Raw genomic sequence first — 119,475 nt, 5'->3', positions numbered from 1 at the left:
TCTTTTTAACAAATGGTGCTCTGCTAGGAAAACTGGTTGGCTATATGTAGAAAAATGAAATCAGACCCCCATCTTTTACCCTGTAGCAAGCTCAAATTGAAATAGACCAAAGATTTAGAAATTAGGTCTGAAAACTTACAACTGCTAGAAGAAAACATAGGGCCAACATTCATCCATATAGGTGCTGGCATAGAAATTCCTTAACAAGACGCCCAAAGCACAAGAAATAAAATCAACAATCAATAAGTGAGATGCCATTAAACTAAAACGCTTCTGCACTGCTAAGGAAACAGGAGGTTAGGAGAGCCTACAGAATGGGAGGAGATCTTGGCTAGCTCCTCCTCCAATGGGGGATTAATATCCAGAATATACAAAGAACTCTATAAAAAATGAATAATCCAACCAACAAGTAGGCAAAAGAACCAAAAAGAAACTTCTCAATAGAAGAAACGCAAAAGGCCAATAAATACATGAAACAGTGTTCAACATTTCTAGCTGTCAGGGAAATGCAACTTAAAACTACATTAAGATTCCCTCTTGCTCCAGTTGGAATGGCAATGATCAAGAACACAAACAACAATGCTGGTGAGGTTGTGGGGAGAGGAACACGTGTACATGGTACTAGTTTGCAGTCCTACCAACAACCACTCTGGAAAGCAGTTTGGAGAATCCTCAAAAAACTAGGGATGGAACCATCGTGTGACCCAGCTATCTCACTCCAATCAGCATACTACAGTGACACAGCCACGTCAGTGTTTAGCTAAATTATGGAATCAACCCAGATGTAGGTGAATGGATTAAAAAATTGTGATATACATATGTGTGTGTATACATGTATGTATGTACACACACACACACACACACACAAAGGAGTTCTCTCAGCCATTAAAAAGAATGATATTATTGGGGCTGGGGATGTGGCTCAAGCGGTAGCGCACTCGCCTGGCATGCATGCGGCCCGGGTTCGATCCTCAGCACCACATACAAAGAAAGATGTTGTGTCTGCCGAAAAACTAAAAAATAAATATTAAAAAATTCTCTCTCTCTTAAAAAAAAAGAATGATATTATGGCATTTTCAGTAAAAGGATAAAAATGGAGACTATTACTCTAAGTAAAATTAACCAAACTCAGAAACTCAAAGGTTGAAAGTTCTCTCTCATATGTGGAAGCTAGAGTAAAATAAGAGAGAGGAGCAGGTAAGGGCAAGATTTCATAAAGAACCTAATCAAATACAAAATCACAGGTGAGTGAAAGGAAGCCTATCTAGTAGAGAAGAAGGGGAGGGAGAAGGACGGGGGGAAAGGGAGCTGAAATCAACTTGAGTGCCTGAGTATGTAGGGATGAACCCAACTACTACTATGTATAACCATAAAGATCTAATTTTTTTTTTAAAGTTATATGTGATTCTGCAATCTGTATTAGGGATAAAAATGGGAGTTCATAACCCACTTGAATCAAATGTATGAATATGATATGTCAAGAGCTTTGTAATGTTTTGAACAACCAATAAAAAATAAATAAAAAAAGTTATGGTGACAAAAAAATAAAAGCAGCACTAGACAGTAACTCAAAGCTGTAAGAAAAAAATAACAATCTGCAGTATATAGATGGGCAATTATAAATGCTAGTATTATAATTTTGGTTTTTTTATTTATACATGATTCACAAAACAAATGCATTAACAAGTGCTAACACGTTACTGGTGACGCAGTGCATTATAAAGTAATTAGTGACATCAGTTAGCAGTAAGGGGAGATGCTAGGAGCAGAGGTTTTGTGTGCTATTGAAGTTAAGCTGGTATAATTCAGATTTGAGTGCGTCATGTTAGCATGCTAGGTGTAATATCATCTCCATGTCACTATACAAAATGAACTAGATCAAAAAAATGATGGAGAGAAACAACCCGCACCCATCTCCAGTTGCCCCTACCCGTAATTACTGAAGTAGATTAAACTTTTCCAGTCAAGAGACTGGAGATGGCAGATGGAAAACTCAAGGCCTTCATTCCCCTATGGAAACGCCTTCCTAGGAGCTCTGGAAAGTCAAGGCCTGCCACAGGGAGGTGAGCACCCCAGCCACAGTCAAAACGGAAACTTTGTAGCATTTTTATTGACCCAATTCCTAGCTTCCTCTCTTGCACCACAAGGAAGGAAGGGAACAGAACTTACTTGCAATGTCTCAGCTTCTCTGTGGGCTTCCCAAGGGGCTGGTTTCTGTTTCCTGACTTACCTTAGCCAGGAAACATGGCATGGTTCAGACTGCAGGCTGGCAATGCCTTGGAGGACAGTGGCAGGCGCCACCACCTAAGAGCTGCCAGGGGACTACAGAGCTTGGGTACCTGGGACAGGAGACTGGGCAAAGGACCTCAAGAAGTGCAGGTGAGAAATTAAGATGTTTAAAAGCAGCTATGGATACGGGTACCAGCGAAAGAGGGTGCTGACACAGAGGCCCAAAGCAGAGCATGTGTTCAGAAAGGACCCTAGACTAGGCCATCACCTTGGCGATACCACCTGTCAGAACACCCCCTGCTAATGAGTGAAGGTTTCCACACCTCTCTTCAGACTTAAGACATGACTGTTTTTTCAGGTGCCTAATTTTCCAAACACTAGATCTCAAGGAATCCCAATAAATGGGAAAAACATGGCTCATTCAAAGGGACAAAATTTATCTCCAGAAATATTCCTGAGAAAAACAAAACCATCAGACTTGTTAGAAAAGACTTAAATGATCTTAAATATGCTCAGAGAGGTAAAGGAGACCACAAAGAACTACAGAATCAGGACAGTGATGTATGAAAAAATTTCAACAAAGAAACAGCAATTCTTAAACAGAAACAAGCAAATTCTGGAGCTGAAAAAATACAGTAACAATTCAAAAGTTCAATATAGTCGTTGAAAAGCAGGTTTATATATGTAAAAGAATCAGTAAACTTTGAGAAATTCATTTGAAATCATGAGACTGAAGGAGCAAAAAATAAAAAGAGAAGTAAAAGAACCCAAGGTGCCGTCCAAGAAGACCAATTTGGCATTATGGAAATTCCAGAAAGAGAACAGAGAGGAAGGAGCAGAGTGCTCACTTGAAGAAATAATGGGAGAAAACTCCCCAAATTTGACAAAAGCAATGGATATGCAAAAGAAGCTCAATGAATTCCAACAAGGCAAACCCAAAGGGACCTAGAGCAAACCCTGAAGAATTAAAGTGTGAAATAATAGAGCTGTACAACAGTAGGAGGCTTCTTACCCACTTCCAATGATGACTGAAACAACTAGACAGATAAAGTCAGTATAGAAATGCAGGTCTTGAGCACCTCCACAGACCCACTGGACTAACATACACAACACCCCACCAACAGCAGCAAAATACACCACCTTCTCTAGTATACATGGAAGGTTCTCCAGAAAAGACCATAAGACAACTCTCACTGAGTTTTAGAAGACTGAGATCATATGAAGCATTCAATTCCGATGACAAGGGAATAAATCTAGAAATCATTAAGAAGGAAACTGGGAAATGCAGAAATATATAAAAATGAATCAAAGAGCCAAAGAATAAATCACCTGAAGACAACTGAAAACGAAGACAGAACCCACCAGAATGCACGGGTGCAGCCACGGCAGTGGGGAGAAGGCAACCGCGGCCGAAATGTGTATATCAGCAAAGGAGAAAGGTCTCAAGTGAGGAGCCTCCTTTACACCTCAAAAAAACAGGAAAAAACTAGACCCAAAGCTAGCAGAGTGCGGGTGGGTGTGAGCAGGAAAGTAGAAAACTGTTGAGAGCCAAGGCTGGTCAGAACGACGCCTGGCATTTGCCAGAGGGAATGTTTGAAAGGTGACACCAGCGAACCATTGAGATGATGATTTGAGTTAAGCTATATATAATTGCTGTGATGCTGGATTGATTGTATTGTATATTTGACCTTTACTGGTGGGCAATGGGACGGCTCTTGCTACTTTACTGGCGGGCAATGGGGCGCCTGCTACTTTGGAGTTCTCGCGGGGATTCCCGGAGAGTTTCCATTGGTTGGGGAAGTGCTGGAGGAGGGATTTCCGGTGTGGAGGGTTTCTGGAAGGGCCTCGTGGGTGGCGTTGGTGGAAAAGCGCGCATGCAGTGCCAGTGAGAGTTGAAATAAAGTAGTTGCTGTTTGAACCTACAAGGCTTTGTGGCGACTCGGTTATTCGTTCCCAGCCAGACTGCGGCAGTCCGCGGAGTCCAGAGTAATTCTTTGAGAAGATCAACAAGATTGGAAAAGGTTTAGCTTGATGATGAAGATAAGAAACAAATCAGTTAAAATTAAAAAAGACATTATTTCCAATTTTACAGAAACAAAGCTGAGGGTACTGTGAACCAACTACATGCCAACAAATGGCTCACCTAGACCAAGACGGCACCAGACAAAACCTGATGGAAAAGGAGTGATGGGAGATTTTTTTATTACTGACCCAAAGAAAAGCCCAGGACCAGATGGCTTCACTGGGGAATTCTATCAAACATTAAAGAGTTGACACCAATTCTCAAACCTTTCCAAAGAACTGAGGAGGAGAGAATACCTCCCAAATTATTTCATGAAGCCAGCATGACTCTGACCCCAGAGCCAAAGACATGAAGAAAGTACAGACCAATATCCCTATGAAGAGAAATGGAAGAATTCTCAACACTGTGTTAACAAAGGGAGCCCAAAAGCATATTAAAAAGAATTACTTACGACAACTAGGTGGAATTTACCTAGGAATGGAAGGGTGGCTCCGTATAAAAAAATCAATTGCTGTCACACATTATCTAAAAGGATAGGGGAAATGAAACGTGCCTTAATCGATGCAGACATTCAACAGTGAGCAAGATGAAGGCGCCCCTCCCCCACCACTCCTCTACGTTGCCCTGGAAAGTGTGAGCAGGTCTGTCAAGTAAGAGAAAGAAGTCAAGGCATCCAAGTCAGAAGGACCAGTTTATGAGTGACAAGATCCTTTACAAAGAAAACCCCAAGGAATCCATAAGAAGCCAGTAGAACTAATAGATTCAGCAAGTTACAGGATTGGCCAGCACAGAACACACCAGTGTTTCCATACAGCAGCAATGAATGCTCCAAACAGGATTATAATCGCATCTAGAAGAATTCCTAGGAGTCCAGGTAACCAAGGAGGTGAGAACCTTGCCACTTGTGCTGAAAACAGCAGAACATCATGGAAAGAAAATAAACCCTAAGCAAATGGAAAAACCCCTCATGTTCATGGGTTCAAGGACTTAACATGATGAAGATGATCCACAGTGTCAATGCCATCCCATTACAATTCCAACAGCCTTTTTCACAGAAAATCCATTCTTGAATTCATATAGAAATTCAAGGGGCCTCAAATAGCCAAAAGGATCTTGAAAATTACTAACTTGGAGGACTCACACTTTTTGACTCTGAGAAGTACTGCAGAGCTATAGTAATTAAAACAGTATATAGTAGTGGCATAGAGAAAGACATAACAGACCAATGCCACAAAATTGACCGTGGACACCAGGATCCATTTCTGGTCTATTAGTTTTCAATGTGCTACCCTGACCACTAGCTGGGGAGTCTGAAACTTTCAGTGTATGGTACAAGGAAAACTAGACATCCACATGCAAAACCATGAAGTTGAATCCTTACCTGGCCCCACATACAAAAATTTAAATGGATTAAAGACCTAAGCTTAAGCACAAACTATAAAACTTAGAAGAAAACTCTGAGAAAAATCTTCAACCACTGGTTAAAACTCCTCCAGTTTTCCTGGGGGAGGCCGACTAATAAATACATTGGTTGGTCCTGCCTTTTGGCTGTTTTGAATAAAGCTTTTCATGAACACATCTCTATTGGAATCCTTGCTGTCAGTTCTTTCGCAGGCATACCTGGGAGTGGAACTGCTGTGTCACATGATGATGCCAAACTGGATTTGGCAATAATTTCTTGGGTCTGAAACCAGAATCACATGCAAACAAATTAAATGGGTTAACCGAAATTAAGAACTTTCATGCATCAAAGGACAATATGGAAAGAGTGAAAAGGCCACCTCTGGAATGAGAGAAAATATTTGCAAATCATAATCAGCAGTTACTATCCAGAATATGTAAAGAGTTCTGACAACGCAACAACCAAAATGACCTGATCCAACAGTGGGCAAAGGATAAACAAGGGGCAAAAGCTTGAGAAGATATTTCTCCAAAGAAAATATACAAATTGTCAATAAGCAATGACAACATGTTCCACATCACTGGGGAAATGCCAATCAACCACAGCAAGCTAGTACTTCACACCTGCCGGGATAGCCGTTGGCAAAAGAAAGGCTAAAAGAAGGTAAGTACTGGCAAGGTTGCAGCTGCTGTGGAATGCAGGGCCACTGCAGGGGGTGCTTGCAGCAGGCTCCCAACAAGTATGTTCACAAAAGACTATTCGAAATGGCCAAAAGGCAGGACCAGAGTATACACCAGCACCCTCCAGGGAAACAGGAGGATTCTAACCAGTGTTGAAGTGACATAGTGACACAGTCTCATATCTATTTTAACACAATAAAGAAATGTGAGAAAGAAAAAACAAATACGACCAGTGTGGGCGGTCAGCAGCTGCCAACTGCCCTCGAGCCCAGGAGGAGCTCGCAGAACCCCCTGGCCCATTTCATTAGCTTGTCCTAAGTTGTGTCCTTACCGCTGTTTCCAGCCATTGACCTCCTTCCTCGTGAGGCTGTAAGGAAATTGGAATCTCATTTCCACATCAAAATAGCAGACACCAGAACTGTAAAGTCGTGAGTTTATTGCATATGTAACAAAATGAACCTCCCGGGGCCAGCCTGCTGTGTGATCGCTGTTTGCTTCCAGCTGGTTCCATACCCACATTAAATAGAACTAGTATTTCTTTTAAATACTTTTGATTTTGACATAAAACAGAACATTAGTGTACAACTTTCACAAAATAAATCAGCAATAAAAACAGTGGGAAGAGTAACAAGGATAGCAGCAATACTTAAAAACAAGACATTACAAAATAAATTAAAAATACATTATAAAGTGGTTCAGAAACAAAAATAAACAAATTTTAAAAATCCATACTATGTTCGGGAAGGCTGCCATGTGGCACACACCTGCTGCAGGTGGCTGGGCCGGGGCGTGTTCTCTGCAGAAGGCCATTCCTGACGTCTCAGAGTTGAGGCCACCTCACCTGAATTTGGCCCATGCAGCTGAGCCAGCTTAGGGGTCAAAATCGATCTAGTGGCAGATTTTCCTTTCAGAAATCAAGAGGGCGCCCTGCTGTCGCCCTGTCGCCTCAGGCTGCGCACGGCTGCCTGCTCCCCTGCCCACAGCGCTGCAGAGTGGTGGTTCGCTACATCCCTGAGTGTCGGCTGACGGCCGCTGGTGAGGGCGAGCCTGGAAAGTTGGGCCCCTGAAGCGTCTGGGCAAGGAGGTGAGAGGCAAGGGGGGAAAGGTGGGTCGCCTGGGACTACCGGGAGGGATGACAGACGAGTCACACATACAAGGGCTTCACACAGACCCTAAGTGGGGCAACCAGGAGCTTGTCACACTGTCCTTTGGGGTGGTTCAGAGGACCAGGCCATGGTAGACAGTTCCGATTCTAGAAGGGCAAATGCCACCAACAGGCTTGGACAGAGCAGAGCTCTGGGAGGTCTGACGCGGCTGATGATAGCGCCAAGGGCTGAGACAAACCCCCACACACGTGCAAGTGGCAAAGCCAAACAGAAGCCCCAGGGGACAGGAACTCGGGCAGCTCTGGATGGTGGCCACAGGGACACCAACTTGAATGGCACAGGGCTGCAGTATCTACGGATCACCCCTGCTCTTCCTAACAGCAAGAAGGTAGTTCGAAGGCCAAGTTCCTGCTGCATGTACTCACACCACAGACCCTGCTTCCCTCTGGAGTGTCCCTTGAACTCTGCACATCTGTCCACCTCCCAGAATCTGGGCTCAGGTCACAGATCAGGTCTTTCTGGGGGGGCCTGTTGTTTCACTTCCCTGTTCAGAGGAATACTGAAAGGGAAGACGGGGTGGCGTCATCTTGGAACCAGTTTCTAAAATGCCCTCAAAAGCATTGGGGTGAATGAGACACAGGGTGAGCCCTACTGGGGCAAGGCAGAAAATTGAAAGACTAAGGCCACAAGTTGGCCTGGACGTTTGCACGGATTCAACTTCCCTTCTGCAGAGAATCCCACCAGGTGTCCTTTCTGTCCCAGAACCTCAGGAGGCCAAAGTGCGGCTGCGGAACTGGGAAAACCTCTTGGGATGGACGGGTCTGTGACCTAAGAAGTCCACATGTTCCCCACATGGAACCAGGCTGCTTCCAGGATGAGCAAAGGAATCAGGGCGGGCTATGGGGGGCTACACCTTCCTCCACACCCACCAGTCCAAGGGGAACAGAAACAGAACAGTGAGTGCCCACGAGCTCCAACCTGCTCCACCGCAGACCACAGCTGGAGCCCAGCGCTGAACTCCCATTTCAACAGCAGTGAAATGTCTTGCTAATGAATTACCCTGTACTTGCCCCCGCCCGCCCCCAAACCAGAGCAATAGCCACAGAGACACATAGGAAAATGGGCTGCTGCTGCGGTCTTCCACAGAAGCCGAGCCATCTGAAATGAGGCCACTGTGCTGAAATCAAACTCTGCTAGAACTTTTGTGCAAATAGGAAATGGTGTTGGAAGCCTCGAGTCTGGGCTGGCTTGGGCCTTGTCATCACGTCGAGACACGTGGGCAGGAGAATCAAGTGCAATTGCTAGTGTCACCACGGCCACGGAGGAAAAGGCCAACCAGTTTGCGTGGAGTTGCACCCACCTGCCGGAACAGGCGCACACCCACGCCCTCCTCCCAGCACGGCACTAACTCTGAGGCCCTGGTCCAGCAAGGCCACCGTTCCCTCTCCATTTTCAGCTAGTCTGCACCGGGCCAGCAGCTCTGGTAACAGGATTCTTTTGTTAGTTTAGCTCTTAGCAATTACCACATGAAAGTCTGTTAACATTTCAGGAGACACAGTGACGCCTCTCCACGCACAACCAGGCACAGGACGGAGTCAGCTCTGGACCCAGCGGCTGGATCTGAGGCTGATTTTGGTCTGTTCTTTACTAAGCTCTGTTATGAGGGGTTTTCACCAGAAAGAATTTCAGACAGGATAGAGGATGCAGCAAAAGGGACTCTTGAAAAGAAAAACAGTTTTTTTCTCTGTGCAAAACAGACTTTTCAGCCAGGATACCCTGAATAAAACCCTGGGCCTCAGTGAAAACTGCTCGGATTCCTTTACTTTCAAAAGGAAAACACATAACGATTCAAGTTTCCTGCCATGACAGACTCCCTAGAAGCATACACTGTACAGTTATTTTTCAGGTAGGAAATCATCTGCTACGCAGAACAGGCCGCTGGGATGTGAAATTTGGGATCTGAGCTCTGGTTGGGTATCCGGCAACTGCTGAACTTGAAAGGGGCCTGGAGGCTGCATGAGAGGGACAAGCTGGTAGCACTACCAGGCAGACCCTCCATGGACCCAGCCCAGCCCCTGGCTGGGGTCCGTGCTCTTGTAAAGAGCACAGGGCCATGAGCCTTTTCGCCATGTGTCACCGAGGCACGGGCAAAACCTGGCTGTTTTATTGGATGGGTGATGGGGGGGGAGGACGATAATAAAGGAGGAATATATGGTGAGAGCCACCTACGAAAGTCCCCTGCCCCCTCCCTCTGCCAACAAGAAGGAGGGGGACAAGCCTTTTCCCTCAGGTTGTCCAGGACTCCAGGCCTCAGCCAGCCTTGCAGGAGGCACACGGAAGCCATATGCTTTTGGTCTGGTGGTCATGAGCGAGACTCTGCTGCCTCGGGATGCTCTTCACTCCACAGCAAACCCACAGGTCTCCTCCACCGCGGTCAGCAGTTTCTCGTAGAGTTTTTCATAAGACTCATACGGTGGGATATCGATTCGGTTAAAGCTGGAAAAGGACAAAGGAGGCAGAGTCACTGCTGGGACAGCACAGCCCTGGGACCACCTTCAAGGTCAAGGATAGGCAGGAGACAAGGCTAGGTATGTGGGAGGTGGCGGGGCGTGGGGGGCACTAGCAAGGTCTCCACCTCCCCCTGGTGCTTTTCTGCTCCAACACAAAAATTTTCCAATGAACTCACAGCAAAATAAATCTCAAGACCTTTAAAACCAAAACATAACCAAATTATTACCTTATTGCTTATATTACGACAAAGCTCATAACTTGTTTTTTGTCTTTGGGAAGATATTATTTCTCCACACCATGAATTACCCTTTTGCCGACTCCCATAACCTAGACTGGTCATTAGTCATGTCATCCCTAACAATTTATCGCATGTCTATCTGTTCCTCTGGGATTTGCTCTGAGACCAAAACAAAGCAGTCTGGAAATTTCCCTGTAAAACAAACTATATTTTAAAGCTAGTAAAATGTGAAATCCCTGAAAGATGAGGTGAATATTAAACTTCTGACTCAATATTTCCATGGGAAATTAATTTCCAGTATTTATGCAAAGAAGAAGACATCCTTTAGGAAGCTATTGACGCAAAACAGAAACAGAACCGTCCCCCCCCCGGGGAACACAGTGGCTGTGAGTCACTGGGACCGAGCAGCTGAAGCAGTTTTGTCAAGGAGTTGGGTTGAGTGGTATGGCCTCCTTTGTTCTAAAGTATTAATATCAGAAGACATTTTTTATGTCTGTTTTATACCAGTGCTAAAATGTTCGAGGCCAGGAGCGCTGTGAGCCGGAGAGCAGCACCATGTGCCAACATGGCGCATTCCTGCCCAGATAGATGCTGCAGCCATGGTCAAGCAGGGCCTTCCTGTCCCACAACAGTCTCAGGAGAGCTGCATTAGCCCATCTACAGGGGTGGAAAACCAGGTAAAGATATCAAGCAGTTTGCCTCATAGCCCATCTTTAAAAGGTATCATGGTCAGCATTTGAACCCACGCTACTGGGTTCCAAATCAGGAACATTCTAGCACATCACGTAACACTCTTGGACCGTTTGGAACTTGAAGGAGAGGTAAGTGGTTCTGAGACAAAGTGTATGCATGAAATGGACTTTTAAAACACAATGGAACGATCTACCATGAATATTAATTTTTAAGCTTAAAATGTAGGGAGAAAACATTTTTCAATAGACAAGAGATACTGGTCACAGGCAAAGTTACAAGAAGGACAGTAGAGACCCAGAAATGTCAGGCGAAGTGAAGAGCAATAAATCCAAAGTAAAAACTGTTTCACCTGTAATGCCAGCAGCTTGGGAGGCTGAGGCAGGAGGATTGTGAGTTCAAAGCCAGCCTCAGCAACTTAGTGAGGCCCTAAGCAACTCAGTGAGACCCTGTCTCTAAATAAAGTATTAAAAGGGCTGGGGGTGTGGCTCAGTGGTTAAGCATCCCTGAGTTCAATCCACAGAGAAGAAAAAAAAAAAAAAAAGACCCAGCAAAGAAGGCCACTCGAGCCTGAGAAGCAGGAGCCACCTACATGACAAAATACCAGTGTCCACTAGTTACATGTCAGAATAGCCTTCTGATAGCCTTGCACAAGGCCCCCTCCAAAGTGCTGTCCCACTGGACACAAGTGCTGCTGCCAGCCCCACCTGAGCTCTGCAGAAAAGAGTCACAGAATCCTGTGAGTGACAGATGGCTGAGCACAGGGTGAAGGGCACAGCCTCTGGAGCCAGCTGCTGGGACACCCAGCTCCATGGTAGGTTCTTACCAAGTGTGGGCCTTGGGCAAGTTGTCCGTGTTTGCATCGATCAGGTGGATGGTGAACAGCCGGGGCCCTGCCGCGCCTGTAGAACCTTACAGAACGACACTCTAGTTAATGCACTTCGCAGGCAAAGCCCTGGAGCTGCCCGGTGGCGGCTCCCACACACATCAGCCCCAGTACCCAGGCAGGCTGTCCTGCCGGAGGGTTGTGATGGTCACCTAGCAACGTAAGCCCCTGGCCAGTTTTAGGAGATGCCTGCAGTGGCCATTGAATGACAGAAAGAAGACATTTCAGAACAACCCAGGGATAGGACCCAGAGGCTCAGAATCCCCTGGTCATGAGCAGCTCCAAGGGTGTCTGGGCTGGGATCTGTCTGCACCCACCCTTTGCTAGTAGCAGAGCTGCCAACCACTGGGCTCATCCATGCTCGAATCTTTTCAGACTCAGCTCCCAGTGACATCAAGCTGGCCATCATTGTTCACAGCTGCTGCTATAAATTCAGGCCAACTCAGGGATCCCAACCTGCAGAAGCTGAGGGCCCCAGGTGCTTGGATAGTCTTGAACCCCCTTCACTCCTGCAGGGCCCCCTGCAACCATCCTACATGAAGACAACACTGTGGAGAAGACAAGTGCCTTATGCCCTGAGTTGAGGGACCCTGGACGACCCTCCTTTCACTCAAAGGTTCTTAAAAGTCAGAGTGAAGATTCTGTACTTGCAACAAATCCAAATGCCTATCCACACTGAAGTTCAACTGCTAAGCTCGGTATGTTCACATCCTCCACCTGCTTTTTCCAGATCTGCCACATACCTTCCAAACCCTGGGTGTGAGATGACACACTGGGCCACATGCCCAAGGCCAATAGCCAGGGACCCTTCCTATGGAACTCCCTGCAGGAGTTCCATAGGAAGGGCCACCTCAGTGGCTTAGAGTGAGCATGACACCATCTTCCCTCAATGTGCCTTGTGGCTAAACAAGGGTCAGTTGCAGTCTCAAGTGTGGGGCTAGAGGCTATGGGTGGCTCCCAGCAATGCTCTTCATAGGTGCCCACCTGGGGCCCTCTTGGCTTTTGACCACAGTGAGGCTGTGGGAACTGGGCCTTGCCAAGGCTCCATGGGGACCTACATGTGCCAACTGTGCACCTCCATGGCTCTGAATGTTGGCCACGGGGTTCTCTAGCAGGTGACATTTCAAAAGACACCTCATGGCAATGGCCCTGCCTCCCCGTCAGTCACCTTGCAGAGCCTTGAAGCCCTGGAGAGGGACTCGCGTGGAGCCAGTCACGAACTGCAGCAGCCTGGCCCTCCTCTCCTCATCGAAGGTCTCCACTGCCTGCCAGAACCAGCGGACGATGTTGCTGTCGGCCACACAGTGCTTCAGCCGCGTGTTGGACTTCCAGTCATTCAGGTCGATCTTATCCAGGCCTCCTATTATCAACTGGGAAAGCATTTTGAGGTGTCATTTCCAAAACGTATAAGCCCCAACCATGACATGCCTCCTTGGCTCTCAATACAAGAAAGGAGTTAAAAACTTGATCTCCAAAGCCACCAAGCAGCTCTGACCAAATGCACCAGACAGATGTCTGGACAGAAGAAAGCTGCGCTGACAGGCCTGATACGTGGAGCCACCTCCTGCTGGCTTCCAGCCTGAGGACAAAGGCACACAGCTACCAGTGTGACCTGATTACAGCCCGGCTGGTGGTGTTGCTCTGGGGTGGGGAGGAGTGAGCATCTAGAACATTCTGGAAACACGCCACGGAGCTAACTGTAAAACAAGGCCCCACTGTGGTGTCTCTCAAGAACGTGTGTGGAGACGCCAGGGTGCAGTCTGAAGGGATGGGAACTTGGCACGTGGCACAGGTAAAGGGAAGGGCTGTCTCCTCACTTGCTGACCAAGCCCACCGCAGCACTCCTGTGCCACCCAAAGGCGCTCTTGCCTCACAAGCTCTCAGCTTCTCACGGGGGGCAGAAAGACAAAGGACAATCTGGAAGGCTTGGGTCCCTTGGCACCAGGCAGAGATGGATAAGGGATGAATGAATCTCTGTCAAGTCCACAAAGTGTGAGCAGAGAAGATGGTAACACTGTGCTTAGTCTGTGATCAGCCAGAATAAAAAATGAGACGCTACTCCTGTGGGAGGATTGGCACAAAATAGGGGCCACACCAGAGGGGCTGTGGAGTCTCCATGCCAGAGATTCAGAAATCACAAGCACCTTGAACGACTCCCCCAGAACCATTCAGGCTCACTGCTGCCAAGGGGACACCTCGCTGTCACCATCACAGAGGCCTCATTCACAGCTGGGCTCTCCGACAGATGACTACCTGGTGCCTGTGGGCTGGGCGGCAGCATGGCGCGCACATACCTCTAGTTCCTTCTGGTCAAAGGGCTTGAGTAAGTGCTGAGGGATGAGTTCATTAAAGCCCTTCTGGAGCGCCAAGAACTGGGCCTCGATCCCTCTCATGAACCTCCAGTTCACGTACAACCTGGAAGAGGAGCCCACGTGTCAGGAGCAGCTGCAGACGGGCCAGGAGAAGGCCCATGGAGGTCAGCGACAGGCTCAGGGGACAGTGTGGTGAGCTGGGACTGTGCAGGCAGCCTGGTTCCCCACGGTGCCTTGCTCACCGTCAAAGATATTTGTAACTGCCATCATTGAAAAGTGCATTTGGCAGTAAAATCAGGGTCAGTGTGAGAAACCGGCAGCAGTGTGACCACACGAGCCCCATGTTTCGGAACTTCCAAGGCAAGTGACTGGTTCCTGTGTGGATCTGCCTTGAGGAAGAGGCGGGAGCCGGGCTGGAGTGGCCTCCCTTGAGGCTCCCCACGCGGAGCCTCCAGCCCACTGCTTTTCTCCTGGGCTCACCACCTTTGTACCCAGAGTTGGACAGTCACATGGAAATCCTCCCGGGTTTGGGTTCTGTCCCTTTGACAGTCCAGCTCCAACCACATCAGGGTCCCTCCTAGCAGAATCCCCAGCTGAGAGCTCCTGGAAGTCGCCTCTTTCACATGACACTGGTCACGAGTGCAGTCAAACACAGGAGAGCCTCAAGCATCAAGAAGCTATGTCACCCCTGACATGAACCCAGCTGTGCCCAGGATGGCTCCAGGCACCTGCCTCCCACCCGCCCCCCCACCAGGCCACCACCAAGGCTTGCCCTGGGCATTACCGGACATATTCCTTCTTGTTCTCCTCCGTGACCGGCACGTTTCTGCCGTTGGGTTTCAATTCGTGCTGAAGAATCCGCCCGAAAGCGTTATGCTCCACGCAGAAGGTGTGGTCCAGCACGGGGGTGATGTCGTTCTCTCTGTCAAAAGGGGATACGAGGCCAGTGTCAGTGAGATCTTTGCCACCCTGCGGCAAAAAGGGGAGCACCGAAGACAGAGGTGGCAGAGGGACAGCTGGTGGACACGCGGCCCTGTGGAGTCATGTGGAAGACTAGCATTGGAAAGAGCTGGAAGCCACAGCTCCAGTGCCAGGGTCCCCATCTTTCTGACTGGAAGGAGGGTGATGGCTTGCTTTATGATCTTTTGAGACCTGTGTCCCAACTGCTTTGTAATGAGTCTGGGAGGACAAGGGAGAGATTGTCAAGAGGTGGCCCAGTCAAAGGGAGGTCACCCAGGAAGCCACACAGGCATCTATTCTAGCAAAAAAAGCACTTGAAAATGCAAACTGGCTCTTTAATCCACCCGAATGCTTGACACACAGGTAGAGTCAGGGGTCCCCACAGGATGCTCTCGACTCCCCCACGCCCCTTGTGAGGTGCAGCCTATGAAGACAGAAGGTGGCCAAGACTCAACGCCACTCCACACAGCAGCTCTCCTGCCATGCCAGGGCTTGGGTCTTTCACAGGGACCTGCCACGCCTACTGGTCACTTTGTTCCTGTGTCCGCCACTCTAAAGAGTGTTTAGGATAATTCTAAAGCAGAGGGGACTAAGTGTTCATTTTGTTTTGATACTTTCTCAGGACCTCTGCATATTAACTGGAGACACTGTGGGGTCTCAGTCTCTCTCTTTTACACACACACACACACACACACACACACACACACGGCAAAGAATGGCTATTGACATTTTAATTAGACTTAGTAATTCAAGGGAACAATGAGAAACTAGCACATGAAGAGAAACTGATCAAGCCTCATAAGGAAAGTCAGTCAGTGATCTTGTTAATCTGCTGTTATTTCTGGCTGTGTACAGAGACTTCTCTCCTTCTCTTCCTCAGTCCCAGTCCCATCCCCATCCCTGAAACACACGTGCGCATGCCCACACCTAGACACAGCAGCACACCCTCACAGGGACTAGGTATGAACTTCCAGTTAGCTCAGCAGTGAGCGGATACTTACAGAATCCACACCAAGCTCTTGTGCAGTTCTGGGTCCACCGACTCCAGGTCAGAGAGTTGGATGGGTTTCCCCAGAAGCTGCTTGTAGAAGGGAACTGTGAAACCCCCATTTATGTAGTGTCCATGGAACACAGCCAGACCCATGATCCGACCCACAAAGTGGAAATAAGACAGATGGTCCTGCAGGGGGCAGCAGAGAACACGAGTTCATTAGGAAGATGATCCACCAACATGGGCACCTCCTGCTTTCTCCAAACCTCTTGGGAGACTGTCCCATAGGCCCTGAGCACTGACTCCACTGCCTCCAGCTTATACTAGTGGCCAAATAGAATAAAGGCTGCTTGTCGCTGAAATTCAGAGCATGTCTTTCATACACATGAGCAGGACATTTATATGTTCAAGTCTAGCACCGGTCCTCAGAGCTGCTGCCTAATTGTGGGGCTGGTGCAAGAGGAACAGGCAAGACCCTTCTTCCGAAATTGAGAATGTCACCTTGGTGACAGCAGAGAAGCAAGCCAAGTACAGTGGCCTTGTGCACCTACTGGCCCAGGAAGCCACCCTGCCCCCCCTTCCCTTGTATCTGCTCAAAAGAAAGGAAGAGCCAAGAGTGACTTTCCTCCCTTCCCCGCCACCCCTCCCCCCACAAAAAGCAAAGAAAAGAATCCTCAGAGGGTGGCGGGGGATGTGGACACGGAGGAAAATAAGTACAAATGGCCAAGAGAAAAAGGAATCTTTCCAAAACCAGAGCTGTGCTGGTTTTTAACTAGGCAACCTCACAATTCTACTTTCAGGCTTGAATTAAAATTATCTCAGAAAATTAGTCGACACTTCCACGCTGGTTAAAGGTTCTTTCACATCTGAATGCTCAAGTAGAACTGGTCCCTGGCTTCCCCTCAGGGGCCTTGTGACAGTGCCCATGTGGTAAATATGGCCCACAGTCTAAGCTTGGGTCTCTCCAACTCTAAGAGTGTCCTAAACCACTTCTCAGAATGTCACCTTCAACCAACATGGTCATCAAATCAGAGTTCCCTCAAATGACAATAAAATGTTCTGCTGTGGGAACAGCTGGATTTCACTGTATTCTCCTCAAAAACAACACGCTGGTGACCCCAGGCTAAAAACCTAGGATGGGAATCACCCTTTGCAACTCAGTCCTCACTCTATTTTTCCGTGTTTTATTTACCTTAGTCTTTAAGCCTATATCATGAGTAAACCATGGACAGAGATTGAAACTGAAAATACATCTTAAAAATCCTCCAGCGACACACCCGACCTCTATTCACAGATACTTACAGGGTTGATTGAAGAATCTGGGTTGATTTGCAACATGTAAATATTGTCCGTGGAATACTGGAAGAGTCCATAATATGGATTCAACATTTCATGGCACAACAAATAAAGCCACTCCCTAGGAATGACAATAACACATCTCAAAGGTGCTACCATTTCTGGTTTCAGATCTTATCCTAAGGATTCATTCACTGTGCCCCAGGAAGCTGAGAGGGTAACATGAAGTGGGAAAGGACACTTGCTCTGAGGACGAGGCCAGGAGCCTAGTAAAGTTCACAGTACCCAGAAGAGCACCCAGGAGAGCGCCCCGAGGCAACCCATCATCACCAAGTAATCAAGACTCTGACACAGCTGCATCTGATTAGGTTAGAATTAAGAGTCCCCGTAAGAGGATGGCATTCTTGGCAGTGCACTTGTCATCTTTTCTGCCTCTAAGCTAAAGTTCTCTCTAAAACTCTGCAAAGACCCAACTCTCAGGTGATGACATTCATGATGTGATGTTAGCTGATAAAAATGCCATAAAAGTAGCATGACTCTAATTTATCAATAGTTCACTCCAGTATTAAGAGTCAGGGTCATTTTCTTTTACTTATTTCTAGTTTTTAAATGTTCCACGGTAAAATGTTTCATAGACGGGGAAAACATTTCAAAGTCTAGGGAAACAGGAGAAGAGTTGTTCAAGAATGACTTTTGCGGGACACAGTGGTGTGCACCTGTAATCCCAGCAGCTCCAGAGGCTGAGTCAAGAGTTCAAAGCCAGCCTCAGCAACTTGGTGAGGCTCTAAGCAACTAAGCAAGACTCTGTCTCCAAATAAAATATTAAAAAAGGGGGCTGGGGATGTGGCTCAGTGGTTAAGCCCACCTGAGTTCAATCCCCAGTACAAAAAAAAAAAAAAAGAATGATGTTTTCCCTTTGCAATTTTCTGTTCAATTCTTTTTCTTTTTCTTTCTTCTTTTTATTTATTTATTTTTTAAACGACAAACATCTATCACTTTGGTACCTTATAAAACTGGTTATATATTTTAAAATCTTTAAAATTTTAAGAGTTTTAAGTCTGGATGGGATATATGAGTTAGATTCTTGGCTGAATTCCTTTAAGTTGGAATTATTTTATTGTTTAAAAACTCCAAAATCAAAACCAGACAAACAAACAAAGCACTTTAGATAGAAGCTGTGTGATCCGATCGCTGTGGTTGGGTCACTCTGCACCCGGGAATGGGGGCTGGGGGGCACAGACACCTGTGCAGGTCTGCAACCGGTCCCAGCCGCTTATCCTTTTCAAAACTCTCAGATAAGCCTCATTAAGACACCAGCCCCCAATTTTATTCTGGCATTTCTTACTCTTCCAAACAGAAAAGACAGAAATGAGACAGAATAGGAAGGAATAAGCACAAATAAAAATCATCTGTGCAAGAAAATTGGGAAAAGATTAAAAAATGGTCAGACCAAAACATGGCAGAGGCACGAAGCTCTCCCACCCAACTTCCCCCGAGCCTGGCCAATTTGTGGGTTTATATTCATGTGCATAATTCTTTGACTAGTGCGTGAGGGAGGAGTGCGCAAGTGCAGTGCCTGGTTTGCTCTGCTGCGTCTCTAGTACCCAGCACGTGGGAGGAGGCCAGTCTCTGCTGGCTGGCAAGCAGATACAGTTCCTACAGCAGCATACAAATCATGGGGAGCTCCCAGGAGAAGATGCAATCATGTGACGGATACTAGCTTCATTCTTTTGTTTTCTATTTGATCACCATGGAGTTCAATAGATGATTATGCTGTGGTGATTTTAAAATCAAGACAAAATTTTTTGAAGCACTGGAAGACAAGTTAAAGAAATCTCCCAGAAAAGGGGGTGGGTGGGAGAAAGACACGGGAAAGAAAAAAGATGAGACACACAGAGGATCAGGCCAGGAGCCAATATCCAGGTAACGGGCAATTCCGAAAGACTGAAGCAAGAAACTGGAGGAGAGAAACCTAAGGAGAGGTGCAGCCATTCCTGCAGCAGGCACTGATGGAGAGGCGAGCGTGCTAGCGTCAGCAGCTGCTCTAGGAATGGGGGATGCAGGCTGACACCCCTTGCTGAGTGCAGGTCATGTCTGCTGGGAGCTGCAGGCAAGAGACATCACACAATGTGACCTCAGGTGGTGGCAGTGACACAGGGATTGAGCTGAGGGAGGAGACCTCAAACCATGGCAGAAGAGTGGTGGTCATGCCAATGGCTGGGCAGAAGGAGGCCTGGTGCATCACTGACAGACCACACAGAGACCTCTGAGACAGACAAGGACAGGGAAGAGAAGGAAAGGAAGATGTCAAAGGACACAATATGTGACACTGTCCTGGGATTTTTTTCAGGCAGGGCAGGGGACTGGACATTGAACACAGTGGTGCTCCATCACTGAGCCACACCCCCAATCCTTATTTTTTGATTTTGAGACAAGGTCTTACTATATGTCTAGTCTGGCCTCAAACATGTGATCCTCCCGTCTCAGCCTCCTACTGGGATTACAGGCATGTGCCATTGTGCCCATCCCCTGAAGGATTTTTAAATTTAAAGGGGGTAATAAAGACAAATAAAGCCTTAAAAAGAAGAAATTCTTTGAAAAATTAAAATCTGTTTAAGAAGATGAATTATAGAAGACTGTTTAACCCCTTGGTGAACAATAGTTACATTATCATAATATTAACAGAATTGATTTTAACCCTTATAGTTACTATGCAGATAAGAACAAGAAACTAAATTTTTGGTTAAAGAAAGAATGTAAATTTGAACATGGACGATAGAAATATAACACACAGATGACGGAATTTAAGGGAGAGGAAAGGCTGAGGGAAGTGAAAATGAGAGGCCAAAAGAGAGTGTTTCTAAGTGATGATCCAAAAAACAAAGGTGTGAGCCCATTACATACAGTGCCCAGGACAGACCATGGCGGACTAAAAAGATCGATGTTACTAAACTGGGAGGTGAGAGCACGCCATGAAGCCCTTGCCACCAAGGGCCTGTGCCTCTGGGCACAGGGCATAACAGTCTGAACTTGGTCCACCAAGTGATACGAAGATGCCTGTTAGAAGAATCAGTTAAAAAAGCCAAGAGTGAAGCAGGTGTCTCCAAGGTGAGACAAGAGGTTGGACAGGAAGTGGATTTTTGCTCTTTTATCCTGTTCTGTGTGTGTGTATGTGTTTTTTTTAATGATTTGCTTGAATTATTTTCACCCAAATTGTATTTTACAAAAGTCCTATGATACAAATGCAACGGACACGCCCCCCTGCTCAGATTCAGACACCTGAGCTGAAGAGGGCGAGTTTAATTCTAGCTCTACTGAAGTGACCTGCGCGATCTGATGCCTTTCACAGACAGTCAGCTGTGGCCAGCAGGGGAAGCCCCAGGGACCTGCTCAGGCACTGGGTAGCGGCATGCCACCCTCTCTGTAGCTAGGGCTGCAGTCACACCGACAGCCACTCACCGCGCCACTCCACCGTAGTCCAAGCCCTCCTCCCCACGGAACTTCACCATGAGTCGCTTCTTCAGGTCCTTGGGGCGCATCTTCATGATCTGACGATAGGACTCCTAGATATCACCAATATGGCAGGTTGAGAAAGAAAGCCTCTGCTTTTTTTTTTAATTTTTATTTTTGGTTTACTATTTTTTTCTTCCTTGATTCTTAAAGGTACTAAAAGACCAGAGGTCATGGGTAATGGAGCAGCCATTGACCCCCAAGTCTCCTCTGGTTGCTACGGCAGGGCCCCACCACTGTGTCTAGCACATTCCATCTCCTCTTCCACAGCTTCTCCCTCCAGAAACAGCAAACACACACAGTCCAGGGAACACCTAAATGTGTGGTCAGCATAATCACTAAGAATTTAAGGACAAATGTCCTCATTAGGGCTGATTTGTCTCTACATAAATTAGTTTTAATGTGCCCTATAAAAAATTAATGTACTTTAACCCAAATGAAGATGTCACTGAGTCTGGATGTTCCAAGAATTCTGGGCCTGTTTTAAGTGAAAAATCACACGTGATTTCCCAGAGTGAAAAAGGTAGAACGGGTTTAAGTAAGACAAAAAGCAGCTTGCCCCCAGCACAGACCCTGTGAGGTCACAGCGTCGTGGTCCCTCACACTCGGCTCGCAGACTGCAAGTGGCTAGCTATTGGCACCGACTCTCGGTGAAGGGGCACTTAGAATCTCTTCATGCCTTGAGTGCAGCGCTGTTCAAACTCTTCCCATCCCAGGAGGCACAGGGGTGCCAGTGAGCAGCAGCTGGAAGCAGTGATTTAGGTCTTTCCCACTCCAGGCAATCACTGCCGGTGGCTCGGTGGGCAGGAGGTCGCTGCAATCCCCCAACTCTTCCAGCACCGCTGCACCAGTGTCCTGCCCACACTTGGCCTTCTCCTGCTGTGCTCTCCCCCAGGGCAAGGTGCACGCCCCCCACAGTGGTGGGTCTCGCACTCCAGGACTTCCCTCAGCTGCCAGAGCCCAGAGAGGAACTATGTGCACTTCTTGAATGGTCTCATTTGGTCATTTGGGGCCACTGTCCCTACTGTTTTGAGAGATGACCCAAAGCCAGGTGAGCTTTGGCCTCATGATCCTCTTTCCTGAGAAAAGGGTCCTGTCTCTTTAGGGACTCTGATGATGCCCTTCCCAGGAACTGTCTAATCTTCCTGTGACCAGAGGAAATGACAGGGAGACCCCCCGGCCACCAAGCTTCTCTGAGAAGGAAATGCTCTTAGATGGAGCCCCATACAAAGCAGCAGGGGTCAGAGCAGCTGGGTATGAGGAAAACAGACTGAGAGCATGTGATCTGCACAATACAGAGAGGCGCCCCAAGGCAGCGGAGGGCTAGCTTCTGCACCTATTTCTAGGCTTTCACCCCAGAAGCCAGCTATCGAGCTTTTTTAAACTGTTAGCATCTGAGGAAATATAGTCCCTCTCTCCACGTAGGCCTTGGTCCTGAGAAGCCCTGAATTTCATCGAGCAACAGAATCGATACCTGAAATATTAACCAGAAAGCAGAGCTCACTCAAGAGGGAAAACCGCCCACAGGTCAGTTCACTTAAAACCAAGGAGCCCACATCACCCTGCTTATCCCCAGGGCTGACCATCTACACCTAATGAATTCTGTACCTCAAATATTTCTTCTCTAGAAACTTCAATGCGACAATGGCCAGCCTGGGGTTGCTGCAGTGACAGCTCGTGTCTGAGGACTTTGAGTTTCTGGACTAGGTCTCTTTCATATCTCTGGGCAGGAAGCTCCTCATCCTCCACAGAGCCTTCACTGGGCAGTGGCGGTGGCTGGCTGGGCTCCTTTAGTTGGCACTGGTGACTGGAGGAGAAGAAAATGAGCCGAGTCACACCACAAGCAAAGGCCAGGAGCTGCAAGCAAGGCCCCGCATGTGGCAGGGACCAAGAAGAACTTGTTACGCAACTTCAGGTAGAGTTCTTTTCTCTGGTGACATAACAAGGTACTAAGATGTGCAACAACTGCTGGTGGCCACCATCCACTTCAATATAGGTCTAGGGCACAATAAAGGAGATTCCCCAATTCCAAGCAACTGTTTATCTTGCACATTGTTGCTACAAATAGAAATAGAAATTGCTCTCGTTTATCTTGCATCTACTACATAACGATAAGACAGCACACAGCTAGCGGCACCTCAGTAGTCAGAATGAAACCGAGTTGATGGGAATTTTTATTTAAAGGAGATAATCCCGGAGGGCGGCCACACATACATACAAGAGCAAACAACTCAGTGAAATCCAATGCTAAGCATCCCTTCTTTCAACTGCCTAGGGATTCTGAAACCTGCTCGTTAAGGGCAAAGTATCAGTAAAATCAAAGCAGTAGGACCCATGGAGTGACAAAGTGGCATCTGCCTTGTTCAAGTTCTGCCACTAGTGTCAGCTGCCACTTAGGAGAGCTAAGTGTGATTTTTTGTCCTGAGGACATCACAAATCTATAACACTGAATGTGCAACACAAGGTCAACCCCAAACTCATTTCTCTACTCCTCATTCTCTGGGCCAGGCCTGCCATTAGAGCACCTCGTGCTGAAGCTTTGTTAACGAAGCTGCTGAGTATTGTCATCCTGGTGACTTTTATTCAGATTGCATATAGAAAAAGAGCAGCAACAAAATATGGCCTCAGTAGTGTCCACGCTAATTTAAGAATTTAAAATTATGCAGTTGTTCATCAAATATTTTACCCTATTTTGCTCATGGTTATTGTCCAACAAACAATGCAGTAGATAAATCAAGAAAAGTGTGAATGGAAGAAAACATTCAGTTGTAAATGAAGAGGTCAACAAAGATTTTTTAGAAAGTCTTACTTCATGATGTGGTGTAACCTTGGATCTGTAAACTGGGTTGTTCGGTTATTATGATCTACAAAATATATCCTCCCAGAAACTGTACTTCTGACTTCCCAACCTGGTGGCAGTGGTCCGAGTTCATCACAATTCACACTGTTAAGGTCTCTACCAAAATGGAAGAAACAGGGAGGTTTATCCAACTGAGTTCAGAGAAGGAAGACCAGGTCTACCCCAGGAACACCACTTCTTAGAGAGACCAGCACAGTCAGGGGGATCTGAGAGCTGTCACAAAGCTACCGCATTCACAAGCTGAATCAAATGCTCCCAGTCAGAAAGGTTTCTTCACTGAAAGGCTCCCAGAGGGCTCCTAGGGGTTTCAAGGTCAAGTACAATGTGCACTGGAAAACTCGCAATTCTGAGCAGCTGCATGGGACCAGGAGTTTTGCTTTCAAGCCGTTTTTGTTAAGCAAGTGGTCTCCCTTCTAGGCTCCTGATGAATCTCCTCAATACAAGCCACAGAAGATGGGGGGCGGGGGGCACAGCATTTCTGACGGAGATGCTTTTGTAATTAACACAAAAGCCTATCATTTCCTACAGTGAGTACTGGAGAGATACCTCATTCATTTGCAGGTAATATTTCCACTGTAATTATAGATACTGAATCGTAAAATCAACATAGACTTGGAAAATCAAAGACAGGAAGCTTATTCTCAGGTGAAACAAATTATGCATAAAAAGGAAGTAAACATTACCAAAAAATCTTATTAGGTAGTAATGCTATTTTAAAAAAGAAACTCAACTCTGTTGTGGAGCATGTTGGGGAAGGAGCTCGGATCTAGGCTCAGCTGTATGGCCTGGTAGAAGTGATTCGTTCAGAAAAGCTTCATCTCCCCCAGAATGGGCCCACAGGGAATGAGCAAGAGGAATAATAAAGCAGCAGAGAAAAGGGGTAAGAGAATCTTTATATTTCCTCTTCAACTTATTGTAGAACATTTTAAGCATATAAGAAAGTTGAGAGGGGCCATAATGAAATCACCAATGAGCCCACTTCGACAATCACCAACTCTAGTCAACCTCGTTTCAAATACATCCTGTTCACTAAACACTCAACTTATTGAAGAAAATCTCATTTCACTCATCCCTAATTTTAGTTTAAACTGAGAGCAATATATCTGGAAGGGGACTGGCTATGCATGGCAACTGCTGGAAGACCAGCTTGGATGGTGGGCATTTTAGCAAACCTACCTGGGTATCCGGGGGTCATGCCATGTGCTAACTCCAGTCTGTGTGTGCAAAAAGTAAACTTGTCCTTGTACTGTCGTTCTCTGTTCTGCATAAGAAATTAGAGGATAGAATTAGAGAAGTCCAATTCCACGGAGTGGTCACTCTGTCCTCTAGTGTGTTCACAGCAATTCTACACTTCCTTTCACCATTCTTTAACTTTACTGGGAAAGGACCTGAAAGGACACAGCCCTGTCTCAACATCTGGAGGACCCGCCTTTATGCACATCTGTCACTTCTCTGCCACCTTAAGAATGACCTTTCACATTCATTTTTCTCTGTGTGCTGCACGGAACCAGGCATTCTTGCTTTCAAGCTGGTTTTTGTTAAGCAAGTGGTTTAGGTTCTGGATAATCTCGCTTCTGGATAATCTGCCAAGCCTAAACTACATCCTCCTTCACGTCTGTCCTCTTTAGGGGGTGGTCAAGGGATCCCTTCTTCTTGCCCTTGACCCCCTGCTGTCCTTCCCATGCTCCAGTCACAGATCATGGCTGATTCCCTCATCTATTTACACAATACCTGGGTTCTCTTTGGCATTAATGTGCCTAAAATTTCTAAACTGAGAGACCAGAGCGACTGCTGAGAAATCCCTGTCAGCCATACTCATACCTCTTTCCCAAGGGTCTTTACATGGCCACAGCCACCGAGTGGCATAGCCACATTAACACTTGCAAAAGCAGAGCTCCCGCAGGAACTCGATACGAGGGATGTGGCAGTGTCCTCTCACCATAGCCTTCAGGCAGTTCTGGTGACTGGTGGCCATGTGGACGGTTCTGGGGCGTCTGTAGTGAACCTCGGACTTCTGGATTTCTAAGTCGTTGTGCCTGAAGCCTTTGATCTTGACTTGGGGACTCTGCAAACCTGCAGTTCCCTCCACCTGCGGCAGCACCAGTACCATCCGAGTAAGGGGCCGGTTCCTCCATGAAGCAGCTGAGCGGCCTCCCGGGTCCCGAGTCTTCATACACGGTTCTGGAAGGAAGAAAGGCATAACAGGTGTGGGAACTCTGTGGCAGTGTCACGAGACTTGGGCCTTCAAATTCCACCCAATACTGTCACACATGTGGGTTCTCCTTTCTTTTAACAATTGAGAGAGAGCACCCCAAGTGTTGAGTTTTACACACTCCATCATGTCCTAATTAAACAGGGCGGACTCTTTCTAAGGAACAGGCGGCCAAAAGGAGCCAAATTGAAAGTGCCACCAGGGCCACCCATAAAGTGCAGCTTACGGTAGAGCTGAATGATGGGGGGAAAAAAACTATTTTGTACTATAAGGAGCCTGTGGAATGAGATTTCATTTTTCTGGGTTTAAAATCAAATCTAAATTCTTCATTTTGCTTGTTATTTTATTCTCTAATGGAATTCCTGGTTACATAAAATACTGCAATGATTCTAAGTGCTTTTTAAATATAAGTTTTTACCCCCTGGGCAATTTTGAAGACAATTTACCTTAAGAAGCTATTTTCCCTTATAAGTACTTGAGAGAAAAAAAAAAAACTCTTATATTGAAAAATTTCAAATATATACACAAATTGAGAGACTAGAACTATGAGTCCCCTCTCTCTCCCTGCCCCGCAACTCTATGTCCATCAACTAGTGACAACAGCTATCTCTGGGATGCTCTCTGATTCCTCCCCTCTAATGTCTAATGTTTTATCATTTCATCCTTAAATATTTCGGCATACACCTCTCAAAGGTAAGGACTTTTTCCATTATCATGACTACACGTTAATTTTGAAAAAAAATCAAACACCCACATTCAAATTTCTTCAATTATCTCCTAAATCAGGATCCAAAGTCCTCACGCTACATTTAGTACCGATGTCTCTATGTCTCTTTTTTATCATTAATTTATAGGTTCTCCTTCCCTCCTTTTTATTTTTAACTTTTCTTGCAGGATATCTGAAGACCTTGGGCATATTTCCTGTCCCCTGTGTTTCCAAGAGGTATGTTGACGTGAGATCATCTCTCCTTTGTGATACTGTCAGAAACTACTAATGATTGTTGCCTATTCTGTTAACTGACAGGGGATAGCAAAATTGTGACAGTGACCAATGAGTTTTTAAATATTTTGGGTGGTTTTTTTTTTTTTTTTTTTTTAGTGTTTTAGGTTCCCCCTTAGTGTCAAGTGTGAACTCATGAATCTTTAATAGATTTGATATGTTTTGATTCATTGCAGTTATAATTCTTATTGATGCTCAAACTGTCCCTTCTTTGGCCAGATGGAGGCTCCCAAGTTGGATCCTGAGTTTTTGGGGCACAACTCCAGCAACAAGTCAGTTGGATCATAGTTTTATCCCAAAAGCTGTGTCCAGCACAATGACGTAAAAGAGGAAGGTTACCTTCCTGCAGGCTGAGAGCCTATGGGAGCAGAGAGCTTGGCTGGCGACACCATGGTCATACGTACCCTTCATTTTCTAACAGTCCTCTGCAGTCCACCACCGACCCTCCAGTGCCTATTCTGTCTCGTGTCTGTAAACTGACTAAAACAGAGAAGAACGGCCTTCATTAAAACCAGTGGTGTTTTATACAACAGTAATACAAAGAGCCATTGCAACTTTATAATTTAGGTACCATAGCAAAAAAAAAAAAAACAAGGCATGTGTACACACACACACACACACACACACAGCCTTGTGCTTTCAATATGCTGGATTTTACTCCAGTAGCTGCATACACCACAGCCATCTGGACAGTCCCTGAAAATGTACAGCAGAAAAGGTGATGGGGTTCTTAAGTTCTCCATAAAGTAACAACGCAAAATTCAGTTCCTTTAACTTACTTTATCTATTAAGGGAATTATGACTCATGTTTAATAAGGACAACACGCTTTCATTATCTGCAAAATTTAGACCTCAGTATTTACACTCTTACTTTACTATGAACAACACAACATTTATGAAGTCGTTTCAGTTGTTTCCCACTGGCACATCCCTCCCCCAAATAAAGGAAGAAATCGCAAATGGAAAAGCAGTTAAGTGAGAACTTTTTCATTATGATCATGTTCGGAACATGTACGCGCTGTTCATTAGACTTGGCTCAGGTCTACCTAAGACAAAACCCAAAAGACAGGAGTCATAAAGTCACTCTGCTGCTGTGAGACCATTTTCTTTGATTCCTTTCGATGCAAACAGTCATCACCAGCCTTACCTAAAATACTGATAAAAATAGGTATGTAATAGAATGAGCTTCTAAAGAGATAAATCACTTCCTACAGAATGCCAAGAGTCAACACTGTAGCATTAGCACATTTAAATCTTTCTCTCTACATAATCCGATCCTTGACTTTATAATTTACATTATATACGAAATTCATCACAAATCCTCTTTGCTTTTTACATTAAGGGAGGGGGGGCTTCTCAAAGAAACTATGGCCCCAGTTCTTGCATATGTGGCCACCATTCTCAATCCTTGAATAATACAATGACATATTAATTGTCCACTAATGTGATGATCAGAATGACATTTAAAATTATAATCTCAAATCTTTCTGTACATGTGTAAACAACAGGATGAAGGCAGTTTGATAAATAAACAACACCACACACGATACAACCTTTCAGAGATGGCCCATATATGGTCTGTCCTTAGAAGTACGTCAATGCCTACGTGTGCTCCTCTGAGGACAAGCTGAGTGTTATGTTCTGTAAGAGCATCCCTTTATACAGATGAGAAAGTTCTTACCCACTATTTGGCCACGAACTGCATCAGTATCTGAGGGATTTAGTTTGCATAGATCCAAACGCTGGTCTGCAAACAAACAATTCAAAACTTAACCCAAGGAACGTTAACTAGGGGGAGGCAGGAATTCTGTATTCAGCATTCAAAAAAAAAAAAGATGCCTCCTAAGGTTTCTTCAGTTGCAATAAGAGGCAGAAGAGCATTTGGTTCTTACAGCCAGTATCTTTTAATCTGCTGATGGCATTGGAGAGCAGCCGCACGCAACCCAGGAAGCCAGCTCCCTGTTTCTTGTGAATTTTCTTGTGGTTCCATACGCTGATGGTTATAGAATCTGTTTTCCCAACGTATCTGAAAAGAAAATGCAAACTCGTTTTAATTGTATTTCTGAATTATGATAATATCATTGAAATTTTATGTGATTGATTTAAGGATTCTTATAAAATAAAGCTGACTCTATAGCCTGCATGTGACAGATATTCGATAAATATACCCACTACTAACTATAAAAAGCTGGGGGGAAAGATCATGCCCAGTTATGCGAGAAACAGGTGTAGATCACCCTATGTTCCTATAATGCTATAAAGAGGTTCACTGTATTCTAATACTTCCATAGGACAGTGACATGTTCATAAGTACTCACCAATTGGGCATAACAAATAAAACTAGTTCATAACAAGACACTCCTTATAAACTACCAAAAGTATACAAAAAGCACACTAAGACATGAAAGTCCCCCTCATTCTCAGTGTGAGTCAACTATAGAGACCAACTTTCAGGACAAGAGGTTACAATCACTTTCCAAGTCATTTCTGGACCCGTCAAGTAGCTGAAACTAAACTTTAGGATATAACTACTACTAAAAATCTGACCCAAATATACACAATACAGTTTGCTAATTAATCAGTATTACTTTGATGAAAGTTTCTTTTGGGTACTAGGGATTGAACCCAGGGGTGCTTAACCACTGAGCCATACCCCCAGCCCTTTTTTATATTTTATTTAGAGACAGATTTTCACTGAGTTGCTTAGGGCTTCAATAATTGCTGAGGCTGCCTTTGAACTCATGATCCTCCTGCCTCATCCTCCCAAGCCTCTAAGATTATAGGTGTGTACCACGGTGTTCAGCCACTTTAACGAAAACGCAAACACAGGTACATATAAAATAGTGATCTTCAAAGTGCAATTCCATTCTTGAATGAATATACAAAATTGTCTGCTTATACATGTTTGATCATGGGCTTATATACGTTGGATTATGCAAAACTAAATTTTATTCTGCAGAAAATTTCTCTGTATTAAAAAAGCAAAATGTTTTTAAAATCAACAGAACTATGTGATCCTAATAATGCATTTTTTTAGGTTAAAAACTACAACTAGATTTAGGGTTTCACTGAAAAACATGCTCTTTCCTGCTAAAATGACCAGGAGATTGAAAAGTCTGAGGATCATCATTACAGTAAGAAACCATCAAAATCTCTGCAAACACCAAGTGAAAGACCTCCCAAGTACTAAAAGTGTAAAATTTGGTGAGATGTATTTGTTTCACCATTTACTTGTTATCATTCACAAGTTAGCAACTCCCCCCTCCCCCACACCAACGTTCTTCCCTAAACGCTCCTATTCCATGGAGACACCCACTCCCTGCTTTCCCTAAGTGGCTCACAGGCCTCCAACTCACAGATCATAGTGCTGGTTCCACTTTGGGTCCAATGTGTTTTTCACAGTGTCGGTTGAGTGGCACTGCCCAGAGCCGTCCACAACAATCTTAGCAAAGGGGTCAGGGAGTCCTAGAGGAGAGAGGACAGCCACAGCGGGATGAGAAGAGTCACAGACACCTCTTTCAGGCTAGAGGGAGCTACAAGGTCAGTTAGCAGGGCAGAAGATTGTCCTGGGACTTTATTCTCTGATCTAAGATTAGTTTCAACTGGCAAAGTAAATGATTGCTATTTAGCTTTCTGAGAGAGACACCCTGTGTGTTTTCACTCTCTGATGTTTAGAGGACAGAAAACTATAAAAATGGGTTTAAATTCAAATAAATTTCCATCTCTGCTGACCACTAAGGGGGGTTAATTAAATGGAGGGAAAGGTATCTGTAGTTCATTGTATTTATGCTTTCTAAAAATAGTAGTACCCAGAAATCTCAGTCTGTCTTACCTATGGAATGTCTTACCTACCTTAATTTGGTAAGTCCCTAAATATCAGCGTATGATTCAGACAGGTTTATGGGATCAGACAGGTGGTGAAGTGTGAGGGTTCTGGAGATAGACCTGGAAGTGATCCACAGCTTTGGAGCTTCCCAGATACTTGGATAAAGTCTTTGAGCCTAAGATTCATCTCTAAAGTGTGAATAATACCACTTAAGAGCTGAGCCGTGATCTTGGGAGGATCAGAAAGTGTGAAGAATTTAACACTGCAGGCATCTACTTGACAGTAGGTGAATTTCTTACATTAAGGAGTGATTTCTTCCTGTAGGACTCTCTATTTTTTACAATGCTTTGAATTATGGGTCTTTAAAAATGTGATTTAATTTAGAAAACTGGATTAATAATTCTACTCAAGCCAACTATTTTACAGGAAAATGTCTCATTTATTCTTGGGAAAAAAACACTTTGTTCAACAGAAAGCAAAACCCTCTAAATAAGGAGGCAGAGAGCCCAGGTATGACATGCAGTTTTTCTGGTATGATTTAAAAATTCTGTGTTTTTGAGCAAGGGAGCCCCTGCGCGGTAGTTGACTGGGAAACCAAGTTTCTCAAACCATGTATTTTTATTCCAAGGCTTTTAGGAGAATACACCCAGTGTTTTTATAAAGGTTAAAATTTCAGAAATACATGATATTATAAGAGCAAAAATGGGTGTTTACTTACTGAAGAAGTCTTTCTTTGCAAGGTTCTTGGCACATAATACTAAAAACAAACAAAAAAATACTAGGATTAGCATTTATGGACAAGATTTCCACCATCGCTAGTCTGTATTTGCAATAGAAAAACAAAGATTTTAAAGATCATCTTTGCCAATAATTTGTCTTTCAAATTTAGTACCACATTAAACAAAACCCCAGCAACGACCTAAAACGTAAAGTACTTTCTCCTCAAATTAGAGACCAACTATAACTAATCTAAAATGCTTTAGTTTAAATTTAAAATTATACTTAAACAGAGCTGGATTTATCAATATGTTCTTAAACTACATAGGAGCCCATAAAAACCAATTCAAATAAGGAAATAAAGACCTGAAACATTTACCTTTATAGCTAGCTATTGCTAACAACAGTGAAAGGAACTAGGCATTTTTGGTGTTCTGATGAATTTTTTTTTTTTTTAAGTGAGGCGCTCTGAACCCAAGGTCTTATACAAGCTAAGTATACGTTTTACCACTGAGCTGTATCCCCAGCCAATAATGTGATTTTATAAACATAAAGTTTGGTATGTGGAAGAATAGAAAGCAAGAGGAGAAGGGTAAAAAAAAAAAATATATATATATACACACACACACACACACACACACACACACCAGGGTGTTGTGAAAAACAAAAGACAAAATGTATGCTAAGAATCTAGCACAGTGTTGGTATATAAAAGAATGCAATTAATAGTGATATTCTTTCATTCATGAGGTAGTATCAGTTGCCATTAAAAAGCTTTGTCAAGGAAGAATATACAATGCACTCTCTTCTTTTGTACTGCTTCACAAATTTTGCTAATTTTTAAGAATACGTTTATGACTAGGAATGTAGTTCAGCAATATGTGTGTGCCTAGCATCCTTGAGAGTCTGGGTTTAATTCCCAGTACTGAAAAAAAAAAAAAAAAAAGAAGAGAGAGAGAGAGAGAGAATATAAAGTTTAAGAATTTATAAATATTATTTTACAAAAAATATATTCACATAATATTTATTGTACAAACTTTTGCTCTTTACATAACAGCTTTATTTATATGTAATTCATACACCATATAATTCACCCATTTAAAGCATATAATTCAGTGATTTCTAGTGTACTCATGGAGTTGAACAACCATCACAATAAATTTTAAAACATTTTCATCCTCCCCCAAAAGACATACTACACCCAGGCACAGCTGCTCTCCATTTAACCTCAAGCTCTCCAGCCCTAGGCAACCACTAACCTACTTTGTGTCTGAGATTCTGCCTATTTTGAACATTTCACATGAATGGGATCATGTGATACATGATCTTCTATGACTGGCTTCTTTCCCTCAGCAGGGTGTCTTGGAGGTTTGCCTCCCTAGCATGAGTCAGTGGCCATCCCTCTGTATAACTGAGTAATCCTCTGTATGGATATACCACAACTTCTTTTTTGCTCATTAGCAGATGGACATTGGGTTGTTTCAACTTCTTGGCTAATTATACATAATCCTGTACCTGCTGTTTTATAGTCATGTTTTCTCTTCATTATAAACCTGTGAGTGAAGTTCCTGGAGGGACAATAAGGTAACTGCATGTCTAACATTTTGAGGAGCTACCAGGCTGTTCCCCAGAGTCTGCACCACGCTATGTTCCTGCCAGCTGTGTCTGAGGGCCCCACTCACTCTTCATCCTCCTTAATATTTGTTAGTGTCTCGGTGATTTTCCATCTCTGTGGTTTTGATTTGCATTTCTCTGATGACTGAAGCCTTTGAGCATCTTTTCATGTGCTTATTAGCTATTGGTATGTCTTCTTAGGAGAAATTACTTGTCCATTCTCTTCTCCACTTCTAAAAATCCTTATCAACTATAAGATTATTTTCTCCCATCCTGTAGGTTATCTCTTTCTTTATGGTATCCTTTGAAGCACCCAAGTTTTAAATTTTTAACTAAATCAAATTGATCTATTTTCTTCAGTTGTATGTGCTTTTGATGTCATATCTAAGGCAACTGCCTAACCCAAGGTCTTGAAGATTCACTTCTCCTATATTTTCTTGTAACAGTTTAATGGTCTAGGTGCTGTGGAAACCCAGCCTGGCAGCCCTCGAAACATTAAACATGCCGTTAACCTTACTGTCCCCGGGGAACTTCACTCATGTTTATAATGAAGAGAAATCAATCATGTCTAAATAATAACTTGTGTGGGATTATTTATAATAGCTAAGAAGCAGAAATAACCCAGATGCTCATTAGCTGACGGATAGGACTCATCTGTTAGCTCTTAACTACTCCTTTAGGTCTAGGATCCATTTTGAGGTTTGGTTTTGTTTTTTTTAAGGGTGTGAACTGGTCCAGCTTCATTCTCTAACCAGGGAATCTCCAGTTGTACCAACACCATTTGTTGAAAAGACTGTTCTTTCCCACTGACTGGTCTTGGCATCCTTGTTGTGGTCTCTGAGTTCTATTTCACCGATCCATAAGTCTCTTCTCATGCTGGGACCACACTCTCTTAATTACTATAACTTTTTAGTAGCATGGATCTTCTATCATTGCTCTTCTTTTTCAAGACTGATTTTGCTATTCTGAATCTGTTGAGTTTCCACATGAATTTTAGAATCAGCCAATGCCATCTGGGACTCAATAAGGACTGGACTAAATCTGTAGGTGAATTTTGAAAGCACTTATCTTAATAATATGAAATCTTATTATCTTAATAATATGAAATCTCTGTATCCACATGTAATTTCTTCCATTTATTTAAGATCTTTTTTTTCAATACTTTCAGCTTTGTTTTGTAGTTTTCAGAGTATCCATTTTGCACCTCTGTTAAATTTATTCTTATTTTATTTATTTTTTATGCTGCGGCATGATGAATTGTTTTCTTAATTTCATTTTCTGACTGTTCATTGACTATGTGCAGAAAAACAATTGATTTTTGTATATTTAACTTGTACCTCACAACCTTGCTGAACTCATTAATTAGCTCTAACACTTCTTTGTGGATTCCTTTGCATTTTCTACATGTGAAATCATGTCATCTGAAAATATATTTATTTCTTTCCAATATGAATGCCTTTCTTCTCTTACCTAATTCCACAGTGCCTTCAGTACAATACTGATTACAACTGGTAGAAATCCTTGTCTGTTCTTGATCTTAAACTTCAAATTTTCAATCAGTGGAGCATGTGTGAGCTATTGGTTTTCAATAGATGCCCTTTATTAGGCTGAAAATTTTTTCTTCTATTCCTAGTGTCAGTATTAAATGTTCTAACCATATAATGGTGTGACATTTTGTCAAGTGATTTTTCTGCATCTACCAAGACTTTCATTCAGTGTTTGCCTTTAACTATTGATAATGTTATTACATTAATTGATTTTCATATGTTGAACCAACCTTACAATTCTGAGAGAAATTCTACTTGATAGTAATTCATAATCCTTTTAATACTCTGCTGTATTCATTTTGCTAGTATTTTGTCAAGGAATTTTGCATTTCTATATCCACCAGTATCTGGGTCCTCGTTTTTGTAAGAGCGGGTACCACACTGCTTCTGAATGCAATGACTCCGGTCCCACATTTCAAAAACATTATTCTGTGTTTGTATTTACAAGGCTAGTGATGTTGTAATTTAATGCTCATTCCAGTGGAATTTGGTTACATCATAAAATGGAGAAGGTCTTAGTAATATTAGCACAAAGAAAATTTTGCCTCAATTTTGTGTAAAGGTCATTTAGGGTCATTCTGAATCTTGTTTAAAGGCATATGATCCCGCCTACTAAAATAATTTTGTGGTCTTAAGATATAATTATCTTTGTCTACTCTAGGAGGTTATAATAATAGAAGATAATTCATTAGACAGTATAAAATTCCACTCTATCTAGATCTAGCCACTCCTTTCTAAACAAATAAGTTTAGGTACCAGTTATGCATGAGGTTCTGGGGATACAACAAAGAATAAAAGAGATATTTATTCTTAGAGAAAATGAAGCTTATTTTCCAGCGGAGATCACTGCACAGTTGCTTCAGCCCAATCTCTGAAGTGCCCCTTGACCTTGGCCACATCCCGTCTCTTGCAGCCCATGATTTCCTAACCACCACCATAGCTCTCCTAACACTGGGGATACGACAAGAACAAATTACACAATGTTCACTAAACATCTGAAATCGTGGAAGGAAAATGTCTTGCTCACAAAAGATGGGGTCATAAGAATGCCACCTGTGGCGTCACACACTCCCAGAATGAGCCACAATGACAGAAATTTAGTACTTTATTCTATCTTGAGATAGAAACTTCTGCTGTATTTTTTTTTTTTTACTCTCCCCTCTCTTTATGTGTCCTATTTTTTTTTTTCCCTTCTGTCTCTTGAATTTGTCCTTTCTTATCTTGATATCCACTCTCCTATCTTTAGCTTCATCTACTCAAAACAGGGCCCTCCTGCCTGAAGCTTCACAAGTCTCCAAGCTGCTGGATCATTCTTTGTTTTTCCCTCTCTTTTTCTTTGGAGACAGGGTCTCCCTGTTACCCAGGCTGGTCTAAATTGATGGACTTAAGGGATCCTCCCACCTCAGCCTTCTGAGGAGCTGGCACTCCAGGCCAGTACCATCACACCCAGTGGAGCAATTTTCATGTTCTTAGGCTTAAAAAACGATCTAATAGCTGTGATCTCTGAAACTCCGAAATCTAAATTTCTGCCTGGGTTTTAAGGTTTCCCATTCCCAACTATCCCTTTTATTTCCTGTTCTTCCTCATGGTCTACTTGGATTCACTCCCCCTCCTGTCTAGCCCAGAGGTTCAGCCTTGTTCCTTAACCCACCTGACAACACCTAGTGAAGCCTCCTTCAGGCCCATGTTTCCCAAATGACACTCTGTGATCACATTTCTACTAGGGCCAGACAAAAAAATAAGGACACCGTAGTGGAATTTTCACAAGACTGAACTAATGACTTGTAAATGACCTTTTTCCTGAGGTTCTATCTTTCCTTTTTTTTTTTTTTAATGTTAAAATATCCTCTCTTTAATGAAATGAGGTAATAAAACCTGTTGATAATTTTAACAATAACTTAGCCAAATAAAATAGTTCGCAATATTATATTGATACTCACATCTAAATGTTTGGAATAATCTGAAAATTACTACCCTGACTATGGATGATCTAGTCCCTCTTTTTAGTGCAATTTACTTTAAGAACCGCAGAGTTTAGCACTCAACAACTTTCCATGCAAGTTGCTTGTCACCCCAACTAAAGTCCTCTGCAGGAGAAGTCAAAACCTCAAAACATATAAATGGCACATATAAATGTGGCACTGACCATGGGGATTTGATGATGAACTAAAAACAGAAAATAAGCCAAAGAATAACAATGATAGCAACAGAAAACTATGCTATTATTTCCATAGCTTTAAACATCTATATAAAATGTTGATTTATTAGAAAATATAACTTACTCACCCAGGAGACCTGTGAACATATGTGTTTGCTATCTACTTGATCTAGCTTTTAGGTCTAAAACTCACTTTTAAAATTTTCTCTGGGGAAAAAATCCTTTTAGATACAAAAAGGGGTAAGAACAGAATCCCTGCTAAAGAAGGGATTTTCTGCTTGTGAGTTTTACTACCACACCACATTCAAGACCACTGGCCCATAGCCATTGATCTGTCCATTCTGATACAAGTCAGGAAATCTTCAGATTTGTATTAGAAGAAAAAAAAAAAAAAACAACACTGCAGTTATATCAATAGACTTGAAATGCCAAAGAACTCAAGCCCATGCACCTGTACCAGAACAAAACTGCATTCTATTATCTGCTCACTAAAACACTTTTTTCCGGTCCTTCTCAATCCACAACTACACACATTCTCAACTCTTCAGGCACCATTACACGATAAGATAATTTTCCTTTTCAGGGGAAACTTGTCTATGTTAACAAAACAGTCTAGCAATCACCAGCCCACCCTATTGACATCAGAGGGTGGGGTGAGTCTCTGGTAAAGTGAGTAACAATCCTCAGATGGGTTTCCAAAATACATCCTTGCTTAAAATATGGAAGTCATATGCTCATCTTCTATAAGTGTATTTAATTCCAAATAAACAACAAATTTATGTGAATTATTGGAAACCAGAGATGTGACAGAGTTCAAATCATACCCCAAGCCATGCAGGGTATGCTCCAAGGACTGAGCTAAGGCGCCTGTCCCTCCACTTATCCCTATGTCACCTCTAGCAGCAAATACTGTACTACCTGTGCTTCCGCATAGGCTAAAAAGCACTTTTATATACATCACCCTCTAGTTACTCTCAGGATGGGGCAAGTGAACGTACAGAGCAGGTGTCCTTTTCTCCCACTTTATGGGTGAAAGTATGATGGCTCAGAAAGCAGGGGGCTGGGTGGTGCTCAGAGACAGAGCATTTGCTTAGCATCACTAGGTTCTGGGTTCAATCCCCAGCATTGCAGAAAGGAAGGAAGGAAGGATGGAAGGAAGGGAGAGAGGGAAGGAGAGAGGGAAGAAGGAAGGGAGGGAAGAAAAGGAAAGGGATGGGGAGGGGAGGGGGAAGAGGGGAGGACAAAGAGGAAGGAAGGGAGGGAGGGAGGGAGGGAGGGGGGAGCGGAGAGTAAGGGAGAGAAGAAAGGGGAGGGGATGGGAGAGGAGAGGAGAGGAAGGGGAAGGTAGAAAAGAAAGAAAGAATCAATAAGGACTCAGAATCTGACCTAGGTACCTCCTTCCCACCTCCAGCCACTATGCCTTCTTAACCTCTTTCTTGCTCAACACTGTATCCCTAGGACGTGGCACATAGAGGTGACTTTAAAAAGATTTGCTGAATATGAATTAGGTAATAGCTTTTTTAAAACTACCCAATTCCCCCCTGGAATATAAGCTACAAGAAGGCAGAGGGTCTGCTCAGCCATTACATCCCCACCGTGGAGCAGGGCCTGCCATAAATTAGTGAGTGCTCAATAAATGTGTGTTGAAATCAATGAATAACTGCTTGATCCACTGGAGTGAGTGCGATTGCTCTGCCAGCGCCTCCCCTGTGATCTGCCTGCTATGGCTGCTCCAAGACGCTGCTGCCTGGCAGAGTCACTCTTGAGAGCAACTTGATGCTATTGCACAAGGTATCCTAGTGACATTTGGCACTAAGAAAAAGAATGCTCTGCTGTTTTAAACTAGAGGTCCTGTTACAATGGGGGAAATGAGATATGTGTCAAAAAGAAGTAATGAAGTCCTACAGACATTTGGAACTCCATTTTAATAAACTGTCATGAGTGGACAAAGTCATTTTTACATCTTAAGGAAGAATCTCCAAGGATCTGTGAGGCCATTACAGTCCAAGAAAATTTATAACTGAGGTTCATACTTAATCTTTAAATCGTACTTTTTTGTCTTGCCTGCAGGGCTGGGGATTGGAACACAGGTCCCCAAATTTTACTTTAAAAATGTTGCTTCCCCACCCACATCTGCCCCCACAGACTCCACAGCGCCTCAGCAGGTGAGCCCTCCTGGTGAAGACAGACGCCAGGCCCCACAGGAAACAATTTCTAAAGCTGCTGTTCCTTGTTTGATTTCTTCCCAAGTATCACCACCAACCAACACCTTAACTCTGGAAGAAAAGAAATGTGTCCCATTTAGAGCCTGTCTCTATAGGACAGTTGATTTTTTTTAAAAAATATTTTTATATATTTATTTTTTAGATGTTGATAAATCCTTATTTTATTCATTTATTTATATGTGGTGCCGAGAATCGTACCCAGTGCCACACACATGCTAGGCAAGCACTCTACCACTAAGCTACAACCCCAGCACTTTTTTTTTTTTAAAATTAAAGCATTATACATAGTAGTTGGGTTAGCAGTGATAGTTTTGACAGTCATACATGCATAGATTTGATTCACTCCATTTCAGTCCGTGCCCTCTACCTTCCCTCCCCATTTTCCTCCTCCTTCTGCTGATCTTCCCTCACTTTATTATTTTTGATTGGTGCCTTTTACATATACCTAAAGGTGGAATTCCCTGTGGAATATTCCTATATGCACATGGCATGATTTTGTCAAATTCCTTTTGCATTTCCTCCCGTTTCCCCCCACTTCCTCCCTCTCTCACAATCTCTTCCTTCTACTCCATTGACCTTCCCTATATCTTTGTGATATCTGATCCCCTCCTTTCTTCCCTTATTTTTCTCTAGCTTCCACGTGTGTGAGAAAACATTTGATTCTTGATTTTCTGAGTCTGGTGTATTTTACTTAACATAATGTTCTCCATTTCCATCCATTTTCCAGAAAATGCTATAATTCTATTCCTCTTTCCGGCTGAGTAAAACGTCACTGTGTAGTATATACCCCCTGTTTCCTTAGTCCATTCATCTATGGATGGGCAGCTGGGATGGCTCCATAATTGATTCCTGGGAATGGTGCTGCTATAAAATGTGGCTGTATCACTACAGTATGCTGATTTAATTCTTCTGGATAAGAACCAAGGAGTGGGATAGCTGGGTCATATGGCGGTTCCATTCCTAGTTTTTTAAGGAATCTCCATACGACTTCTCAGGGTGGTTGTACTAATTTACAGTCCCACCTACAATATGTGAGTGTATCTTTTCCCACATCTTCACCAGCATTTTTGATAACTGCCATTCTGGTGAGTGTGAGGTGAAAATCTTAGTTTTGATTTGCATTGCCATGATTGCTAGAGATGTTGATTAATTTTTTCATATATTTGTTGCCCACTTATGTTTCCTTTTTTGGTGGGGGAGTATTAGGTAGTGAAGCCGGGGGTACTCAACCACTGAGCCACATCCCCAGCCCTATTTTGTATTTTTTATCTAAAGTCAGGGTCCCAATGAGTTGCTTAGTACCTTACTGTTGCTGAGGCTGGCTTTGAACTTGCTATCCTCCTGTCTCAGCCTCCCAAACTGCTTGGATTACAGGCATGCGTCACTGTGCCCCTGGCTATTTGTGTTTCTTTTGAGAAATGTTTGTTTAGTTCTTTTGCCCATTCATTGATAGGGTTATTTTGGATTTGTTGTTGTTGAGATTTTGAGCTCTTACATAAACCTGATGGGATGTTTCTCAACCATGTTGGAGTAGAACAAGCCATCAAAGGTCAGGGCCATTTTACGGATGGAAATATTTCCTCACCTTGAACCATAGGAAAATTTAGATTCGCATTGACAAAGTTTTGCCTAAATACTTACAATCCAAAAGCAACCAGTTCCTAGGTCACTTAGTTCTTTAATGCTGTCTCCCTATATGTTTATCTTCCCTTTCTATTGTCCCTTATTCAAATACTGTATAGATGACAATGTTTCTTAATTCCAACAATTCCTTCCCCAATGTCTAGTATCTCCTGAAAATAACACGGTAACTTTATCACCAGGAACTAAGCATTTTGCAATTTGAGCCTCCAACACTACCCTGGAGAGTAGAACTTCCCACACCACTGTGGGCACAGGCATCTGCCAGAAACATTCAATAAAACTTATCAATGGATAAGTTTGGAAATTTTGTTTCATGAAAAATTTTAAATGCAATCTAGTTTCCTTTAGTGTAACTAATAATAGTAGCTAAAATTCATCAAATTCTTATGGTGTAAACAGACACTACATATGCATGACCATGTTTACTTGACATCACAATTCCATGAGATAGTTATTCATGAGAAAATATGACCAACTACAGTTACAGAAAAAGCTGCTGCTTCTGGGTAGTGAATCTATTTGTGCTTTTTTTTGGTATCTGGGATTGAACCCAGGGGTGCTTAACCACTGAGCCACATCCCCAGCCCTTTTTCATATATTTTATTTAGAGAAAGGGTCTTGCTGAGTTACTTAGGGCCTCGCTACATTGCTGAGGCTGGCTTTTGAACTTTCGATCCTCCCACTTCAGCCTCCAAAGCCACTGGGGTTACAGGCTTGCGCCACCATGTGTGTTTAACCAACAGTTACCAATCACCAACCACACCTGGAGCTCTGTTCTAAACTGAGGAGCACAGGAACAAAAGCTTGTACTGGGGCTACTGCCCCTGCAGGAGGGTTTGGCTCCTTGGCAAACTGAACAAACATCACTTACTTTTTAACTTTTCCTAACTGCTTGAAATTGACTTCTCAAGCTCAGAATATCCTCCCAAGGTTGTATAGTATAAAACTAAACCTTTCCAGAAGAAAATGAACTGTAACTCCCAAAAGTCTGCCACTAGGTAAACTGAATTTGATCTTCACCCTAGAAGGGAACTGAATTAAATCTATCAACAGGAAATAATTCAGAGTGAACGGGAGAAGAACTCTACAAAATCCAAACATCCTCACTCTTAAAGACTTATCCATATAAATAAAGCTCCGTTCTTAAGATGCAGCCACTTTAAACAAGGTGTTTTAGCTGAGAATAAAGGAAAAGCTGAGGATTTAGTGGGGAAAAGGCTAGAATTGAGAAAAGAAGTCATAATAATCAGACCAGACAAAACATGCAGGCAAGGGGAAGGGAGGCGGATGGGAAAGAGGAAACCACGAATTGAACTTGACCAAATCATGCTATTACATGTATGAACATGCCACAGTGAATTCCACCTTTATGTATATCTACAAAGTGCCAATTAAAAAAAAAAACAATAAATAAATAGAAGGAAAGCCAGTAGAGTGAAGGAAGGAAACCAGGGAGGAGAGGGAAAGAAGAAGTAAATAAATGCTATTAGCATTTTCTCTCTCTTGGTCCCCGTCCTGCCAAAATAAGACATTATTAATGTCACATGTGGGAAGATCAACAGAAAATCTGAAGTGAAAAACTCAGAAAATACATAGTCTTCTAAAACAAAGTCCTTATTTCTTTCCTATTTATTACTTTATAGTGCTAGGTTCTATAACACTGAAGTATTTAATGATGTTATTTTTGCATGCTTTCATCATAAAGTAGTTTGTAATTATTTATCATCGTTCAGGGAGTGGTATAAAGTCAGGGTAAAATAAGGCTCAATTTAGTGGAGAAAAATAGCAACTCAGAAACAATAAGCAACTGCTTAAGGTGATCCAACAAAGTCAGTGATGGGGATAAGAAATGATCAATACAAAGAACTCAAAAAATTAGACAATAAGATAACAAACAACCCAATCAACAAATGGGCCAAGGACCTGAACAGACACTTCTCAGAGGAGGACATACAGTCAATCAACAAGTACATGAAAAAATGCTCACCATCTCTAGCAGTCAGAGAAATGCAAATCAAAACCACCCTAAGATACCATCTCACTCCAGTAAGATTGGCAGCCATTATGAAGTCAAACAACAACAAGTGCTGGCGAGGATGTGGGGAAAAGGGTACACTTGTACATTGCTGGTGGGACTGCAAATTGGTGCAGCCAATTTGGAAAGCAGTATGGAGATTTCTTGCAAAGCTGGGAATGGAGCCACCATTTGACCCAGCTATTCCCCTTCTCGGTCTATTCCCTAAAGACCTAAAAAGAGCATGCTACAGGGACACTGCTACATCGATGTTCATAGCAGCTCAATTCACAATAGCAAGACTGTGGAACCAACCTAGATGCCCTTCGATAGACGAATGGATAAAAAAAAATGTGGCATTTATACATAATGGAGTATTACTCTGCATTAAAAAATGACAAAATCATAGAATTTGCAGGGAAATGGATGGCATTAGAGCAGATTATGCTAAGTGAAGCTAGCCAATCCCTAAAAAACAAATGCCAAATGTCTTCTTTGATATAAGGAGAGTAACTAAGAACAGAGTAGGGACGAAGAGCAGGAGAAGAAGATTAACATTAAACAGGGATGAGAGGTGGGAGGGAAAGGGAGAGAGAAGGGAAATTGCATGGAAATGGAAGGAGACCCTCAGGGTTATACAAAAGTACATACAAGAGGAAGTGAGGGGAAAGGGAAAAATAATACAAGGGGGAGAAATGAATGACAGTAGAGGGGGTAGAGAGAGAAGAGGGGAGGGGAGGGGAGGGGAGGGGGGATAGTAGAGGATAGGAAAGGCAGCAGAACACAACAGACACTAGTATGGCAATATGTAAATCAATGGATGTGTAACTGATGTGATTCTGCAATCTGTATATGGGGTAAAAATGGGAGTTCATAACCCACTTGAATCAAAGTGTGAAATATGATATGTCAAGAACTATGTAATGTTTTGAACAACCAACAATAAAAAATTAAAAAATTAAAAAAAAAAAAGAATGAAAAAACATAGTTCAGGGCTGGGGATGTGGCTCAAGCGGTAGTGTGCTCGCCTGGCGTGCGTGTGGCCTGGGTTCGATCCTCAGCACCACATACAAATAAACATGCTGTGTCCGCCGAAAAACTAAAAAATAAATGTTAATTAAAAAAAAAAACATAGTTCAGTGAATTATGCTACCGCATCAAGACCACTGAGCATTTAGAGTAAGACAATGTATGACAACATTAAAATTTCCAAATCAGTGTGGCCAACAATGAATTCATTTAATCATTAAAACTTAAAAAAATCAATCATTTCACATATAAATAAAAAAATTAAAAAAAAAAAAACAAAAAACAACCTCAATCATGACCCAGCAATTCTACCCCTAGGAAGGTATTCACATGTTCACCTTGTAGTGAAAGGGTCACGGCAGCACAGTCCACAATTGCCAAAGCCTAAGAACTAAAGGGCACAGGAGCCAGCTGATAGAGCTACCAATGGTCAATGCTGGAACATTCTGATCAATACAACAAAGTGATACTGAGCTATAACTTGAATATAAAAATCAACGTCCATGAGTGCATACTGATATTAACAAATGACTGAGTAAATTAATAACGGGGGAAAAGAGACAAGGCCAATGTACAGAGAACTCCAAATCAATTGTGCTATGGGGCTGTCACAGTGACTGCCTTCCAGAGAGTTCAGAGGGCAAAAAAGAATAACTTTGTAATGGAGAGAAGTAACGAACACTGCCTCTGCCAGGTGATCAAGGTATCAACAGTGTTAAGTCACATCAGTAGTATGTATCATGATATACTGTGATGAAAATGGCACTCCCCCTCTGTGACCTTCCTTTCCAATGCACCACCCCTGTCTAACCATGAGAAAAACACCAGATGCCAACTGAGGAACATTCTACAAAATACCTGACCAGGACTTCTCAATATGGCCAAGTTCATCAAAATCAAGGAAAGTCTGAGAAACTGTCTCTGCTAAGAGGAGCATAAAGACGCACAACAACTAAGTGTAATGCCATATCCAGGATGGAATGGTGAAGCAGAAAAAGTTATCAGGTAAAAGTAAGAACACTAGAATAAAATATGGACTTCAGCAACATATTGGTATTACTCCATTAATTTTATCAAATGTACATCATTGATGTTAGATGTTAATAACTGGGGAAACTATGTGTATGTGTGTGTGTGTGTGTGTGTGTGTGTGTAAGGGTACTAGGGAAACTCCCTATATTATCTTTGCCATAATTTATAAATCTAAAACTGTTCTAAAAAGAAAGCCTCTTGATAAGAAATTAAAACAAACAACATCAACAAAAAAGGTTTTAAAACACCCACTATGTACAGTGTGACTCCTTTTTTGGTAAAACTATGCCTGTGAGCCTAGATTAATTGTATTATCTGGGGCAATATAGATGCTAATATGGTAAAGCTTATTTTATTCCTTCATCCAGCTGTAATCTTTAAATTTCCTTCAAAGAATGACGATATGAAAAACACTGAGGAAGAAAAATAAAATCTTCCTTTGCAAATTGAAATACTAGTGACTGTGTGGTAGAGACTGTGATGCCAGCAGCGGGGACTCTCAATGCACTTCCCAGCACAGTGGCTGATGCGAGCTGGTGTTCACCTTCCACTCGTTGTTGAGATATTAACATGCCACTTGTGGTTTTCACCACAGGCTGACGTGGCATTTTTCCAGATAGGTACATAAGTATGTTAGCAGAGAAAGTAACAAACAAAAAAGCAAAAAACTGAAGTCAGCCATAGCATGAAATACAAAGCTTCAAATACAGTCCTGAATATAAACTTCTTCAAAAATCAATCCACAAAATAGTTTTCACAGAGCCCTGAAAGTGTTCAATTCCTCTGCTAACTGCACTGCTACCTGAAATCTTGTGCCAAAATAAATAAATAAATAAATAAATAAATAGCAGCATCACATTGACAGCCTAATTTCTGGCTTCCAACCTGAACAAAACAGACAGACGAGGAGCCCAAGACTGACAGACTGAACACCTGCCGCAGTCCGTCTCTTCCTTGCAATCTCAAGAGGAATGAGAGGTAAACCACACAGCTCTGCTCTGCACCAACTCTCCTGGTGCCTCCAGGTGGAAGCAGGCACGCTGAGGTTCAGGAGAGGACACTAGACCCACGAGAGGCCACTAGAGTGCTGGTTTGGAGCACGAGAGATACAACATCAGGTGCAGCCAGGATCTTAGTTCCTTGGGCACATCCACCCCGTGAAGGCCAGCAACCTGGGGCCAGGTTTTGAATCCAGCTCCAAGACTGAGCCCAGAACTTTGATTCTGGGACACAGCACAGTGGTCCTAGGCAGTAGGGTAACTGAAGGACAGAGAGTGCCCAGGACATGGAGCAACAGCCCCACCACAGGACATCTCTATCTCCTCCTGCATCCCCTACACCTGGACTGAGAAGCAGGAAATTCCAGCAGTAAGAATGAACTTAGAACTAAGAGTCACCAAATGTCTACAGGAAGTCACATCATGAAAGGGAAAAATAAACAATAAAAGTGTTTTTCTCCTAAAAATAAACAATAAAAGTGTTTTTCTCCTAAAACAGAGAATTCTCTTTAAACATTCATGAAATTGAGAAAAGTTGACCGCATATCAAACTACAAAGGAAGCTTTAACAAATCTCCCAACCTGAGAAACAGTCTGCCTTCATTCACTAGATATAATTATTTTAAAAAATCCACACCAAATATATGTTCAAAATAAATCCACACAATGGGAAAATTTTAAACAGCCTGAAATAGCTTTTGGATTAAAGAAAAAGTCAAAATAGGAATGAGCAACTTAAGAACTCAATGAAAAATTCTATATTAAAATGTACAGACTTAAAATTCCTTCATTAAAAATCCAGAAAGATGATCTAAGTTTTCAGTTTGAGGATAGAATCTCACAGCGTTTGCAGAATCTTACCAAAGGGAAGAGTTCTCAATATGATTTCTTTACTACCTAGGAGACTAACCTGTTTATACTGTTGCATATTTCCCTGTTTATCTTCATTTTAAACTAGGGTGAAAATAAGCAGTATTGATTTATTTTTCAAAATAGTTTTAATTTTTTCGAAGAAGTTTTTAGTAGGAAGCAATGTCTCTAGTGGCGACACATGTATCTAGAGATATGGTTAATAACTAATGATAATAATTGCTAATATTTATTGAGAGCTTATTATGTGCCATGAGCATTTTTTTTTCTATTTTTGGTTCTGGGGATTGAACCCTGGGTGCTTTACCACTGAGCTACATTCCCAGCTCTTTTTATTTTTTGAGACATGATTTTGCTAGTTAGTTTGTTAGTAAGTTTCCTGAGGTTAGTCTCAAACTTGAGATCCTCCTGCCTCAGCCTCCCATGTCTCTGGGATTACAGGCCTGCACCATCACACAGGGTGCCAAGAACTATTAATAGCACTTGACAGACTATATTTTGTCTAATCTTCACAACAAATAAGGAAATCAAGGTTAGGTAAGATTAAATTACTCCTCTAAGACCACACAACTTTTAAGAAGAACCCCCTGGGACTGTCTGATGCCAGAGCCCATGGTCTCCACCTCATCACACAGTGTTTTTTGAAAAGGTGTAATTATGGTGACAAATTGACATACAACATAAGGAAGCCAGAAGGCTGTAAAGAAACATATTTTTAAGAAAGCAAACAAATACTACTTTAAAAATAAAATAAAATGGGAACTCTGCTAAGTCCTGCCTATAACTAGAAACAAGTATATATCTTTCTTCAACAATGTTTTATAGATATTAGTGAATGTGGCTGTGCTTTTTTGAATTTCTTCACTTTTAAATTCTATTTTATTCTTTTTGATGTATTTTAAATGCGTTTTAAGCTTTTTCAGTCTCAATAGATTAATGAAAGAAAAATCTCATTTTTAGTAGTTTGTACAGAGATGCAAGAGTGGGGGGCATGAGAGGACTTGGAGTGACAGCAACTACATACAGACTTTCTTTGGGTGTGATGAAATGATCTGTGACTGTGGTGATAATCTTAGAATATACTAAAAAGGACTGGAAACTTTAGCTGTGCTGTCAACTTTGGAAAAAGTTGCCCAGTTTACCGTGTTGAGTTGGCATGGTAGGAAATTAACAGCCATATTGGTCTAGAAACGTTAAACTTATTTGTTTTCCATTTGTACAGGGTAATGCACTGCATTAAATGTACAAGGTCTTATCTTCATGAATTTGATTACAGAAACTAATATTTTTAAATAATGAAAAAAAAAGGACCGCATGGTACTTGAAAGGGGTACTTTTTATGGTATGATGTGTAGATAGATATAGACAGATATGTAGATAAATCTATCTCAATAAAAAGGTCAGCATTCTGTTAAGTAGATGAAGCGCTCTTGAGCATTTCACACTGTTGCATTTACCTCAGTGGGAAAAAGGTTCCACTTTATAAGACCAGTGTCAAATGTCAAGAAGATACTGGTGATTTACTCAGGAGCATTAATTCCTGTTACATTAGTCTGAGACAAAGTTTGATGTGACTGCCATGATATTAAACTAGGAGAGGAAACGGTGGGGGCGGGCCTATACTGCTGTAAATTATTAAATGGACCGTTGATCCAATACACGTTAGATTGACAAATAAAATAACCTGCCTATTAAGCAAACCAAATAAAATCTTGAGCAATGATTTCAAAATTCCGGAAAGAGTCTCTCAAATAAAATCCCTGCTTCCCATGTTGAATTATTTTTCAAACGTTATCAAAATCTTTTCTGACTTTTCAAGGACCTCACTGTCTATAAACTGCTTTTTTTTTTTTGGAGTTTAAAGCACAAAACCAATTCTCGGGATCTGTTTTACCAACTTCATCATCCAAATGTGGTTTACTTAACAGTTCACAGACCACAACATAGCAATTTGTCCTCTAGACCTTTGTGTTGTGTGTTGTCCCCTTCTATGACATCTAGCCCATGTGTGCACACAGCACATGACAGGGACTTGATCACCATCTGCAGCACATGCTCCTTGCTGACCTGCTGGAGGCTCTGCTAAGCACTTCACCTGCATTACCTCTCACACTCCCTCCACAAACCCACTGAAAAAGCCGAAGGTTTGAGGGTCACGGCCTGAGGCTGCTCACACAGAACCACTATTTTGGTGACTAAAATCCTGTTCATTCAGGTTCCAGCTCCAATCCTATCTCTTCCCTGATCTTGAGGGCCAACAATGCCTTCTCTTTCTGAAATGCTATGCTAAGTACTGCCTGTCTTTGACACACCAATCTACGCTACCTAGAATATTTTAAGTAGACTTCCGTTTTTTAGGGCAGTTTTAGGTTCCTAACAACTGAGCAGACGGTACAGGGAGTTCCCACACACTGCCTGCCCCCACAAGCACAGCCTCCCCCACCATCAGCAGCCCACACCAGCTGGTACATTTGTCACAATCAACACATCATGATCATGCCAAGCACCTAGTTAATGTTAAGGTTTGCTCTTGGGGTACACTCTGTGGGTTATGACAAGTGTATAATGACATTTATGCCACCTTCTAGTTTCATCAAGAACAGTTTCACTGTCCTAAAAATCCTCTGTGCCTCTACCCAGTCATCCCTCCCTTACCCTGAAGACTTTGACAACCATTTTTTTAAACTATCTCTATACTTCTGTCTTTTTCAGAATGACTCACAGTTGAACATATACACTATACAGCCTTTTCAGATGGCCTTTGTTCACTCAGAATTCTTACAAATCAACATAAAAGACAAATAATTGAATTAAAATACAGGCAAAAGATCTAAACAGACATTTCTCCAAAGATGATATACGGATGCCAATAAGTTCATAAAGATGTTTGACGTCATCAGCCACTGGGGCAAAGTGAACCAAAATTACAATGAAATATCAAGATGGCTAATACTGCCAGGTATGGTGGCCCACACCTGTAATCCCAGCGGCTCAGGAGGCTGAGGCAGGAGAATCACAAGTTCAAAGCCAGCCTCAGCAATGGCGAGGCACTGAGCAACTCAGTGAAACCCCGTCTCTAAATAAAATACAAAACAGGGCTGGGGATGTGGCTCTGGGGATGTTGAGTGTCCCTGAGTTTAATTCCCAGTATCCTCCCCACCAAAAAAATAAATAAAAAGGGCTGAGGATGTGGCTCAGTGGTTGAGCACTCCTGGGTTCAATCCCCAGTACCAAAAAATAATAATAAAGGGTGAGGTTCATGGCATAATCAATGTATATCAATAAAAAAAAATTAAATGTAACAATGATCTGAAAACTAATATCATAAGTATCTGTTTCTCATACAACAAACCCCCTCAATCTTAGCTGACCTTAATGGGGAGCTATAAGCTAGGGTTCAAATGTCTCGCTATATGGAATAACAGGTGTTAAATTCTTTAAACAGGAACAAAAAGACAACAGTCATCTATTATAAAAGGAGTAGACGACGTAGTATCCGCCCTATGAGAGTTTATAGTTGAGCTAGACAGACCAAAAATCATTGCCAAGAAAACCAAACAATAGTGCATAGCAGCTTGCTTCTGCTAACCATGCTCAATTACTCATTAAGTCCTATCAATTCATCTTTTGTAATATCTTTTAAGTCTATTCTTCCTAGTCCCGCTGCTATTTGCTCAGTTCCAGGCAACTCTCATCTCGTGTCTGGATTATTACAATAGGCGCTGTCTTCTCTTCGCTCTAATTCATTTTCAACATGAAATAATTATTTGTTGGATAAATGAATAAAATACTTTTCATTAGATAACTCCCCTATACATAAGGCTCTGAGCTCAGCATCACTTACAAAATAAAACAGAAATTCCTAAAATAAGCAATGTTTTTGAAAAGGTTATAAACTTCTGGAATTTAGCACTTAAAATCCGACTCACGCTATCCCACCCTCTTTCTGACCTCATCACCCATCATCCTCAAAAGCCTGGGGCAGGCGGCCATGTGCATGTCCCCAGAGCTCCCACGTGCATTTTCTACGTGCTCCTTTGCTTACAGCTCCACCCCCACCCTCCTGGTACCCAGGCCTATGAGTCTCTCTTCTCTGATCACCTGTCTCCTGTCCCTTACTGCCCTGAAAAGTTCTTCACTTTTTTTTTATTATTATTATTAGTTACCTAGACAACTCTCCAAAAAGATTTTAATGACAGGGTTGGATCCAAGACAATGAACAGACATATGCAACCAAATTTCAAAATGAGCAGCCCAGGCAGATTACGAGAATTCAGAGAAATATTATTATCATAGGAATGATTAGGAAGTTTGATTTTTTTCCTATTTTTTATTTATTTATGTATTTTGGTGGAGCTAATAAGACAGGCTGGGTTTCCAGGGGCAGGTGGGACAGCATGGCACATCCCAGGACTCAAGTGTCAATCACTTGCCTGCTTTCGCATAGATGGAGACACTGACAAACTCAATCTTTAAAATAAAACCAACTCATTTTGTCTTCAGAAGCCTTTCAAAATGTTATACGAATCATCAAAATCAAGTTGGAAAGTAGAATGATCCACTCAGTTGGAGGTTTGCACTGGCAGAGTCCGAGGTCCAAGCTTTCCATTTGTTACTCGCTTATAATAGGATACTGGGTTAACTTCTCTGTAAACCCTCCTACATAGACCTTTTATCATATGACTATTTTCTGCTTACTTAACTTGAACCTCCAAATAGATAATGTATATGGTAGAAAGGGGCTCATTCATCATATTAATAAAATATCACAAAGGCCAAAAAGCACATACTGCCTTCATAGGACAGCATTTAAAAGAAAAGGACTTACTTCCTGGGACGGGGGACCATGAAATTATGAATTCTCATAACTACAGAAAAACCGTTTCAAAAACAATGAAGTTGTGAAAGTCAGTTAGGAAAGAGATGGAAACAGGTGGGAAACTGTTGATGTTTGTCACATGCACTATTTTACTCCAGCAGAAACATGCAAAAATGCTGTGACAGTGTTTGCCCTCTGTGTCCTAAACCATAAGGTGCTGGGTGCGATCAAAGATGTTTGGAGAAGCATGAAACCAAAGCTCTTTAGAAAGGGATCCTCCACTAACTGATGAAGATCAGACTATCGTGGAGGTCAAACAAGTTGATTATGGCTTAGGAGCTGGGTACTTGTCCCTTCCCTTCCCCATAGCAGAGTGGGGCAGAGGCTGTGGGGACCCCATCTTTTCCTCCCCCATGAATCCACACCCTTACGTCAATTACAGAGGGGAAAGACAAGGGCAAGGGCAGAAGGGAGGAGAACACATTATATTTGGGGAGGAAAATAAAATTAACCATCTCTGTCTTCTGTTCTAAAGTATTAAATTCAGCAACCCCCACTTACCCAAGGTTTGTTGTCTAAGGTTTCTGTTACCTGAGGTCAACCACAGCCCCAAAATGCTAAATGGAAAATTCTGTATTTTGAGAGAGAGCCCACCTTCACAAAACTTTTATTATAGAATATCATTATAATTGCTTCATTTTATTATTACTGGTTAATCTCTCACTGTGCCTAATTTACAAATTAACATTGACCACAGGTATGGGAAAAGTGCAGTCTATGTAGGATTGGTAATACCCTTGGTTATGGGCATCCACTCAGGACCTTAGAACATATGCCATGTGGATCAGAGGGAACTACTGGATCCCAGGATTTATTATTAAATGCTCAATTTGTGACCAGGCACCATGGTGCACACCTGTGATCCCAGTGGCTGAGGAGGCTGAGTCAGGAGGATCCCAAGTTCAAAGCAAGCCTGGGGAACAGTGATGTTCTTAGCAACTGCATGAGACCCTGTCTCTAAATAAAATACAAAATAGGGCTGGGAATGTGACTCAGTGGTTGAGTGTCCCTGAGTTCAATCCCTGGTACCAAAAACAAAACAAAACAACATGCTCAATTTGCAATAGAAAAAAAAAAATAGTAGAATGTAAGTAAGCTGTTGGAAACTCCTGTGCTTAATTTCAATTTTCCTTTCTAGCCACCAATAAAAGAATGTTCAATGAAAACTTTAGTATTAAAATACTTTTCTTAATGCAAAATTCATAGAGATAACTTTTCCATACCACATTACCTTCACTGCTCGACCCACAAGGTTATAATGCAAACTTTAAAATGCCACACACACAGAAGTTTGCAACCCTACGAAGAAATCTGAAGATCTTAAAGTAACAGCACTGCTCTACATCAGGGCTTGGCAAAGTACTGCCTGTTTTTGTAAATAAAGTTTTATTGGAACACGGCCATGCTCCTCAGTTTACTCAGTATCTATGGCTACAACATCAGAGTTAAGTACATGCAGCAGAGACCATATGGCCGTAAAGCATAAAATATTTACTATCTGGGTATTTCAGGAGTTTGCTTGTCAACCCAAGAAAGTAAGAAAAACAGTCCCAAAATACTACCCTGGCTTTGGACTACTTATTCCTTTATGTACATGGATTCGAAACACCAACACAATTTGGTAAAATTCATGCAATGCATATCCACCAAACTTGAACCAGATGTAAGAAGTTGTCATTCCACAAGAACCTCATGAAGCATTCCTCTCAAACTGCTATGCTGTGGTCCACTGAAAAATATCTGCAGAATAACAAGGAGAAAATAATAGAAAACTTCCACGTCTCTCGGAGCGTTTGGGCCTTTGCAACTGCGCAGCTGTGGCTCAGAAGAGTCTCCATGCAACCGCTGAGAGGGGAGAGGGCAAGTGCTTTTATGTCCCAGAGGGTTAGGACCACATGAGAAATGGGAAGGTTCTCAATTTACTCCAAGCCCTTCCCCAAGGCCACCCTAAGAAAGGATCCATCTCTGGAATAAGACTTGGATGAAAAGAACACTCTCTAGCCAATCCTTGGAGCACTGGAGAAACAGCTCTCACAAACTGCTAACTTTCCCACAGATGTGAAGACTTCCAAAGGTCAGAAATACACGAACACAGTTGTAAGACCTGTCCTTCATAATTTCAGTTTGGGGCGGCTAGGAAGATGACCACTAAAACTAACTACAACAAGGAGCCTCAAATTCATCACCTCCCTCAGATACAAAATATCCTTTACCCAGGTCCCCCTTTCCAGCTAGTCCCCCTGGATTCAACCCAAAGTTAGGATTTTTCTGTCTTCGCATCCCAGGACTGGGCCCTTGGATCACTCTGGACCCTGCCACCTCTGGCCTGGCAAGCACGAGCAGCACCCCCTCCCACCCCCAACACATTCCTCTTCCCTACCCACCCTCTGCCCTCACCCAGGTCTTGATTTTCCAGGATCTGAGCCATATAAAAGCTTTCTTCTCTAAACCAGGCCAAAAGATGAGTAGATTTTTGAAATCACTAAACCCTGGGTTCAAATTCCAGTTTGACTATTTATCTGATAGGTGACACGGAGAAAATTACTCAACCTCTCTGGGCCTTAGTTTTCTCATCTGTGCCATACAGTCAATACTACTTCCTATTTTTCAGGGTTATTGTGAGCATCAGGCTGAGTAGTCAAGGAAGATAGCTGCTATTGTTATTTGTAACTTGTTTTAATATTACTACCACCAACCAGCTCTTCCACTTATTAAGGACCAACAAATAGCTGGCAGTGTGCTAGTCACTTTCCTCATTTAATCTTAATAATATTTTAAAACGTCGGATGTGCATAATCTGTCCCCAGCCTGTAAATGTGGAAACAGAGAGGTTAAGGAACTCGCTTAAGTGGTAGAAGCAAGACTCCGGGCCCAGTCTTTCAAGTACAGCTGACCCTCATTACTGGTGGATTCGGCACTTGTGAATTCACCTTCTTGGTAAAATTTATGCTCAAGGCACTTCTCTAGGCATTCACAGATGTGTTCGGAGCCACAAAAACTGAGTCATCCCAAGTGCATGTGCCCAGCTGAGATCAAACAAGGCAATGCTTTCTTGTTCAGCTTTCCTACTGTAAACAAGTGGCCTTCTCAGTCTATTAGTGTCATGTTTTTCACATGTTTGGGCTTCGTCACGGTGATTTTCCTTTTAAAGCGCACCCCTCCACACTCCAAGCTTCCAATGGCGAAGTGCTGTCTAGGGTTCCTAAGCAGGAGAAGGCTGGGCAGAACCTCACGGGAAGACACGGGTGTTTGCTACACGTTAGCCAGACATGAGTTCCAGTGCTGCTGACCGTGACCTCCGAGTTAATAAACCAACAATAGATAGAAAATCAGGGGTCTCTAAACAAAAGCACATATAAAACAGGTTATGTATTAATCAGCTAGTGAAAATGTTGGGAGGCTCACAGGGGCCCAATCTGGCATCCCCAAGAGGCGATGATTCAGTATTCACTAATTCAGCATTTGGGGTGACTTGATGGAACCTAACTACTAATAACAGGGCCGGTTTAACCAAACCGCGGGCACTGCCCAGACTCCCACTAGAAACTCCCCTCCTGTGGCTTATATCACATCATCCCTGAGACACAGCGACGGAGAGGAGAGTACTGACATAGGAAGGAACGAATCAAAGGAAGAAGGGAGGCGATTTCTGTGGTGGTCCAATAATCATATTGCTCAAAAGGATGTCAGGAGAGAAATCAAACCACACACTAGAAACAGTTACTCTCTCCTCCTTCTCACTCCAAAATTGTGAGCTTTGGTGTTCTCTGAAATTATGTTTAGGAAATGTTCACCCAAAGCAAATTATAAACTAACCAGTCAAATTAAAAGCTGCCTTCTACCTGGCATTCTTGATAAATGTTGATTTTCCCATCCTCCTCTTTTGTGGAACTGGGGAATCAAACCCAGGGGTGCTCTACAGATGAGTTACATCCCCAGCCCTTTTTATTTTTGATTCTGAGACAAGGTCTCACTAAATTGCTGAGGTTGACCCTGAACTTGTGATCCTCCAGCCTCAGCTTCCTGAGCAGCTGGGATTCCAGGCGTGAGTGCCACCATGCCCAGTTTGTCCTCCCATTTAAAAGCAACTGTCCCATTCTGTCTCCATCTCTAGCTACAGAAGTTAGGTGAGACTATGAAAAGGGATTATCACCATATTGAGTTTTGTCTTAGAAAATATTCTCCTAGAATATACTGCCCAACATTCAAAGCAACCACCCTCCAATGACATTAAATTACTGCCAAATTGCCCGATCCCTATGGAAATGGCACTTAAATCCTAAACAGTTTTTAGAGTTTCATGCCTAAAATTTTCATGCAAAAGTTACTGTATAGTGAAGAGCTTTTTTTTTTTTGTCTCTCTCTCTTCAGATGGAGTGGTTCTCCTTAAGAAATTTTCCTTATTTAGAAAAAATTAACTGCTCCAGAGTCTAGTGCTCTCTAGATATGCACTTTCCTCTATGTATATTTCAAGAGAAAAAAAATTATATATCCCATGGGCCGGGGTTATGACTCAGTGGTAGAGCACTTGCCTAGTATGCATGAGGCACTGGGTTCAATCCCTGGCACCACATAAAAATAAACAAATAAAATAAACGTATTATGTCCATCTACAACTACAAAAATATTTTTTTAAAAATCATATATCCCAGGTTGAATTGAGATAATCCAATCCTTCCATTATGAACTGATTATAAATTTGCTAAAATAAAAAGCTTTATAGTCTAAATTAGAGATTTGACAAACTTTTTAGTTATAATACTTGAATTTTCAAAAATAAGAAATAATGAAGGTCCACTTATGAGTGTGCATGAATAGCTCAGTTAAAATGTACAAGAAGATTAATAAAACCAAGAACAATTAAAACATATAAGTTATGTGAGTTAATCTTGAAATTAAAATCCAATAACTGTTGCATAAAAGTAGCCTTAAATACTTCAGGGAAGCAAACTAAAAATAGTAGAAATGCAATTAGGAGCCAACTAAAAATTCATAAATAACCCCTTTTGTAAGAAAGAAAATCAATAGAAAAATGAATAGCTTTCTGTCAGGCAGAGAATGTCTCCTATTAATTGGAAACAGTGCTAAAACTGAACAAGCTTAGGGCAATATACATCAACTTAATTTTTAAATAACTTTGCAGTCTATTTTAAAAATCCAGCTCCGGCTAATAACTCGATGAATGTGAAGACATGGGAATTGAACATAAGCAGCTGCTCAGGAGACGAGCAGGTGAATTTGAGGAATATAAGAAGAAAACTCAATTCAAGTCCAACTCCACCTGTTCTGCCAGGTGTCTGTGTAGCTCAGGTGTGATTGGTACGTGGGAAGGTTGTCCTCATGGTGTGGAAGTCACACTGATTCGTTTGTGAGTTTCCTAAGCAAAGTAGCAAAAGGGGTCCGTGAAATCTTAGGCAAGAAAGAGCCAGCTGGGCCCCAGCAGGAAGCTGTGTGTTCACAAGGCCATAAAAGAGACCGCAGCTGGGTCTCCTCCCCAGATGGGCCGCTGCTGCCAGGAAGAGGGCCCACTTGTCCACACTGGCTCCTGTTGGCAGCCACTGTAATAGCCCTACTGGCTCTGAGCTTCCAGTGGATTTGCCTTGTCTCATCACCCATATACCAAATCTCCACTTTGCTGGCTTAGTATATTTTTGTGTCTATTTTTTTTACAAATCTAGCCACACCAAGATGCTTGCCTGGTGGTCAAGTTATTACCAGAAGTATGGATTAAGAGTTACCAAACTGTATTAATTGTGAAAGATCTGCCACAATCTTACTTTTCTCATAAGAGACTTACTTTGTTTAGTGCATGGTTATGAGGAATACAAGCTTCTTCAGAAACAGATATTCCATCACATCAGAATCACCTATAAATATTTATTGAGTGCCTACATACTATGTACCAGCAATGGACTAGGTACTTAAGTTAAACTTAAGAACCTAAAAGAATATCTCAACTTAGATCTCAACTTAGCAATGGAGAAGATAAGTAGAGAAAGGAATCTTCTCATTCCTTTGCCAGGGCTGCCAAAACAAAGTACCATCTGCTGAGTGGCTTAAACAGAAATTTACTGTCTCCTGGTTCTGGAGCTAAGAATCTGAGATGAAGGGTTGTTCCTCCTTGAGGAGCAAGAATGAATCTGCTCCAGGTCTCCCTCCCAGCTTCTTGTGATTTTTGCCAGGGCTGGTGTCCTTGGTTTAGAAGCTGCTGAGAGCCACGGCCGAATCTGTATGGCCCCTGGCATTTTGCCAGGCACCATCCAGACTTGTTTACAAACTCTAACATTCCCCTGGCACTTGCAAGAAGCACCACCTTGATCCGTACCTTCACGTTCACATGCATTCTCCTGTGTGTATATCTGTGCATTCTCCTGTGTGTATATCTGCTTCCACATTTTCCCCTTCGACAAAGACAGCAGTTAAATTAGAGGTCCACCCTACTCCTGCATGATCTCATCTGGAGTAATTACATCTGCAATTACCCTACTGCCAAGTGAGATCACATTCTGAAATGTCATGGATTAGTTAGGACTTCAACCTATTAATTTTGGAGGGACACAAGTTCAACCTATATCCATCTCTAATGTACCAACTGGGAAATATTTTTTTAAATTTAAATAAATATTACCAGTTCCTGGTAATGGCGGATGAGATAAGTCAGTCTGATGGAGACAATAAAAGCTGAGATACAAAAAAGCATCTTCCTAAAAGCACCAGAGAGCCAACAAAGTAGTGAGGACATACTGAGCCTAGGTCCAAGACAGCACCTAAGATTAGAGAGGACCCAGAAGCCCAGGTGCTTTTGATCTGCAGTCATTTACAGAAGGGTGTTCTTTTAGGGCTTGCAGGATGAGAGCTGGAGTCCTCTGACTGCTAAGGATGGGGCTCCTGGTCAATCCTCTCTCTGATTGGGCTAGCCCTCCAAAGGGTAGCAGCTGGGGGAAGGGCACAGAGAGGAGCCCAGCTTTTATCATCTGGAAGGAAATTCCAAGCCTTGGTTCTGTACTACTGTGAGTAACTTCTAAGTATAAATGACCAGCCATGGCTGAACCATGGATAACCACTGACCAGGTGGCTACTTGGCAGCACATAGATGAATTAGCTACAAATAGGACTGTTTTGAAAACAGAACTGACACTAAATCAGCAACCCACAGAAGGCTGGTTAGAACATGTGCCCTGAACCCATGTAGGTCAATGCCTGCTCAAACAAACACATCAATATTCTCCATCATATTTAAACAAGACACAGAATCTCATAATTTTCAAAATGTCTAAGATATAATCCAAAGTCACTCTGCATATGAAGAACCAGGGCAATCACAACTCACGTGGGGAGAAAAAATTATTCCATGCAAAATCTAATCATAAAAAAGGCTGGAATGGCTATATTAATATTAGACAAAATACATTTCAGAGCAAATAAAAATAAAGAAATTATGAGGGATAGACATCAACTTACATACATAATGATAAAAGGGTCAGTTCATCAATAAGACACCAATCCTGTGTGTATACACACCTAACAAGAGGGCATAAAAATACATAAAGCAAAAACTAATGCAATTAAGAGAAATAGACAAATCCAAAATTATAACTGAAGACTTCAAAACTGCAATCAGTAATCAACAGAACCAGCAGACAGTCAGGAAGGATATAGAAGAACTGAACATCATCAACTAATTGGACCAAATTGACATTTATAGATCATCCAATCACAGCAGCATACACATTCTTTTCACACACAACATGAATAAAACAAATCTTAGCCAACTTTTGAAAAGAACTGAAATCATATAATGTATGTTCTCTGATCATCATGGAACTAAACTAGAAAACCACACAAAAAGAAATTTGGATACTGAACATCACACTTCTAAATAATCCATGGGTGGAGGGAAACTTCAAGGAAAAACAGAATATTCTGAACTGAAAGAAAATGAAAAAAAAAATCAAAATTTGTGAGACTCAGTTAAAACAGTACTTAGAAGGAAATTTTTAAGATTTAAATGTTTTTTTTAATCAGAAAAGATGGAAAGTCACAAATCAAAAGCTTAAACTTATTCTTGAAGATATTTAAAAAAGGAAAGCAAATTCATGTCTGATGGTGAGAAACTTATGTTTAACGAGAGTCCCAGAAAGAGAGGAGAGAGAAGATGGAGCAAAGGCAGCAATGAAAGAGGTCACAGTGGGGGATTTTCAAGTGATGAAAAACATCAATTCAGAAGTTCAAAAAGCCCAAGTAGAATAAACAAAAAGAAAGACAAACTTGGCTGCATCACAGTGAAACTGTAGAAAATGAAAAACAGAAAGATCCTAAAAGCCACCACAGAAAAACAGGGAAAATTACCTTCCAGGTACTGCTGACCAACCTCTCAAAATCAACAATGCGAATCAGAAGACAGAGGAACATCTTCAAGAAAATAACTATTAACCTAGAATTCGCTGCTCAGCCAAAAGAGCTTTCAAGAGTCAAGAGGAAATAAAGATCTTTTCTGACAAATGAATCCTGAGTTAGCCATCCGCAAAATTTCATTGTTACCATCAAAAGCTGTTTTTATTTAAAACAAACATTTTTAAAAAATGAAAAAAAAATTCCCTGTGGGATTTTATAAGGTAATTATACTATAAAACTAAACTTAATATCAGGATAAACAAAATGATCTATATTCTTCATATCTTCAGGAGTTAAATCTGATCCTGGAATTTTAAATATAACAAAAAACCTATATTTCAGCTAAGGTAAAGAAACTGCGGTAGTGGTAAGGGAAGACTAGCATTTTAACCCCAAAATGAGCATCTTCACCCAGACATTAGCAACAGCAATTGGCTTGGAAGGACCTCTGTGTGTGGGTGTGTCAACTGGCTAGAAGCAAAATAATGTATTTTTTAATCTGACAAGATTGTGTCTATAATGCAGAACAGGGCACTTCATCACGAACCCACTCCCCTTTTTTGGGGGGTGAGGGGATAGTAGGGATTGAACTCTGGGGCACTTGACCACTGAGCCACATCCTCAGTCCTCTTTTGTATTTTATTTAGAGACAGGGTCTCAATGAGTTGCTTGGCACCTCACCAAATTGCTGAGGCTGGCTTTGAACTTGCGATCCTCCTGTTTCAGCCTCCGGAGCTGCTGGGATTCCAGGCGTGTGTTCCACACCTGGCCCCCGAGTCCCCTTTCTACCCTGCCTCTCGCATACCAGCCCCCCATTACAGGTACTCTCCCTGGAGCACTACTCAAAGGACAGTAATATAAGAAAGCAGCACGCAGTGTGCTGATAAAGGCACAGAGAGCAAATGAAACTAGACAGATTTATATTTGTCCCATATCTACTCAAGAGAAAATGCAGAATTAAGCTGAACAATATACACTATTTTCTGTTCAGCCATATCTGTGATTTTCAGACCTTTGATTATCTCCTCTCCCCATTAGATTTTAAGATTCTTTAAGGAGGTACTCAGCCTCACTCACTTAGAAAAATATTTAGGGGGCTGTGGTGGCAGTTTGGTGGTAGAGCGCATGCTTGGCATCTGCTAAAGTCCTGGTTCAGTCCCCAGAACCAAAACAAAATTACATTTAATAACTGCTCTGTGCCAGGTCCTGGGCCACTGGAGAAGTAGAGATGATTGAGATTCAGCCTCTAACCTTGCAGCAACAAAGACAAAGAAATAAATAACACGTACAGGGTTATGAAGACGCTGTGGTAGAGAGACCAGGAGTGACGGGAGAGGTCCCTCTAGCCTCAGAACACATGCAAAGGGTGTGTTGGAGTGTTTTTTATTCTTGGTTGTACAGGATCGAACCCAGAGCCTGGCATATAGAGGCCAGCACTCTACCACTGAGCTCTATCCTCAGCCCTACAGGCATGTGAGAGAGGCCAGTGTGCACCCCTCCTCTGGGATGATTGGTTCCCAAGCTAGAGAAGAGACTTCAGAAAGAACTACAGGAGGTCTATCCACAATGCTAATGAACTTGGACTTTCCCTGTAACAATGTAGAGCCCAACACCATTAGGTTCTTTTTTTTTTTTTTTTTTTTTTAAGAAAGATGAAATTCTGGCTCTGGAGTAGAAAAGGAGAAGGAATGGGGAGAAGCAGGAGGCAGGAAGGCTGACTGACCTCTTTGGAGGCTGTTTGAATAGTTTAGGGAAGTCTTGCCTGCTTTGCCCTCACCCTGCAGCACCTAACACAGGACCTTACACATAAAAAAGAAGAAAAATGCTAAACTGAGTTGATACCAAGTGGAAAATACCTAAACTTCCTACTGAGCAATTTACCTGTTTTCTAAAGTGTGTGCGTGATTTCTGTCCCAGGACAGGGAAGGGAACAAATTGGCCAGAGCACATCCAGGAACAACATCCTTTCACACCACTCCAATCTACAAATAGCCCCTGAAGAACCCTGATTCTCACAGATTTTCCTTGTATGTTTCATCATATTTCCATAGACCTTAAAACCTTAGTAGGTAAAGTAAAAGGAAAAATAAAACAAAAATTAACAAGGCAAATGCCCCGACCACAGGGGGCCACGCAAGCCATGGGGACAAGGGAGTTTCCAGGGTGCCTTACCACAGAGCTACATGCCCAGCCTTGTTTTTTTTTTTTTTTTTAATGTTTTTTTTCTTTTATTCTATGAAGTGTTCTTTTTTTTAGTTGTAGATGGACACAATATCTTTATTTTATTTATTTATTTTTATGTGGTGCTGAGGATCGAACCCAGGGCCTCGCACATGCTAGGCAAGTACTCTACCGCTGAGCCACAACTCCAGCCCCCATCCCCAGCCTTTTTATTTTGAGAGATAGACTTGCTTAGTTGCTGAGGGTCTCACCAAGATGCAGAGACTGGCCTTTAACTTGGGATTTTTCTGCCTCCTAAATTACTGGGATTAAAGGCATGTGCCACCACGCCCAGCCATGCAAATACTTTTTTAAAAATTGTTTTTGTAGTTGTAGATGGACAGAATGCCTTTATTTTATTTATTTATTTTTTGAATGTGGTGCTGAAGATCGAACCCAGTACCTCATGCAAACTAGGCAAGCACTCTACCACTGAACCCCAGCCCCTGCCCTATACATATATTTTTAATAATGTAAACTAAACAATGGGTTCAATAGGTAGATTATGTCAGTCCAGTGTTTCTTCAAATAATCTGTTTTGGATATGCACTCACTAATTTATCCAGAGAGATGCAAGGATTCCATGCATATCCACAGACCCATGGCAGACACCTTGTCCAAAAATTGAACACAATCAGTAGTAGATATTTGGTGATGTTTACAAATCAACAATAAAAAGACAACCCAGTTGGGAAACAGGCACAAGAGCTAAAGAAACATTTCTCAAAAGAATGTATACATATGGTAATAAACACATGAAAAGATGTTCAACATCATTAGTCATCAGAAAATGCAAATCAAATGCAGATCCTACTTTGTATCATCTGGGCTGGCTAAAATTTTTTTAAAAATGACAATAACAAGTATTGGTAAGGACATAAAAAAATTGGAACCCTTAAACCTTGCTGGTGGAATTGTAAAATGGTCCTTCCATTTTGGAAAATGGCTTGGTAGTTGAACATCATTGGCATAGGGACTGACCCAGCAATTCTACTCTCAGATAGATACCCCAAGACAACTCAAAACTCAAAACATGTCGACATTAAAAACTTGTTCATGAATGCTCACTGGCAGCATTATTTATAATTCCCAAAGTGGAAAAAACTCAATTGTCCAAAAACTGATGAGTAAACAAAATATAGCATACCTACACAATGCAATATTATTCAACATTAAAAGAATTGGACTCTTGACACGTGCTACAACTTGGATGGACCTTGAAAACATTATGTGAGGTGAGAGAAAAGACCGCCTTATGTGACTCCATGGATATGAAATATACATGGCAGGCAAATCCAGAGAAAGTAAATCTGTGATCCTCAAGGTTAGGGCCAGGGATATGGAGAGTGAATGCTAATGTGTAGAGATCTCTTTTCAGAGTGATGAAAAAATGTTTATAATATAAGGGAGTGGTTTTGGTGGTACAACCTATGAATATACTGAAAGCCACCGAATTGTGTACTCTAAAAAGTTGCATGTTAAAGGATGTAAAATATATTTCAATAAAGCTCTCATGTATATGTTTAAAAATATGGTTACCTGTGATAGTGGGTTTTTTGTTGTTGTTGTTCTCCTTTTTGTTTGTTTATTCTTCAACAAACAATCAGCTTACAATTTATTTGGAGCCGGGCACGGTGGCTATAATCCCAGCAGCTTGGGAGGCTGAGGATGGAGGACAGCAAGTTCAAAACCAGCCTCAGCAATATAGCAAGGCCCTTTCTCAAAAGTTTAAAAAGCAGAGGGTAGGGGTAACTAGGAATGTGGCTCAGTGGTTAAATATCCCTGAATTCAATCCTGACACCAAAAAAAAATATATATATATATTTGGAAAAAATATGAACCAGGAAATCATCAAAAAAGCAATGATGGCCAACAGTATAGAGATAAGGTGCTATAAAAGATTTTGACTTTAAGTAATATCAATACTTTTTTGATTTCCTATACAGAATAGAATCTATTTAAAACCTGTCAGCCAGGTATGGTGGCGCATACCTGCAATCCCAGTGGCTCAGGAGGCTGAGGCGGGAGGATCACGAGTTCAAAGTCAGCTTCAGCAAAAGCAAGGTGCTAAGCAACTCACTGAGACCATGTCTCTAAATAAAATATATATACACACACACACAAAAGGCTAGAGATGCAGCTCAGTGGTCAAGTGCCCCTGAGTTCAATCCCCAGTACTCCCAAAATAGAAAATAAAACAAAAACTGACAAGTTCATCTCTTCAGTTTGATCAGCAGTCCCTCTTTTTACAAAGTCCAGAGCTATTTAGGCATCTGGGCTACAAAATACACAATAAATATGCGTGTACAAATATGTAGCAACAAATATCACCATTATATACAACTATAATGTACTCCCCCAAAACATGGACAAAATACAAAATAAATATATATGGGCCATAACAATTTAATCAACCAGAATATGAATATATGAATACAGGCATTTGTTCCTGTGTTCAGAAGGTTTGAAGCAAATTATGCTTGAAATTACAAGATGCTCTCTGCCTTTCTTTAAAACAGTAAACAATTTTAAATCATTTTTGAGAACTAAGTCTTATAATTAATAGTCAAGCATTCATTTATATACACTGAAACTAATAACAGGCCAGATGGGAGAAAATGCATGAATTTAGAATGGAAAAGGCATAGTACTTCACCTAGCAGGAAAGTGACAGGGCAGGCAATACTTGACCTCAATTTAAAAACGCAGTTCCGAGTACCAAGTTCAACATCACAGAATGATATATCCAACTTTCCCAGAGAACTAATGTCAAGAAGTAGTTTTATTTGAATACATTTTCTTTCTTTGTTAGAACAACAATCATTAACTTATAGTCACAACTTGTAAGTTAACAGAAACAGTCTATTGATAATCAAACTGAAGCTTGAAATAAAAGACTTAAGAAAGATTCATGATTGGAGGGAAGTCGAGGTGGAAAGCAAAATATGCAGAGTTGAAGAGAGACACAAGATAATTCTTAATGGATTTTAAATCCAAATCCAAGAAAAGATGGCCCAGAGATAAACAGGGCAGGGAAAAAGGACACTATACAATGTCAAGTGATTTTGAGACTTTTTTGAAACAAAAGAAATCTTCAATTGTACTCAATATATTTTTGAGCTATCTCTTTTCATTTCAGAATTCAGTCTAATTTTCTAAAAAAAAAAAAAAAAACTTCCTATGAATTTGAATCTTGACATGACGCAATGCTATTATTAAGTTCTGAAGAAATCTGGGGAGTACAGAATAGTGTAAGAATACCCCCTAAATTTTTAAATTAGTGGAAACTGCATGTGACATTGAGATACAGGGTTAGGGGTGTAGGACTGTGGTAGAGCGTTTGCCTGGCCTACACAGGTCCTGGGTTCCATCCCCAGCTCTGCATACAGACAGACAGACAGACACACAAACACACACACACACACACATACACACAACACCTGAGATACAGCGTTCCTCGCTCATATTTGGAGCACAGATTTAAACACTACAAGAGACATGCACAATTAAATTTTAAACTAAAACACAGAAAGCATATTTAATTTACTGTACAATGTGCAATCAATTTTTGTAAATGGAGGAAAGAATTCTACAGCTGAAAGTCTAGACATTTCAATCTTACTCTAAGGGGGAAAACATAAAATAGGCAAAAATACACAATAATTGAGTTTTTCATATTTTGTGCTTCCATGTCTATGCCAAGTCCAAAGACTTTTAATATGAAATGGTACACATTTGAAATAAGAACAAGGCATAAATTGGTCATCTAGGCCATCGTAGGATTATGAATTTTGATTCCATTTAAATCTGCGCTCTATATAAAAGACAGGCTAAATATGACCGTATGAGCAGTGATTTGGGATTATTAAACATCCTAAAATATCACTAACATTTTGATGAAATCATCTCAATATTTTTCTGTTCTTTGTACATATTAATAATACCCAATACATCTGTCTCTAAAGAGTTTTTCAGAATCTCTCCACTCAATAATCCCATCCACATCAAGATAAAGATATGCTCTGCGGTGGCAGGGTGAGTGTGTGTGATTACTCCTGAATTCACTAAGGAAACCAAGAGACAGAATGAGGTCCTCCAGAAATTCACTAATGAAGCAGAGACCACATCCAGCTCTAACTTACAGATGTAATACTTACAAATGGAGAGCTATCCCTTAACAGTTGCAAAGTATCTGTTCAGGGTTATTTTTAAAATATTTTTAAAATAATGGTGATGGTTCCATGACAGTCTGAATGTCATCAATACCACTAAATTGTATACGTAAAAAGTTAAAATGGCAAACTTTGCTATATATATTCTATCACAATTTTTTGTTTGTTTGGGGGGATAACAGGGATTGAACTCAGGGGCATAACCACTGAGCCCCATCCCCAGCCCTATTTTGTATTTTATTTAGAGACAGGGTCTCACTGAGTTGCTTAGCACCTCACTTTTGCTGAGGCTGGCTTTGAACTCGCAATCCTTTCTGCCTCAGCCTCCCAAGCTGCTGGGATTATAGGCATGCGTCACCACACCTGGCCTCTATCACAATTTTTAAAAATGAATAATATGCCAAAACCCATTGACTTTGACACTTTAAAACGGGTGACTTATATAGTATATGAATTCTCTTAAAGAGGTTGCTCTTAAAAAAAAAAAAAAAAGCTTTCACAACATCCTTCTAAAAAAGTTGGGTCGCCAGTCCTTGATGACGTGCTATGGGAACACAAATATTGACTTTGTCAGTTGATCCAAAATAGATGGACACTGAGTAGGAAGATATTTTAGGAACTCTTTCATCTATTTTTCTCCTTTTCATTTATGTATGCCTGAGAACAATACCTGATGAAACCCTATACTTAAATAAGTGGCTCTCTTAGTAGTATAAAAGTTACCTATAGAAACATAGAAAGTACTGTTATCATTTAACTCAGCATTTTTTCTGAATTAGTGGTGTGTAAAATTGTACATCTTACAATTGATGCCGTTTGAGATGTGAGTTGAGACTTCCTAACGAGAGTGAGGAAACAGTGATATAAAGCCTTTTCATTTTCCAAACTCTGCTTCTGCACTCACAGAACCACATGTCAGCGCCAGTGTCACGTGAGGGCCCTTTCCCTAAGCTTCCTGTGAAACCACACACACAAATTTTTTGGATCCAATAAAAGTAATTTCTGGGCAATCACAGAAGACCTTGGGAGAGAATATTTAAAATGAATACCATTTTGCCAATTAAAAGTATTTGCTCTTAATTATGAAATAGACTGCCCTCACGTCAAGGTATGACAAAGCAGAAATCTGACAGAGACATTATGTCAAGTCCTAATCTGAATCCATGACTCAAAGCATTTTAAATATACATATGGAAACCAGAATCTTTTCATAACCAGACTTCACAAATAAGAAACTCGTGCCAAGACGTGACAAACACAAATCTTAAAAAGCTTCACAGATGAAAATCTTACATTTAAAGCATGAACTATTTTATCAATGCTTTTATGTAATCCTGAAGATGCAGCAACATTGAGCTTAAAATTCCACTACATTTTCTGGTTTGGGTGATGGCAACTGTTTGTCCTGTCAATGATAAACACACACTGATTGACACACAAACTCAAAGAGGATATTCCTATATTAATCGAGACGATTATTGGGAATTCTTCATACATAGAAAAGCATTTTTCCAGTGGATATATCTGGATAAATAATTTTTCACTGGAAGTATTCTAAACTTTCTTTTTTTTTTTTTTACAGTTTGGCCTTACAAATTACCTTAGTCATGACAGAGGTAATGTAAGCTCATTATAGAAATTAGAATAAAATAAGTATCAAAAGCATCAATAACCTCACCACCTAGCTGTAACTGCTTTTTATGTAGAGCCCTCTGTCTTTGTCAGAGAGTGAGCCTAACCCCCAGGTTCAAAAGTTCCTCCTTCACTGACCAGCCAGGTGACCTTGGGCAAAAGTCAATATCTCCACATCCCCTCATAAAAATAGGAATAGCAGCAGCACCTGCTTCATCAAAATTTTAATGTAATTCTCCCATGCTGTTCCACAACCTACCATTTTCACTTAATAGAATGTCCAAACACTTTCCCCTATCATTTCCCTGTCACTACATGGCTATTCCACAATGAATCCAGGTACCTACTGCTAGGTGTATAAACTGCTCCCCAACTTTTTGCTGTTATACAGTGGGGCAATTATACAAGGAGAGTTGAAAGGTGGAGATCCGAAATCACTGGGACAATAACAAGGACTACAAGTGGCTCGGGCTCTCTGCCTATGACCTAGCCCTCCAGCTACCACGGTTCTCTCATGTTCCCAAGTCTATGTCCTGCCTTTTCTCCCTTCTAGAGCTACCAAAAGCTTTCCAAATAAATTCTCTTATGCTTAAGTTAGCTAAAGTCAGTTTCTGTGGCTTGCCACCAAAACACCTACTGAAAGATATCATTCTCTTCCATAAGATCCTATAAGTTTCAAAAGTGACTCACTGGAAACTTGTACATGTGTGTGTATATGCACACTCACATACATGAATGATAAGCTCCACTACCAGCCAACCTTCAAACTCCACCGTGACCCAGGAAGTAGTTGCAATGCTAATAAGCACACAGATATTTGCATCCTAGGGAAATCTCTGCTGTGAGGATCATGCACATACATACAAGATCGGGATGATTTACTTCAATAATATAAACTTATAGAATATTTAAGCCACAAAAAGACTAATCTTTCTCAGAGAAGAAATCAAATTGCCCTTTATTCCCAAATACAAATACTAAGACTACTGCTACTGCTGATGCTAATCACTAACACTTGCATAGCGCTCTACTATTCTTCAGGCTCTGCTACAAACACTTTTCATACTAACAATCTGATTCTTGCAGTTAACCTGTAAGGTACTATATTCTCCTCATGTTGTATGTAAGGAAACTGAGGCATCAAAGAGCCTGAATAATCTGCACAAGGTCACAGTGCTACTAAGGATCTGAGTCCACGTAATCCAGTCACAAAATTTGTGCTGCTTGACTTTTGACTTATCAGAACAGTTTTTTTGAGCCCTTAACTGTACGTTAAACTTTTATTGTGTCACAGATGGCACTTAAATAGCGAGAGGATATTTACCACTGAGTTGGACTCCCATAAACTCGTGCCTCATCTTCTACTGTAGCTTCTCCCACTTGGACTATGATTCTGGCCCACAAAATGACTTGTCAGTCCCCCAAATGACAAGCGCTTTCTACTTCCAAGTCTTTTTTCAAGCTAGTTCCTTTATCAGAAAAGCCCTCCCAACCCACCACCAATCTAACTACTTCTAACCAATCATGCAAGCCAAGTTCAAATGCCAATTCTCCTGACCGCACCCTTCCCAATGTAAAGTTCTAGAAAACAGGGACTACATCTGACAAATTCTCTTCCTTTACTTGGTGTTATCTACTATACAGAACACAGTTATTATAAGAAGTAGGTGCTCAATTAATCACTACTTAAGGAACTCAAGGTGTGGAAACTTCTCTACCAGATGCAGTCCCAAGGAAGCAAACTGGAAAATATCAAACGACTTAGAAATTCGGCTTATCATGAAACTCCTATAAACACCCTGTAAATCTAAATCTAAAAATCTCTCATTGAGATGCACTGTGATTTGTGGACTTTTAACATTTATCTCAATAGAGGTCCTTTTATGGTCTGAGCACAGTGCCAAATGAAAGAGGGAATTTTTGGGAAAACTATTTGAAATATTTGGTAAATACTGGGAACACAAGGTCACATGAACCACAAGGAAAAGGGCCTAGACTCTGGTTGCCAGGGCAGCGAGCAGTGAAAGTAATCACTGCAGGCCACGCCAATCAGACAGCCAGACTCTCACTTTCAGATATCCATGGCCTTCTGCAACCTCCTTCCCCCCTAGGTTGGTTTTCCTAAAGCAATGTACAAGTTAAATCAAAGCTCAGATGCATTTTGCTTTTTGAGTTACCTGTTCATCAGTTCATCCGCAGCAGCACTGTAGTGAAGATGGAACATGACCTTGCACTCCCCCTAAGTAAATGTAGACGGATGGGAGGAAGAAATTCAAATGGAATTATAATTATTAACCAAAAGGAAATAGCACACTAGATTCTGTGATGAGATTTTGGCAAAGGCATATTTTTGTGTCACCAGAAGAAACAAGATTTAACAAAGACATCTGATTGTGTACACCATGGCCAGACCCGATGGAGGAGAAACCCTCCCAAGCCATCAAGCAGGAAGGGGTGGGTGGCAACGATGGTGTCCCACAGAGGAACCTGCCAGTGCAGCATCTGAGGACAGCATTCCTCAGGGTCACTAAGGCTTCACGGTGGAAAACAGTGACCAATTGGAAGGCATTTCTGATGGGACTCAGTTGGTCCTCACGTACTCAGGTACATGAGGCCTTCCTAGAAAACCCATTGTACCCCAGCTGACTAACAATGGGGGATGACTCTTGTTGGATAGAGAAAGTTGGGTGTCAGCCCCAGCAATTCCCAAAGAAAGTGATCCTTCTGTTCAAATAGCACAGTTATAGGAAGCAAGAAATAGTAAGCTGGCCCAACCTTCCTGAAGCTGGCTCTGAAGTGGCATCGAGTGGCATTCCTGGAGAAAAGAGCTAACCCTTAATAAAATGTCACCTTGTTCTTTGGAGTAGTAGTAACAACACTGGGGTATTGAGACAATCTTTTGTTCACCTCAATAGCAAACCTATTTGCACATACCCACACTTGTCCCAAAAAATATGTGACAAATGTCCCAAAAGTGTGAAAAGTGGGGTTGTTGACCTAATTTGCCAGTGAGACACTTTCAAAAATCATTCTTCCTGGCAACTCATGCATAACAGACATCTCCAAATTCAAAAGTTTAAGAAAATCACTTGAAAGTATGTGAAAACCAGAAAAAAGAGCAAACCTAACCAAACAGTGATGAAACCCACACCCTGCGCATGACCTAAGGAACACTCAGCCATTGTTGCGATGCAATCTTAGCAACTGGCCATACCAGGCATTCCCTGTTACGCCCTTGCATTCAAGACTTGTAACTTTAAAAGACTAATAGGATCCCTCATCTTGAAAAGAATCAGGCCTTCATTAAAGAATGACAATACTAGATACCACAGAGAATTCACCTTTATGCACTTCTATAAAGCACCAATAAAAAAAACTACAAATAAATAGGAGGAAAACCAGTAGAGCAGAGGAAGGGGATCAGAGTGGGTAGGGTGGGGGTGGCGAGGAGGGAAAGAGGAAATACTGGGGACTGAAGTGGAGCAAATTATAATCCATGCACGTATGATTATGTCCAAATGAACCCTGCTGTTATGTATAACTATATGCACTAATAAAAACATATTTTAAAAAGTAAACTTCATTTTTAATTAAAAAAAAAAAAACACTTAGGAAAAAAAATCTCTTTGGAGATGTACCCATGTTTGATGTAAGTGTTCCTCCTAGGAAAGCATCTGTGCTCAAGACCCTGCATATGCAGGTCTATATGGACATATGTGACCTGACAGTACAGGCCCTGGTGTCACCCCAGTCCAGATAAGTTAACCTCTGCCTCTCTTACATGGTGACCTGGTGAGGGAACATGGCTAAACATCTGAAAGGCTAACTGTTAGAATTTCTAAAAATAGGGCTATACAGAGGAGGGGGCCTGGCCATCAGTCAGATAGGCTTTATGGAAAGTGACTCTATCAACCAAATCAGGGCAACTGGAAAAACAAGGGATGCGACTATTAATTATGCCAGGATAATAGGTTTAAAACAGAAATATTCCAGGCAAAAGCAGAAAATATGGTCACCAGAATATGCCCACCAGACAAAATTTTCCTATTTCCAAGAGCTATTTCTCCTATCCTCTAGATGCCAAGGCTTGCTATCAGGCACACTGTTTGATGACGGCTGCGTAATAGGAACTGGAAACAAAAGGAAGGCACGATGTGGTTAAGACTTGAGATACAGGGTCCCTGCAATAAGCTAATGTGGGAACTGACGCAGTCTTGCTCATCGGAGACGTGGCAAGGACATAATAATGCTGCAGAGCTGTTTTTTCAATTCAATCACTAGAGACAGAGCTGCCAGGCTGAAGCAGGATGCACACCTTAATTCCAGGGGACAGCCAGGAGAAGCCAAGGATGGATGCAGCAGGTACTAGATGAACCAACTTGTGACATGAACTGTAATTCAGAAAAGACTGATTTCTCCTAATGAGATACTCAGAAGTTAATACTCAGAAGCATGTTGAGCATCACTCTGTTCATCTCGAAATAACATGTGCAGCAACAGCACGATTCCTTGCAGAGTTATTTGCCCGGGGTTCTCTCCTCCCCAGCCCACTGTGCTGCTCCCTCTACTCCTGGTGCTGGTTAGAGATCTGCAAAACTATGCACCCCAGACCCCTGGCTGATGGGCTCCCTGCTGCCAAGGGAAGTCCTGGAGAGGCTGGAAGGAGAGAAATCGGGCTGCCTTCCTGTTTTCCTCTTTCTGCCAATAGCACCCGAGCAGCAGCAGATGGCGGCTCCAGCCTCCACCTTCTCTCCTCTCTAGCACTAGCCTCGCCAGCCCCCTCAAGACACCAGCGCCTAGGGGCGGAGCTACAGGCTGTCCTCACACTGCCCTGTGTTGACTGGATCACCAAAGACACTGGAAAGAATTGGATCAAATCTGACATCCATTCATGATTTTTTTTTAAAACTTGATGCCCAAAAAAGATGTAAATGCTATATGTTCAAAGATACACATTGCAACTCAAAAGGTAGCATCAGGCTTTGTGGGACACCAGAAAAATTTTTCACCAGTCAGGAGCAAGCAAGGACATCCCCAGCCCACCAACACTACTCCTAGTACTGCTGAGGAGTGTTTGGGAGGCGCCAATGACTCAACAGGATAAGAGAAAGCGCTGGAAATAAAACATAAGGTCCTTCAGCATATTTTATTTTTAAATGCTATGGTTATCAGGAGACTCAACTGAAAACTGTTATGAAGAATAATTCAGTAATATAAGTAGGAACACAATTAGAATAATGAGATCAGGGAAATCTCATTGAAAGTAATGGCAAAAAAAAAAGATAAAAATTCCTAGAAATAAACTTAAGAAATAAATAAAACTATATGAAGAACTGAACAAATGAGAAAACATAATGAGTTGTGGAAATCATCAATGTTGTAAACATCAGTGTACAGATGTTTACAGAAACAGTGCAATCTTGTTGAAACATCCATGGGCTTTTTCTTGGGAAAGGGGAACTAGATATCAACAGATAACTCAAAAAATAAATCTAAATAGCCTCTGACTATGTGAACGGATACTCAACCTCACTTAAGAAAGACACAGATTAAAGCTACACTGAGATGCTATCTCTCACCCATCAGATTGGCAAAAATCCAAGTCTGATAAAAAGATCTATTGAAAAGCCTGGAAGGAAACAGACTGGCTCAAATGTAGAATGGTTCAACACCCACGTAGGGAAATCCAGCCATATCTGTCATATTTTAAAAACATATGCGCCTGTTTACTCAGCAATCTTCTCTGGGAACACCGTCCACAGACAAACTGGTCCATGCACAGAAATGACTTCCGCCTGGAGTTACCAGCAAGCACGTCCCTGAAGACCAAGTGGCCCAGCAACTTGGGCTGCCTGAGTGAACACTGGTGCAGCCACAGACTTCTTGGATGAGAGAGCTCTCCAGGGAAACAAAAAGTGACAAAGAGCAGGCTACAAAACAGAATACACGACGTGCCACCTTTTCTGAATGAGGGAGGTGGAAAAAAGTATATCAGTGTTTGTTTATTCTCATTTTGAAGACCATTAGAAGGATAAACAAGAAACTAATAATGTTAGTTACAAAATTACCTGTGAAGCAAGAAGAGAAAGGATGAATGAAGCAAAGAAAGGTTCAAGACTTACTGAGCAAGCACTCCTTTTAACAACACTTTGATTTCTGAACCAAATAAACAAAGTACCCAGCCAAGAGGTAATAACACAAAATATCGTAATTAATAAATTTAAAAGGCCAATGACCTAATGGCCTTATATTTAAAAAGCTGTTCATAGAGGGAAAAAATACAAATGACACAAGAAAATATGTTTATCCATCTGGGTATGGTGGTACACACCTGTCATCCCACCAACTGAGGAGGCTGAGACAGGAGGATCACGAATCAGAGGCCAGCCTGAGCAACTCAGAAAGATCCTGTCTCAGAATACAAAATTAAAAGGGCTAAGGATGTACTTGTAGTAGAATGCCCCTGGGTTCAATCCCCAGTACCAAAAAAAAAAAAAAAAAACACAAAAAACAAGTTTATCCACAATCATAAAATAATAATCAAGTAAACTAAAAAAAGACAACATTTCTTATCTATCAATTTGCAAAGATCAAGAAATTTGATAGCACACAGTGTTGATTTTCATACAACTCTGATAGGAGTATAAATTAATTTAATCTTTATGAAAAGCTATTTAGCAAATTTAATTAAATACATATTATAAAAGCTTATCCACAGATATGCTTGCCTATGTATAAAATTACTTATATTCAAGGATATTCGCTGGAGCATATTCACTGGAAACACTCTACATGTCTATCAAAGAGGGCCAGCTGATTTAATGCACATCCATGCCATGGCATACTATGCAGTTATTTAAAAGGTGAAAGAGTGAAAATGCCACCGTAGGGAATGCCAAAGCCTGTTACTCCACGACAAACTGGCAAAACAAAAACAACAAAAACCTGTGATAATCAACTTTTCAGAACTCTGGAAAATAATCAAAAACTTACCACAAGCAAAGGAACACTTAAGAAAAAAATAGTTGAATTTCAGTAAAAGAACTCTGTGATGTTTTAACTTACCCTGGTCCCATCCCACACCCTATCTAGGCAGCAGCCTTGAAGACAACAGCTGACAACCTTGATATAACAGGTACCCAGTACCAGAGGGAAGAATCCAGACTTTATCCTCAAAGAACTATGGTTGGCTGTTTTGACCTGTCTGATGGCCCCCTGAAGAAGTTGCCCAAAGGGCATGCCCTCGTTGTACCCAATTCAGAACTCTCCATGGCAGTCTATGAACTGGGGGCATCTATATCTGGTGAAAACATTAAAAGGCCAATGTATTAGCTGTTATCTCCTGGGACGAGGGACAACCACTTAGGGCAAACAGTAATCTGATGTGAAAGCTTCAGAGGAAAGGCTGAGGCATGAGATACTTCAGGGAATATGGACTTTGAAAAAGCTCCCACATACTCCTGTGAAGCAAAAAGGTCACGTGTGCCAGCAGCTCAGGAGGCTAAGGCAGGAGGATCAAGAGTTCAAAGCCTGGGGCTGGGGTTGTGGCTAGTGGTAGAGTGCTCGCCTAGCATGTGTGAGGCCCTGGATTTGATCCTCAGCATCACATAAAAATAAATAAGTAAATAAAGGTACTGTGTCCATCTACAGCTAAAAAATAAAAAAATAAAAATAAAAGAATTCAAAGCCAGCCTCAGCAACAGTGAGGCATGAAGCAACCCAGTGAGACTCCGTCTCTAAATAAAATACAAAATAGGGCTGGGGATATGGCTCAGTGGTTGAGTGCCCCCAAGTTCAATCCCCAGTACCCCATTTCCCACCACCACAAAAAAAGGCCACATGTATGCTGAGGCTGGACACAAGCTCAGAAAAACACCTAAGACGCTCCCTAGTGCTCTCACCTTGGCTGATCTTCAAGAAGGAAGTGAAGACTAAAGAGGAGTTGTAAAATACCTGCCTGCTGAGTTTGAAGGTTTCCCTCAACATACACACACACACACACACACACACACACAGTTTGCAAAGACTAGGAGACTAATAACAGGAGGAGAAAATGAACAGAAACTGTCTGTTTAGGAACATGCCCCAAAAGTTCCTGTGTTGAAAGCTTGGTCCCCCGTGTAGCAAGGTTCAGAAGTGGGGCTTTTAGGTGATGATTGGCTCATAAGGGCTCTGAGCTCATCAGTGGGTTAATCCACCAAATGGCTGAATGGAGGCTGAATGGACTGGGGGGAGTGCAGTTGGTGGGAAAGCAGGCCCCTAAGAGGTGACCCGGAAGTGTTTATCTTCCCCCTGGCCTGCCTCTCCCTGCCTTCTTTCTTCTCTCTCTCCTTCCCAGGGTTCATGAGCTGAGTAGCTAGCTTTCCGCCTCCATGCCCTTTCTGCCATGATGTTCCGCCTCACCTCAGGCCCAAAGATATGGAGCCAGCTGACTGTGGGTTCAAACCCTGACAGTGAGCCAAAATAAAATTTCCTCCCGTAAGTTGTTCCCATCAGCTACAACAACAGCTTATCAGTTGTTTCCACAGCAGTGGAGACCTAGCACACAGCCCTGAGCAAGCAGAAGGAAGAAATAATTGAGAGTAGGGCAGGCATGAGTGAATCAGAGAATACAACAGGAATTAAGGAATCAACCAAACCAAAAGTTGCTTCTTTGAAAAGAGCAACCAAAAGGGCAAACTAAAAAGAAGTTTCAAATAACTAAAATAAGGAACGAACATGGAGGCATTGCTATTGAACTTACAAAAATAAAAAGAGATAAGAGAACATTAGGAACAATCGTATCCCAACAAATTATGTAACCTAGATGATGAAATGAGCAAATTTTGAGAAACATACACACTACCCAAACTGACTCCAGAAGAAACTGCAAACCTGAATAACCTGTAACAAGGAAAACACAATTCAGTAGCCAAAACAATTTCCCAAAAGAAAAGTTCCTGGACCAGCTGTTTTATCAAATATATTTTTAAAAATTAATTTTAAAAAATCCTTCATAAACTCTTCCAGAAATAAAGGTGGAAAAAATAACTTCCTAACTCATTCTATAAAGCAAGTTATCACCCTAACATAAAAGTCAGACAAATATATTGCAGAACAATATCCTTTATGAATATAATAAATAATCCTCAGTGAAATACCAACAAATTGAATATAGCATTATATTAAAACTATTATACTCTATGACCAAGGAATTTATCCCAGGAATTGAAGGGTGGTTCAACATACAAAAATCAATGTAATATACCACATTAATAGAATAAAGGAAAAACCCACATTAAAGCTAAGTTAAAAACTAAAAATGTAAGAGTTAAAACCCTTAAAAGACAGGAGTAAGTTATTCATTACCTTGAATTAGAAATGATTTTTTTTCAAATAGTACCAAAAGCACAACAATTTTTTTAAATTAAGTACTTCACCAAAATTTAAAACTTTTGTGCATCAAAGGGCACTATTAGCTGAGCATGGTGGCACAGGCCTTTAATCTCAGTGGCTCAGTAGGCTGAGGCAGGGTGAGTTCAAAGCCAGTCTTAGCAACTTAGCGAGGACCTTAACAACCCAGTGTCTCTAAACAAAATATAAAAAAGGGCTGGGGATGTGGCTCAGTGATTAAGCACCCCTGGTTCAATCCAGGGAGGGAGGGAGGGAGGGAGGGAGAGGGAGAGGGAGAGAGAGAGAGAGAGAGAGAGAGAGAGAGAGAGAGAGAGAGAAAGCAAGCCAGCCAGCCCACAGAATGGGAGAAAATATTTGGAAATGATAAATCATATTATAAGAGTTTGGTATCAAGAATACAGACAACAAAAAGATAGCTCAATCATCTGACATTTCGCTAAAGAAGTACACAGATGACCAACAGGCATGTGAAAACATTCTTATCAAGTCATTAGAGAAAGCAAATCAAAATCATAAGATACCATTTCATGCCCATTAGGATGGCTATAGTAATAACTGAAAAGAAAACAAAACAAAGTCCAAATGACAGAAAATAAGTGTTGGGTAGGATATAGAAAAATTGAAACCCCTGTAACTTGCTAGTGGGATGGTAGAATGATGCAGCACCTGTGGATAAGTTCAGAAATTTCTCAAAATTTTAAACATCCAATTCCATATGATCTAGTATTTCTGTTCCTAGGTACATGCCCAAGAACAATGCAAACACAGGTTCACACAAAAACTTGCCCATGAACATTATATATTTTAGTCAAAAAGAGGAAAAGAATCTTAATGTTAACCAATGAATGGATAAACAACTGGTCTGTCATTCATAAAAGGGGCTGGGGTGTAGCTCACAGATGGAGCAAGGCCTGGGTTCCATCCCCAACAACAAAATTAAAAAAAAAAAATTAGGTAGTTAAATATTGATACACATTACAACATGAATGAATTTTAAAAACATTATGCCAAGTAAAAGAGTCCAGACACAAAATGCCACATAACTCGATTCCATTTTTATGAAATGTCCAGAATAGGTCAATCTATACAGACGAAAAGCAGATCAGTCAAGGTCAGGGGTGGGGGAATGAAGAATGGCTGCTTAAGGTGTATTAGGTTTCTTTTGGGGGTGATGAAAACATTCTAGAGTTAGACGGTAGAGATGGCTAGACTGCACTGGGAATGCACTAAAAGCCACTGGATTAATTATACAGTGAATTTTATGGTGCATGAATTTTTATCTCAATTTTTGAAAAATGAGACAGCTCTTTTATACTGATATGGGAAGATCTCCAAGATACATTGAGTGAAAAAAATCAAGGTACAGAATTGTGCATAGTTCACTCTCCCTGAAAAAGGGGAGGGGTTGGGGAAGTAGTGGGTGCCCCTGGGGAGAGCTTGAAGGCGGGGCCAGTGTGAAGAGACTTCCTTTCCAAACATCCCATCTTGTACAGTTTCAATGCTGCGCTGTGTATATATTACCTTCCCCCCAAAAACAAATTAACCTTTTTTTAGAAGAGTAAATATTTAAGTAAAGGGGTAGTTATATAATGAAAATTTGCTCATGGGAAGGTTGTTGACCTATGCTGGAGAGAAAGCACTGGGAATGAGAGTCTCTGTGTGTTTATAACAGTGATGGACATTGGAATGATTTTTAAGAATCTGATTAGGCATTTCCCCAATGTAAGACTATGTAAACAGTGTGAAGCTAGAAGGCTGTTTGAGTATGTGACAACAGGCCTGACTGGAGACAAGGCTCCCCAGCAGGCAGTCCATGGACCCAGGTCTCTAGGGTCAAGAAAACCTGCCCTCCCCTCCCTTCTGCCTGCATCCACTTCAGATCTCTCCAACCTGGGGCCTTGGGCACTCCCTGACAGTCAGTCAGTCCTCCATGTTGAAAGCAGCCTGACCACACTGTTTCTATGATGCATGGGAAAGGGTGTATAAGATTCTCATGATTATGGTCCAAGCCTCATTTTCAACTCTTGACTTTGAAGATTGTCCCTAAAACTTAAATATGGCTTAACTCAAGTCTGTGAAGTCTGCAGGTACACTTGCAGGTGTCAGACAAAAGGAAGTCCCATCATTACCACTCCCACCTACCATCTACAACACAACCCAAACAAAGTGACTAGTTTCACCCACACTCCCTCAGACTTGGATCGTTTCCACTCCTGTCAGATCACCACCAAATAAATCCTCTCTCCGAATCTTAAGATTCTTTCCAGAAGCTCCCAGCAATTCTACAATGGTAGAACCTCCCCAAGAGACTGGAGAGAAGAGCCGGCACTTCCTGCCCTGTCTCCTTAGGTCTAGAACTAACAAAATAAATAAATAAGTGACCACACTGGAAGCCCCATTTAGGAGCAGATTTTGCAGCCTGAGACTTAATTTGAGGAAGTATTCTGCGAAACCTCTGAAGACAGTCTAAATTTAGATTAAAGTCTTTCACCAGCCATGCCAGCCTCTGCAGCGAGGGAACCCGCTCACACAGCAGTGGGGGGCGGGAAAGGGGGAGCAACCTTAAAATACATATAAATGTGTCATCGCTGAGGAAGTGAAGCTGGCACTATTCAGCCCAAAGAGATTCTCTCCTGGCATTACCAATATCTTAATTCTCAATAAAGGGTACAAAAGACCTGCAAAAACTTTTAGGGAACGACAGTGAAGTGAGGAAGACAGATCATCTTTATAAGACTTGAAAAGAGCAACAAACTCCTGGGTGTACCAGGGTGTCAGCGCTGGCATAATCAGGATCAGGAAGCGACACGTTGTGGGAAGCGGAGTTCCCTAACACTGAGTCAGGAGTGAGAGGAAACCAGCTGCCCACCTGTTCTTTTTCCATAACACCCTGCTCTTCCCAAATGTGTCAAGGCAGACCTTGAACTTGGAGATAATAAGAGTCAAAACAAAAAACTGGTATAACTTGAGACTAATAACAAGAGAGAGAAAAAGCTATATTCTATGTTTTTTTAAATCTTGAAGACTAAGGCTGGTCCATATAAAAGTTAACCATATCGAGTGTTCCACTTCTAAAATAAAATTTAAATATTACATATCATTTTAAAATTAACGTTTAGTACCTCTATCCTACTCCAAAGCAGCTTCTATTTTGCTGACCACATCTGTATACAGATGTTAGCAGGTAATTTTCAGAAGATAAAAGAAGAGATCCAACCTCAGTGGTTCACACCTGTAATCTCAACTACTTGGAAGGCTGAGGCAGGAGGATCACAAATTTGAGGCCAGCCTGGGCAATCATGTCTCAAAATAAAAAATAAAAAGGGCTAGTGGTATAGCTCAGTGATAAAGTACCCCAGGGTTTGATCCCTTGCAACAACTAAATAAATAAATTAGTAAATGAATGAATGAATGAATAAGAGTGATATTTTCTCTTGTTCTTGAAGATTTGCATTCTCCTCTCCTCCCCACCCCCAGTCAGCTGGGAAACATTCCCAGATTCTGCTCAAGCTTAGTTTGGAACTTAAGCTCAGCCTTAAAAGACACTTGGTCCAGGAAATGCTTCAGATCGCAGACCACTTAGAATATTCTGTTTACCCAATCCCAAGAGGTCTCTTTCAAACTGTTTGATAGGCAGTTTGGCAGTTTTATATTTTCACTCCAACCTCCGGAGCATTGCTGAGACATAAAATCACAGCACTGCACCCAGGACAAGCTCCTCAAACCCTGCAGAAAGTCACTGTACAGACAGCACCCACAGGACTCCATGCAAGAATCAGAGGTGCCAGGGGTCACCAGGCCTCCATCCTCTGCCACTGTGTGGGTTACCTTCACTGCGCCACCTCAGGAGCTACTGGATGCCATTAGCAACAAATGACGTTGGACAGGAGAAAAAGTACCAGAAGAACCTGATTTAGTATTTTTGAAATGTTAAGTGTCCTTAAAGGCTGACTCAATTCAACTGACATCAACTATCCTGCCAAACATTGTTTTTTACATAATCACAATTTCACATCATTTCTCTGGTTTCTCCTAGACAACTACTGGTGTTGTATTTGGGTACCATTCAAAATGTCTCCAAGATCCAGCAATGATGGAGACTCATAAATTCTCTCCTAGACTTGATTCATGGGTTCACAGGCTGATGAAGCAAAACGACAAACTGCTCCATCTCAAAGTGACAACCATCACCACGAGACTCAATCAAATAGAAAGCAAAGTTCTTTCACAGGGAAATGCTGGAGGAATGAGCCAAACAGTAACACAGAGCAGAGCTGAACCAAGAACCTTCAAACTCTGGGAAATCACTGAAACTTAATTTTTTTAGTGGAACTATAATTTACAAAGTATCATTTCAAAAACAGATGCAATAAGTAATAATAAGGAAAAGTCTATTCTGATTTTTAGAGTATAGGTCAACTTGTAAATGGCAATTAAAAAAAATATTAGGTTGGTAAAGAGGGTGGACATTTGGGGATAACAAATATTCTCCTTTCCTCTTATATTCTTACTCATCTGTGTCCCCATTAAGCCAGAGCCTTTTCCTCTGCGCACAATCCTTGGACTGATATGCTTCCTGGAAAGGTCATGGGAGCTCCAAACTTTATGATGGTAAGAGTTTAATTTGGAGATGAAAAAGACAAAAGATTCAGAAGCCATCATTAACTTATAAGCTAGGAAGCTAAGTAACTTCACAAAGCGGTTCAACTTAAGTCTACTTACAAAATACTGTCAATGAAGCCTTGACAAGCCAGCAACTACCAGGCCCTGGGCATCAGCTGGGTTACTTCATCCAAGCCAATGAGGTGGCAACTGTCTGAGGCTTTGATGTGCCCAAGGCCACTAGAATGTGGTAGAACTGGGTTACTAACTCCAGTCACGAACAAGTACCTACCTCATGAGTTTACTGAGAAGACGAAAGACAATTCATGGAAAGTGCTTAGCACACTTCCTGCCTAGCATAAAGACTTCCAAGATTGGCAAAAACCTTTATTATTATGGTCCAAAGTCACCCAGCTACTGGGCAGCAAAGCTGGAATGGAACCCAGGCCAGTTGCGCTGGAAAACCCATCCTCTCCCCACTACCATGTAGTTTGCAAACCTGACCTCATTTCTATAAAAAAGAGGCCAAAGGACAGAAGGGGCATTCAAAAGATTTATGTCCTGGGGTTGGGGATATAGCTCAGTTGGTAGAGTGCTTGCCTTGCATGCACAAGGCCCTGAGTTCGATTCTCAGACCCACAAAAAAAAAAAAAAAAAAAAAAAAAGATTTATGTCCCAATCCTAAAGCTTTAAGCTACTCCTTGATAGCATCTGATTCCTGAATCTTTGCGGGGAAGCTCCAAGCTTCAGCAATCCAGGGCAGAATTAAGGGAAAGAAAACAGGATGGGGCTTCCACAGGATCTGCCTCCCCACTGAGCACTTCAGCTTTGACCTCCCTTGCCCACAGCAAATGGAAGGAGGCCCACAGTCAAAAGAAAGGCAAAAATCGCCACACAAATACAAACTTCCCATCATTAGTTGGTCTCCAATTAGTACTTCTAAGGTTTGAAGAAAGTAATTACAATAAACCAGTAACTGCACTTCCCTGAGCGTCTACTGCATTGTATCTGGACGTGCGGCATGGCGAGCGCTTGTCAGTGAACTTGCTTGCAGATACTCCTCATCCCCTCTAGATGGAATGGTTTTTCAAGGGCCAAAAAGGGATCTGAGTTACCTTTGTAACTATTCCCTTCCTCTCATCTCTATGCCCTTTATTACAGCCAGGACACTTTATTTGATAAATGTCAGTGTTTTGTTTTGTTAAGAATCTTCATAAGCCATTTAATCACTTAGCCACAATAAAGGAGTCCTTGTAAAACACCTGGGAAGACGGGCCACGTAGCAATGGCGGGAGCACAATAACACAACACTCACCACTTCGAGAAAGAATAATTTATTCCCTCATTAGAGCACTGTCGCCAAGGTCCTTTGCAAGTAGAAGCAGCAGCAGCAGCAACAGCAGCAGTAGTCCCCACTTCTAGTATCCTCTCAGCACTGACTCTGTGTACCCTTCCTGGCTCTTTCCATAGCTAGAAGGTGGCAAGGCCAGGACTGAACCTCAGGCCACTTGCCTCCAGCCCCTCAGGCCTTCCCTACCTGCTACTGGATCACTGGGTCCTGTAGTGCCCTCTGGGCATGAAAAAACTGTGCAGGTTAGAGTCGTTTCTCACCTCCTGCTCCCATCTCCCACAATCCCCTCTGCTATCACACTCCAGCCCAGACCCCTCATATGCCCTCTGATCGCTCTACCTGCTGTCACTTTTACTTCTGTCACCCTCTTGCTCTGCTTGGTTTTCGCTGTATGTTACTACACAGTCCTTCTGCCCATCCAGATCTTTCCAGAGCTCTTCAAATTGGGCCTCCCAAGTAGTCAAATTTGAGACCCACAAGGAACTCACCTTTCAATCTGGCACTTTTTAATGTCACTTTACTGTTTTTAGTGACTGTCTTCCTCTGTGCTGTAAAATTCCTGGTAGAAACTTTTTAAAAAAAAAATCTTTTACCCTTGATGCTAATTATTATATATCACAGTAATGAGTGCAGACAGTGAATATAGCTTTGGTGTTCAGCTTCCTTTAGAAATAACTTGACTAAGATAATCATTATCAAATTTTAATTCAAAAATGATAAGTAATAATGTTAAAGAAGCAAGTCTCATTAAAATAATTTATTTCTCCTTTGCATTTTTCAATAAGAAGTCCTTTTTAAAAACTATGTACATCTCTTTGTGTGATAACATTTTGGGGTAAAGTACATTATATGTGGTATTTGTTTATTTAAAATTATTGTTCTTTAATTAGTTGCTGCTTTGTTCTTTAACAAACGATCAAATAATCTGGGGCTCACTCAAAATGTTATACACTTCACAGCAGCTAAAAAAAAAATAGGCTGTATCAATCAGGAGAGGCTGAGATGGTACAGAAATAAATTAACAGAGGCTTATTCCTTGCTGAAACTACCTATGCAAGGTGGGTCTGAGAGGGACAGGAAGGAAGGGCATCCTTGGCTCCAGGGAACCGATCAGGGACCCAGGCTGATAGAGGCTCCAGCACAGGTCACACAGCTTCAGGGGGACTGCATGATCAGAGTGGAGGCACTTAATGCCCCAGTCCTGGAGTGGGACAAGTCACCTCTCACAAGTCACTAGCCAGAGTTAGCCACATGGTCGCAACTACCTGCAAGGCAGCTAGGAAAAGGTGAAGAGTGCCTACACACCAGGGAGCAGCCCAGGAGATTGGAAAATGGACCCATCCCTGATCTACATTACGGGAAAGCAAGGTACTCATCAGTGCATACAGTGCGCTATCAAATGCCTTAAAAGAGGGAGGCAGGAAGGGGGAGAGGAGGGAGCGTAGAAAAATCTCTAGAAGAACACAGGGGAAAGGAGTAAATCCATGTGAGAACAGGCTGGCTGTCGAGGCTCAGGGAGGGAGACTGACTTTTAATGGCTATCCTTTTATATCACAGGCATGCATTATCTATTTAAAAACAGCAGCTAAAATAAATGTTAAGCTATGAGGTGTGCACTTGAAGTTAATGAGCTTTTCTTTTCTGAATAAAGTCCAATCTATTCTAGTAGAAGAAAGACTGAATCCTTGACTCATCCTGCTTGAAACTGAACAGGCCTGGTACTGGCACGGCCATGTCCTCTGTACAGTCTTGCTGGGAGGTCACAGGCTGGCCTCTGTTTATTCTAAACATCCACAGCATCACGACGCAGGTGATGCAAGAAACACTTCAGTTGATTAACTATCTCCACTGGAGAATAATTTTTCTTTTATGTCAACTTAGGTACCATTTTCCAAAACAAAACTCCTCTTCTACAACATAAAGGTATTTTGGGCACTGTTTAACTCCACCCTACACAGAATACAGTGAATAGACTCTCTCAGGTTTCTGAAAAGAAGACACTGCTATTTCTGAATATAATAAAACATGGAATGCACAGGGATACGGTCTTTTACAAAATTAAGATCAACATCCTCAAATAATATTCAAATGTTGCATGTGCCAGATGTGCCAAGGAGCAGCTCCTGGGGCTCAGGACAAGGTAACCCAATGGTACATCTGTTCCTTTCGCACGGTTGTCTCAAACAAAAGTAGAATCCACCAACATTCAGTGGATGAGGCAAACCATAAATAATGCAATAACAGTTCAAGTTCCCAAAAAGACTTCCATAATTCATTGCAATATTAATATAAAAAAATAGACCTTACAAAAAAGATAGGCTTATACCACCTCATTTACACCATTCTAAACAACAGTTTCTCTTAAGAGAAACTATTGCTCTATTGAGGTTATATAATATCTTCGGAGTTTTACTTCTACATTTATGATAAGAATATTACATAGCAACTTTCTATTATACCAAGCTGGCACTTAAACAGCCTGTGACTATCACTCAAACTCTACAATACACTGTCCACATTTAAATTTTAGTGGAAAATCAACTAGCACACATTGCTTTCAAATATCAATATTATGCTTTCTAAACTGGTTGTATCTAAGGCATTATCCTAGGCAGTCTCTCTGCCCATAACTGCTATTCTAAAAGGTTATGGGCACTGTATTTAACCCGCCTTTAGCTTCCAAACAGATCTATCCAACCAACAGCAATGACTTCCAAAACCACTGCTCATATTTTTCCTAAATCATTAAAGAAAAGGAAATAAGCCAAGTTGTCAAACCCATCTTGGTTCTTGTAATCCATCATTTAAACCTACAGATGATTAGTGATGATTAAATTTAGTTTAGATGATTAAATTTAAAATTAATGATGATTAAATTTCCAATACTGCAAAACACATGGCCAAATCCAACATAAGTTTCCGACAAAACAAAAAATGAAAAGAAACTTTAGATCACACTGTGTTATGTTTAAAACAAAGACACATGGCATTAATTTGTGGGTATGCAAACAATTTCCAGGCCTTTCAACTTAGAGGCCCATCACACCACATCTCATGGATTCTAAGACACATTTTTTCATGTTGTAACATCTCTGAAATCTTCAAGTGAATCCCATATTATAGTTACACTTTTTAATGGTACACTAAACAATGATGTGATTTTCAGGCAAAGTCATCTGAGAGTCACCGAAGTAAGACAATGTTAATATTAGCTGATTTACAATGTCCCAGACAGTGCATGTGTATTATCTCATTTATACCCACAGAAACACTCTGAAGTGGTTCCAATCATTTCCCCCCTTTTTATAGCCAAGGAAACTAAGAAAGGCTGTCACTTGTCTAAAGACTCAGGCTGGCTGCAACCCAGCCCTGGGCCACCCACCTCGCTGACTCCACAGAGGAAGAGCTAGGGGTCTGAGACAGCCCATCACTGACCAAGGCCAGGTTTGAAATCTCAGCAAATAGTCTTATAAGCACCTTTCAAAAAAATTTATATATATATATATATATATATATATATATATATAGTGAAAAATAAAGGCTCCAGGGCTGGGGTTGTGGCTCAGAGGTAGAGCGCTCGCCTACCATGCATGAGGCACTGGGTTCAATCCTCAGCACCACATAAAAATAAAATACAGATATTGTTATAACTAAAAATAAATATTAAAAAAAAGAAAGCCTCCAAATATCAAGAACAGACATCAATTCTAAGCATTTATTATGAGGAATGGTTGGTAATCATTTGCCTTACAAAAAATTATATTTTTCCATAAAAACTAAATTATCTTTCTCTTTCTATACATTCTGAATACAATTTACTAACAATAAAAATATATATAAGGTTCTTTTTTAAAAATGCCCTATTATCTCTAGAGAAATAATGTAAGAGTATATTCCTACACGCTGTACCTTAATTTTGTTTAAAACTTAGTATTAAAATCGTCTCAAGTAAAACAGCACTATACAATAATCCAGGACCATTCTACAACACAAAAGACAATGAAATTTACGGGGGTAGGTTCACAAATAGAAATACCACTCCTCACCCTTGGCAGAAATTCTTGGCATTTTTTACAAAAATACATGTTTTACTTTGTACAACTAAGAATACGATAGGCTTCTTTTTCAAAATAAATGGTAGCTTGACCATCTCCACACTAACATACCCAAAGCTAATGAAATAAATTTCAAAAGAAAACCACGGATGTTATCTAGTTATAAGTTGCCTGCCTTGCCAGCACTCACTTTCCAGTCCCCCCAAAGGTTCCCATCCTGTATTTTGGATGGGACTAACCCCATTACTGGGATCCCAAGATGGACCCCAACTGTCCAGCCAGCACATCCCATCAGTAGTCACAGTGGATCATTCAGAGACAACACTTGACCCGAATTAGGCCACCAGACAAGAGGATCCGATTCCCAGGACTTTGACTCCAAGACTGAACTGAGAATTCGGCACATCTCCAATGAGCCATTTTGTCATCTTGAATTGCTCCTCCTTTTTTTGCTGGCTCTAAAGCGAGAAGCAAATAGTCACGGGAGCCACTGGCCACCACCTTTTGAGCACAGGGGCAGGAAATGGTCAACAATTTCCTGGTCACAGCACCAGGAAATGGAGAGGAACAGGCCCCTAGATCCACTTTAGGATTTTTAAGTTAATTAATTGGATAAAATTCTCTCTACTGAGCCAATCTAGGGTAGGTTTGCTGCTTAAATCTAAAAGTATCCTGCTTTTTAAAGATAATTAAAAAACCAGCGAAGGAAGACTGGGCAAGAGGGAAATGGGTGCTCTCGCAGGCACCCATGTCGGTTCCCACAACCCTTAGAAGAGGCCAGGAAACCAAAGGTAATGAAGATGGGCCAAAGCCAAACTTAGAAAATGTCAGGCATCAGCTCAAACCCTGGAACTGTACAGCTGCCCAGGAGAAAGAAAGTTTTTAGGTGTCACATAGTCAAAGAAACCCCAAGCCTGGCTGATGACAACTTGTGATCACCCAGCCCCTAAGCCCCTAACACACAACAAGAAGTGACCTAATTGCTCTTCAACAGATGAATGGATAAAGAAAATGTTGGACATATACACAAGGGAATATTAGTCATAAAGAAGAATGAAATTATGGCATTTCCCAGTAAATGGATGGAAATGGAGACTATCACAATAAGTGAAAATATAACCAAAGGCCGAATATTCTTTCCAATACGTGGATACTAATTCACAATAAGGGACCAGAGAGGTCCCTTATTGTGAATTAGTAATCAGAGGCCCCTTATTGTGAATCCTTTCCCTTCATTCCCCTTTGTCTAATCCAGTTCACTGGATTAAAGGGGAATGAAAGGAAGGGATGGGAGATGGGAATAGGAAAGACAGTAGAATGAACTGGACATAACTTTCCTATGCTCTTATATGGATACACAACCAGTACAACCATATCATGTACAACCACAAAAATGGGAATTATACTCCATGTATGTATGATATGTCAAAATGTATTCTACTGTCATGTATAACTAAAAAGAATTTAAAAATTCTTTAATAAAAAAGAGACCTACTGAGAGATGTGGCCTCCAGTGCCTGACTAGAGGTGGCCAAGGAACCAGTCAATAAGAAGGCCCTTAATTCTTTCACTCAACTAGCATTTGCGAACTCCACCAGGTACCAGGCAATATTTAGGGGGGACGCAGGGACACAGGAATAAAGATCATGAGGCCCCCAGCTCCATGGAACTTACATGATAGGAGCAGAGACAGAAAAGCAAAGTGACTGGCCAGCCAGGTGGCTGAACGACCAGAAAATACCATGCAATGACAAGTGCTGTGTGCACAGGCTACATGAGAGTGTAGGAGTGACTTCAATGATGATCCTCTGAGGTGGGGACACTTAGGTTGGTATTTGAATGACAAGAAGCTTAAAAAAAAAAAAGTCAAAAGGAGGAGCATTGGAGCATTTTACCAAAGGGGGTAAAAAGAAATAATTCACGCAAGATGCTAAAGCAGGAAGAAGCTTGCCATGTTTTAGGACCAGGGTGGCTGTGCCTAGAGAATAAGGCAGAGTGGCACAGAGGAGGCAACCAGCAGGATCTGGAGCAACTCTGATTTTATTCTGAGTGGCTTCCCACTGAAGGCTTTAAGAAAGGAAGAGCATGATGGGACTCATGCTCTGAAAAGATTCTGAACAGATGAGTAGATGACTGGCTGCAGCCAGGAAAGTGGGTGTGACTGTAAGGGAGAGTGCAGAGGACCCTTGGCAGTGGTGGTACAGTTGTGAATCCTCATTGTGGCAGTGGCTGCATGAATCTGTACATGTGATAAAACTGCACAGAAAGCTACACACACACACACACACACATACACACTCTGTACATATAACTGGTAAAATCTGAAAAACCTCTGTGAACTATACTGATGGTGACTGTCAATCTCCTGGTTTTGTTGATGCCATATTATACAAGATGTTAAAAATAGGAACAAAAATAACTTTAAATTAGGAAGGCAGAAAAAAAGGCACACAGACTCTCCCTGTACATCTCATTCCAATCTCCTATGAGGTTATAACTACAAGAGTTAAAAACAAGAATCAACAAATGGGACTTACTCAAACTAAAAAGTTTTTTCTCAGCAAGAGAAACAATAAGAGAGGTAAATAGGGAGCCTACATCATGGGAACAAATTTTTACTCCTCACACTTCAGATAGAGCCCTAATATCCAGAGTATACAAAGAACTCAAAAAATTAAACAATAAGAAAACAAATAACCCAATCAACAAATGGGCCAAGGACCTGAACAGACACTTCTCAGAGGAGGACATACAATCAATCAACAAGTACATGAAAAAATGCTCATCATCTCTAGCAGTCAGAGAAATGCAAATTAAAACCACCCTAAGATACCATCTCACTCCAGTAAGAAAGGCAGTCAAACAACAAGTGCTGGCGAGGATGTGGGGAAAAGGGTACACTTGTACACTGCTAGTGGGACTGCAAATTGGTGCGGCCAATTTGGAAAGCAGTATGGAGATTCCTTGGAAAGCTGGGAATGGTACCACCATTTGACCCAGCTATTCCCCTTCTCGAACTATTCCCCAAATATAAGGTTGTTTTTTTTTTTTTTTTTGGAGGGGTAAAGTACTGAGGATTGAACCCAGGAATGCTTTACCACTGAACTACATTCCCAGATCTTTTGACTGATTGATTGATTGATTGATACAGGGTCTTGCTAAGTTGCTGAAGTTGGTCTTGAACTTGAGTTCCTGCTGCCTCAGCCTCCCAGATCCCTGGTTTTACCAGTGTATACCACCATACTCAGCCAAGTATAAGATGTTTATTATTATTTTTTTTTTTAAAAAAGGAGCCGGGGAGGAGGAGGAGAGGAAACAAGGATTCCTAAGGCTTCCATTTAAAGTACAGATTGCAAAATAAAATGAAAGTAGAAGCAGAACCACAGTGTGAAACCAAGTCACCACCGATAACAGGGTTAAACTGAAAAGGATTTTAAAAAAAAAAAAGGGTGAAAGAGATCTAGAGCAACTGGAGTTCTCCTATGCTGCTGGCAACTTGGTACTACCACTTTGGGAAAGTGTTTGGCAAGTTTTGTTAAAGTTGAACATATGCTCACTCACTCCATTCTAAGTATATACCCAACAGAAATACATACAAATACTACCCAAAAGATATATGCACGGACATTCCTAACAACACTATTCATAAAAGTCAAAACTAAAAAGTTCCAATTGCCCCTCAGAGGGTAAAGGGATAAACTATGGTATATTTCCATAACAGAATACTAAACAGCAAAGCAGATAAATATCTACAACCACACACAGCAATACGGATGGATTTCACAAACACACTGTTGAACAAATGACTGCATACAGTATGATTCCATTAATATGAAGTTCAAAAACAGGTTGTTGCAAGTCAGGATAGTGATTATCTTTAGGGACTGAGGGCACAGAAACTGGGAAGGAGATAGTACCAGTTTTGTGGGAACATTCCTGGTACTAGTAATCCTCTACTTCTGGATCTAGATCCAGCTTTCTTCAGCCTTAGTGACACTCTGGACTGGATAATTCTTTGTGTAGGAGTCTGCACTGGAGAACATTTAGCAGCACCTCTGGCCTCCACACAAAGAGACCAGAAGCACCTACAAAGCCATGACAAACAAAAATGTGTCCAGACATTGCTAAATGTCCCCCGCGCCCCAAGAACTGCAGATCTAGATGCTAGTTACACAGGTATGTTCCATTTATAAAATGTCAACACTCTGTTCACCACCCTTTTTCTGTAGATAAGTGACATTTCAACACACACAAGCAGGGAGACCACATAGGAAACTATTATAGGTATCCAAGTGAGTGGTGACAATGCCTAGGACCAGGGGTGATGTGGAGATGGGGAAAACCAGAAAGATCTGGGCAGGGTTTATGAGAGACAGGGGACAATTTCCAGGGAACAAGGAAATCAGGAGAATAGCAAAATGTGTGGTCTGAGTGACGTTTGGTGACACTAAGATGAGGCAGAAGAGAGTCAAAGAATCCTCAGAAAGACTGGGGTGAGGGATCAAATCATGAGCTAAACAGAGGAAACCAAATGCTGTTGTGTACACGAGAACATGAGAGCTCTAGACGCGTTTTTCAACTCTTTCCAACAGAAGCCTGCAGTCTGGTTTCCTGATCTCCCTCCACAAAGCTGACTTGGACCTGGTTCAACTTGTCTTTGGCTATCTCTAAGTCATCAGACCAGGAGAGTACTTTATCCTGACAAAGAGGACAGGTCAACCTCCCCAGAGCTCCAGGGGCTGTGGCTGGAGGCAAGTGAAGGGGGTTCCACCAGCCCAGAGAAAAAGCAAGGTTACAGCAAATCTCCTCCCATCTTCAGAACCAGCCCACAGGACTTCTACAACCACTCTTTTAACATCTTTGAAACAGAAAATAACACTCCAGCAGGATGATTTAGATTACAAGTGGCAACTAAATAAAATAGGGCAAGATGGGGCTGTCTGAGCAAGAGTTGATTATACTTGAACTTGAACTGGGCTGGGGGTTGGGAGTGAGAAGACCAAGGGTGGGGATGTGGCTCAGTGGTAGAGCGCTCACCTAGCACATGTAAGGCACTAGGTTCGATCCTCAGCACCACATAAAAATAAATAAATAAAATAAAAGTATTGTGTCCATCTACAACTAAAAAAAAAAAAAAATTTAAGAATTTATTTAAAAAAGAAGAAGAAGAAGACCAAGTCCAGATAAGCACGGGTGACAGGAACAAGATCACTTAGGGTAAATCAGACATGACAAATGACAATGAGTCCTGATTTTTTTATCTGAGCAAGTGGGTAAATTAAAAGAAGTGAGGAGGGAGACTTCAGAGGGGGAGGTCAGGAAGACTGTTTTAGACAGGTTAAGCCTGAGTTGACTACTAAGAGTGTTAAGGGAGGAGAATGTCAAGTTTCCAATCCTGCATAATTACAGGAGGGGGAAAAGGCCCTGACCTAAAGCAAAACAAAACAGAAAAAAGCTCATGCAATTTTGTAAGTGTGGAGTATTTTGCACCTGCACAAGAGATAGTTTTCCATTTAGGACAAGAGAACATCCCTTTCTCTCCTGAACAATCTGTTTTTAGAGAATAAAACAAATTGTGTGCTATTTTTTAACCTAGAAATAAAACACACACCAAAAAAAAAAAAAAGGCTTTTTTTTTTTTTTTTTTGAGCTTGGCATGATGTCTTGGCTCAAAAGAAGAATTGTCTATGAGAACCCTTTGGAAACCATGAAACAGATCTAAGGCATTAGTATCACTGACATGTACCAACAAGCACCAAATAATTCTAAAATATATAATTGGGAGGTTATACATTCAGAAAGACAACTTTCTGAATAAAACAAAAACTTTGGATTTTTTTATCCCACAGATCTAAGGGGGGAGGGCAGTATGCAATATATTACATGGAATTACCACATTTTCTACTTTTCTAGAGTCAGATATCAAAACTTCCTTTTTACGCATAGCTAAAATTAAAAACAAGCCCTTAAAGAAGTTCAGAGCATACATATTGTTTATAAATACCTGGGAAAATACTAAATTATTATTACTAGCTTGTGCAAGTTAGCATTTATACGTCTATTTTAGAGATGAGATTATTTTACAAAAATTTAGTCACAGGTAACCCCAAATGACATTCCAAATAAATGACCTAAAACAGCAGGAGTCTTCAGAATCAAGACCCCAGTTTTTCAAAAAATCACTTATGGACCAGGTCTAAGGAGTTTCAAATTTCTGGATCTGGAAAAAATAATTTAGGCTTATTTAGATACTCTAGAACAGCTTTTGGGGGGGAAAGGGGAGCTCAGAATATCAGAATAAATATACTCTATGGAAACATTTCAGAGCCATAAGACAAACATGCAAAGTATTTTACTCTGCAAAACCCAGGAGCCTTCCCAGTGAGAAAACACCTGGAAACGTGGGTATATGCTAGTATGCTTCTTTGGCCTTTAAAATACATTTGATACAATTATTTTGAATTTTCAGAACACCCTCATTCTAAAACGATTGCTACTGGCAATTAATGTGCCAGGTGCGCTAAGAAACTCTTAAAGAGTAGATTCTTTTTATTTTTTTAAATGACTTTTGAGTTTTGTTTTTGTTTTATTTTGCAACACTGGGGACTGAACCTAGGGCATGCTGGGCACTGAACCCCATCCCCAGCCCTTTTTATTTTGGGTCATAGGGATTGAACCCAGGGGCACTTGACCACTGAGCTGCATCCTTTTTTTTCTTTTTGAGACAGAATCTGGCTAAGTTGAGGCTAACCTCCAACTTGTAATCCTCAATCTTTCTGCTTCAGTCTCCAGAGTATTTGGAATTGCAGACATGTGCCACTGTATCCAGCTCCTTTTTATTTTTCAAGATAGAACCTTGCAGTTGCCCAGGATGGCCTTAGAACTTGTGGTTCTCAATCTGCCTCAGTCACCAGAGTAGCTAGGACTACAGGTGTACACAGCCACGCCCAGCTACATTCAATATTTTCACAATACTATCCTTCCAGTGATATCCTATACAAATGTTTATAAATTTATGTATATGTAACATAGTATACTCAAATATTATTTTTATACATAAATATACTCAAATACTATTTGAGATATATTTTATGTTTAAGGTATATACATATAAATTGTATCTCATATAGTAAATATACTATTCACTCTTCTGAATTTTGCTTACTTTCCACTCAGTAATATATCTTAGAGAATGTTTCACATCACAATAAAAGCACTATCTTATGCTTTTGAAAATCTACACATCCTTGGGGATACCTGATAATTTATGTAATTAGTTCTGTATTGATGTAACAAGTTCTTACTGATAATTGATTTCAGTCTTTTGCAATTTCAAACAATGCTGCAAATATTTTGCCATGATATTAAACAAATGTATACATATACCTGCAAGAAAAAATCCTAGGGGCAGACTTGCTAGATCAAAATATACATATGTTTGTTGTCTGATAGCATCTACTAAATAAGTTTGCATTCTAAACCGAGTGTGTAAAAAAGCTGCTTTTCCACACCCTTATCATAGAATATTTCAAACTCTCTGGCTACATGAAGAACTGGTTCATTCTTAGTTTTAAAATGTATATTTCATTTAATATGAATGAGACAATATTATTAAAAATTAGAATTTTTAATAAAAGAAAATGAATGAAATATATTTTCATGTTTGAAATCTACTTTTTCTTTTCTGTGAACTGTTCATATTCTTTAACTGTCAGGCTATTACCCTTTTTCTAGTTGATTTTTAAAAGCTCTTTATATATTAAGAAACCAGACTTTCGTTTTCATATGGATTACAAATTGTTTCTCCTAATTTACCTTTGCATACAGATTTAATTCTATTTTTAGCATGAAGAAATTTTCTATCCAGCTATTTGATTAAAATTCTTTATTGTTTATAATTGTTTTCATGATCTTTGGGTTTTTCAAAGATGTGTAATCTTATCATCTGCAAATCATAACAGTTTGGTTTCCTGCTTTCTGAAGTCTTTCTCTAGTTAATAATAATTCCGCTGGTTAGATCACCTCCTTGCTCCTGGTTTTAACAGGAATGCTTCCAAGTGTTCATCATTAAAGATGATACCGGCTTTGTCTGGTAACTATTTCTCTACAGAGGTTTCTGAATCCGTTGAACTGAACAATTCATTTTATGAGTATTATCTTCCCATGCTTATCAATCAGTTCCATCAGTTTTCTTCAGTGTCAAAGAACAGCTTTAACTACATGGTTGTTTAGGCAAAAGAAATAATACCAATCTGGCAGGCATGGTGGCACATGCCTATAATCCCAGTGGCTCGGGAGGCTGAGGCAGGAGGATGGAGAGTTCAAAGCCAGCCTCAGCAACTTATCGAGAACCTAAGCAACTCAGCAAGGTCCTGTCTCTAAATAAAAATTTTTATTAAAAAAGGGGTGGGATGTGGCTCAGTGGTTAAGCATCCCTGGGTTTTTAATCCCAGGACCAGGGTTGGGGAAGGCAGGGGAGACTTAACATCAAATCTATGACTTGCAATCACATTATGCTATTCCATAAATAATTCATAACTGCTCATTAAAATGGTAAGTCCATCTTTATCACGCCTTACGCATTATAAAAAGGCAGATACCTCACATTACAGAGAGGAAAGCGGAGTCATGAAAAGGTTGTCATTCTACACGCCCCCTCCCTTTCTTCATTGTGCTACTTGGTGAGTTAGGCTCTGATTGCCCAGCCTGTGTTTTGGCCACCAGAAAGCACCATGGCCTTCAGAGAACTCAGCGGTGCCCAAAGTACAAAGAAAATGGGCTGCCATCTACAACTGAAGCTTCGCACATTCTCCTCCAGACTCCTGAAAGCAACCTCTAACTTGGATTCAGGAGCTTAAAACATCTGAAATGCATCACCCAGCAGCCAGCAGAATAGGTTCATGCTCAGTGATACATGATGTTGCCGACATTCCTCAGCCAATTAGAATTCCTTTCAGCTGCAATGGAGGTGCACACAGCTGGAATTGCAGAGCGGGGCGCAGCACCAGACGCATTGATTATACATTACTTAAGCCTTGTTTTAAAACAATAAAAGGTTTTCTTTCCGTTAATCCAGAAATGTGGAAACAACATTCCATTTAGTTTAAATATCCAAATGGGTTAAATTGCATCTGTAGACACAACAGTAATTCTAACATTTTTTTAAAAGATATGCTGATCCACATGGCTCGGTGCTTTTGTTTTTACAACACAGCTCCACTGCTCTCCTTTAACTACAATGGCCTTAGGGACTTTAGTCAGCTGAGAAAGAGCCAGAGAGTGTACTATGGACAACAAACAAATTTAAATTGAGGGTTTTTCTCTTGATAAAATTCACTTATCAAACAATAAACTAAGCAGTGGTTTAAGTTGCTCAATAATAAAAACAGATTTTTTAAAAATCTTTGTTTAAAAATATTTAGGCTCTAGAATGGTTCTGAAATTACAAAAAAAAAAAAAAATGATTCAAAGTAAGAATCCCAAAGGTTCCCCACCAGAACATCAGAGCACTGTGAAGATGTGGTAATATTTCATCCATTCTGAGTTTTTGGAACCACTTAATAAAATGCAGAATTTGGCTGTTCTAGCTTTTAAACAGTGCCCATAAATGTGTTACAAAACCAGGCTAGTTAACAGATCATTAAGCTAATGTTGAAATATGGATTTCCGCTCCCCCTCAATTCATAAGAAACTACTTCGTGAGTAATCCAGCCCCCAGAACCTCTCCTCCACTGAACCAGGATGAAAATTCATAGAAGAGAAGGGGAAATCCAACATTCAAGAAACAACTTTCATGGTTGCAAAAATATACAAGTTTTGGACTGAGAAATAAACCTAGAGTAAAAAACTGTAAATTGATAGATCAGAACTACTTTTCAAATGAAAGTAGAAATAAAGTATAGGACAGATTTTGCCCCAGCATGGTGGCTCATGCTTCTAATTCCAGAGGCTCAGGAGGCTGAGTCAGGAGGATCCCAAGTTTAAAGCCAGCCTGGGCAACTTTGCAAATCCTCTCTCAAAGTAAAAAATAAAAAGGACTAGGGATATAATTCAGTGGTTAAGTGCCTCAGGGTTTAATCCCTGGTACCAAACACACACACACACACACACACACACACACATCACCCACAAATGTTATCAAATCACAAAATCATCGATAGAACCTGTATTTGACAGAGGTGATTCCTTTTAAAATATAAAAGTAAGCTCTGCAGCAACATTTGATCTAACCTAGCCTACAAGCTTAGATAATTCAGTACAAAGAAATGCCTTACCTGTACCCTCCTAACTTTGAGGCAGACTCCAGGGAAATGTCAAGTACACTGTGATACAGAGCACGGCTAAAAACTAAACAGATCACTTAGTCCATTTTATCACAGTTGTTGAAATAAAGTTCTGTATGCCTTATTAAGTGAGGTTCTTTGCTGGTGCAATTGCTACTCTTCAAAATTATCTTAAGAGAAGCTTAACTATTTTGAATCAATTAGGTCACCTAGTATCAATCAATTCAAATTTTAACAGCTATTACTAACAACTGTATCACTCCAAGTTGCAAAATCCAAATGCCAAACACAAACCACCTTATATTACATATGCTCCAACATTTAAAATATCCTTGCATTTCCATATACTACCAATGAAGGTCTTGTTCCCCTCCCTCTAATTGGAATTAGAATTTTTCTCTTCACAATATACAGTCACAACCAAAAGACATAAAAAACACAAGGAGATCTGACAATATTTCAAGGCATATAAGTATTTCAACTAAATGGTTAACATCAGAATAAAATTTAATATTTTTCTGAAGAGCACTGTGGAACCCTTAGAGCTCAAAATTCCATTCTTTGACCCAAAGTGGTGCAAATAATGTATCTGGGATTCATTTGTATACCACAGAAGAACAAAGTTCTTGCAAATCCTGCTTGAACTTCAAACTAAAATGTTCCCAAAAGTGTTTGATTTGTCAGTGAACTGGTAAGATGTCTGCAAGGTAATACTTTTTAACAAAAATCACTTGGTTTTTGTATATATTATGCCCCCCAAAGTAATGAAATTATTTTAAAACCATTTTCCTACTAAAATACCACAAAGACATTCATTAAAATTACATTATTTTAAATATAAAACTCATTCTTCTACTGTTTAGACCAGATTTCCAAAGCAGCTCACCATATTGCCCAATAGTTTTCAAAACAAAAAGGGTCCCACAGGAAGAAAGGAAAAAAGCATAAATGTAATCAATATATAAAATTAATGTGTGGCATAAATCCCTCAACACAAACTCTTGAATATCAGGAGTGAGAACAACAGAAAGTATATACACCCAACAGCAATTAAAAATAAGTGAGTAGCCAAATTGATACGTCCTGTGAAAAAGAAGCTCAACGAATGTTATAAGAGTTAAAATCTCATCTCATAAATGAGGAAACTGAGACGCAGAAAGGTTAAATAATTTGTTCCATATCATGCAGTTAATGATAGATCTAACCAGTCCAAGTTTCCTAATCGAAATCTAATGCTCTATTCACCAAATATAGTTGTGGACTCCATACACTAAATGTTCTTTAATAATCCCCATGTTTTTATTCTGGTTGTATTCCGTTATGCTCTTTGTGATATTCATTAACTAATTACAAAATTGCTCATTTTACATTATTTTTTTTCAAATATCAAATGTGAAAATAAACTCTGAAAGCCTATAACTGAAGTATTCAACTTTTGAAAGATGACCACCCAATGTTTCAAATTTCCTTTAACCATAAACATCAGGCCAAAATGCCTTACCTTCAACACATTTGAGACTACTGGGATCACATAGGTACACAATCACCACACTCATTAATAACACCTACTGGGGGAAAGGGAAAAGGTTCTAAAAGAACACTTATCACCTGATCCTTCCCTGTCAAAGGCCACCCTAACTCTAAAGCATTTCTGCATCCATAACATCTAAACTAAGTTCTCCCTTTCACAAGGAAAAGACCCAGATCAGTCAACTAAGATGGGTTAACATATATATCCACCTGACACAAAACACCTTAATTAAAACCTATTCCTTCTAAAACATTCATCTCATTTCTACAAAAACTTCCCAAATCGGATACTTCTGCTTTTAACAAGAAAACTGAAAACAATCTGGTATCAATTGCAGGTTACATTGTAAGTCAGAACCAATGTTGTCACAACTACAATGTCCAAAAAAAATGTGATTTAACAGTAACCACAAATAACTATGTATACACAGAAGTGTCTGCCCTGCTATAAAAGGTGTAGGTTTCTCCAGAAGCACAGATCCGGAGGATATACCTGTCACTTTACAAAACCAGGGTCTGGGATTGGGTTCATATTATCTGACCTGATAGCTTTATACAAAAATAACAACGCTTTTCTTAAAAGTAAACCTGGATCACTTAACAACTACAGACTTTCAAAGTAAATTCAGTTTGAAAAAAATTACCTATTGTTTTTACGGATTTTTTTTTACCACTGACTTTATGGCTATGCATGTGCCATAAAATTTCAAAATGCTCACTCTTGCCTTTGAAAGAACCTGACTAGACCGCCTTTGGAGTCAACGGACTGGTTACTAAACAGAAAAATCCAGGGGGAAAAAAAATCCCTGACAGGCATTAGAATGAACTTTTTATTTCCTTCTCAAACTGAAAATATTCGAGTTTGGAAAGTCCCAAAGAAGAACCCTATCTGCAACACTCCAGTCCAGCCTTAGGGTAGAATCTGAAGCCCTGGGGGATGAACCGGGAGGAGAGGCAGCAGCAAGTACAGAGGAGAGGGAGGAGGCAAGACAAGGCTGCAGGTTGGCCTAGGATCTGCTGTAGCAGAAAGCTCGCATCTCCGCGCATCCAAACCACCACGTCGCAGGCCCACAGCAGAGATTCGCGCTCACCCTTGAAGGTGGCACTACAGAGCCACCTAGGAAACACGGGCATTTCATTGAAGACTAAATGGGAGTGAATCAAGGAGCCTGCGCCTGTGCAGCTGCCACAGCCTCCAGTGTGCGGGAGGGGGATCGCGCCCAACCGGGGCTCAAGGGTGTTGAGTCGGGGTGACCGCGAAGTGCGAGACAGAAAACCAAGAACTGAAGAAGCATAGTCAGGAGCAGACAGTGGCCTGGCCAGAGGGAAAACGGAAGTGGACTAGACTGAAGCGCTGGACCACGGGAGAAGCGAGGAGAACCGGACTGGGTGACGCTCGCTACTACACAGGCTTGAGGAATTCGGGTCTGAAGGAAAGAAAGGGTGGAGGCCGCAAGACAGAACGAGGGGGCGGGGCTGGGAGATAAGCGAGGGCGGGACTAGGTAGAGGAGAGGGGCGTGGCTTAGGGAAAGTGAGGGGGCGGGGCCAGGGAGGGAGAAGGAAGGAGGCTGGGGGAAAGGGAAGCGAAGGATGGAGGAGAGGAGGGGGCGAGGAGGAGGTGGGGAGAAGCAAGGGGAGCAAGTGGGGTGGGGGAGGAAAGCAAAAGACAGGGTGGAAGGGGAAGAGAAGCGGTACGGGGTACAAGGAGGGAGAAGTGAAAGGGCAGGTTGGAGAAGAGGAAGGGAAGCAAAAGAGGATGGAAAGGTAGTGGGAAGCAAGGGTCGGGACCAGAGGAGGAAAGCAAGGGGGCAGATGGGGGAAGCGGGAGGGAATGGAGGAGGCTGGTGGGGGAGAGAAAGGGAAGCAAGGGGGAGGATGGAGGGGGCGAAGACAAGGGGGTGGCGAGAGAGCAAAAGGGGAGCGCGAGGGGGCGGGGCCCGGGAGAAGCCGGGGGCAGGTGTGGGGGAGAGCGAGGGACGCGGAGGGGGGCGACCGCGAGGGGGCGGGGCCGGGGAGCGGCGAGGGGGCGGGGCCGGGAGGGAGAAGCGAGGGGCACACGCCGAGGGGGGTGACGAGGTCCTGGGACAACGGCCGGCGTGGGGGAGGGCCACTTCCAAGGGCGCCCTGCGGGGAATTCCGGGGCTGTGCGGGGGTCGAGGGGGCGCCCGAGGGGCGGGTGGGCCTCCCGCCAGCCGTACCTGTCAGACGGATCTTGATGCTGGAGCCGTTCCTGCGCGTCCCAGGGTTCGACATCTCCCGCCAACGATCCGGCAGCCGCGGATCCAGCGCCGCCGCCCCCCGGCCCGGCCCGGCCCGGCCCCGCCGCCGCCGCCTCAAGGTTACGGCTCCGGGCTGGGCGCCGGGGTCCGAGCCGGGACACAAACTCCGCGGCCCAGGCGTCTGGGCGGTGGGCGGGTGGTCCAGCCCGGGAATCGGCGCTCGGCCCGGCGCTCCGACCCTTGCTCCAGCCAGCTGAGCCCAGTTCCGAGCCGCCGCCGCTGCTTCCACCTCCTCAGAGCCGGACGCCCGCCGCCCTCGCCGCTTCCGCCGCCGCCGCCTCCCGGAGCCGCGCGCGTGCCCGGCGCCGTGCCGGCCCGGCCCTGCGCGTCCCCGCGCCGTGCGCCCCCGCGACTGCGTGCGTGCGCGTGCCCGCGGGCCACGCCGAGGCGGGGCGGGGCGCGGCGCGCCGCGACGTCGCCCGCCAGCTCTCCTGCCTAGCGCGCGCGGGTCCAGGAGCTCGGGCCTGGGGCTTCGCGCCTCTTGCGCACGGTGTATACCCGGAGAGCTGGAGCTGCCCCGGACCGCGCACCTGGGCCCGGGCGCGGGTAGGAAGGCGCTGTCCGCGCACCGTCGCCTTTGGTCGTGACCACATTTCCTGAACAACTGATTTGCAGATGCGGTTGAGGTTCAGGGAATGAATTTGCTTTCCAGGTCTCCAGTGTCCTAAAGAGCTATGAAATGGAGAGTTGCGTGAGACGATGGCCTGTACCTACACTAAGCACCTTGCATACGGGCATTCTATTCCATTTTTGAGTAAAGAGCTTTTAGATCCTGCAAGTTCAAGGGGGGGACTTCCCAAAGAGACAAACACTTAGGTGTACTCTGTGCAACCAGTGTGTTCTATTGACCTGTAACCAAAGTTGCCAGAATCGCAGGAAGTACCAAATATGGACAAGGTGAGCAGATGAGAAAGATAAAGTTGACAGGTAGATGTTTGCTATTATGCAATCTGCAGATGGTTAAACTAAACAGGAGCAATAGGCCTTGTGTTCACTTGCTTTTTGCTACATTTCCCCTCCTCCCAGAGTTGCAGATAAAAACTAAAAGCAATGCTTTCTCATGCAAGCAAATTCATCTCTATGGTAACATGTTATAGAGAGGAAGTAAAGTAAATGTTATTAGGAAAAGCTGGGTTTGTTTATCAAACTTATACTTGATCCGCTTCCTAATTCATTTAACTTACAAATTCTTGGAGTGCCTTTATTTGGTTTGTGTCCCAAGGAAACGAGGGGCCCTTGCTGTATTCTATGAAGCCTTGAGCCTTTCCTGAGGTCACAGTCTTTAGATTAGAGACCACTTCCTAGAGCACTTTGACATGCCTCCCTGTCTCAGGCTAAGCCCAGTAAAAGCAGTCTCTGGTGGGCTGGTTTCAAGAGGTCCTATCTTAAAGCCTCAGTCCATCAAATAAAAGGCTGACCCCAGACCATTTCTAAGGCCCTTTGCAGCTCAGACTTTCAAGGATCCTAGTGAAATAATCAAGAATATGAGCAACAGATCCAAATCCAGCTCTGCTTCCATTTGTGGGCAATTGTCGCTAGAATGAGCCCTTAGTAACTGTATGAATCTGACCAGGGTCTCTAATGCCTCCAAGTAATTCCTATTCTTCTCTCAAACCAGTCAGTACTTCCTGTTTGAAAAGCATCTTCCCTCTCCCTTTCTTTTTTCCCCTTCCTGCTTACAGGAATCCAGCCTCCAGTTCCTGTCCCCAGCTGTTCCTGACCTTGAAACCTTTCCTTGCTTCACCTCATTGTTTACTTACCTGCCGAGGTGTCTAGGCCTTTCTTTGCTTGGTTGTTTCCTCAACCTGTGAGTCACAAGTTTGCTTCTGGAGGTGACTGAAAGTCATTTCCTTTACTCATTACACGTAGTTCATGTTGTCATGTGACTAGATACACACCTAACCGTATTTCACAACATCCTGATCAAGGAGGACTTTCCTAGGTGAAAGCTAATGTTTTATTCATTCAACAAACATCAACCACCTACTATGTGGCTAGGGACAAGGAACTCAAATCAGTCACAGCTTCAGCATTTTGAAGACTTGGTTAACTGAAACAGACATGAACAGCTAACAGTGATTCCACAACAGGGATGTGTGCAGAGGACTAGAACATAGATTGCAGAATAATTCTGCCTGAGAGAAATGAGAATATCTCAGAAGAGTCACAGAAGGCCTTGGTCTGGGGCCTTAAAAACAATGTTCAAGTTTGCAGGCTGAAGAACTGGGGAAAGGGCATTAGAGACAGGAGGAACAGCCTAAGCAAAGGTGTGAGAATAAGAGCATTTTCCAGCTCAGTTTTCAGTAGAAGTACCATTATGTAGCAGCACTATGTTCAGTCCACACACTTGACTGCATTAAAAGTTGACAAAGATGACAAAAGGTATTTGCTCACTAAAAAATCATCAACCACTATTTTATTACAAGGCTGTGAGCCTGGCCCTCATTAACTTTAAGGTCTATACGTTCATCGTTTATCAAATCTGTCAAACATACTCTTTTTCTAGAACTATCTGGAATAAATAGATACGAAATGTCAAACAATTCTACTGAGACAGAAATGGCACTCGGTGAGTCTCTTCAAGTGTCCTCTTTGCAATGGCTTTACAAACAGCAGTTTTGACCCTGGTTTCTGTGTAGGACTTGGCAGCTGATTTTATTTCCCTGAAATGTATCCCTTTCCGGTGTCAGAGTTATTGGGCATTTGAGACATTTTCCAGTTTAAGGAAAAAAAAAAAAAAACCTCTGCAATAATTTTTAACCCTTATTTTTTGAATCCCAAATGTCTTTGAGGATCCGATAGACACTCTAGACCCTTCCCCCAGAAAAATTGAAATGTGCAAATACACATCATTTTTCACCTGATTTCAGTGGGTTTATGATTGCCTGAAACCAATTTGTGGATCTAGTATGGGACCATAAACCTTAGACTAAGAATTCCTACCCTAAAGGAAATGATCAAGCAAATAACACTGGGAGTATACCAGATGTACATGTTCGGGAGCCAGATCAGGAATAGACTCTTATATACAGGAATCAGTTGTGCTAAAAATTGCGCAGCTGTGACCCACACGACCCACATTCTCCCCCGACTCTACCACCACAGCTAATGCTAAAGAAAGTTAATGAAATTCTACATGTTTTACTTTGCTCATCTGTAAAATGGGGATAATACTATCACTCCTTGAAAGCTACTGGTGAGTCTTAAATTAAATCATGGATGTGGATTTAGCAGTCTAATACAGCAGGCCCTCGGTAAATGGTAGTTCTTATTAACACATCTAAAATGTGTGGAGCAGGCTTTGCTCCAAAACCTACTAGTGCTATTACCCTGAGGAAATCTGCTGGGATATTTCACAGAGGATCCCTAGTGGGACTGAACAGCTATAGCAAATGCCTCTTGAGAACACGTTTCTGTACCTGAGATGGAGCCTCAGAGCCTGCAGCCACATCAAAATTAGCCTTTAAGGTCACAGCCACAAATAGGATCTAGGCTTCTTTTGCCTTTCACCTATACATCAAATTTTTAAACAATTGGATGTAGAAAATTGGAACTCGTGAGCACATTTATTCTCTTGTTTTCTTTTTGTTTATTCATTTTGGTGCTGAGGGTTGAACTACAAAAAAACCCAGAGCTTCACACATGTTATAGGCAAGTACTCTATCAGTGAGCTACATTCCTAGCCCTTCATTTATTTATTCCCAGAGGTCTTTGGGCTTTTTCTCTGAATTAAACCGAAACTAAATATCACCACTATGTGAGCTTTGCTATATTATTATTGATCAGGTTTATAACTTAGTTTTTTTTTATTTTCATCATATTTTTTATAAAATAGACTAACATTTTATTTTTGAAAAAAACTAAGCAAAGTATACATAATCAAGCTTAATAGGAGAAGGAAGTCTCTCTCTCTCTCTCTCTCTCTCTCTCTCTCTATGTGTGTGTGTGTATATATATATATATATATATATATATATATATACTTTTAACTGGCACAGCAAAAGCAACAAGAGTGTGTACTTATATACAACTGATCAAAATAAGAACCAGCCTGTAATCACAGAAACTTGGGAGGCTGTAGCAGAAAGACAGCAAGTTCAAGGCCAGCCTAAGCAACTTGGCATGGCCCTAAGCAATGTCATAAGACCCTTTCTCAAAAACAAAACAAAACAAAATATGAACTAAGCATTATGAAGAACATGATGCAAGTCATTTCCCCTGATAAAAGGAGTGATCCAAGGTGTTTTTTTTTCAACTGAAGTTTTTATTGAGATAATTGCAGATTCACATGCCGGTGTAAGAAATAATACCTTGTACCTTTTGCCCAGTTTCAATCAATGGGAACATTGTGCGAAACTATAGTATAGTATCACAACCAGGACACTGACATTGGTACAATCTACTGATCTTACTCAGATTCCCCCAGTTTTACTTGTACTGGGATGTGTGCGTAACTTCTGTGCAACCTTAATACGTGTAGGTTCCTGTATTCACCATAGTCAACATACAGAACTCTTCCAAATCCACACGATCCCCCATGTTGCCCTTTTATAGCCCAACCCTGCAACACCTGTCAATCACAATTCTGCCATTTATTTCTAAAATATCCTCATTTCAAAACTATTATACTCAGTTCCAAAATATCATAAAATTGAAATCATACAGGGTATAATCTTTTGAAATTGGAGCATAATTGCCTAAAGATTCATCTGAGTTGTTACACAGATCAACCATTGGTTGATCCTCCTATTCTGCCTCTGCGTGTATCTACCAAAGCATTGGCAGTTTGTTTAACCGTTCATCCTTTGAAGGACACCTGGGCTGACACTCCAGTTTGGAGCTATTGCATGTAAACTGCTGTGAACATTTCTGTACAGGTTTTTATGTGAGCATACAGTTTTATTTCTCTGGGATACATGCCCAGGAGTGCAATTGCTGAGTCACATGGAAATTACATGTTAAGTTTTATAAGAAACTGCCAAACTGTTTTCCAAAGTAGCTGTAGCCTTTGACTTTTCCACCAGCAGTATTTCTCAGCATACTTGCCAGCATTTGGTGTTATTGCTATTTTTTTAATTTTAGCCATCCTAATAGTTGTGTCATTGTTGGATTTTATGGCCATGGAATTATGTGAGATATAATTTCTTCAAACATATGCAGGCAGATCTTCAGAGACAATTCTAAAAATGGATGAATGAATAAATAAATAAATAAATCCAAAGCCTTTTCCTTTAAAGATCCTAGCTGCACCCCACAATTTATGTTCAGAAACAGCTAAGATCATGAGTGAAAAATGAGAAGGTTATGGAACTGTTGTTCATTTTAAAATGTAATTTTGGCCTTATGCAGTGGCACACACCTATAATCCCAGCAACTGGGGAGGCTGAGACACGAGGATCACAAGTTCAAAGGCAGCCTCAGCAATTTAGCAAGACCCTGTCTCAAAATTTAAAAAAATAAATAAATGAATAGAGAGGGCAGGGAATGGAGCCCAGAAGCCTGTGCTTTAACAAGCCCTCCAGGTGATTCTGCTGCAAGCTTGTATTTGAGAAACACAATCAGAAGTAACTGTGTAACTGTACAGTTATGCAGCTGGGGTTGTAAAGTAATTGCCTAGCACGTGTGAGGCACTGGGTCAGATCCACAGCACCACATAAACATAAATAAAATAAAGGGCATTGTGTGCATCTACAATTTAAATTTAAAAAAAAAGAAGTATACAGTTGCCTTTCTGTTGTTTTAACTTTATTTAAATAAATAAAGTTATTGTGTGTATCTGCAATTTTTACATTTTTTTAAGAAAAGAACTATACAGTTACCTTTCTGTTGTTTTAACTTAAAAAAGAGAGAGCAGCAATGTTCAAAATCCAAAGCAAAGATACATAAGCTCAGATGTTAACAATTGTAGGTAACCTAAGCAAAAATGGGCTACATTTGAAGAACTTCAGGGGAGTCATAGGATCCTTGCAGATTTCATTCTCAACAGCAAAGGCTGCCTGGGAACTACAAGGGAGAAACATGAGTCCCCTTTACTTTAGTACTGGAACTGGATATGACCTTCTATCATCAATACACACAGTAGGAGTTTTTCCCCAATAGGAAAGGGACTTAGCAGCCCTCTAATGGTGGATGGTTGTCTCAGTTACATGATGCAGGAAAGAGGGCAGCAGATTTACGTTTCCTGGGGTTGGATTAAACTCCAGCAATTAAATTAGAGTTTGTTTTTTTGATTCCTCAAGGACACACTAGCTCTAATATGAAGATGGAGAAAAGGCTGAAGGAAGTCTATGATTTTAAGCAAACTGGAAAATTCATGAACCAGACAGATTATTAAAAGGCGCTGTAGGAGGTACCAGTTGTCGCAAAAAATTAGCCATAGTTTCTGCTGGCATCCTACAGATGGGCAGAACTGGTAACAGAATCCTGGCTCCATGTCTGCCTTGCCCACAATATCAAAATCAAACTCGTCTTTCTGCTGAGATCTAACAAAGCTTAAATCTCACCCTGTTTGTGCAAAACTAGAAGCAAGTGCAGATAATTGTGACAAAGATTCCCCTAGTACCCAGAAAGGGGTGGGAGCTGCACCTCATTACTTTAAGGCATTAATATAAACAAGTTAATTTGGGGTTTAATAACATCTGGTTTGTGTGAGGGAGGATGCTATATAATTACCACAGCTACTCTCTCTGCCTAGGGAACACAATAAAGATTTTTCAAGGATTGATATTTCCAATCCAGGCTCAGCCTCTTTCCTCAATGCCTTTCAGAGCGCGGTAGTATACTTACAGCAAATACTGTATCCCTCTCTGTGCCCCTGTAACCTGCGTTATCCCGCTACCTGCCTTGGACCTTTCTGGAGGAAAGGAACTTAGTCTGGGAAATGGCTTTTAAGACTTCAGGGTTTTTTTTTTTTTTTTTATTCCCAGGACTCTTTTTTTAGAAAACACATTTTATCATTTGTATGCAACTATTGGTAATGGTATTTAATTTTTTCCTCTCTTTGTTGTTCCATAGATTATTAAGCAAACATATATTAAGAACCTCCTGAGGACCAGGCAATATGCTAGCATGCAAGGAATTTTAAGGGATCCATGAGGTACAGATCCTGTGTTTTGGGCTCACACCTAATAATGGAGACCAGCACACCAAGCTAATCATTAAAACATTATATAGACACTGAGACAGGAGGATTGCAAATTTAAATCCAGCGTCGGCAAAAGAGAGGCGCTAAGCAACTCAGCAAGACCCTGTCTCTAAATAAAATACAAACAAAATAGGGCTGGGGATGTGGCTCAATGTCCCTGAGTTCAATCCCTGGTACCAAAAAAAAAAAAAAGCAAAAAAAAAACCCAATATATAAATGTGATAAAAGAGCTAGAAAGAAGCCTTCTCCTTCTTTGTGGACACTTACATACCTTGGTTTTGCAACATATCTTAAGTTTCTTAAGACGTGCAGAAATTAGTAGTGATTAATTCAGGAGCATCACCAACTTCAATTGCCATGTTCTTAGGATGTATCTTTGGTAACTTAATTTCTTATAAGGCAAACTCCAGCCTTTGCTTTCTAAAAGGCCTTAAGCAGCTCTGTATTTATATTTCACTTCTATTTCTGCTGTGAGTTTTCATCTTAGGTTGTCACTTAGAGATCTAATCATTTTAGACATTGCAATCTGCTCAGAGAGCAATCTGGGATGTCTTAACTCAGCCCAGGAGCAGGGCGGCTCTGCCTCTCTTTAATAAGGGAGAGTCCTCAGCGTGAAATGGGGAAATGGCTTTATTTTTCACTAAGGAAAGTCCTAGCTGCTCAGAGATAAGACTGGACTTACAGTCATTGAGTGTATGGATATGGCTGGGCTCTCAACTCATAGACAAAAACTAAGAGAAGGCTTAAATGTTAACTGTCACAAGCCACAGTACATCTGAATGGAATATTTGGGTAATAATGGGTTGGCCAAGGAGGTTTGTCTTGGAAAGAGGGTGGGGCTGTGTTTCACTAAGGACAGTTTCATGAAACCCGTTGGATGAATGCATTCTTACCCTGAAGGACTTTCCGCTCTCTGAATGCAATCCTTTGCAGAATAATTTTTATAAAAGTGGGAGGAGAGGACTGGGGTGGAGCTGGGGGCAGGACTTGTGCCGACAAAGAATAACTTGGAAAGTTATGAACCAACCAGTTGCCTAGGATATGTTATTTAGGTAGCACTAGGGTGTTTGGTCAAAAAGAACTGTCCTAGCAGTTTAAAAGGAAAGGTTGTCACCTTGACCCTAGGTCACTCACAAGATTCCTAGGGTTTTGATAGTACCTGTAAGTCAGAAAACTGGACTTATACCTATACACAAAGAGAAGCCTTTGCCAACGGTATGCCAGGGTTATTGGGGTGAGTAGATCCCTTGGAAATCCTTCATGAGGTGTCCCATAAACATCTGGCTTTGGCTCCTCCTCTGGATTCTGATTTCTTAGTAACTCAAATGTTACTCCCCCCCCCCCTTTTTTTTGGTCAAACCTAGAGGCAGAGCAGGAACTCTTTTGTAAAAAGTCAAAAAACACCAGAATTTCCTTCCCAGGAAATACATGGAGGGCTAAAAACTCAAGGCATGTAAGAGCCAGGAGGGACCCCAGAGCAATGAATTTCCTGGCAATTTCCATGGCAGGGATATAACCTGCCGTGGGTGGGCAGGAGCAGAATGGACTTTGGTGCTCTCCCTCCCACTTTGTTATGGGATATTGGGTGATTCCCTTAAACCTCTGATTCCTCATGTATAAAACAGCAGTGACACCAATGTCATGCTGTTATTATAAGCATTATTGATACAGAAGATGGTGTCTGTGAAAGGACTTCGCAAAGGGGTCTTTTAAATATTTCCCGACCTGAGAGTGTTTGTACCTACACCAGCTTTTCTTTCCAAAGAGAGAAAAATTTGTTTCTTTTATATGTTTACTCAACTGAATGCATAGCTTCTGACCAGATCTTTATAAAAATAAATAAAACTTTCCCAGAACTTAAAATTAATTCTTCGATGTTATGATCCCTGCCCCACAAAAGAAAATGAAAACAAAACTCAAGAACACCTTCAATGGTTTTTTTTTCTACATATCATCTTCCTCAAAGACAGTAAATCAGGGATATGGAATATCTTTCCATTTGTGAGTCACCCAAAGTGAGCAAAAGAGCATTCACTTTGGAGGAGAAGAGCTCATACATGGAAACCCCTTCCAGGTACCTCCCCAGTTCTTTGTCAGACTTCTGCAGGTAGTTATGCTTGAGGTGCGTGGGTTCAGAACCATATGCCTGTCACACACCGTGACATCACAGAATTCTAATGTATCTGTAACTTTTTTTTTCATTACTAAAAACCTATCGATGACAAAATCGAGATATTCCTCAATCTCCCAGTCAGCTTGGCAAAAAGTATTCCAAAATGTATACATATATACAAAATATGTATGTGTATATATATGTATATATGAGACACCTGCATGTATGTGTGTGTGTGTGTATATATATATATAAAACCAGGTACTTGATATTTTAATAATATATATGTACTGTTATTTCTTAATAATTTAACCAATTTAGACTTTGTTGACTCCCCATTATGAAAGAGGAGGAGTTAGGTAATACGGCTTCCCTCCTCCTGAATCTATTTTTGGTGTTCATATTTTCAGTGCTTCTATTTGTACTTTTAAATACTTTCTTTGACACGAGTTTCCTCTTCTGCCAACTTGTCACTTGTGGTTCCACCTTGTTGAAGATGTTGGTACCCGACCCTCTGTTTCATGTCTCTGTGTTCCCATAAACCTCCTTCTTCCCACATATTCAAGGATGACAACATTCACTTCTATATACATAGTTGACTTTCCTGTGTTTTGTTTTCTTTGGTATGGGGGGATTGAACCCATAACCACAGAGCCAATACCCCCAGTTCGTTTTTCAAAATTTTAAGACAGGGTCTCACTAAGTCACTTGAGGCCTCACTACATTGCTGAGGCTGGACTTGAACTTGCCATCTTCCTCATGTCATGTGACTTCTTGGTCATTTGTCTGTTGACTACCTATTGGTTTGGAATTGACTGCATTCTTATCGTCAGTTGACACTGTCCTTGGGAAAAGTCACTTTCCTGGCTTTCCGCACAGTTCTTCTGCTGAGATTGCTTTTTGGTGGACTCCTGGGCAGGTTCTACCATGATCTTGTATCTTGTGTCTTTCTCTTTTAGGCCATGGGCGCAGGTTGCTTTCATCTTCTTGAGGAGAACAATCTCTTGTGACTTACTTAGCACTTGAAAGGTAATCCTTCTGAGTTGATATCCAAAAATGTGATTACTCTGCCTTATATGGCGATAGACTTTCAAGTTCTAAATAATTTTCCTTCAGAATGTTGAAAGCCTTGTTTCATTATCTTCTAGCATTTCGTGTTCCCAGACAAATCTCATGCCAGTCTGATTATCATTCTTTTGTAGGTAACCTATTTTTTTTTCCTTCCCTCTCTCTGGAAACTTTTTTAGGATCTTCTGTTTATTTTTGGTATTCTGAAATTTCACAGCATTGAATCCAGTAATTGATATTTTTTTCATTTCTTTTGCTTGTCATTCTGCTAGCCCTTTTAGCCTAGAGATTCACTTTCTTCAATTCTGATAAATTTTCATATATATATGAATATATATATATATACACACATTCAGTGAATATATATAGACACTCAATATAAACATACATACACATTCAATGAATGTGTGTGTGTGTGTGTGTGTACCCCCAGGCCTTTTTGTTTTATTTTTGAGACAGGGTCTTGTTAAGTTTGCTGAGGGTCTCACTGAATTGCTGAGGCTGGTCTCGGATTTGTCATCCTCTTGCCTCAGCCTCCTAAGTCACTGGGTTCACAAACACATACCATAGCCCTGGATGATGATATGCCACTTCATGATTAGGCTATAAAGATTGTGGCTTCTGTCTTGGGCATACTCTCCCCCAGGTGGTCCCTCTCTTTTTCTCTCTCACACACATCCTTGCTCTGGAAAGGCAAGCTGCCTGATCATCAGGAGATTCAGGCAGCCTATGGGGAGGCTCCCTGGAAGGGAACTGAAATACCAGCCAACAGCCAGCCAGTGAGGAAGAGAAGCTCTTGCCTACCACATAAGGGGACTCAGGAGTGAGTAGATCCTCTGCCACCTGGGCCTCCAGATGAGACGGTAGTCCTGACCACAGCTGGAGTGCAACCTCATCAAGGACTGGCAGCCAGAACACCCAGCAAAACTGTACCCAGATTCTTGGCCTGCAGAAACTGACTACCATATTTATTATTTTTTTAAATTTTTATTAGTTATTGATGAACCTTTATTTATTTGTTTATTTGTTTATATGTGGTGTTGAGATTTGAACCCAGTGCCTCACGCATGCCAGGCAAGTGTTCTACCACTAAGCCACAACCCCAGCCCACCCATAATTATTTTTTAGCCATTAATATTTTGGAAAATTAGTTCCATTGCAGACAACTAATGCATGGGGCTTTGTACCCAAGTCCCTGATGTACCATTCATCAAAAGATACAGGAAAGGTGATTGATTGCCATGGTTTGGATGTGGTTTGAGTGAGTTTCCCCAAGTGCTTGTGTGTTGAAATTGGATTCCCATTATAAGGTGTTAAGAGGGTGGAAACTTATTACAACTATGGTGGTTAGAGGCGGTATCTTTGGGAAGTGACTAGGATTAGATAAGGTTATCAGGGTGGTGTTCCCATGATTGAATACTGGTGGCTTTATAAGAAGAGGGAGAGAGACTGAGAGTCATAAGCGCATACTCTCTGTCTCTTACCATGTGACACCCTATGCCACATTGGGACTCTCTCAGCAAGAAAGTCTTCTCTGGATACAGATCATTGCACCTTCTGAACTGTAAGCTAAATAAATCTATTTTTTTATAAAGTAACCCAGCCTCAGAAATTGTTTTATAGTAACACAAAACAGACAACTACACTAACCTCATGAGCTCTAGTTTCTTACGAATTAGGGATAACCGTTTTTGCCTCACATAGGGTTAACATTTGACTTCTTTATTTTATGGATGAAAAACTGAAGCCCAAAGGAATGGACAGAAAATAATTGACAGATGAGGTACTTCCTGGACAGAAAAATTACAAGCAGGATCCAGTTTTAGAAACTATTTAGAAAAAGACTCAGGACTAGAATCCAGGGCTGAGGCTTCAAGTAATTTTTCCTTGCCCTTCCCCAGTACCACGTGCTGCCCTCTGGGGCAAGCTGTTACTGTCAAACAGCCACTCCATGTTTCAGGAAAAAAAAAAAGTAGATAAGTTATTACTGTGCCTGCCCAACCCAGAGAATTGCATTTCTTCTATGATACATGACAGATCTGGGGGCAAGTGCAAGGACAGAGTTGTTCCAGTTCAGCTTTCACACTGTAAGCTGACCTATGCCAGTCACCAGGCCTTCCTGTGGTTGGTACCCCGCCAGCCATCCCAACAGGCTGAGTCCAAGTGTGGGCACCCGGCCAGAAGGTGACTAACACCATCTCTGTGCACCCAGACCATTTACAAAAGGCAAATAGCTCCTTTTTTTAAAACCTTGCTAGACGGGTTGGTATCAGTGACTTCAAACTACAAATGCGCCTTTGTTTTGCAATTTGAGTAAAGAATGGTTGACTGTGAGAGGACAGGAAAAGAGGCTCACCCTATGATAAGCCAAAGTTAGGCCACTTGGGCAATAGTGACTAAGTTCAACAGGGTCTCCAACTTTTTAAAGACATTTCTCTCTTACAGACATAGTTTGGTAAACTACCTTATCTTCTCAATTTCTGTCTACTGATGGGGGAAAAGTGATGCTTTAAAATGATTAAAAAAAAATCTGATCCCAATCAGATTAAAAATATATGTGAATTGCTTTTCCTCAGCCTTTTGGAAGATATCTATACAAACGTGTGTGTGAACACAATCTGCAAGAAAAAGTGCAAACATAAATATAGTTGTGGTAGGATCATTTCTTTCCATTTAAAATTTTGTATTTTTACTGCTATATGTAATATACAAACATGATAAATATTTTTATATAAATACTATATATTAATATATTTAAAAAATTTTTATGATACCGGGGATTGAATACAGGGGTGTTCTATCAGTAGGCTACCTCCTTAGCCCTTTTCTACACTTTAATTTTTTTTAAGTATTTTTAGTTTTAGATGGACACAATACCTTTATTTTGTTTATTTAGTATTTTTATGCAGTGCTGGGGATCAAACCCAGTGTCTCACACACGCTAGGCAAGTGCTTTACCACTGAGCCACAACCCCAACCTATACATTTTTTATTCTGATGCAAGTTCTTGTTAAGTTGTGGGGACTGGCCTTAAATTAATACACACACACACACACACTACTTCTCTATATAAATAATTTATATATATATATATATATATATATATATATATATATATATATATATATCTTTTTTTTTTTTTTGAGATGGGGGTCTTGCTATGTTGCCCAGGCTGGACTCATACTCTTGGGTTCAAAAGATCCCCATGCCTCATCCTGAGATTTATATTATAACATTGTATTTTTAATTTAAAACTTAAATGTTTTTATCTTGACAAAATTGGACTTACAAGATCTTTTGGATTTGAATAATAACCAGATTTATGGTTTAGTTTTACATTGTTCATGTATGTCAGTTAAGACTGGAGTAGAAGCCAGCCACAGAGGCACATGCCTGTAATCCCAGCTACTCAGGAGGCTGAGGAGGGAGGATTACAAGTTTGAGGCCAGTCTAGGCAATTTAGTGAGATCCTGTCTCAAAATAAAAAAAAAAAAAATGAAAAGGGCTGGGGATGTAGCTCAGTGGCAGAGCACCCCTGGTTCAATTCCTAGTACCACACATACCAAATAGAGTAGGATATAAACCTTTTGAGGGCAGAACTTCATCTGTTTTAAGATTTTCTTCCAAATTGTAAATGTCAAATACTCCTGAAAACCGTTTTAAAAAAAATCAATAATACCAGTGTAACCTGAGTCTTGGTTGAAGTGCAAGAATTTTGCATTTTTGCCCTTTTGAATGGTCCTCAGGCAAGTGGCCACAGCCAGAACTCTGAGGGATACAGTGACAGGTTGTTAGTGTTCCCCACTGAGCAGAACAGCTCTCCCTAACACACAGAGCTTGAGCTTCGTCAGCCCAGTGGGGTGAATCCTGACTCTGCCGTTGCTCAATGTTTATCTCTATCCCTGGAACTTGGGTCCTTATCTTTAATACCGGTGCGCAGCCACCCATCTCAAAGAACATCTAGCACTTGGCATCAGCTAATACTGAAGTCAATAATAATCCCCAATAATGTCATCTGAAACTTGTAAATTTTTAATCCCTAGACTGAAAGCTTGGAGGCTCCTCTGGAGGATGGACTGTAATGACTATGAACTTGGTGAGCACCACAGCTGAGGAGTAACACTGAAAATACAGATCAAGCGAATGTTTCACTTCATGAACACGAACAACCTGACCTTGTTTCTGGGCTTTGCTGAGTGAATGGAAGAATGGAAGGAGATAAGTATAAATCTCCCAGAGGCTGAAGGATTCATCTCCAGGGAAACTAACCAACATAAGAGAGAAGATCTGCAGATATGTGTGTGTGTGTGCGCGCACATGTGTGCATGTGGATGTGTTTGTGTGTGTATGCATATGATCAAACCCAGGCCCTTGCCCATGATAAGCATGTGCTCTAACACTCAGTTGCACATATGCAGATCTGATACTAGGATCACTGGTTGGAATGGCCAGGATCCTGCACAGTCACCCCACAGATGGCTGCCAATGTCTTCTCCCTCAATTCCAAACAGCCTGAGGACCTTTCTAAGATGAGCAGAGAGGCAAAGACCCCAGAAGTTGGGTGGAACCTTCTGCCATGAGCATGTCAAATTAAGAGCAAACCCAAACTTCTCAGAGGACCAATGCTAGACCAATAAGCTAGAGTTGATCACCTCAGAGATGAGATCTTGCATTAACAAAAGAAAAGGCTTTACAAGGCAAATCTATGTAAACAAAATTCCTTAGATGAAGTGGCTGCAGAAATAAAAATCCCAGAAGGAGAGATAAGGCATGGGAGAAAGACACAGAAAGTGACCGATGATGATGGAAAATAGGCAAGAACAGGACCAGAGTTTTAAAGAATCATTTCAGGAAGGCCAGTGACAGAAGTTCCAGAAAAAAAAATCATGCTTTTTTAGAAGTACTGAAGGATGCAATTCTAGACCACAAGGCACATGCTTGGATGAATAGAAAACAGTTTTATACAGGCAACTGCAGCACATTTCAGAATACTAGAGACAGGATCTACAAACTGCAGTCGGTGGGACTGGGGACCAGGAGGGACTCATACATAAATATTTGATGGTTTGAATAGAAATATTAGGTGGTTTGGTTTCACTGATCCCAACAGTGAAAATCAGAAAGTACTGAGCACTGTGTGCAACATTCTGAAGGCAATAATCTCTAGTCTAGAGCTGGAGGTCCAGCTGGATTATCAACCAAGGTATCAAAGTAAAGTACAGATGTTCCTTGGTCTCACTGAGGGATAGGTTCCAGAAACCTCCATGGATATACGAAATCCAGAGTGCTCCAGTTCCTTATTTAATACAGCATAGTATTTTCACAGTTCTCTGCATTATTTAAACCATCTCTAGATTATTTATAATGCCCCGTACAATGTAAATGCTGTGTAAACTGTTGCTATACTGTATTATTTAGGGAATAATGACAAGAAAAAGTCTGTACATGTTCTGCACAGCTGAAATTTTTTTTCCCAAATATTTTCAACATGAGGTTGGTTGAATCTGAGGATGCAGAACATGCTTTCAGAGGAGTAATGGCTGAAACTTCACCTCCATGCACCCTCTGAATTAGAAGTTATCAGAGGATTCACACTGCTAAAAGGGGAAAACAAGTCTGTTATAGTTTAAATCTGGAATGTCTCCAAAGGGTCCCCAAGTTGAAGGCTTGGTCCCCAGGGCTGTTGAGAAGTGGTAGAGTCTTTAGGAAGTGGAACCTAGCAAAAGGAAGTTAGGTCATTGGGGGGTGTGATCTTAGAGAGGATACTGGGACCCCCAGCTCCTTCTTTCTCTCTTTTCTTGCAGCCACCATGAGTTCAGCTGCTTTCTCAGCCATGCATTTCCCCACATGATATACTGTGCCATTTTAGCCCAAAGGCAAGGGGGCCAAAGCAGCTAGAAACTGAAATCATGAGCCAAAATAAACCTGATCCCCTTATAAGTTGATTAGCTCAGGTATTTTTGGAAAGATGGCTAGCACATCAAGAAGGAATGGGATCCAGGAAACAGGGAAGGCAACCCCAGAGAAGTGAGAGGAGTACCCAGGATGGTGGAAAAGGGAATTTCAGGACAGCAGATGTGCTCCAAGGATTAGGGGTAATGACTCCAGGCTGTAGCAGAAGGGGGGGGGGGCGGGGCTCTGCTTTGGAGGTGAGTGACAAGGACATCAATGGATCACTGATATTCAGGAAGAGCTTTACACCTAGAGCAGAGAGTTTGGTTTTCCCTACTAAATTCCAGGAAAACAAAGCACACAGGCAAAGATGTGTGTTCATTCTAAGGAAGACACAGTTCCGAATAGAATTTACATCATCAGGATAAAAACAAACAACAAACTAAGAAAAAGTAGGTGTTTATTATGGTTGGGGGAAGAATAGGAATCTCTTCTACAAATTTGAAAATCTTTAAATGCAGCATAAGCATGTCATTTAGAAATATGAAAGCAAGTTCTAGAAGACATAGATCTGAGAGTGAGAAGTACTAGTCTCTAGGGACACACAACATGGAGAGGAGGTAGGAGAGGTAGGTGCTGCCCTCCTACCTTGCATAGCTAATGATTTTAAAGCAAATCTGTAGATACTATCACAGCCCACTTAAATTAGGAAAACAGCTTTAGAAGAAAGGCATGGTCTAAACAAAAATGTCAAAAGTTATAGTTGTCTTTCCTTACCTCTGGTTTTATTTTGCATGGTCTCAGTCACCCACAGGCAATAGTAATCTGAAAATATTAAATGGGTCAGGCATGATGGAGTATACCTGTAATTCCAGGGACCCAGGAGGCTGAGGCAGGAGGCTCTCAAGTTCAAGGCCAGCCTCATCAACTTAGTAACACCTTGTCTCAGAATAAATAATAATAATAAAAAAAGGACTGGGGATGTAGTTCAGTGGTAAAGCATTCCTGGATTCAACCCCCAATACCCTTCCAAATAAATAAATAATAAAACGGAAAATTCCAGAAGGAAACCATTCATAAGTTTTACTCAGCATGCTGAGTAATGGGATGAAATTTCTCCTCCTCCTGCACCATTCCAGTTGGGAGCTGGATCATCCCTTTGTTCCATGTGGTCATGCTCTACACACTGTCACCCTCTGGTCTCTAGTAGCCATCTAGGTTATCAGATCAACAGTGGGAATACCACAGTGCAGTGCTCGAATAACCCTGAGCTTACTCAATAATGGCTCCAGAGGCCAAAAGTAATGTTGCTGGCAATTTGGGAATGCCTCAAAAAAAGCTGTAAAGTGCCTTCTGTTTTTCTTAGTTGTAGACAGACACAATACCTTTATTTTATTTATTTATTTTTATGTGGTGCTGAGGATCAAACCCAGTGCCTCACACATGCCAGAGAGGGCTCTACCACTGAGCCACAACCCCAGCCCCCCCCCCCCCCCCCCCCCCGCAAAGTGCCTTCTTTAAGTGAAAGTACAATAAGATTTGGGAGGGGGCAGGGATCACATTCACGGAAGTTTTATTACAATTGTTTTAGTCGATTATTTAGGAGTTAGCTTCTTACGATACCTAATTTCTGAATTAGACCTTACTACAGGTTTATATGTATAGGAAAAAAACATAGTATAGGGTTTGGTACTGGGGGAGGGGGGATCTCAGAATGTGCTTCCCTGCAGGTTAAGAAGGGATAACGACATGACTTTAGCCTCTGGGTGACCACAGAAATACATTTAATTTTTGAGACTGGGAACGTTTTCTTTTGATCAACCCCAAAGTCATAACACTGGAGTCACAGATCTGGAAGTTGAGCCCTAGAGGCACTACTAGGCCCAG

General features: G+C 41.5%; 1 protein-coding gene across 3 annotated transcripts; it reads right to left on the bottom strand.

The window, feature by feature from the left end:
• Positions 1-6,750: 6,750 nt before the first annotated feature.
• Positions 6,751-101,650, bottom strand: Smurf1 (SMAD specific E3 ubiquitin protein ligase 1). Of its 3 annotated transcripts, none has more exons than XM_046453680.2 (18): positions 101,291-101,650; positions 31,451-31,489; positions 30,263-30,371; positions 28,799-28,932; positions 28,588-28,653; positions 27,311-27,386; positions 25,634-25,875; positions 24,871-24,955; positions 23,644-23,790; positions 22,443-22,641; positions 20,784-20,887; positions 17,331-17,445; positions 16,039-16,217; positions 14,862-14,999; positions 14,060-14,180; positions 12,934-13,135; positions 11,706-11,790; positions 6,751-9,936 (listed from the first exon to the last, which is right to left on the bottom strand). In XM_046453680.2, the coding sequence occupies exons 1-18, from the start codon at positions 101,343-101,345 to the stop codon at positions 9,837-9,839; spliced, it is 2,196 nt and encodes a 731-aa protein (XP_046309636.1). In that variant the 5' UTR covers positions 101,346-101,650; the 3' UTR covers positions 6,751-9,836. The 3 variants fall into 3 exon arrangements, with proteins under 3 accessions (XP_046309636.1, XP_046309638.1, XP_046309637.1); XM_046453682.2 differs by having other exon boundaries at positions 11,706-11,781; XM_046453681.2 differs by lacking the exon at positions 101,291-101,650 and adding an exon at positions 99,063-100,503.
• Between the last annotated feature and the right edge of the window lie 17,825 nt (positions 101,651-119,475).

The sequence above is a fragment of the Marmota monax genome, unplaced genomic scaffold (genome assembly GCF_021218885.2).
Source record: "Marmota monax isolate L192 unplaced genomic scaffold, Marmota_monax_Labrador192_F-V1.1 WCK01_AAM20220418_F8-fsc00148, whole genome shotgun sequence".
Taxonomy (NCBI): domain Eukaryota; kingdom Metazoa; phylum Chordata; class Mammalia; order Rodentia; family Sciuridae; genus Marmota; species Marmota monax.
This window is presented reverse-complemented; position numbering and strand designations above follow the sequence as displayed.

Coding starts and splice junctions, on each gene's coding strand:
- Smurf1 (XM_046453680.2), bottom strand. CDS start 101,345: ATGTCGAACCCTGGGACGCGCAGGAACGGCTCCAGCATCAAGATCCGT. Junction 28,933..30,262: donor TGGAACCAGCACTATGATCT/GTGAGTTGGAGG, acceptor TTTTCTTTTCAG/ATACGTTGGGAAAACAGATT. Junction 25,876..27,310: donor GGACTGTTAGAAAATGAAGG/GTACGTATGACC, acceptor TCTTCCTTCCAG/AACCGTGTATGAAGACTCGG.